At 45.3% G+C, this 144,179-nt stretch overlaps 2 protein-coding genes across 2 annotated transcripts; both read left to right on the top strand.

Annotated features, from left to right (window-relative positions):
- Nucleotides 1-29,200: 29,200 nt before the first annotated feature.
- Dhfr (dihydrofolate reductase) lies at nucleotides 29,201-128,305 on the top strand. The gene is made up of 5 exons (XM_080277933.1): nucleotides 29,201-29,329; nucleotides 66,307-66,462; nucleotides 104,478-104,601; nucleotides 114,253-114,365; nucleotides 128,076-128,305. Exons 1-5 carry the CDS (start codon nucleotides 29,247-29,249, stop codon nucleotides 128,161-128,163), a joined length of 564 nt encoding a protein of 187 aa, XP_080134059.1. The 5' UTR covers nucleotides 29,201-29,246; the 3' UTR covers nucleotides 128,164-128,305.
- Nct (Nicastrin) lies at nucleotides 29,788-32,125 on the top strand. The gene has a single exon (XM_080277927.1). The coding sequence runs from the start codon at nucleotides 29,833-29,835 to the stop codon at nucleotides 31,822-31,824; it is 1,992 nt and encodes a 663-aa protein (XP_080134053.1). The 5' UTR covers nucleotides 29,788-29,832; the 3' UTR covers nucleotides 31,825-32,125.
- Nucleotides 128,306-144,179: the final 15,874 nt, after the last annotated feature.

Raw genomic sequence — 144,179 nt, 5'->3', positions numbered from 1 at the left:
TTGCTCATCGCCTGCCCAGCCAAGGAACACCACGCCATCGCCGCAGCCGACTCTCTTGTCTGCCATGTCTTCCCATACTTTGGCATTCCCCAAGCCCTGCACTCAGATAACACCCCCGAGTTCATTGGCGCAATATGGCAAGAACTCGCCACCATCTTTGGCTACCACATCTCACACTCCTCCCCCTACTGGCCCCAGGGGAACGGAATATGTGAAAAGAGTCATCTCATTCTTCTCAACCAGGTGGGGGCTCGGACAGAGGAGACAAAGAATGAGAACTGGCCAGCCCACGTCGAGATTGTGCAGTGGGGGATGAATTCCTGCCCCCAGGATGACGATATCTCTCCTCACGAACAAAGTATTCGGGGAGGCACCCCTCCTCCTACCGTTGTGACAACATCTACTGCCCCCTGCCACGTCCCCTATGTCTGATCTCTTCCACCACCTCAAAAGGCGACTACACCACTTGCAGAAGAATCAGGACCCGCAACCAGACATCTCCCCCTCGAACCCCTACAAACCGGGTGATACAGTAGTAGTGGCCAAACTACCAACACCCAACAAAGTCTTGTCCCAGTTCGTGGGACCCTACACCATTACCCACGTCCCCAACCCCTACCAAGTCACCATTGACTACCACAGCACACAGCACACGTACCGGAATCGCCACGTCTGCCCCTTCCCCACGACACCACCCCCCGACCCCCACCCACCACGTCTCCTCACCACCAACCGCCGCTCCAAGCTCCCCATCGGACACATATACCTGCTATTTCACTCCCTCCTCCTCCATACCGTCCTCTCCCACTCCCTCCCAGTCACCTCCCCCACAACACCTCATGCCTCAAACCCAGCCACCACACCTTCACCACAAATTCAGCCGACTAACCCCAGGACTCCCAGCCCACCCCCGGCCACCCCACTGCATCCCCTGTGCCACACACCACTCACAGCCACCTCTACAGCAGCACCCTCTTCCCCCTCTCCTCCCCCTCACCCCTCCACCCATGCCAAACCAACCCCCCACGCCCCAACCACCACCCCTGCCACCTCACCACCAAGCACCCGGACCACCTCAGCATGCCCCACCCCCACACCATGAGGCCGCACTCCTCCCCCCCTCACTGCCTACGCCCTCCCTCACCACCACCACCACCTGATCCAGCTGCCTCTCATGCCCACTGGCCAGATATTCCATCACCCCCTCACCCACTCCCCCCATTTCACCCACACCATCAGGACAATCTACTCCTACCTCCCACACACTCAACACATCCCCCATAACACTACCCCTACACCAGATCCAGTGGAAACTCCCGCCAGCCCCACTCCCTAGGGAGAAGAGCTGCACCTATCCTCGAATGCTGCATAATACCCCGACCATCTCACCAGTCGTCAGAATTCAACTATGGAGCACTGATCACCCACCACCACCTGCTATGAAGGTGCGATGAATCACTTGGGCCCTGGCCCATGGGAAGAAACAACACATCCGTGGGATGCATCACCTCCTCCAGCTCCTTCAAGAAACAGACCAGACCTCCACCTTGTACTATGCCTACCACCGGGACCCAGACACCCCCCCACTGGACTGCCCTCCTCCGTCACCTCACACCAGCCCACAGTACCACCACCACGGACACCTACTACCTCCAGCCACGGGGACGTGACTTTCCCACCCAAGACGGTGGCGAAATACCACCTGCAACAACATACCACCGGAACGTCGTGAACCCCCGCCCCGGAGGGAGACCATGGAGGGGCTCCAAAGATGTGCGCACTCCCCAGGCAGTATAACCCTATGTCCCCGACTACCTTGCACCCTTATCCCCTGCAACGGACCCAACCAGAAGTACGCAGTGCAAGGGCATTACCCTCCAACCGAACCAGCCCTCACCAGGTTGGGGGTGGGACTGATTCTTCAGTCCTGACAGCACCCACGTGGCGGCCATTAGCCGCACCTGTGTAGAGACGGCCATTAGCCGCTTGCTAGCTGCATCTTCCCCTCTGCAGGGACAAGTGACGGCCATTAGCCGCACCTGTGAAGAGACGGCCACTGGCCGCTCCCCTCCTGCAACTGCTACACGGAGTGAGACCTTGGTGACAGCCATTAGCTGCAAGAGCAGGAAAGTGACAGCTGTTAGCTGCACTGCACCTGCCATCTCCTCTCCTCCCAGGACCTCAGTGACAGCCATCAGCCGCACCCGTGAACAGGTGACGGCCATATGCTGCACTCAGTTCACTGTCCACCACCAGAAGAGCAGTGCCCAGGCAACAGCCACTAGCCACACCTCGCCCTCAGTCCTACCAAGAAATTGGGCCCCGGTGATGGTCATTAGCCGCACCGACAGGAGAGGGACGGCCACTAGCTGCCTTACCCCTTGTAATGCTAGGTGAAATTAGGCTCGACTTCTCGTTCTTATTTCACCCAACGTGGAGCAGGGTCCTCTTTCGAGACCGGAGCTAGTGCAATAAAGAGAGGCAGGACACAAAAAAACTCTCGGCAACAACCTTTACACGTATATTACCACAGTCAGACACAGGACAAATCAGCAGATATTACAACACAATATAGAGCAATATAAAACCTTATCTAGGATATGTGTATCTCGCAGGATACTTGCTTTTCTGATACTAATGACAACACAACAATCGTAGTGTATCAGGAGTGCAGTAAATATAGGTGCGCGCGGGGCGCGGGGGGGTAGTTGTGACTCAGTAGGAGATAGGGGAGGTGCGGGGAGTGACTTAGAACGGCTAGGAGAAAGTTATGATAATACTGGAAGGCGGCAGATATTAGCCGTGAAGTTCATATGGTTTCCACTAGCCAAGATACTTTGGTAAATAGCACTGGTCCTTGATTTACACTTACTTGAGATTTTGGAGCGAGAGCGAGTAGTAAATAAGATTTTATGGGTAGCGTGGGGAAGGAGAGAATACTGTTAATATTTCCTCTCACGATATTCCTTCACCGTAATGGGAGTATGACTTTATAGGCACAGGCTATTAATTATATAACAGAGATGTCCTCACGGGTATTGTCCATAGATCTCGTTTCACAGCGTGGGGAAAGATAGAATACTATTAATACTTCTTTTCACAATACTCCTTCACAGCTAGTCAATAGATCTCGTTTCACAGCGTGGGGAAAGATAGAATACTATTAACACTTCTTTTCACAATATTCCTTCATAGCAATGGGGGTATGTCTTTAAAGGCATAGGCTTATTAATTATATAACGGATGGCACTCGCACGTATAGTCATTCAGATCTTAGTCCACGTTCTCGCCCTTTAACTTCTCACTGTGATCTGATTTACCCCGATATGCACTACATGAATTCACTGCCCAATACTCACTCTAGGGGAGAGTCACACTTAACCTAAATCACTCATGTTACATTATCACTCGTATTCATCAGGGAGATGGACAGGAACATGACATCGGTGATCCGACTGAGCTAGGGGCACCGTCAATGCGGGGCGTGCCGAGAGGGCACAGGGTGGCTCGCAAGGGCGTCCTCTCGTGTCCTGGGCTCCCTGTGGCTCCCGGACTTGGCTCCGGCGTGTGGCCCTCGGGACTGGGGCCGAACAGCTCCAGGAACCTCTGTGACAGGTCCCGGCGTCGTGGGGGCGTGGAGAGGTCTCGCCCGGGTGTTCTGGGGAGAACCGAGAGAGACGGTGGGCTGCGGTCTCCAACGTCTAGGGGCGCCATCAGGGGAGGACTGCGGCAGCGACTTTCACTGGGGTCCGTCAGGTGCGTCTGCTCTAGAGCCAGGCGTAGAGAACAGAGACCAGGGGAGGCTGGGAGGCCTGTCCGGGATACTCTGGGACAGAGAGCCTGGACTTCAGTCTCCAGCCGTGGGGACATCCCTCTCCTTCGCACGCCCTCGGAGCGACCATAGATCGTCTCACGAGGCTGGGAGCGACCATAGATCGTCTCTACCTGGACACTGTGGGAGCGACCATTGATCATCTCTACCTGAGCACTGTGGGAGCGACCATTGATCGTCTCTACCTGGACACTGTGGGAGCGACCATTGATCGTCTCTACCTGAGCACTGTGGGAGCGACCATTGATCGTCTCTACCTGAACACTGGGGGAGCGACCATTGATCGTCTCTACCTGGACACTGTGAGAGTGACCATTGATCATCTCTACCTGAGCACTGTGGGAGTGACCATTGATAGTCTCTACCTGGACACTGTGGGAGCGACCATTGATTGTCTCTACCTGAGCACTGTGGGAGCGACCATTGATCGTCTCTACCTGAACACTGTGGGAGCGACCATTGATCGTCTCTACCTGAACACTTTGGGAGCGACCATTGATCGTCTCTACCAGAACACTTTGGGAGCGACCATTGATCGTCTCTACCTGAACACTGTGGGAGCGACCATTGATCGTCTCTACCTGAACACTTTGGGAGCGACCATTGATCGTCTCTACCGGAACACTGTGGGAGCGACCATGGATCGTCTCTACCGAAACACTTTGGGAGCGACCATAGATCGTCTCTACCAGAGAGGCGCCATCTGGAGTTTGAGTTCTAACTCCGCCCCTAGCTAGCTCAGCAATTCCGCCACGCGAAGGTAGTGTCCTTCTCCTACGGTGGCGGCGGCATGGTGGCTGCATGTCACAGGGGCGCACGGCCTGGGCTGACATGCGTCGCTGTTGCCCAGAGTGGTGGTGGCTGGTGGCGGCTACCCCGTGGGGTCCGTGTGGGGGTGTTGGCATGTTTGCGGGCAAACTATGTTGTTCTTGGTTTGCCCTGTCGTTGGGGATACTACGGTATTCTTCGGGGGCACTGTTCAAGCCACGTATTTTACCACCCTCCCCCTGTAAAAGGTCACGTCCCCGTGGCTGGAGGTGGAACGCTAGTGTGTTGGGGTGGTGTAGATGGGCTGGAGGTGTCGCAGTGTAGTCTGCCAGGCGACAGTGTAGGAATTCTCCTCTTGTGTTGGGTCGTAGGTGAGGAAGAGTGTGGAGGTGGCGGTGGTAGACTGGAGGAGGTTTAGCAGGTGGTGTGGCCCGCGGAGTCGGTGATTCCTGCTAAGAGTAGGTGCCCATACGGCCCGCTTCACTCTCATGTTGCTTGGTGTGGCTGTCGGTGTGGTTGGGGGCTGAATGCTGGATACTGTGGGTAAGGGCCGGGTTTTATGTCGTGGTAATGCGGCGTTGAGTCTCTGGGGAGTACAGGTAGAGGGGAAGTGGGCCTGATGTAGCTTGACGGTGTGTGTGTGTATCGGGTGGGTGGGCATGAGAGTCGGCCAGAGGGGATGGTGGTGGTGGTTCTGAGGGTGGGTGTGGGTGGGGAAGTAGGCATGCGGGGTGAGCGGGGTCGGTTAGCACGGGCCGTTGCGTGCGTTGGGGGCGCGGGAGAAGGTGAGAACGTCGGAGTGGGCGTGCGTAGGTGTGGAGGGGAGAGGGCAGTGGTAGTGGGTTGTCCTGCGGGGGTGGCGGAGTGGGCGGGGCACGTGGGCTTGGGTGGAAAGGGTGAGGCGGCGGAGGGAAGGGGTGAGGGTGAGCGAGGCGTGGCGGGTGAGATGTCAGGTGAGGTGCAGGGGGTGGTGGAGGCGGTGGAGGCTGAGGTGGTAGGGGAGGTGGAGGGGGATGGCGAGGAGGAAACATCGCACTAGTATGTGGAAGTGACAGGCGGTGCGGGAGCAGGGGGGGGGTTGGGGGTGTGAGGTCGGTAGTGGTGGTGAGGTGGCAGGAGAGTTGGCTTGGGGGGTAGGTGGCGAGGAGGGAGTGCGATCTTCTGGTGCCATCCCGGTGTTTGGTGGTGGAGTGGTCTGGGCGGTAGCAGGGCTCTGTGCTAGTGGTGTGAGGTGGGCGGTGGGTACGAAGCTAGGGGATGGTGCGGGTGTGGGGGCGATGGCGGACGGTGTGCGGTGCTGAAACCGTGGTGGCCTGGCAGGGGCTGCGGAGTGGGATGTGGCAGGTGGTGTGTGCCGTCGGAGCCGAGGAAAGGTGGGGTGAAGTGTAGGGGGAGAGAGAGAAGGTGGTGGTGGGGAGATGCGGCCTCGCGGGGTTGTTTGAATGCTCGGGGATGAGGAGGAGGGTGTGATAGGGAAGGTGAATGAGTTAACCGTGTGGGCGGGGAAAGCGAACGGTGGTGAAGTGATGGTGGTGGGTGGCGTGGGGTGGGAGGTGGAAGGCAGTAGACGGGGGGAGGTGGTTTTAGGAAGTAGGTTAGGGGAAGATGTGGAGAGGGTCCTAGGAGGCCTGTGAAGAGGGAGGCCGGTTTTGTGTTGCGGGAGTATAGTGGTGTGTGGGGTGGGAAGGTTAGAACTAGGGGCAGGAATAGGGGAAGGTAGAACAGAAGAGATAGTGAGAGGGGAGGAAAAGGAAAGATAACATTCTCCCCTGTCGTAAACTGGGGGAGAGGTGAGGTGGCCCCCGCCATTACGATGGGATGCGGGGGCAGTGGGGGGACGCTTTTTGTTTTTCCCTTTTTGTATTTTCTTCCCCTGGGGCTTAGGGGAATTTGCGTATGGTGGGGTGGTTTGTAAGCGCCCTCGTGTCATTTGGCTGCACTGGGCAACTTCTAGCTGCTCACGGATGTCGTGGATCGGACATCCGTGGTAGCACGGAGAAAATTCCCACGGGTTGATGGTGATGAGGTCAACAGGGAATTGATTTATTTCGCCGATGCGTTGAGGGGTGGCATGGACGGCTAAAAGGCGCCTCATTTAACTGATATCTCTATCCATGTCTCCTGTTGGATCATGGATAGTGAAGTGTTGTCTTACAACACTTGGGAGTACTCTGAGCAGAGTATTAAATGTATGCTGATCCCGGGTGTAATGCTGGGTAGAATTAGGCTCGACTTCTCGTTCCTATTTCACCCAACGTGGAGCGGGGTCCTCTTTCGAGACCGGAGCTAGTGCAATACAGAGAGGCAGGACATAAAAACTCTCGGCAACACCATACACATCTATTACCACAATCAGACACAGGACAATTCAGCAGAGATTACAACACAATATAGAGCAATATAAAACCTTATCTAAGATATGTGTATCTCGCAGGATACTTGTGTAATGCTGGGTAGAATTAGGCTCGACTTCTCGTACCTATTTCACCCAACGTGGAGCGGGGTCCTCTTTCGAGACCGGAGCTAGTGCAATAAAGAGAGGCAGGACATAAAAACTTTCGGCAACACCATACACATATATTACCACAGTCAGACACAGGACATTTCAGCAGATATTACAACACAATATTGAGCAATATAAAACCTTATCTAAGATATGTGTATCTCGCAGGATGCTTGCTTCCTAGATACTAATGACAACACAACAAATCCTAGTGTATTAGGAGTTCAGTAAATACAGGTGCGCGCAGAGCGCGGAGGTGGGGGAGGAGGGAGGGTTTGTGATTCACTAGGAGGAGATAGGGGAGGCGCGGAGAGTGACTTAAAACGGCGAGGAGAAAGTTATGGTAATATTGGAAGATGCCCGATATTAGCAGGGGAGTTTATATGGTTTCTGTTAGCGAAGGTACTTTGGCAAATAACTCTGATTCTTGATTTGGCGTTAAGAGCGTGAGCGAGTAATGGAGAGGGTTTTTAGGGGTAGCGTGCAGAGGGAGGGAATATCATTAATACTTCCTTTCTTGATATTTCCTCTTTAGAGTGGGAACATGTCTCGTTAGGCACAGGCTTATTAATTACACATCTGTCAGAGAGGTCTTCCAGGTATGGTATATAGAATCTCGCTTCACAACGCGTAACAAGGTCGGAATATTCGTAATACTACTTCACAATATTACTTCGCGGCTAGCCAATAGAACACTAATGATATTTCTTCCTCACAGTCTTTCTTCCAACAATGGGGATATGTCTTTATGAATATCCGGGGCGACACTCGCACGTATTTTCGCTCAGATCTTAGTCCACATTCTCGACCTCTAACTTCTCATTGTGATCTGATTTACCCCGATATACATTACATAAATTCACTGCACAATACTAATTCTAGGAGAGAGGGAATCACACTTAACCTAATTCACTATCATTACATTATCACCCGTATTTTCTCATGGAAGAAAACAGGGGCATGACATCGGTGATCCGGCTGGACTGGGGGCACCGTCAAGACGGGGCGAGCCGAGAGGGCACGGGGCGGCTCGCAAGGGCGTCCTCTCGCGTCCGGGTCTCCCGGTGGCTTCCGGACTGGGCTCCGGCGTAAGGCCCGTAGGACTGGGGCCGAATAGGTCCAGGAACCTCTGGGTCAGGAGGACTGCGGCAGCGACTGTCACTGGGGCCCGACAGGTGTGTCTGCTCTAGGGCCAGGCGTAAAGAACAGAGACCGGGGGAGGCAGGGAGGTCTGTCCGGGATGTTCTGGAACAGGACACCTGGAGTTCAGTCTCCGGTTGTGGAGACGTCCCTCTCCTAGCTACGCCCTGGGAGCGACCATAGATCGTCTCTACCTAGACACTGGGGGAGCGACCATTGATCGTCTCTACCCGAACACTGTGGGAGCGACTATTGATCGTCTCGACCGGAACACTAAGGGAGCGACCATTGATCGTCTCTACCTGGACACTGTGGGAGCGACCATTGATCGTCTCGACCGGAGCACTAAGGGAGCGACCATTGATCGTCTCTACCTGGACACTGTGGGAGCGACCATTGATCGTCTCGACCGGAGCAGTAAGGGAGCGACCATTGATGGTCTCTACCTGGACACTGTGGGAGCGACCATTGATCGTCTCGACCGGAGAACTAAGGGAGCGACCATTGATCGTCTCTACCTGGACACTGTGGGAGCGACCATTGATCGTCTCAACTGGAACACTAAGGGAGCGACCATTGATCGTCTCTACCTGGACACTGTGGGAGCGACCATTGATCATCTCGACCGGAACACTAAGGGAGCGACCATTGATCGTCTCTACCTGGACACTGTGGGAGCGACCATTGATCGTCTCGACCGGAACACTAAGGGAGTGACCATTGATCGTCCCTACCTGGACACTGTGGGAGTGACCATTGATCGTCTCGACCGGAACACTAAGGGAGCGACCATTGATCGTCTCTACCTGGACACTGTGGGAGCGACCATTGATCGTCTCGACCGGAACACTAAGGGAGCGACCATTGATCGTCTCAACCTGAACACTACGGGAGCGACCATTGATCGTCTCTACCGAAACACTGTGGGAGCGACCATAGATCGTCTCTACCAGAGGGGCGCTGTCTGGAGTACTGTTTCTGACTCCACCCCTAGCTAACTCAGTGATTCCGCCACGCGAAGGTAGTGTCTTTCGCCTACGGTGGCGGCGGCGTGGTGGCTGAATGTCACAGGGGCGCACGGCCCGGGCTGACATGCGTCGTTGTTGCCCGGAGTGGTGGTGGCTGGTGGCGGCTACCCTGTGGGGTCCAAGTGGGGGTGTCGGCATACTTGTGGGCGAACTCTGTTGTTCCTTGGTCGCCCTGTCGTCGGGGATACTACAGTATTCTCCGGGAGTTCCTTCGGGAGTACTGTAAATGCGTCTGTTAAAGCCACGCATTTCAACTTGCTTTCTAGATACTAATGACAACACAACAATCCTAGTGCATTAGGAGTGCAGTAAATACAGGTGCGCGCAGAGCGCGGAGGAGGGGGTTGTGATTCACTAGGAGGAGATAGGGGAGTCGCGGAGAGTGACTTAAAACGGCGAGGAGAAAGTTATGGTAATATTGGAAGATGCCCGGTATTAGCAGGGGAGTTTATATGGTTTCTGTTAGTGAAGGTACTTTGGCAAATAACTCTGATTCTTGATTTGCCTTTAAGAGCGTGAGCGAGTAATAGAGAGGGTTTTTAGGGGTAGCGTGCAGAGGGAATATTATTAATACTTCCTTTCTTGATATTTCCTCGTTAGAGTGGGAACATGTCTCTTTAGGCACAGGCTTATTAATTACACATCTGTCAGAGAGGTCTTCCAGGTATGGTCCATAGAATCTCGCTTCACAACGCGGAACAAGGGCGGAATACTCTTAATACTACTTTCACAATATTACTTAGTGGCTAGATGACACTTCTTCCTCACAGTCTTTCTTTCAGCAATGGGGATATGTCTTTACAGATATCCGGGGTGCCACTCGCACATATATTCACTCAGATCTTAGTCCACATTCTCGACCTCTAACTTCTCATTGTGATCTGTTTTACCCCGATATACATCACATAGATTCACTGCACAATACTGGTTCTAGGAGAGAGTCACACTTAACCTATACCACTATTATTACATTATCACCCGTATTCTCTTAAGATAGGAGACGGGGGCACGACATTGGTGATTCGGCTGAGTTAGGGGCGCCGTCAAGACAGGGCGAACTGAGAGGACACGGGGCAGCTCGCAAGGGCATCCTCTCGTGTCCGGGACTCTCGGTGGCTTCCGGACTGGGCTCCGGTGTAAGGCCCTTGGGACTGGGGCCAAATAGGTCCCGAAACCTCTGGGTCAGGTCCCAGCGTCGTGGGGGCGTGGCGAGGTCTCGCCCGGGTGTCCTAGGGAGGGCCGAGAGAGGTGACGGGCTGCGGTCTCCCACATCCAGAGGCGCCGTCAGGGGAGGACTGCGGCAGTGACTGTCACTGGGGCCCGACAGGTGTGTCTGCTCTAGGGCAAGGCGTAAAGAACAGTGACCGGGGGAGGCAGGGAGGTCTGTCCAGGATGTTCTGGGACAGGACACCTGGAGTTCAATCTCCGGTTGTGGAGACGTCCCTCTCCTAGCTACGCCCTGGGAGCGACCATAGATCGTCTCTACCTGGACATTGGGGGAGCGACCATTGATCGTCTCTACCCGAACACTGTGGGAGCGACCATTGATCATCTCGACCGGAACACTAAGGGAGCGACCATTGATCGTCTCTACCTGGACACTGTGGGAGCGACCATTGATCGTTTTGACCGGAGCACTAAGGGAGCGACCATTGATCGTCTCTACTTGGACACTGTGGGAGTGACCATTGATCGTCTCGACCGGAGCACTAAGGGAGCGACCATTGATCGTCTCTACCTGGACACTGTGGGAGCGACCATTGATCGTCTCGACCGGAACACTAAGGGAGCGACCATTGATCGTCTCGACCGGAACACTAAGGGAGCGACCATTGATCGTCTCGACCGGAACACTAAGGGAGCGACCATTGATCGTCTCAACCTGAACACTACGGGAGCGACCATTGATCGTCTCGACCGGAACACTAAGGGAGCGACCATTGATCGTCTCTACCTGGACACTGTGGGAGCGACTATTGATTGTCTCGACCGGAACACTAAGGGAGCGACCATTGATCATCTCAACCTGAACACTACGGGAGCGACCATTGATCGTCTCTACCGAAACACTGTGGGAGCGACCATAGATCGTCTCTACCAGAGGGGCGCTGTCTGGAGTACTGTTTCTGACTCCACCCCTAGCTAGCTCAGTGATTCCGCCACGCGAAGGTAGTGTCTTTCGCCTACGGTGGCGGCGGCGTGGTGGCTGTATGTCACAGGGGCGCACGGCCCGGGCTGATATGCATCGTTGTTGCCCGGAGTGGTGGTGGCTGGTGGCGGCTGCCCCGTGGGGTGTCGGCATACTTGTGGGCGAACTCTGTTGTTCCTGGTTCGCCCTATCGTCGGGGATACTATGGTATTCTCCGGGAGTTTCCTTGGGAGTACTGTCAAAGCCACGCATTTCACCACCCCGTTGGGTCCGAGTGGGGGTGTCGGCATACTTGTGGGCAAACTCTGTTGTTCCTGGTTCGCCCTATCGTCGGTAATGCTGAGTAGAATTTGGCTCGACTTCTCGTCCCAATTCAACTCAACATGGAGCGGGGTCCTCTTTCGAGACCGGAGCTAGTGCAATGAAGAGAGGTAGGACATAAAAACCTTCGGCAACACCATACACGTGTATTACTTCAGTCAGACACAGGACATTTCAGTAGACATTACATCACAATATAGAGCAATACAAAAACCTTATCTAAAATATTGTGTATCTCGCAGGATACTAGCTTCCTAGATATTAATGACAATACACCAAATCTTAGTACTAGGAGTGCAGTAAATACCCGTGCGCGTGGAGCGCATGAGGGGAGAAGGGGGGGGGTTGTGATCTACCAGGAGGGGGGGTAGGGAGACACGGAGAGTGACTTAGAACGGCGAGGGGGAAGTTATGGTAATATTTAAGGAGGCCCGATATTAGCAAGGGAGTTTAGGTGTTTTCTGTTGGCAAAAATTCTTTGACAATTAACTCTGGTTCTTATTGGGACTTTAAGAGCGGGAGTGAGGAATGGAGAGAGTTTTTAGGGATAGCGTGCGGAGCAGGGGAATATAGTTATTACTCGCTGTCCTTGTTGTTTTGGTGACACTAGGTTTCTGTCGGCACAACTTATGCATTACACATCTCCCCGATATGTTATGTAGACTCTCACTTCCCAACGCGTAACAAAGTCGGTACCCACGTAAATTCTATTCCACTATATTACTCAGAGCTTAGCCAATAGCACTCCAATAATGTGTTAGTCTTTCTTCGGGCTCTAGAGAGATGTCCTTAGAAAACTTTGGGATGACACTCGCACGTATTTTCACTTGAGGTCTCTACCCACATTCTCGCCCTTTAACGGGGTATTATGTCCTGGTTTACCCCAATGGAGATTACATGAAATTACTGCACCAGTCTTATTCTAAGAGGAAAGGAGTCACACTTAACCTACTTCACGATTATTACAGGATCACTCGTATTTCTCGTGGAGAGAAACACGGTCACATCATTGATGATCCGGTCGGACTGAGGGCGTCGTCAGGGTGGGGCGAGCCGGGAGGGCACGGGGCGACTCGCTAGGGCGTCCTCTCACGTCCGGGGGTTTCCGGACTGGGCTCCGGTGTAAGGCCCTTGGGACTGGGGCCGAAGAGGTCTAGGAACCTCTGGGTCAGGTCCCGGCGTCACGGGGGCGTGGTGAGGTCTCGCCCGGGTGTCCTGGGGCGGGCCGGAAGAGGCGACGGACTTCGGTCTCCTATGAGCAGGGGCGCCGACAGGGGAGGACTGCGGCAGCGGCTGTCACGGGGGCCTGACAGGTGGGTCTTCTCAAGGGCCTCGCGTAGGGAACAGAGGCCGGGGGAAACAGGGAGGTCTCTCTGAGAATTCCCGGAGTGAGGCCCCTGGAGTTGAACCTCCGGTCGTGGAGACGTCTTTCTCCTTACTATACCCTGGGAGCGACCATCGATCGTCTCTACCGGAGTGCTGAGGGAGCGACCGTTGATCGTCTCTACCTGAGCTTTCAGGGAGCGACCATTGATCGTCTCTACCTGATTTTTATGGGAGCGACCATAGATTGTCTCTACCTTGTTTTTATGGGAGTGACCATTGATCGTCTCTACCGGAGTGCTGAGGGAGCGACCGTTGATCGTCTCTACCTGAGCTTTATGGGAGCGACCATAGATCGTCTCTACCGGGTTTTGATGGGAGCGACCATAGATCGTCTCTACCGGGTTTTGATGGGAGCGACCATAGATCGTCTCTACCTTAGGGGCGCTGCCTGGGGTATAGTTTCTGACTCCACCCCTAGCTAACTCGGTGATTCCGCCACACGAAGGTAGTGTCTTTCGCCTACGGTGGCGGCGGCGTGGTGGTTGAGTGTCACAAGGGCGCACGGCCCGGGCTGACGTACGCCGTTGTTGCCCGGAGTGGTGGTGGCTGGCGGCGGCTACCCCGGGGGGTCCGAGTGGGGGTGTCGGCATTCTTGAGGGCGAACTCCACTGCTCCTGATCCGCCTCGATGTCGGGGATACTGCGGTATTCTCCGGAATATTCCGGAGTATTGTATCGGTCAAAGCCACGCATTTCAGATACTATGGTATTCTCCGGGAGTTTCCTCGGGAGTACTGTCAAAGCCACGCATTTCACCGGGTTTCATCATCTGCCTCCGGGTAGGCAGCAGTAACCAGGCGTCTTGCCTGTATCAGGGTATTATCTAAATCCCCGCCGAATGAAAAGCTATCCAATTTGGATAGAGCCACTACTTTCCCCAATGATGGGGTGATGGCTTGTACAGTGAACTTTGTAAAGTTCTGCCAGGTAAGTTCTGGGACGATTTTCGGCGCTATGATCGCCGCCTTTTTACCCAACAGTGGTAGTGTGACTGCAATTTTTTGTTGGTAATTTTCAAAGCCAATATCCAGTAAGGGTTTAATTATTGCCAGATATGTGTGTATATCATACTGGTCGAGGTCAAACTTGGGTAACTGAACGTGCGGTTTAGTTGCCATTTTGCCAAATATTTCCTGCTTACCTCTCTTCTACGCCCGGGTATAGAACCACCGCTAGCCACCAGTGTAATTCTAGGTGAAATTAGGCTCGACTTCTCGTTCTTATTTCACCCAACGTGGAGCGGGGTCTCTTTCGAGACCGGAGCTAGTGCAATAAAGAGAGGCAGGACACAAAAAAACTCTCGGCAACAACCTTTACACGTATATTACCACAGTCAGACACAGGACAAATCAGCAGATATTACAACACAATATAGAGCAATATAAAACCTTATCTAGGATATGTGTATCTCGCAGGATACTTGCTTTTCTGATACTAATGACAACACAACAAACCTAGTGTATCAAGAGTGCAGTAAATATAGGTGCGCGCGGGGCGCGGGGGGGTAGTTGTGACTCAGTAGGATGAGATAGGGGAGGTGCGGGGAGTGACTTAGAACGGCTAGGAGAAAGTTATGATAATACTGGAAGGCGGCAGATATTAGCCGTGAAGTTTATATGGTTTCCACTAGCCAAGATACTTTGGTAAATAGCACTGGTCCTTGATTTACACTTACTTGAGATTTAGGAGCGAGAGCGAGTAGTAAATAAGATTTTATGGGTAGCGTGGGGAAGGAGAGAATACTGTTAATATTTCCTCTCACGATATTCCTTCACCGTAATGGGAGTATGACTTTATAGGCACAGGCTATTAATTATATAACAGAGATGTCCTCACGGGTATAGTCCATAGATCTCGTTTCACAGCGTGGGGAAAGATAGAATACAATTAATAATTCTTTTCACAATACTCCTTCACAGCTAGTCAATGGATCTCGTTTCACAGCGTGGGGAAAGATAGAATACTATTAACACTTCTTTTCACAATATTCCTTCACAGCAATGGGGGTATGTCTTTAAAGGCATAGGCTTATTAATTATATAACAGGGATGGCACTCGCACGTATAGTCATTCAGATCTTAGTCCACGTTCTCGCCCTTTAACTTCTCACTGTGATCTGATTTACCCCGATATGCACTACATGAATTCACTGCCCAATACTCACTCTAGGGGAGAGTCACACTTAACCTAAATCACTCATGTTACATTATCACTCGTATTCATCAGGGAGATGGACAGGAACATGACATCGGTGATCCGACTGAGCTAGGGGCACCGGCAATGCGGGGCGTGCCGAGAGGGCACGGGGCGGCTCGCAAGGGCGTCCTCTCGTGTCCTGGGCTCCCGGACTTGGCTCCGGCGTGTGGCCCTCGGGACTGGGGCCGAACAGCTCCAGGAACCTCTGTGACAGGTCCTGGCGTCGTGGGGGCGTGGAGAGGTCTCGCCCGGGTGTTCTGGGGAGAACCGATCGAGAGAGACGGTGGGCTGCGGTCTCCAACGTCTAGTGGCGCCGTCAGGGGAGGACTGCGGCAGCGACTTTCACTGGGGTCCGTCAGGTGCGTCTGCTCTAGAGCCAGGCGTAGAGAACTGTAATGCTGGGTAGAATTAGGCTCGACTTCTCGTACCTATTTCACCCAACGTGGAGCGGGGTCCTCTTTCGAGACCGGAGCTAGTGCAATAAAGAGAGGCAGGACATAAAAACCTTCGGCAACACCATACACGTATATTACCACAGTCAGACACAGGACACTTCAGCAGATATTACAACACAATATAGAGCAATACAAAAACCTTATCTAAGATATGTGTATCTCACAGGATACTGGCTTTCTAGATACTAATGACAATACAACAAATCTTAGTACTAAGAGTGCAGTGAATACAGGTGCACGCGGAGCGCGTAAGGGGGGAAGGGGGGGAGTTTTTTTTTTTTTTTTTTTTCCCGGCCTATCAACCATTGGGGCCGAAGCCCCTGGTTATTAAGGCCGTGTATATATATATATATATATATATATATATATATATATATATTTAAACATATATACATATATACACAAACATATATATATATATACATACATACACACACACACTTCCATGCATACATACAGACACACTTTCATGCAAACGTACATATATATATATATATATATATATATATATATATATATATATATATATATAATAATTTTAATCTTATTTATTTTTATTTTTATTTTTTTTGTATTTTTATTTCTTTAATTTTTTCTTGGTTTTTTATTTTTTATACCTTATATTATAAAGGAACACTAATCTAAAGACCCTAAAACTAATCACCTAACAGACAAATCGCTAACCTATACTAAATCCTACAGAGACAAATAGCTAGACCTACACTAATGGTAAAAATACCTCGACTAACAGAACATCATCGACTGCAGATATGTAATGCCTTTCTACATTACATACCTGCACTCATCACCTGGTGACTGTCAGTCGAGGCACAACCTAATATAGGGGACATCAATATATGAAAGGGAACCAGACGAGTCAGGAACATTTCCATATACGTCAGCTGTCGTCCCTAATTAGAATAACTTAAGCAAGATAATATAATATATTTACATAATTTGTACAAAAAGTGAAGAACCTCGCCCAGCAGACCACCATCGACTGCAAGTGCCCAATACCTTCCTATATTGCACACTTGCACTCATCATCTGGTGACTGTCAGGCGAGGAACTTGGCTTAATGTTGGGGACATCTATATTAGAAATAGATCGGTGGGAGGAGAAACTATTTAAAATATGTCAACTGTCAACCCTAATTAATATTACAATATATACATATTTACTGTTCATAAAAACCATAACCACGCAGTAAAAAAGTCACATCACTCTGATCAGTCCGGTCTCTCTCAAGAAAGCCATCAATTTATCAGTCATAACAATGTCCCCATCACCCAGGATGGTGGAAAGGGTGAAGGGGACGTCTACTGCGCCGCAGTAATTTATAAGTGAAGCGCGTTCACGAATAAATCGCCGACAGCGCAGGATGATATGACTAATAGATAACACCGCATTACAGATGTCACAGTGCGGTGGGAAGCGTCTTTCCATATATGGTTTTATGTGGGTTACAATGGTGGCATTAAGCCGTAACCGTGCCAACACTTTTTCTTCTAGGCGACTGGGACGGTTGGCAGTGTCCCAGTCGCCCAGGTACGGCTTACAAGTTGGAATATTTAGTCTGGTCCACTGACCTTGCCACGGAAGATTTATTGATTTCTTTCCGAGAGATAGACTCGACCGTAGATCACGAGGAACGTCCCGTAGATACGACAATGACCAGGCACCCAGATCAGCGTGAATGACTTGTTGCATGAATGCAACTTATTAACGATGCGGCCCTGGATCTCATGAGAGTCCGTAGTGCAAGATGCAATTGCCTGAAGGGCTGATTTTGAATCTGAAAATATGACAAATGAGTCATGTCTAGAATTAAGAGCATAGTCTATGGCTTTGTCAATAGCAAAAAGTTCTGAAGTAAACACAGATGTATGAGTCGGCAACCGATACCTGAGGGCACATTCAGTCGACCACACACTTGCACCCACACATTCACTCGACTTGGAGCCGTCGGTGTACAATTGATGGGACCCCAAGTGACGAACAATGATGTTACGAAACAAGTGGTGGACCTCCGCCTCCGGCGCCTTGGCCTTTGGTGCTGGGAGCCATGTAACATCGACTGTAAAGCCGGGTGGCTCCCAAGGCGCTATATTTTTCAGCACCAACTTGTCACAGTCACTGGGGTCCACATCAAGCTCCTGAGTCAGTAAGTGGAGGCAAGCGGCAAGTGGCCGACGCACCCCCCGCAGAAGGTGGTGGTATTGACGCAGGGGGGTACAGGCCACATTGCCGATATTACTTTTCCTTAATGTCCTTATGCCGTAGGACAAGGCCAGGTGGTCACGGCGAATACGGAGGGGAGGCACATTCGCCTCCACTTCCATACGAGCCACACGGGTACACCGGACAGCTCCAAGACACATTCGCAAGCATTTATTCTGTAACACATCCAATCCTTTCAGCGTGGCATCAGATGCCGAGCCATACACCTGTGCGCCATAGTCTAGCTTCGATCGAATAAGGGACTTATACACCATTAATAAAGATTTTCTGTCGGCACCCCAGGTAGTACCCGCTAGGTACTTGAGGACATTTAACGGTTTATCACAACGAGCAAGCAAAGTATTAACGTGAAGTTTAAAATTCATTCTACGATCAAAATGTATTCCTAAAAATTTTACAGAATTTTGAAAAGGTACCGCCTGATTATCCAAAGTTAAGCACAAATTAGGTACGTTACGATTAGTGAAAACTATAGCGGCACACTTACGTACGGAAAACTTAAATCCCCACTGCAAGGCCCATTGGTGGACGGAGTCAAGGGCTGCTTGAATCCGCCCAGCCGAAAATTGTGCGTTACGGGAAGAGTGCCATATTGCACAATCGTCAGCGTAGAGTGAGTATTTAAGATTCCTCGGGATGGGAGCTGATGACAGAATATCATTGATCATAATACTAAATAAAGTAGGACTAAGCACACTTCCCTGTGGCACCCCGTTTTCCTGGATAAATATATCCGATGTTACGTTACGGGGCAATTTGACAGAGAAAGTTCTGTCCCTTAAGAAATTTGAAATAAAAACAGGCAAATTTCCTCTTAAACCATAAGCATAGAGCTTCATTAATATACCGTGTCGCCAGGTCATGTCATAGGCTTTATGGATGTCCAGGAACACCCCTATCATGAATTCTTTATTGGCAAATGCCTCTGCAATAAAATGCTCCAAATTCATTAAATGATCTAGTGAACTTCTGTATTTACGGAAGCCACATTGTTGATCATTTAACAAATTCTTCGACTCTAAAACAAAAAGAAGCCTATTGTTAACCATACGTTCCATGACCTTACATAGACAAGAAGTCAACACAATAGGACGAAATGAAGTGGGATTCATAAGACGAACAGCCTCTTTGGGTATCGGTATGACGTGCGCAAAGTGCCATGAGTTTGGGAACGTTCGAGACGCCCAAATCTCATTGTACAATGCTAACATCTTAATCAGGTTGTCCTGATTAAGATGCTGGATCATACCGTACGTGATGGTGTCTGGTCCAGGGCTGGTGTCTTTACAGGATTTAAGGGCAAGGAGCAGTTCATCTAGCGTAAACTCTTGGTTGTACGGGGAGTTTACGTCTTCTGTGGCAAAGTCTAATATCTGTAGCTCTCCGTGCGTTTATGATGTTGGAAACGCGGGTCATAATTGGCTGAGCTACTTACATGAGAAAAACTCCTGGCGAGGATGTTAGCAACGTCCACGGGCTCGTCATTGATGTTATTATTCACCTGAAGGGTGGTGATTGGAAGATATGGGCCTTTATTATTTAATATTCTTATGGTGGACCAGACTTTACGTAATGGTGTTGTACGAGTCACCGTGGACACAAAGGACCGCCAGGAGTCACGTTTGGCCCTTCTTATTATTGTCCTTGCCTCAGCCCGTGCCTGTTTGTATGCAATAAAATTTTTCTCAGTGGGCTGACTATCAAAAATCCTGTATCTCCTATTGCGTTTTCTTAATGCTTGTCGGCAACCCGGCGTCCACCAATGTGCTCTATGCTTCGCATGAACTGTAGAAGTCTTGGGAATAGCAGCCTCAGCTGCATGTAATATGGATTGGGTTATATTTTCGACCTTAACATCTATGGTCTCCCCAGATATATCTAAATTGCCGATCCTTGAGAAGGATCCCCAATCTGCTTTCTTATAGTTAAATTTTGGAGGGGGAGGGTCCGAAATGATGTCGCGTGTATAAGAAAGACAGATGGGTAAATGATCACTTCCCAAGGAGTCGTCGTAAGGGTCCCATGAGAGATCTTGATGTATACCAGGGGAGGCCAAAGATAAGTCAATGGCCGAAAAGTTACCAGTACGATCATCTACACGAGTCGCTCTACCATCGTTCAGAAGACAGAGGTTGGACTGTAGTATTAGGTCGGCTACTTGCTCCCCACGACCATCAATCCTCAAGCTACCCCATTGATAGTGATGGGCGTTAAAATCGCCCAACACTAACTTATTTCCAGGCAGATGTTCCACTAGTGAATTTAAAGCATCACTATCAATGGGGCCATGTGGAGGACAGTACAGAGAGCAAATAGACAGATACGTGTTATTAAATTTTACTCTGCACGCGACAGCTTCCAGAGTAGAATTTAGAATCACTTCCGTTTGTGGGTGTGATTTGTGTGTGTAAATGGCAACTCCGTGACCTTCATATCTTCTGTACGAGTGGTAGTGTTTGAACTGTGGAGGATCAGGATGATCCTCCAGGCGCGTCTCCTGTAAACAAATAACGTCTGGCCTGTGTATAGAAAGCAAGATTGCTATATCTTGTAACTTATTCCCAATACCTCTACAATTCCACTGTAATACAGTGAAAGCAACGGTTTAAGATTTTCGTTGGGGGCCAGTGTGCTTTGTCTTTTTTTGTCGCCCGCCAGTAGGCGAGCGACTACCAGGGGACCTATCCCGGTGCTTGTTGATGGAAACCTCCATATTATCATCAATAACTAGGTTCCCAGCCTCCCCCGAGGAAGAGCTAACCTTTCTCTCCCTCGCTGGAGTAGGAACCGGAAGGACATGAGGACGTGACTGTTTCGTGAGGGCGGTCATGTTATTTTTAGTAGGCTTGTCAGGCTTCGTTTTAGGCCGTACTGATGGAGAGGCAGCAGCAGCCTGAGAGTAAGTTGAAGCTTTAGGGATGTCAGTGAGAGAGTTGGAACGGACAGGAGGTCGAGATGGAGATGTACTGTGAGTGGCAGGAGGGAGAAAGACAGGGTCAGTCTGCGTCTCGACAGAGCACATCACAGGACGGGATATTACCGCCGAAGCATAGGACCTATTCGGCGTGGGAGTTGCATGCAACTCCTTAACCTTTTTCCTAGCTTCGTAGTAGGAAATACCCTCAGTTGCCTTCACTGTGCAGACTTCCTTCTCCTCCTTCCACTTGGGACAATCCCTAGAGGAAGTGGAGTGAGTACCCTTGCAGTGAAAGCAACGTACTGTCTCTGATGTGCAACTTTCCGCATCATGACCCTGGCTTGCACACTTGCCGCACACTGGCTGGGAAGCCCGACAAGTCTTTGTACCATGCCCATACAGCTGGCATTTCAGGCAACGCAAAGGGTTAGGGATGTACGGCCGAACGTGAATAATTTCATAACCAACTTTGATATCACTAGGAAGAGAAGATTTGGCAAATGTCAAGATGATAGTTGCTGTCTTCGTCCTTATGCCTTCCGAGTAGCGAGTTATGAATTTAGCCTCAATGACATCTTGCTGCGCCAGTTCACTTACGATCTCGTCCTTGCTCATCACCATGAGATCCCTGCAAGTGACAACACCCTTGCAAGAATTCATGGAGACTGGGATTTTGGCTTCGACATCGTAACAATGGAATTTGCGCAGTTTCAACAAATCCTTTACCTGTGCCGAGTTTACAGTTTTGACCAGGAGATCTCCATTAGCAAGTTTTTTAACTTGTTCGACTTCTTCCGCACAGTGGTCAATCACCTTCTTGATAAGGAAAGGATTGAGACTGGACAGGGGAGTGGAACCTAGCGCATGGATGGTGACGTAGGTCGCATTTGCTACTGGAATATCAAGTGGGGCTCGAGTCTGGCGTCCGTCAGTCTGGGGGTGGTCAGTCCGGTCGTTCCTACTTTCGTCAGGACCACCTCCCCCCCTGAAAGGGGGGGAGGCAGTAGGGACGTCCGTCATAGCAACCACTTCCCCCGTGAGGGGGAAGTGGGAAGAAGGAGAAAAACAAGCAAGGGACAAGGTACCTGGGAAAGACACACCTAGCCTGAGATTACCCTCTCAAACCACTCTCGGGAGGACGCGCCCGTGTATAACTCACACCCCAGAGCGATCAGTGGGGGGTACACTCCAGAGATGTGAAAGCAAAGGCAATCTCAGTAAACAGATACAGACACCTACTGTATCTCTAGTAAGGGTAGGGAGGAATGTGAACGCTAGCTAACCTAACTTTAATCAGGGAAAGTGCAAAACTATTGCCGGTGGGGCAGCCCTAGAATCTGGAGGAGAGTTCAGCACACGTCCGTTCTCTCCGCAACCATTCATCAAAGTTCCAGGGTTTGAGATCCACTAGGAGGAGGTAGGGGAGACGCGGAGAGTGACTTAGAACGGCGAGGAGAAAATTATGGTAATATTGGAGGATGCCCGATATTAGCAAGGGAGTTTAGGTGTTTTCTGTTGGCGAAGATTCTTTGACAAATAACCCTGATTCTTACTTTGGCTTTAAGAGCGTGAGCGAGGAATGGAGAGGGTTTTTAGGAGTAGCGTGCGGAGGGAGGGAATATCGTTAATACTCTCTTTCTTGATATTTAGAGTGGGAACATGTTTCTGTAGGCACAGGCTTATTAATTACACATCTTCCAAGTATGATATATAGACTCTCACTTCACAACGCGTAACAAAGTCGGAATACTCAGAAATACTATTTCACAATATTACTTAGCGACTAGCCAATAGAACATCAATAATATTTTAGTCTTCCTTCTGGTTCTGGAGATATGTCTTTAGAAAGATTCGGGGTGACACTCGCTCGTATTTTCACTTTGGATCGTAATCCACATTCTCGTCCTTCAACTGGATATTGTGTTCAGATTTACCCCAATAGATATTACATAAATTCACTGCACAATACTTATTCTAAGAGAGAGGGAGTCACACTTAACCTACTTCACGATTGTCACAGGGTCACCCGTATTTTCTTATGGAAAGAAACAAGGACACGTCATTGGTGATCCGGTTGGACTGAGGGCATCGTCAAGGCGGGGCGAGTCGAGAGGACACGGGGCGGCTCGCAAGGGCGTCCTCTCGCGTCCGGGTCTCTCGGTGGCTTCCGGACTGGGCTCCGGCGTAAGGCCCATAGGACTGGGGCCGAATAGGTCCAGGAACCTCTGGGTCAGGTCCCGGCGTCGTGGGGGCGTGGTGAGGTCTCACCCGGGTGTCCTAGGGAGGGCCGAGAGAGGCGACAGACTGCGGTCTCCCACGACCAGAGGCTCCGTCAGGGGAGGGCTGCGGCAGCGACTGTCATTGGGGCCCGACAGGTGTGTCTGCTCGAGGGCCAAACGTAGGGAACAGAGACCGGGGGAAGCAGGGAGGTCTGTCCGGGATATTCTGGAACGAGACCCCTGGAGTTCAGTCTCCGGTTGTGGGGACGTCCCTCTCCTAACTACGCCCTGGGAGCGACCATCGATCGCCTCTACCTGGACACTGGGGGAGCGACCATTGATCGTCTCTACCTGAACACTGTGGGAGCGACCCTTGATCGTCTCGACTGGAGCACTAAGGGAGCGACCATTGATCGTCTCTACCTGGACACTGTGGGAGCGACCATTGATCGTCTCAACCGGAGCACTAAGGGAGCGACCATTGATCGTCTCTACCTGGACACTGGGGGAGCGACCATCGATCGTCTTTACCCGAACACTGGGGGAGCGACCATTGATCATCTCGACCGGAGCACTAAGGGAGCGACCATTGATCGTCTCTACCTGGACACTGTGGGAGTGACCATTGATCGTCTCGACCGGAGCACTAAGGGAGCGACCATTGATCTTCTCTACCTGGACACTGGGGGAGTGACCATCGATCGTCTCTACCCGAACACTGTGGGAGCGACCATTGATTGTCTCACCCGGAGGACTAAGGGAGCGACCATTGATCATCTCTACCTGGACACTGGGGGAGCGACCATTGATCGTCTCTACCCTAACACTGTGGGAGCGACCATTGATCGTCTCGACCGGAGTACTAAGGGAGCGACCATTGATCGTCTCTACCTGAACACTGTGGGAGCGACCATTGATCGTCTCAACCGGAACACTAAGGGAGCGACCATTGATCGTCTCTACCTGGACACTGTGGGAGCGACCATTGCTCGTCTCAACCGGAACCCTAAGGGAGCGACCATTGATCGTCTCTACCTGGACACTGTGGGAGCGACCATTGATCGTCTCAACCGGAACACTAAGGGAGCGACCATTGATCATCTCTACTGTACCTGGACACTGTGGGAGCGACCATTGATCATCTCTACTGTACCTGGACACTGTGGGAGCGACCATTGATCATCTCAACCGGAACCCTAAGGGAGCGACCATTGATCGTCTCTACCTGGACACTGTGGGAGCGACCATTGATCGTCTCTACCGGAACCCTAAGGGAGCGACCATTGATCATCTCTACCTGGACACTGTGGGAGCGACCATTGATCGTCTCTACCGAAACACTGTGGGAGCGACCATAGATCGTCTCTACCAGAGGGGCGCTGTCTGGAGTACTATTTCTGACTCCACCCCTAGCTAACTCAGTGATTCCGCCACGCGAAGGTAGTGTCTTTCGCCTACGGTGGCGGCGGCGTGGTGGTTGAATGTCACAGGGGCACACGGCCCGGGCTGACATGCGTCGTTGTTGCCCGGAGTGGTGGTGGCTAGTGGCGGCTACCCCGTGGGGTCCGAGTGGGGGTGTCGGCATTCTCGTGGGCGAACTCCATTGTTTCTGGTTCGCCCTGTTGTCGGGGATACTATGGTATTCTCCGAGAGTTTCTTCGGGAGTACCATATATGCGTCTGTTAAAGCCAAGCATTTCAAGAACAGAGACCAGGGGAGGCTGGGAGGCCTGTCCGGGATACTCTGGGACAGAGAGCCTGGACTTCAGTCTCCGGCAGTGGGGACGTCCCTCTCCTTTGCACGCCCTCGGAGCGACCATAGATCGTCTCACGAGGCTGAGAGCGACCATAGATTGTCTCTACCTGGACACTGTGGGAGCGACCATTGATCGTCTCTACCTGAGCACTGTGGGAGCGACCATTGATCATCTCTACCTGAACACTGTTGGAGCGACCATTGATCGTCTCTACCTGAACACTTTGGGAGCGACCATTGATCGTCTCTACCGGAACACTTTGGGAGCGACCATTTATTGTCTCTACCTGAACACTGTGGGAGCGACCATTGATCGTCTCTACCTGAACACTTTGGGAGCGACCATTGATTGTCTCTACCGGAACACTGTGGGAGCGACCATGGATCGTCTCTACCGAAACACTTTGGGAGCGACCATGGATCGTCTCTACCGAAACACTTTGGGAGCAACCATAGATCGTCTCTACCGGAGGAGCGCCGTCTGGAGTTTGAGTTCTAACTCCACCCCTAGCTAGCTCAGCAATTCTGCCACGTGAAGGTAGTGTCCTTCTACGGCGGTGACGGCGTGGTGGCTGCATGTCACAGGGGCGCACGGCCCGGGCTGACATGCGTCGCTGTTGCCCGGAGTGGTGGTGGCTGGTGGCGGCTACCCCGTGGGGTCCGTGTGGGGGTGTCGGCATGTTTGTGGGCAAACTATGTTGTTCTTGGTTTGCCCTGTCGTCGGGGATACTATGGTATTCTTCAGGGGCACTGTTCAAGCCACGCATTTTACTCCTGTTGCCCTTGGGACCTCAACGACAGCCACTAGCCGCATCAGGGAGAGATCGCCCACCACCCATTTCTCACCCTCTGTGAAATGTGTGGCTTTAACAGACACACATACGGTACTCCAGAATATCCCAGAGAATACCATAGTATCCCCGACAACAGGGCAAACCAGAAACAACGGAGTTCGCCCACGAGAATGACGACACCCCCACTCGGACCCCACGGGGTAGCCGCCACTAGCCACCACCACTCCGGGCAACAACAACGCATGTCAGCCCGGGCCGTGCGCCCCTGTGACATTCAACCACCACGCCGCTGCCACCGTAGGCGAAAGACACTACCTTCGCGTGGTGGAATCACTGAGTTAGCTAGGGGTGGAGTCAGAAATAGTACTCCAGACAGCGCCCCTCTGGTAGAGACGATCTATGGTCGCTCCCACAGTGATTTGGTAGAGACGATCTATGGTCGCTCCCACAGTGATTTGGTCGAGACGATCAATGGTCGCTCCCACAGTGTCCAGGTAGAGACGATCAATGGTCGCTCCCTTAGGGCTCCGGTTGAGACGATCAATGGTCGTTCCCACAATGTTCAGGTAGAGACGATCAATGGTCGCTCCCTTAGTGCTCCAGTCGAGACGATCAATGGTCGCTCCCACAGTGTTCGGGTAGAGACGATCAATGGTCGCTCCCCCAGGGTCCAGGTAGAGACGATCAATGGTCGCTCCCTTAGTCCTCCGGTCGAGACGATCAATGGTCGCTCCCACAGTACTCGGGTAGAGACGAGCAATGGTCGCTCCCACAGTGTCCAGGTAGAGACGATCAATGGTCGCTCCCTTAGTGCTCCGGTCGAGACGATCAATGGTCGCTCCCGCAATATTCGGGTAGAGACGATCAATGGTCGCTCCCCCAGTGTCCAGGTAGAGACGATCGATGGTCGCTCCCAGGGCGTAGTTAGGAGAGGGACGTCTCCACAACCGGAGACTGAACTCCAGGGGTCTCGTTCCAGAATATCCCGGACAGACCTCCCTGCTTCCCCCGGTCTCTGTTCCCTACGCTTGGCCTTCGAGCAGACACACCTGTCGGGCCCCCGTGACAATCGCTGCCGCAGCCCTCCCCTGACGGCGCCTCTGGTCGTGGGAGACCGCAGTCTGTCGCCTCTTCCGGCCCTCCCTAGGACACCCGGGCGAGACCTCACCACGCCCCCGCGACGCCGGGACCTGACCCAGAGGTTCCTGGACCTCTTCGGCCCCAGTCCTACGGGCCTTACGCCGGAGCCCAGTCCGGAAGCCCCCGGACGCGAGAGGACGCCCTCGCGAGCCGCCCCGTGCCCTCTCGGCTCGCCCCGCCCTGACGACGCCCTCAGTCAGACCGGATCACCGATGACGTGTCCTTGTTTCTCTCCATGAGGAAATACGGGTGACCCTGTGACAAACGTGAAGTAGGTTAAGTGTGACTCCCTCTCTCTTAGAATAAGTATTGTGCAGTGAATTTATGTAATCTCTATTGGGGTAAATCAGAACACAATATCCAGTTGAAGGACGAGAATGTGGATTAAGATCTAAAGTGAAAATACGTGCGAGTGTCACCCTGAATCTTTCTAAAGACATATCTCCAGAACCAGAAGGAAGACTAAAATTTTATTGATGTTCTATTGGCTAGTCGCTAAGTAATATTGTGAAATAGTATTTATGAGTATTCCGACTTTGTTACGCGTTGTGAAGCGAGAGTCTATATATCATACTTGGAAGAGGTGTAATTAATAAGCCTATGCCTACAGAAACATGTTCCCACTCTAAATATCAAGAAAGGGGAGTATTAACGATATTCCTTCCCTCCGCACTTCTCTTAAACCCTCTCCATTCCCCGCTCACGCTCTTAAAGCCAAAGCAAGAACCAGAGTTATATGTCAAAGAGTCTTCGCCAACAGAAAACACCTTAACTCCCTTGCCAATATCGGGCATCCTCCAATATTATTATAACTTTCTCCTCGCCGTCTTAAGTCACTCTTCGCGTCTCCCCTACCTCCTCCTAGTGGATCACCCCCCCCCCTCCTCCTTACGCGCTCCGCGCGCACCTGTATTTACTGCACTCCTAGTACTAAGATTTGTTGTATTGTCATTAGTATCTAGAAAGTTAGTATCCTGCGCGATACACATATCTTAGATAAGGTTTTTGTATTGCTCTATATTGTGTTGTAATATCTGCTGAAGTGTCCTGTGTCTGACTGTGGCAATATACGTGTATGGTGTTGCCGAAGGTTTTTTTTGTCCTGCCTCTCTTTATTGCACTAGCTCCGGTCTCGAAAGAGGACCCCGCTCCACGTTGGGTAAGAAAGGCACGAGAAGTCGAGCCTAATTCTACCCAGTATTACACTCTGTGACTTCACCCATGAAGGACATCCCTTGCTCAGCCCACCCTTCCTGTGGCCGGGTGGGACACCCCTCCTGTTCTCCCCACAGCAGCAGCCCCCAGGAGGAACTACCATGTCTGGAGGCGGTCAGGCAAGGGACCATCGCGACCCCAGGAGTGCGAGCAGTCCAGCCGGCGCCCAGGCGAGACCACCCACTGCTGGATTCCCAGAGGCAAGGACGCCATAGCCCACACCTGACGGCGGCCCTAACCGAGGGAGACTGCAGCCCTCAGGGTCCCCAAGACACCCCTCAAACCCCCGCGCGTGACCTCCCTAGCCCCAAAGGACGACGACCTTCTCTCCAGGGCAGGCGCAGACAAGCGCGCCTGCTCTCCCTCTTTAGTTCCAGTCCTAGGGACCAAACGCCCCATCAAGGTCATGATAGAGAAGGGCCTCTCTCCACACCGGCCAGCAGCCCACTCCAGACGACGCAGACCCTGAGGACTGTCCCATACCCTCAGAGAGAGGGCTCATCTGACAGGATCCCTCCCACACCTGTAGGAGCCTGGGATTTCAGCAGCCCTGTGTAAACCCTCCTGTCCCGATATTAACTTGTGACAGTGTACTTGGACAGTGTATCGTGGGACAGTGTATTGTGCCCCTGTCATTGTATAAACCGTCCTGTCCAGTATATGACTTTTAATTACCCAGATTCCTGTTGTTGTGACATCTACCTGTTCCACAAATAGAATTAGTCAATACACGTGTAAGGTTATTGCCTTGAGTTTTTGTGTCCTGCCTCTCTCTTATTTGTCTAAGGTCCGGTCTGGAAAGAGAACCCAGCTGCATACTAAGCGTTCAAGGGACGGGAAAGGCTGACCCTAAACACCTAGCATAACATTAACCTATTTTTGCACTTTATTACAAGCAGGATATTGGCATTTTATAGTGGGACTGATGAATGAGTATTCATAGCAATTATAAATTTGTTGTTTTTACGAGTATTAATTGCCCCATTGCAGTGAACTTGTGCATACCTAAAGTTAATTAACAAGAAAAAAGCTGTGAAACCCTTTTCATAATTTCTTAGCATTACTATTATAGTTTGTCAGGACAAAAAGAATCATGTTATGACATTCTCTACGACCTCTTCGTTTGTCTTTGTTGGCGGTAGAAGTGTTCGTCGAACGTTGACGTTGTTGCTGTTTTCGAGTAAAAAAATGGCCTTTCGTTTAAACATTATTGTCGCAGTCTGCGAGAACCAGGGCATCGGGAAAGGAGGAGAACTCCCATGGAAGCTCAGGTTAGCCTGAATTAAACGAATTCATGAACTTTGTATCATATCTTCCGTGACAACGTTGTGTCTACCGTGACGAGTATTTAGCTTCCCTGTTGTTTTGGTAGCTTGGATCCGTAGGAACATTAAATAGAAGTGTGTATAGGTTTCCTTTAGGCAATGGTTAAATATTATGTTTTATAAATGAACTAATTTGTGTACTATTGAAATATAGGTCCTGATGAAAAGTATGGCCAGAAGTAGTTTAATAAGATTTTATAGCTGAACTTTACATATTTCATTCTTTTTTTATTTTGTGTGTCAAAAGTTATAAAATCTTTTAGAAAAACAAGTAAATTCAAGGTGATCGTCAATCTAGATGTTTTATGGTTTGCCATTAGTCAACAAACATGGCGCCTGTATCTGTCAGTTCCCGGTCACTAGGTTGGCTTTATTTCTTTGTTGCCTTGTTGATCCCTGCCAAATGTGATCGGGTAAAAAACAGGATATATCAAGATATTCAGGGCGATATGGCCTGCTTCAAAAGATTTAACGGAACACATGAAATTGGATGTACGTCCAGTTTCTGGGGAAACTCTGGTGTCATCCATGTAGTGAGAGAAGATAGTGACTTAGAGTGGGTGTATGACAGGGGGCCTCACCAGCCATACGTATTAGCCATCCCGCCGCAGTTTCTTACGCCTGATGTGCTGGAGAAGGCCAGAAAATCCGGTAAAGTGTCAGGCGTGGTAGTTCTGGTGGAGGAAGACTTCAAGCCCGGATCTGTACTTGTGGATGGATTTTCAGGTGACTCTCATTGTCCCAATGAAGAACTTGGATTGTACAGTAAATTATATCCTGAATATAATAATTACTGTCATAAGAAGCCCTGGAATGCTGTTGGATCATCTCTTCTGTACATGTCATGGAATTTTCCAATTTTCTTGGTGAACAATCAGACATCCATTGATTACATCGTTCAGTATTATGAAAAATTTAACAAGCCAGGCAAAAATGGAGAACCTCGCTCTTGGCCCTTGTTATGCATGGAGTTGAAGTCTAATATGTTTGGGACCACAAACTCTGAAGTTTGCATGAGACGCCATTCAGTGGCGTCAGCTCAGTTCCAGTCAGTTAATTTTTGTGACCCTCTCTCTGACTCTAACATCTGGGGCAGCCTCAAACCTATGAACAGCTCAGTGGATTTGCCAGAGAAGTCGGTGACAATTGTTGCCGCTAGGATGGATGCATCCTCCATGTTTGATAATATTTCTCCAGGGGCAGACTCTGCTGTCTCTGGTTTGGTAACCCTTATGGTGGCTGCAGATGCTCTCAGTAAAAACAAGGATGCTAATGTGGAGGCCAGTGGCAAGAATATATTGTTTGTGCTATATCAAGGGGAGAGCTGGGGGTATATTGGCTCTTCTCGTATGGTCTGGGACATGGAGAAAGGACAATTTCCTGACAAGCTTCAAAAAGATGAGACTGATCAGATGTCTCGGATAAATCTGACGCACATCGAACGCTTTGTTGAACTGTCTCAGGTTGGACAAGGAATGAGAGGTGACAATAGTGTACTTTTTCTCCATACAGACCCAGTTGCCAATTCTGACCCTCGAATCCGTAATGAGACAGACGTTCTGCTCACCCTTCTACAGTCAGCAGCAGAGAACAGCAATGTGACATTCCAGAAAGTGGATAATGTTCCACTTCCCCCAGCATCTTACCAAAGTTTCCTCAAGAAAGTCAACATTTCCGGTGTTGTCATCACAGATCATGGCCGTGAATTCAAAAACCAGTTCTATCAGAGTATCTTTGATGATTACCAAAATGTGAACTATACAGGTTACTCAGATGCCAGTATGATATCCAATGACTCATACCACAAGCACATCAGTCGTGTTGCAAGTGTCGTTGCCACTTCACTCTATACCCTCATTTCGGGCGAGTCAAAAGTCATACCCGTAAATGAGACACTGGCTGACTCCCTCCTACATTGTTATATGCAGAATGTAAGTTGCCAGATGTTCCGACAGTTTGGCAACCGACTTGATCCAGCATTCTTTGATGACAAACCTGCAAAGATGTACGTAAGTGTCCGCTCAGACTCTGGACGCACATACATTACACAGGTCATATTTGCAAGTCTTTTAGGTGAAAAAGTTGACTTGGACAAAGACTCTTGCAAAACTTTGAGTTATTACCCAGTGAATCAGTACTATTACTACTCAGTGATTGACAATGGAACATGTTATAAATCTACAGTGAGTAGAACTGATGCTAAGAGCCCTGCATTTCTCATTGACAATTATGACTGGCGATCTGGGGAATTCTCAACCTGGACGGAGAGTGGGTGGCAGATGACCAAGCTGATGGTTTACCTGAAGCCCTCAGTGGGTGAGGAGGTGGGGCTGTTGTGTGGTGGTGTGGCATCACTGCTTCTCTCACTTGCCCTTGTTTACTTCTTCAACTCCAGGGCTGATATTATCTTTGGTCTCACCACACCTCCTGCTGCTTGTTGAGGAACTTGGCAGTCCCTCATCATGACCCCTTGAAGTACCCTGCTGAAGTAGCTGGATTTCTGCAATCCATCGGATTCACAGCCAGATGAGCCATGGACCATAGCAACTGCGAATGTATGGTGTTCAGCTGAACTTCAGTGCAAATGCCATTAGATCAGATAAAGTATTAGTATTTGAGTGAGTGGTAAGAAATTTGGAAAAAGAAATTGTAATCTCTGTCGGACAAGGATCATATGGGATATAACTGTTGTAATTGCTGATACGTACAGTATAAGTACCGAGGATGAAATGAAGGGATGGAGTGGAGAGGTATTTGAGAGAGGGGGGGAGTAGATTGGGGGAGGGCATCAAAATGACAGGGGAACATGGAGGCAATTTGTTTATTGCCACCCCTTACAGGATTAATGCATCTGGCTATAAATAGGTGTGATAGATAGATAGACTAATACTGGATACAGGGTACTTTATATGGTGTGACTTATTACCAAATCAGCACATTTGATTAGAATATTATAATTTTTGTCACCATATAGGTTCATGCATACCTAATTATCTGAAATCTGCGATGGAGTGGAGGTACATGAGAGAGAGGAGTGTGAGCTGGGAGCAGGGCAGTGAAATGGTGGGGGACAGAGCGACATGGAGGCGATTTGTTTGTGGCCACCCCTTACGGAATTAATGCGTCTGGCAATAGATAGATAGATGGTTAAAAAAAGAAAAAAGTGCTTAATTTAACGATTAATAAAAAATAAGGTTTCAGAGTTAAACGTGCGAAAGTTAGCTGATATTTCCCCTTTAAATTGTCAACATGCCTTGATAGACTTTTATTTTGCATAGCTAAATATTAATTTAAAATACAGATAAATGTATATGCATTGTAAAACAATATTTATACAAAACAGGAGTCTGTCAAGGCGAGTTGTCGAGCTATAGGCGAAACAGCTGCAGGCGAAACACTTACACCAACTTTAGCAAAATTTAGTTCTGAATCCTGATTTTTTGTTAATAGTTAAATACAGATTATTGACCAGATCTGAAATAATTAGTTGTGTATGAACCTGTATGATGATAAAAATTATAATATTTTCAAATTAAAAGTGCCAGTTTGGCAGCGTCAATGATCGCCAATTCGGTATTTCGTTGTACCCCACTTTATGTACGGTACATGTAGCTGTTTTATTATGTTATCTACACTCCTCATGGGACAATGTAGGATTGGATGATGAATTTATATTAACCATAGCTGTCATACAGTTTGCTGTTTCACCATTCGAAAGCTTATGTTAAAGGCATATGAGGCATTATTGTATAGTCGTGCTTGTATAATGTATTATTTACTGTAGTTGTAATTTCAGTAGCTACATTAACCGGTGCTTATCACCCCGTATGCTTGTTGCCCAGTCTCAGAATTCACCTAGGGTGGTTGTGAAGAACTTCCTCCACCTTTGCTTACTGCTTATCAGCACACCATCTCGATGGTGTAAGAAGTCATACTAGCTAATACCTCTTCCTTAGTGGTGCAGAATACAGGTATACCTCAGTTTAACCCATGGATTGCGAGCCACAGCTCAGGCTGGGTAGTGTCGCGTTGCGATGTTTTTTTCATTTTTTCGTTACTCCCGTACATGGCCCTATGCAAAGTCGGAGAGAGAGAGATTTTTTTCTTTTCACCAGATGGTGCCCTGGATGTTAATCTTCAAGTTTATCATAAACAAACAACAGCAAAAAAAGGCTGTTTTTTTTGCGCACCATGGCCATCATATATAAGTCTGGAAAAAATCAAGCTTAATAAACTGTACCCCAAAATGACAGTGTTCACCCCATATATGGCAATAACATATTAGTCCTAAAAACAGTTTATAAATCAACCTAAACACACAATTTTAGTCTAAAACATAATCAAAATCGGTAAAAAAAAAATAAAAACCCATTGTTAAACTGGGGTTTGGCCATCGTCAGGCGGGGTATGGTTGTATTTCTACCCCCATCGTTAAGCCGGAGTATGGCATCTAGGGGTATCGTATATTGAGGTAAACTTGCATTGGTATTTGGTATATCCTGTTACACCATAACTCATTCCTGTTGATGCACTTTTGTATTTAATGCTGGGTAGGTCCAGATTACTTAAATCATATGAGGAAAATGCAAGCATTGCAAATGTTAGAGGTGGTTTTGAACCCTTTTACTTGCTACTCAAATTTTTCCTTAGCAGAGCAAAAAATTTTTGTGATTGCCTTAGAAAATGACATAATGCATCCATAGCAGCTAGATTGGTTAATATTCATGTTATTACTGTAGTATAGTACTACTGTTTATATAAAAAACTTTTATAAGTAAATGGTGATGGAGAGCCTCCTTAGCTGAGTAGACAACCCTAAGTCTCTGGCCCCCAAGTACAGTACTTCTCTACCTCATTCTAACTCTTCTTCTCATTTTCCTTTTTAGTCTCATGGCAGTCCATTTTGGAATATTCTTATGGTTTTGCAAAAGAAAGGTAGATAAAAGTTGAGAGTTTACAGCAAGTCCTCATTGTATATTGCTTCTTTTGATAATCCTTTTTTTTTTTTTTTTTTTCCATAATAAATGAAGTAAATTTCTTGTTAAAGCTCTGTTCCTATGGTATCTTCAGAGCTGGTTTACCATTTTTCCATAATTTGCACACCATTTGAATGGAAATACATTAATTGTGATATTTTGGAACACATCAGTGACATACCATACAATGAGGACTGTTTGTAGCTAATTGATTCAAGAGTGCTGGAGTGGTCTGTATGGGATTGTATAACTTCCATGCCATATTCCTCTTCATTATTTTGATTGTAAATGTCCCTAAGCTGCGTTATACCATATGTGTCAGTTGAAATCCATGATTTTATATGTACAATATGTATATATATATATATATGGCTGTGCCTGGTGGTTTAGTGGATAATTAAGGTGCTTCAAGGATTGAGTCTGTCTAGGTTTATGTCCAAGGGGTGGTCGGGGTGTATTGCTTATGTAATGCCACTCAGGGATGAGTGAGGCTGGTCACTCATCTTAAATGTCAGGACCAACTTGCCTAGCCCCGGGTTCCAGCTCTCCTCTATGGGGTGACATAGGATCGGATGATGGATGGATATATATATATATATATATATATATATATATATATATATATATATATATATATATATATATATATGACATGGGGTAACAGTAATATGTAATAGTAATAGTAATAGACTATTACAGGGTTTTCAAAGTAATAGTAATAGTAATAGATAACAAGTTCCTGGCTGTAATAGTAATTGTAATTGTAATAGTAATAGAAGGCAAAGTAATAGATAATTGTATATTACTTTCCCATTACAGACACTTCTTTAATACCGTTTACCATAATAAAAACAGTCTTCTTACCTTGGTTACCTGTTGGCTGCTCTCCAAGCTGCAGGTACACCACAGGAGACCATGCAGAATGGAGAGTGGTCAACAGGCCATCAGGTGATCTAGGCACACTTGTGCATTCAGTGGAACAGCCTACCAACGATAATGAAAATAAAAACCATTTTCAATTTAATCAATACCATTATCACAAATAATATATTAATAGTAATAGTAATACTAGTAGATGACCAAGTAATAGTAATAGTAACAGTAATGGATGACCACTAAAGTAATTATAATAGTAATATAATAAAGAGCAATTGAAGTTATTGTAATAGAAACCCAGTAATAGACCCCATGTCTGATATATATATATATACTGGTATATGTATAATAGTTGCTTTGTTGACAGTGTGTACTTTTAATACATTTTTGTACAATGTCATGCGGTATTATTTAGGTATTTGAGTGTTCTTTATAGTGTATTTACTAAGAGAATAGCAAAGCTTTTTGAACTCGCTGAGGTTACAAATTAGTAGAAAGGAGAGAAAATGTAAACATTTTCTTTGAAATGTGTACTGATACAGTACTGTACAGTAGGCTTGCCTGTAATGCAGCTAATTGATCATGAAAAGGATCAGTGCTGTGGAAGACACTGAGCCCATCGGAAAAATTGTATGGTCAACATCCTCCCAAGAGTCCCCATAATGATCTCCAAGCCTGTCTACCATCTCAAATTGGCCCTAAATAAATATATCATAGTGCAGTGTATTGTAAGTAACCTGAAGTGTGGAGGTAGATCACATTATTTATTACCCAGACCACATTATAACCCATACTGCCAGACCACACCGGTGCCTAACATCATCACATCATACCATTACCCAGATGATCATTCACCTCATCTTACCATGCCATCATCCACATTACACCATCATCCCACACCAATGATGCTTTAAGCAGTCATGTTCCCTGCACCAAGGGATATACTGTTTGTTCATGCAGTGCATGGCTAGGCTTGGTTCCCACTCTGCAATGGATCTACCTATATTATGGTGACATTCAGACACTAACCAACAGCCTAACGTCTTATAGGCAGGCTTTATTAAGGGTGGGTCTGTTTACTGTACTGTATATACCGGTAGTATTGTTTGGCATATACAGTAGTATTATGGTACATTATTTTTCATTTGTGCCATCATGGAAGTGATCATTCAGGTGAATGGTACTGTTATTGTGCTTTTGAGTATGGCACTTAACATAATGTTGCTGAAAATTAAATCAGAATAGTGTTCTTGTATGGTATACATTAAAACAGCTTTCTGTTTTTGTTTTTTTGCTGTTAACTTTAAGAAATGAAAATGCATATGTGCATTTTTACCAAATTGGGAAATAACTTCACACAGATGGGCACAGTGCCCAGTGCCCATGTGCATTCTTGCAAAAGCTGCTGCACTGGGGAATCATTTTCCTTGAAGTTCTTAGTGTGCATTTTAATTTCCTAGCCCCACTTTGACTAACCTTGGTCGAAGCACTGACCACCAAACTGTAATGGCAATTGGGAGTTTCTTGTCAGGTGTCCCCTAATATGTTAATGTTGCATACGTTAATGTAGCACACTGTATACCATATTTAGACCAGCACTTTTTTTTTCTCTCTCTCTTTCTCTCTCTGAGGAAGAAAAAACCATATGCCAGAAACCCACAATATTGTTCCCTCCAAGAAAAAACAAAAACAAGATAATAGAGGGCCAAATTCAAGAGCCATTAATTTTGAGATGCTTGAACACAGTGCGTATGAAAGACTGGAGATCATAGGCTTTAGGGAATACAGACAGAGGAAGACAGTTCCAGAGTTGACCTGGTGAATACATGAAGGACTGGGAGAAATGGTTAACTCTTCATTTGTTTGTTCAAATTTGAAGGCTCCAACATACTTTCAAGCATTGGCCTTGGTCACCTAATGGTGACTCTCCATGCTGCTCGATCTCTGGCAACTTCCCTATTCAGTCCCTTATCCCTGGGGTCACACTCAATAACCTCATCCCAGGTCTTTTTTGGTTTACCTCTCACAGCCCTGACATTAACACGCCTCACATTCTGCACCCATTTATCATCCCCCATCCTCTTCACATGCCCAAACCCTCTCATTCTACCTCTCCTCACCACAACACCAATACACTCCAGTCCCATCTTACTCCTCAATTGTTCCATCATAAACCTAGTCCCCTCAGGCCTAACGTTGAGGGACAAACTGCACATCCACCTAGTCATTGTCATAAGCCTGTGAATATCCTCTACCTTTACTACCCAAGTCTCACAACCATTCAGCATTACATTCCTAACATATGCTGCATACAAAGATCCCTTAGCATGGAGGGAGAGCTCTCAGTGTCAGGAGAGGCAACAGCTCCCTAAACTTCTTCGAACCACTCCTCACTCCAGCCCCACCTCCAGCACATAACATGTCTGCAAAATAACAAAACTTCTACACACTTGAGAGACTCACCAGCAAGCTCAGTCCTTTCACGCCTGACAATCTCCACCTGCTCTCCCCAACACACCACACACATGAAATCAGCATTTTCTTGCAGTTTGCCTCCAATATCACTACATCTCTTATGCACCCACTTATCACAGACACAACACAAGACAGAATTACTTCCCATGCCCTTGTGGCAAATTGCACAGGACCACTCTCCCTCTTCGTTGACAGTACTGCCACCAGCCCTTGGTACCATCATTTTTGTTTTATCTGCATTTACTCTTAAACCCTTGTGCCCCATACCATCTCTCTATTTCCCAAATCTTTCCTCCACCTCCCTTTCAGTCTCTGCAATTAACACCAAATTATCAGCACACAACGTCTCCCACAGGAGTCCATTTCTGAAGTCACATGAAGGTTTCAAGTACTCTTAGCATGGATAAAAGGTGATAACCGTCCTTTTCCTGTCTTATGTATCGGTTCTGTCAGAGACAAAAGTTTGCCTACCATACTATTCTTCTGCATCTTTTTCATACGTGGAGAATATCCATTACTGTACTTTCTTGCCAAATGCATCGTATCAAAGAAAATCACATTGGGATGAGAAACATACCAGCCTTCTTTCAGCTTCAGAGTATTATCCAGCAGAGGACAGCAATAGGTAGAAAATGGAGGGAAACTTTTGTTCCTGACTACATCATGTAAGCCCTGCCATCTATGGGCAAGCAAGGGATGTGTTCCCAAAGGGCACAACTTTTTCCATAACTGATAGCTACAGTACCTTCATTTAGGGGATACTGACAAAACAGCTTTATAGGTAGCAATGAAACTTTAACAGGCAATTTTTTGTACACTTCTGTTGACTTTTAATAACAAGAGTATAATGAGGCATATACTGCAGAAAAAAGTACAGTAGGCTATATGGTTGAGGAATAGGTCATATCCCACTTATTGTCCCCTTGGGCTGTATTCTCATAGGCTTGGAGGCTGTCTGGTACCTCTTTCTTACCAGTTTATTTTTGTATATAGCATGTTAATATTCTCTTGTGTCTAGGTTAGTTAGGCACTCTACTGTACATCAGGGTAACAGGAGACCTCAGTGACTCACAAGGGAATAGTTGGGTGTAGTATGCAAAAAAAAAAAAAAAAAAAAAAATGCTAAGACAGAGCTGTTAGCAAGCCTCTTTACCTGAGAATAGAGTATCTTATCTTTTTTGTAATTCCTTGGGTTAACACTATGAAGAGAGAGAACTGACTGCTGATTACAGCAGGCTCTCCTTACAAAGAGGTCATTCCATAAATCCATACCCAACTTCTTCCTCTATACTGTATTTAGCTTTTTTTTTTTTTTTAAGCAATCTGATAAGGAAGAGAATTCAATAGAGGGTAAACATTGGTCACCATATACAACATACTCCTTTTTTTTTTTTTTTTTTTTCTACATTATTATTATGGTACAGAAAAGTAGCAGATTAATTATGTGTAACAGGGGAGTCAGTTGGCAGTCTTTCAGTAACTATAAATTTCATCCATCCATCCATCATCCAATCCTACATTGCCCCATGAGGAGCATAGGAGCCCTGGGCTAGGCAGTTGGTCCTGACATTTAATAGCAAAAAAAGAACGTAAAAACAGGGAACTTTAAATGAAGACCTGCTGTGTATGGGTTTGTCTAAAAGCCACTCATCAACGGCTGATTGCATTGTTGCCTTACAACTTCCTCATTACTGAATTGATTGTTGGTAAATGCACAGCATCTAAATTTTTTGCAATACATTAGTGCTTCGAGTAAGTGAAGGGAAACATATTGATTTAATCAAACCTAACCTAACCTAATCCATCCTAGCCAAACTTGAATTTGATAGCCAGCTTTCATATTTCAAAGTATGCATTAGAATGTTAGATATGGCCAGGTGCTGATAGATATTGGTGAAATATTTAGGCATTGTAAATCCTCATTTACACCTTTCAGAGATAAGTTTCTAAAAATTCCCAGTAGCTGTGGTAATCCAGGAAAAATAACAAGTTACCTGTGAAAGACTCATTTCAGTAGAAAAAATTTAAAGGCCACGCCTGTTTGGTAAAGAAATAATCAAAACACAAGTTCTCTTAGATTGATTTATTAATGAAATACATTATTATTTGTATAACTCAGAGTCAAATGGCCACCCCGTACGGGATTATGGCGTCTGGCAATAGATAGATAGACTTTCTCTTTCACATACACACAAAAACGAACAAAGAATGATCAAATGAGCATCTGTTTTGTGGTGGCTTCCCCTCCGCATCAGTCACCTCACCGGACTCCACCGCACCACCCTTGTGAGCAGGTCATGAGTGGGATGCGTAGGTGGGGGATAGACTTACTCCCACTTAACCTTGGCTTGCTTGCTAGCAACCAGATGCTCACTGTTTAAACAGAAGCTATCGTATGGATAATTTTATGTAGTATATTATGAATGAATAATTATCATACCACTGTATCATTCGTTCACAGCCCGGACATGGCAAAAATTGGATGTTCCGAACACGGATAATTGAGCTTTCACTGCGCTGCACTGAGTATATAAAATTATGTGTGTGTTGTGTAACTAAACATGTGGATATTTTTATTGTCTGTGAACAGTGTGAACTTAAATGTGAATTATTTGAATCAGAAAATTTCACACCATAGCTGTTCTGAATCTTAGGTATATACAATACCATATTTCAGTTTAGTATGAATATTCTTTGTACACGGAGACATTATTGTAAATGAATTAGATCATTAGGGAAGTTGAAGTTTATATATTGATGTAAATATTCTTAGATGTATGGATTTTTTATTACAAGGTAGGAATAATTTATTGAGTGATTTTGTAATCATATTTAATGATTTTGCATTGTCAGGTTGTACCAGTGTATATTGTAGCATGTTGTTTAGTACATACCTAGTAAATTATTGATGGCATTTTTTTAGTAGTCCTACATTAGTTTCATTGTAGTAGATTAAACAGTACTGATACCTGTATTTATGGCTCATCAATAGGCAGAATGTTCATTAGAGAGAGATAGAGAGGGAGAGAGAGATAGAGAGAGAGAGAGAGAATCAGTGACCTCTGTAGAAATACATTAATGCAGTAGTGGACTGGGTCATTAAACCAGTCTGGGTATTTTTTTATCAGTACAATCAGCTATTTTCAAATGGTTTAAGACAATGAGTGGAAGTGAGCAAATGGGTAATAAGGGATGAGTCCATGAGTGAAAGAAAGCAAATGGGTAATGGGTGAGGGAATCAAGAGTGAGTGAATGGGCGAGTGTGAGAGTAAATGAAAGGGTAAGGGGTGGCCGATATTAATGGTGAGTGAGAGACTGAGTGAAGTAAATGGGAAGGGAGGAAAGAATAAAGTGATTGAGGGGGGAATGAGTGGAGAGAGTAGTTGGGTGAGAGGGAAGAGGAAATGGATATATAGTGTGGTGAGAGAGGGGTTAAGTAAGAGTGGAGTGATATGGAGAATCAGAATGAATAGAGTGAGTGAGAAGGGAAGGAGTGGAAGTGGGGCTGGGGCAAAGTCATTTAGCAAGTTTTAACGGGGGAAAGGGAGAGCAGCCATGGGTGAGAGAATGAAAAGGAGAAAGAGTGGTTGGGAAGGGAAGGAGTGGAATGTAAAGTGGAGCTTGGCCAATGTGGAAGCGATGAGAATAAGAGAAAAATAAAAAGGTGAGAATGGCAGTGGGAAATGTGGTTCTGTTGTGAGGTATTAATTGGCAAGAAATTGGAGAGGAGTTAAGGAGGAAAGAGGTGGTGCAAAGTCTGTTGAGAGAGAGTGAAGGGGGAGTTGAGGACAGAAAGGAAAGGAGAGGTTGTGGGTAGGAAACCAGGAAGAGATGCCAGAAGGAAAGGGAGAGCTAAAGAGAATAAAATGGTGCAAGCATAAGGAGTGGAAAAGAGGTGAGGAAAGAGATCAGTAGTTGAGAGGAGGGATCCAATTGGTGGAGGAAAGAACAGTAAAAGAAGGAGAGGGGTGATAGGGTAAGAAGAGGGAGAAGATGAGGGACAAGTAGATAATGACAGGCAAAATGTGGAAGATGAAGTGATAGAAGGAAGATAGGTGTAGGATATGAGAATGAATTAGATGATCTGAGAGAAAATGGAAAGTAGTGAGATAAGTGACAGAGAGAATACAAGGTGAGGGAAAGGGAGAAGGGGATTGGTCGGTGGTGAACAGTAATTGTTCACCACCTGCAATTATTGCAATGAGATGAGGGAGGAGGTAGAAGAAAGAGACAGGAGGTAGGAGGGGAAGAGCTAATGGGAAATGATGTGGGTATTGGGGGAGAAAGAGAGAAGAGAGAAGACATAAAGGGGAGAAGGGATAAAGGACGAGAGGGAAGAATACAGAGGGGAGAAATGTGAAGTTCTTAAGGAATACCCAAGTATCTTACTGAACCCTGTCTGTGGACTGTGTTCAATTTGCTAATCTGGCTATTTTTATGCTCACTTGTTCTCTGGATGTAATTCACATAGCACCCTTTTTGAGTTTTTTATCTTACCAAATTTCTGTATTCTGAAATTAATTTGGCATCTTTCGACACAGTGCAGTGTGGCCAATTATTATCTTTCTTCTTGTTGGGTATCATCGTGATGATACACATCCACTCACTCCATTTCCATGCCTTCTATCTCTACTCACTTATCCATTCCACTGGCATGAGCTAAAGTCAGGTTTCACAGTTGAGAGAGAGAGAGAGAGAGAGAAGTTCAAAGGTCAGTGGCAAGTAATTCTACAGGAAATAGAAAAACACATGTAACTACATGTCACTGGATACTGGTCCCCTGGAGCACCAGCCCACCAGGCATTGCCCAAATGCCTGAATGGCCATGTTTAAAAAGATATTAGAACTGTGCCAGTAGCTGAGTGACATTGGAATAAGTCCTTTGCAGTATTTAAAACAGGTAGTGGATGCAAGTCACGTAGGTTCTTACTCTATTGACCTCTCACACATATGTATTGATCCATACATTCCACATACAAGAATCAGAAGAACTTGTGAATTTTAAAGATACCTGTGCAGCTTACTCACATAACTAATCATTCTATTTGGGACATCTTTTGATGATTTTTTTTTTTTTTTTTTTTTTTTTAATGAAATTGTTGAGTACCATAGTAACTGCTCTGTATGTATGGTTACCGTGTCATGAACATTCTTTCCATTTTACTCTGCCACTGAAATTCTTTTCAGCTTTGTAATTGATTACTGAAATTTACACAAGTTACAATCATTGATGAATTACTTCAGAAACAAAGTTGTTACAGTTGGTAAATGTTGGTGACCATCATCTACTCATTTGATATGGTGTTGCCTACTTCTTCCCTCTCCTTTATCATTTATTTTCTTTGTTTGCCCTCCTCTCTTCCCAGTTTCTCCCATCATTCCTGTTACTTTTATTACACTTCATTCCACTTCAGGTGGATTTATACTGCACTAGTGATAACACTTAGTGGTAACCATACAACCAGATTACTGGCTTATGTGGAGCCTGCTATTGTGCCCCTGGATGAAAAACATAGGTGGGATCCATCTGGGAACCAAACTTCCACACTCTTCCCCATGCCTCACTGTGGTGAGGTGCTGTCTGTCACAGGGTAGCATCAGTTCACTGCATGCTACGACTCCTTGTCTGTGGTTGGTGGGTCTGCCTGGCCAGACAGACCAGGATTACTCAGAAACAGCAGCAGCTGTTGCATTACCAGTAAGGCTTTATGTTAACTTCTTCCCTAAATGTTGTTAGTCTGATGGCATCAGAACAAAATAAAACAGGTGTCATTACAGCAAAGATGTTCATGATGACTAGGTAACTCTTCACTACCCCCAAAAAAAAGGTTCAAGAAAATGGTATGATGGAAGCAGTAATGAAATATATTTAAAAAAATATGATGGTAGTTAACAGTGAAGGGGTTACTGGTAATTGCTGCAGAGGTGCTTTGTGTTCTCGTTGTTTACCATATTGTGCAGTAATAATCTTCTTTACAGTAACTGCCAGGTGGCCTAGTGTTTTGATTGTCCCTGTCAGAGTGATGGCCTTGTATAAGTTTAAGTCCCAAGAGGTAACTGGAAGTTTTTGGTTGTGTAAGGCCATCAAGGGAAATTGGCTGTTTGTCCACCGTTAAATGTACTGGACAATTGTAGTCGAGCCTCAGGCCCTGACACCTCAAAGGGAGTAATATGGGATTGACATGTAGTATAAATTACTGATAACTGTTAGAGAAGTACAGTTTTAAATGATGCTATAGTTGGACAAAGTGTCTTTGCATCTTTAACATCAGATACTTTCTGTCATTACTCCTTGTAAGATGTATTTCATGTGAATCAGTTTAGTATATATCTTATTCATTAATAAAGCTGGTAAAAGGATGATCTCAATATGTTCTCTCACTGTATTTGTACACAATTGAAGTTTTATTTGGAAATCAAGATGGTTAGCTACATTATAAGTAACAGACAATTCTGTTTCCCTTATTAAAAACATTTAATAAATCTGTGACTTTAGATTCTTTATAGTAAATGCTGAACAGCACTAAAGTTGATCAAGTCTGTTTTGTGTGCAGTACTACATTGTATTTACTGCTGATTGGAAAGAATGCCTGTCATATATAGTATTGTACAGAATGTCAGTTCTTCAGTACAGGAGCACAAACCTCATAATGTACAGTAAGCCCTCTTTATAACAGACTGAGTTACCAAAATTTGGCTTTAATAAATTTTTTGAGCCACCTAAACAAATCTCCTAGACAGAACAAAATTTGCCTTATTAGGAGGATGCAATTGCTTAACCAGTCATGTGACTAAAGGTTTTTGTTGTCTTACTGTATTATGATTTTTTACTGATATAATATTTTTAATTGTTAATAACAAAGGGTGACATGGAAGCAGTTTGTTTGTAGCCACCCCTTATGGGATTGAGACATTGGACAATAGATAGATGTTCACTCTATACTTAGCCCAGTTCAGTGGATACATTACAGTATCCTCAGTGTTGCCTAATGTCATCATCATTCATTCATCATCTAAGCTTGTGTTGCCCCTTGAGGAGCGTAGAAGCCCAGGTCAAGGAAAGTTTGTCCTGACATCTAAGATGAGACAGACCAGCCTCACTCATCCCTGAATGGCATTATAGGAGCAGTAAACCCCATCACCCCTTGGATATAAACCTGCACAGACTCAGTCCAGTTGGTGGACTTTAATTACCCACTAAACCACCAAGCACCATAATTTGGTTATATGGTTACCACCCAGCATAGTACCTGTAAATGGTTTCCTGGTGTACAGGATACCATTTGGTTTGTCACTCAATGTAGAGTCACCTGTAGACAGAAAGAAGAGGAAAGAATGAAGGAAAGACAGAGGAGGGAGGAAGGAAAGACAGAAGGAAGAGAGGAAAGGGCAGTCATCTGAGAGCAACACTACATCAAATGAGTGTAGTGCTGCTCTAAGGTGACTGTCCTTTCCTTTCTTCCTTTTATCTTTCCTTCCTTCCTCCTGTCTTTCTTTTCTTCATTCCTTCCTCTTCTGTCTACAGGTGACTCTACATTTAGTGACAAACCAAATGGTTTCCTGTACACCAGGAGACCATTTGCTATGCTAGGTGGTAACAGTATAACCAAATTATGATATCTGGTGTTTTAGTGGGTAATTAAAGCATTCCCCCTCACTCTTATCTTAAATCACTCTCATCTTAAATATCAGGACCAATCTGCTTAGCCCCGGGCACCTATGCTCCTCATGGGGCAATGAAGGATTGGATGATGGATGGATGGATTAAAGCATTCCATTCGGATTGAGACTGTGCAGGTTTATATCCGAAGGGTGTTGGGGTTTATTGTTCACATAATGCCACTCAGGGATGAGTGAGGCTGGTCTCTCTCATCCTAATTGTTAGGACCAACTACAGTATCCTAGCCTCGGACTTCTATGCTTCTCATGGGGCAACACAGGATTAGATGATGAATGAATAATGATGACATTTGGTACCACTGAGGATAGTGTAAAGTAAAACTGAACTTGGCTAAGTATATAGTGAACCTGGATTTTTTAGTTAAGATGGCTGTTGAGCATGGGATTTAATATAGGCTACTTTCAGAATTAGTGACCAGTGTTCCCCTAGTTAGCTTGTTTTATAGAGGGTTTTCTGTAGTATGAAGTAATAGGAGGCGGTGGCTGAATCGGTAGAGAGGCGGCCTGCAGTCCTGATGGACCCAGGTTCGAATCCCGGCTGGGGCAGGGAACAGTTTAAGGATTTGAATTTCATAACAGCAGACTTTCTTGATCTACCAGATGACCCGCCGACATGTCATAAAAGTACCCCCGCTAATACCAATACACCAGTCCTGTATGAGACAGCCCTAGCATGTATTCAATATTGACGGTGGGTGTTAGCGCCGAAGTGGTGACATGTAGAGAGGTGTGTGGTATGTAGGAGGACTACTGGGCCTTGAGAGCAGGCTGTGAAGCCTATGCCCAGAGTCGGACACATAAAAAAAAAAAAAAAAAACCCAGTAGACTGTAAATGACATTACTTAACGTTGACGTATTGATGCTTTCACATGAATTAAAAGTTTGTGTTATTGTAATATTCTGTACATTAACTGAAAGCTTTTAAAATACACTTTTAGATTTGTATTTAGGTAACTTGTGTTTGTATTTAGATAACTTGTGTACTGAATTAAAACAATTGACTACTGTGTTTGTTTCAGTTGAACGAAATTGTCTGATGTTTGCCAAACTCAGGTCTTAGATGTCCCAGGAAAAATTACTCAGCATAGTTTTGGAAGTCTTTGACTGCCAGAATTTTCATTATACATCATAATCATCATATAGGTGATTCACCACATACCAGTACAGTGAGTCTTTGATACACGAAAGGGATTGGGACAAAGAAAACTTTCGTAATTTGAAATTTCGTATATCAAAACGATTTTCCTCATTGAAATATACATATAAATGGGGGGATGCGTCCCAGGACCCCCTCGGACCCCCACCTAAACTTCACTCCCCCCCCCCCCGTTAAGAAGTAAGTAATACCTGTATACAATTGTAGAGAAGGAGGTGGCCATAATCTTGTTCATCTCCTTTTTCTTTGTCACAGTCCCAATAATGGAAACAGCAAGGCTTAAAGCACGCCCAATCTCCGAGACTCCCTGCCCCTCCTCATGGGGTCTTATAATTTACAATTTCCTTTCCAGAATTAGAGTACGGTGCTTCTGCTTCTTTGCAGCGGGCTCCCCCAATGCTGGAGATGATGCAGGGCACTTGGGAGGCATGGCAAAACAATAAGAAAAGGTGAAGGGCTGCGAAAATATCCTCACGTACAGCGAGGCTGTGAGGAGAGGAGGGATGTGGACTCAACTATGAAGCGCGCGAAAATTTGTGTTACCAGAGTGGGGTTAGTTCGTTTTCTCTCGGCAAGCAAGTGCGGCACTATGCACCGTGCCCATTTTGAATTTTTCATACAGTATTCCATTAACCCCTTCATAGCCGCTGGCCTTGAGCAACACTTCACTGTTTCGGTGTCAATGACGTTGAGTTAGGGCATTATAAAAAACTGCGAACAATTACGGGAAGGGAACGAAGATTCACTGGTGTGTGTACATGACCCTACTCTACCATCGCATCAGTCAGGTGTTCTCTTCACTCCAGATGTATTCGCCAATGTTTATTTGCTTATGTTACATGCGCCTTAATTTTGAGTAAGTTTCTTTCAGCAAGAGAACATAATTTACCACCATCAAAATAGTCAGAAAAATATAGAAGACAAACTAGAGGAATATGAACTGAATTGGTAAGGTCTTTAGACTGTATGCTTACACGAAAGATTATGGGTTTTACAATTTAAAGAGACGATATGGAACAAAAATGTTTGCTAATCAGAAAAAAATTACTCTTTCGTCCCACATGTTCTTGTAGGTTAGCATTCGGTTCCACATTCTTCGTTCGGTATCACTCTTCCCAATATATTTCGGACTGACTGAGCACAGTTATTTCTGCTCCTTAGAGTTAGTGTACATTTACTGCTCATTCATTTGTTTGTTCTTATGTGTATGTGTGAAAGAGAGAGGACTGATACAAACAATAATGTATTCCATTATCGCTTTCATAGCTGCTGGCCCTGAACAACGCCTTACTGTACTGGTGTCAGTGATGTTGAGTTAGGGTAAGCTATAAAAAACTGCGAGCAATTATGGGAAGGGATTGAGGGTCACTGGTGTGTTTACACGACCCTGCTCTACCACCTCAAGCAGTGTGGCATTCACAGGTCACTTCGTCCCAGATGTTTTCGGCCGATGTATACATGCTGATGTAACACGCATCCTAATTTTATTAATTCTTACACAAATCATAGCTAATCACGGGATGGGTTTAGGGGAAAAAAATAATTAAAAAAAAAAGCCAGGTGTACCAGACGAGTCTTTTCATATATGTAAGAAAAAGAATTTGATTTTAGAACTTTGAAAAAATGGTCCCAAGGTTGACCACGGGAGCACGCAAATATCTGAACCCACAGCCACTGAGGGGGCTAAACATACAGTACGTTTTACTTTAAGCAGTAAAAGCACCTTACCAAATCAGTTCTTCCTGATGGTCTGTTATATTTTTCAGATTATTTGTGGGTTGGTAAGTACAGTAAATGTTTCTTATTAAATCTGTTTCCGCGTCATTTTTAGCTGTTCTGGTGTGACAACTCTTGTGTATTTCGGTAACATAATGGCAGAAAGGACTGTTCTTCTCTAAGTGTTTAACTAAACCTGGCCTAACCGAGCTTATCTGTACCTAATTTATAATTTTAACTTAACCTAACCTCCAGTTGGGAAATTGGGAAACCATATCCACCTTTGAGCATGATGAGTTTCTTCCACTGCGCTGGAAACGATCGTAGGGGAAAGTGGAGAGGTATATGAGAGAGGGGGGTGTGAGTTGGGAGCAGGGCAGTGAAATGGCGGGGGACAGGGCGACTTGGAGGCGATTTGTTTGTGGCCACCCCAAACGGGATTGAGGCGTCTGGCAATAGATAGATAGATAGATAGAAATTTTTCAGCAAGAAAAAGTAGTGTAATTTGCCAAACTGAAAGTTGTGAGAAAATTACAGAAACAAGCTGGAGGATTATGAATTGAATTGGTAGGTCTTTCTGCTGCTTCAAGTGTACAGTGAGAGACAAAAGTATCTTCCCAAAGTCTGACGAATACAGGTATAGCCTGGAAAATTTGAACCATTTGAAACACGCACTAGTAGAAGCAGAGTTTTCATTGTGTTTCGCCTGGTGTAAGTTTTCTTCAGAGTGAACTGGGAAGATAGTTGTGTCTTTCATTGTACATTTACCGGTAAATAAATCAATCTAATAGTACTTGTGTTTTGTTTCTGCCAGATTAATCGTGATTTCAGACTATTCAGGCACTTCTTCACATCATATAGTCTGGATAATCGGGCTATCTCTGCATTTCCTTTCGTATCGAGTATCAATTTTCGTATCATCGAGACATATTTTTGTACTGTGGAATTTGTCCTGTATTAATCAATTTCGTACCATCGAAAATTCGTACTTCAAGTTTTTGTATTTCGAGGACTAACTGTACATTGTATAAAGGTGTGTGTGTGTATTTACCTATTTGTAGTATACAGGAATTGAGCAATGCTCGTGTTGTCCTGTCTCCATATCCACATTTATCAAGTCTACCTTTACACACATGGATGTTTTTCTCATGCACCACCTCTTTGTCTAAGTCGTTCCAAATATTTAAGTATTTACCTAATATACCTAATTGTGTTATACACGGAATGTACTATGCTCGTGGGTTTCCGTCGCTATTTCTCAGTAAGTCAAATTTAGCTTTAAACTCGTTTAAGTTTTTAGACTGGACGATCTCTTTGTCCAGGCTATTCCATAAGTCTGTACTTCTGTAAGGAAAGCTATATTTCTTGATATCCTTCAAGCAGCTTGACTTTTTCAATTTCATTCCGTGTCCTCTTGTTGCTCTCTTATCCCATACAAACAGATCTTCTTTGTCAATTTTATCTACTCCCACCGTGATCCTGAACACTGCAATCATGTCTCCCCTCTTTCTCCTTTCCTCTAAGGAAGGCAAGTCCAGTTTTTCCAGCCTCTCTCTGTATGACAGGTCTGTCAGACTGGGGACCATCTTGGTTGCTGTTCTTTGTATTCTCTCAATCTTGTTTATATCTTTCTTTTTGTGTGGGGACCACACTACCGCTGCATATTCTAACCTGGGGCGGATCATGGCCACTATCAATTTTTTCACCATCTCCTCATCCATATAATGAAATGCTACTCTTATGTTAGTCAAGAGTTTATAAGTCTCTCCAACTATCTTGTTAATGTGCTTTCCTGGTGACAAACTATCTTGGACCAGCACTCCCAAATCTTTCTCTTCTCTCCTTTTTGTGATTAATTCATTACATTCTTCCTCTGTCCTCTTATCATTTTTTTCCTTTACTTCTTCCTTTAATGATTTTAAAACTTCTCTTTCTTCTTCATTCAGATCTTTTCTTATTATAATATTTTCCATCCCCGCCTCTTTGCTTAATTTCCAGGTCACTTTAAGTATCTCATTTATTACACTTTCTGATGTAAACTTGACTCTCATTGGTCTTGTTTCCCCTTTCTTATAAGGCCCTATCCTCCTTACTTCCTCAATTTCTTTTACCCACTTGTCTCCTTCGGGGTCAATCTTGCCTAATATTCCTCTCACCAGGTTCGTGTCTCTCTCGAGTCTTACGAACCTAACCTTTTCTTCCTCTTCCCTGTTTTCAATATTACCACATGTCTGTTCCTTTCTACAGTTTCTCTCACTATTTTCTCTTTTTTCTTCAGTATTTTCACTACATTTTCTTCCATTTTTTTCTTGTTCATTTCTCTTTCTTCCTGGATGATCTCTCTTAAGCTGACCACTTCTTTCTGTTCTTCTTCTACATGTGCCCACTGTGCCTTATGTTCTTCTACTACACTACTCACCTTCTCCGTTTTATTAGTACAGTACTCTCTTCTAGTTTCCTCCTCAATTCGACATTTTCACGCTTCAAATTTCTAATCTCTTCATTCGCTATCTCATTGGACTGGATCAGATTCTGTATGGTAGTATCTGTATTTTCAGACACATCCTTTATCACTAGATTCTCTACTTTCTTTTCAAGTTCACTAATCCTCATAATTATGTTTTAACCAGGTCCATGACATTGGTATTTGTATTAAATCCTTGAAATTCGAGTCCCTCATTGTTTACATTTTCAGCCATGTTTGATGTTGGTTAAGTACCAAAACAGCTGTTACCGAAAAAAAAACTACAAACATTCATGTATACTCTAGCCAATAAATCTTTACATTTTTGGTAGTCTATTAACTTTCATTATTTTAAATTTAAAACAAGACCTTAGGAGACAGGACAGACAAAATTCCTGAAACTACTTAAGGTTAGCGGCGATGGCTGGGACGTCCGCTCTCTCCGGCTGTGTGTGTGTGCGTGTGTAGTTCACTGTTTTGATTGATGCTACTAACTACAGTTGTTAGATTGAAGTTGAGACATTATTATACTTAAGGGGTTAAGGAAAACTGGAATTATGCTTTGTTCCTGCTGTGCAGCCTCTGTAATACTGTAATTTACCTTATAACCATCTGTGAAAAATTCTTTGACACTCTTGCATTGGAGGTGGAAAACATTCTGTCAGTTTCTCCTTTTTAATGAAATCTCCATTCTACATTAGGTGATCTCATTGTTCATCACCACCTTTGGCTCCTTTCCTTTCATTGATCCACCTGGTGAACAAGCCTACATCTTTTCTATCCTTAATGACCTAGAGCAGCATGTACACAACCCTATCTTTATCCCCAGCCACCTTGGAGAGAGTTCCAACATACTTGACCTTTTCCTTACAACTAATCCTTCTGTGTGCTCTGTTAATCTTTTCTCTGTTGGGCTCCTTGGATCATACCCTTATTACTTTAACCTATCCTATTGCCCTAGTAAGCCCTTTGGACCCTCCCAAGAAGCAGCAGCTGTGGCACTTTGGAGCTGCTGATTGGGAGGCAGTACAATGATTCCATGGGTATCATGCACTTGGTTACAGCAGTTTTTGTTATAACTGCTAGATAAAAAATCTGTACTCCTGCTGTTATTTTTTTTTTTTTTATGCGAGGAAGAAGGAACCAAAGGCCATGAGCCCGCAGTAACAGTTCCCTCCAAGAGAAAAACAAAATACAATATAGAGCCAAATTCAAGATCCGATCATTTTGAGATGCCTGGACACACTGCGTTTGAAAGACTGGAGATCATAGGCAGCAGGAAATACAGACAGAGGGAGACAGTTCCAGAGTTGACCTGTTGCATAAATGAAAGACTGGGAGTAACGGTTAATTCTTGCATTAGATAGTTGGACAGAAAAAGGATGAGAGTCTGCTGCCAGACGGGTGCTACGCGCCCGTCGTAGAGGTGGAGGAATGCAAGCAGACAGTTCAGAGGAGCAGTGACCATTAAAGTAGCGATAGAAAAGAGATAAAGATGCAACAGTGTGGCGAAGAGACAGAGGTTGAAGGGAGTCAGTAAGAGGAGGAGAGTTAATGAGACGAAAAGCCTTTGACTCCACCCTATTGAGAAGAGCTGTATGAGGGGAGCCTCCCCACACATGAGAGTTGTACTCCACACAGGGGCGGATAAAACCCCTGTATAGAGTCAACAATTGCGCAGGGGTAAAGAAAGAGCGGAGTCGGCTTAGCACACCCAATCTCTTGGAAGCAGATTTTACAAGAGATGTAATATGATCTTTCCAAGATAAGTCCCGAGTAAATGAAACCCCAAGCATGTTCAAGGATGATGTAGGATTAAGCTGAATATTATTAAACATTAGTGGGTATACCTGTGGAAGATTTTGTCGGGTTGAAAGGTGTAAGAACTGAGTCTTAGATGCATTAAAGACAACCATATTATTTTTACCCCAGTCAGAGATATGAGCCAAGTCAGACATTAGGTGTGCCATAGCCTCATCCCTTGTTTGTTGAAGTAACTGTTGAGATGGGCGTTGCTGGAACCGAATGGAAAGGTGAAGGGTGGAGTCATCAGCATATGAGTGGATAGGGTTAGATGTACAGCTTAGAAGATCATTGATTGAATAAAAGGAAGAGAGTTGGTGATAGGACAGAGCCCTGAGGAACACCACTGTTGATAGATCTAGGAGAAGAACGATGGCCGTCTATAACAGCGGCTATAGAACGACCAGAAAGGAAGCTAGCGATGAAGGCACAGATAGAAGGATAGAAACCGTAGGAGGGCAGTTTGGAAATTAAAGATTTATGCCAGACTCGATCGAAAGCCTTTGAGATGTCAAGTGCAATGGCAAAGCTTACGCCAAAGTCCCGAAAGGAGGATGACCAGGAGTCTGAAAGGTAGGTGAGAAGATCGCCAGTGGAGCGTCCCTGACGGAACCCATACTGACGATCGGAAAGAAGGTTGTGATAGGAAAGATGCCTTAAAATTTTTCTATTAAGAATTGACTCGAAAACTTTTGAAATACAGGACGTTAAAGCAATTGGACGATAGTTGGAGGGTTGGGAGTGGTCACCCTTCTTTGGGACTGGCTGAATGAGAGCAAACTTCCAGCAAGAAGGAAAGGTACAAGTTGACAGACAAAGACGAAAGAGTCTGCCTAGGCAGGGTGTAAGCACAGAAGCACAGTTCTTGAGAACAACAGGAGGGACCCCATCAGGCCCATATGCCTTGTTAGTACTGAGGCCAGTGATGGCAGAAAATACATCAACTGAAGAAATTTTAATGTCAGCCATGAGGAAGTCAGAGGGGTGAAGTGATGGAGGAACAGCACCGGAATCGTCTAAGGTAGAATTGGAGGAGAAAGTCTGTGCGAAGAGATCTGCTTTATCAGTAGAAGAAATAGCTACAGAACCATCAGAGTAGAAAAGAGGAGGGAAGGATGATGAGGTAAAGTTGTTAGAAAGATTTTTGGCAAGATGCCAGAAGGAGCGGGAAGAATTCGAGTTGGAGAGTTGAGAGCATTTAGTATGGATGAAATTATTTTTAGTAGAGCGAAGAACAGACTTAGCACGATTCCGGGCAGAAACGTAAAGATGATGTGATTCAGGGGTGTGTTGGCTCCGGTACCTTTTGTAGGCCCTCTCCTTGTTGCGGACAGCATTAGAACAAGCGTGATTAAACCAAGGCTTTCTTGCATTAGTCAAAGGATATGAGAAAGGAATGTATGCTTCCATGCCCGAGAGAATAACCTCCTTAATGCGCAAGGCACACTCAGATGGCTCATGGCCATGGAAGCAATAATCATTCCAGGGAAAATCAAAGAAGTACTGCCTGAGGGGCTCCCAGTCTGCGGCTCCAAAATGCCACAGACGACGTTTCTCTGGAGGGTCCACAGGCCGTACCGGAGTGATAGGACAGGTTAAGGTAATAAGGTTGTGATCGGAGGAGCCCAACGGAGAGAAAAGATTAACAGAGTAAGCAGAAGGATTAGTTGTGAGGAAGAGGTCAAGTATGTTGGAGCTCTCTCCAAGGCGGTCAGGGATACGGGTAGGGTGCTGTACAAGCTGCACATTTATGGGCTAAAAATAACTTGATTATCGCACACCTTAGCTGATTTCTGCTGACAGTGATGGTGCAATATCTGTGGTTTCTAATGGCTCTGAGAAATTCAAAGATGAGGCCCTGCTTGAGTTAATTCTATGTTATAGAGACCACTAACTCTCCATCCCTAGCCTCAGAACCCCTTACTTCAGATCCATCTCAGGTTATTGTATGGTATGTGTTGCTTCCATATTGTTTATTGTGTCCTAATCATAATTTTCTGTTACCTAACCATGCCTGTAAGTGTTTCTGATACTTAATATAACAGTATGAATCGATTTATCGGGTCTTCTTTGGTGTAAAATGGAAAATTTGGGTTTACAAGTGAGGTGCCTAGTACCAACTAAGGTAAATCCCATAGGTTCTGTGGTTTCCTTATTGCACAGTTTCATTATCATACACAAGGTGTGGTGCTAATTATACACAATAACCAAGGATCACTGTACAATGGGCTCGCACAGTGCACAAGTGGATGGGCGGTCCACGACCTCGCACACTGTGATTTCGCATACTGTGAATACATAGTGTTATGGGAAAAATAACATAAGGGCAGAACCCCCTCAAACCTTGATATTTTTTTTAATTTAGAGATATAATAAAGTGATAGGAAGCATTAGGAGAAAAACATTAAGGTGGTTTGGTCATGTAGAGAGGATGGAAAGATAGAGACTGACAAGGAGAGTTTATGGGAGTGAGGTGGAGGGGGTGAGAGGGAGGGGGAGGCCAAGGATGAGATAGAGGGATGGAGTGGAGAGGTATATGAGAGAGGGGAGTGTGAGCTGGGAGCAGGGCAATGAAATGGCGTGGGACAGGGCGACATGGAGGTGATGTGTTTGTGGCCACCCCTCATGGGATTAAGGCTTCTGGCAATGGATAGCTAGATAGATATAAGAAAGGGGAAATTTTTAAGACATATACTACAGATGCAGCTAAAATAACAAAAATATGGTCAGTCGCCTTAAAAACAGTAGACAACTGGCCTGACGGACTTAAATAGCAGGGGTTCCGAGGTGCAGCAACACACTTTGAGTGCCCCTGCCACCCCAGCCGCACCACTCGTGTTTAATGGTTGCCAGTGTTGTACTATTCCAGCCTTTGACGAAGTAATTAGAGTCTTTCGAATGTTATATTCTTCCAGAATGCAGCAACAGTCATTATGGTGGGGGTTGCAGGTATGCCAGGTGAAGCAGGTGAGTCAGGTGGGGCTGTGGAGGTGGAGGGGACGGCAGCAGGCGAGTCTTGAGAGGTGGTGAGGGGAGGATCCACCTTCTCTTCGTCGCCACTGCTCACATTTTCGGCAATTTCCCTCATCTCTTCTTGTTTGTTTTTTTCAGTCCTCAGCCTGTTATGAACGTATTTGCTGTATAATAATTTGGCATTCGTGAAATAACTGTTATTCCAGTGAATCCAAACATTATTATAGAAACTGGGTATTTATTCCAGCATGCTGTTATTGCCAGAAACATTATTGTTGAAGTCGTTATTGGCGAAATCTTATTCTAGGCTCCTCTTAAGCACATTCCCCATGTGCCTCTAAGTCATGATGGGCACATCGTGTGGGGAGGGGGGTCACGTAGTCAGGGAAAATAGTGGTTTTGGGCCACTCCTTGCCTCTGCCTCGTGTATTGTGGACTGAACTTTCTCATTTAAAGTTTTATGGTTATGATTTTCGGTCACTCACATACTATGCAATTCGCTCACTGTGGTCACGCGTACTGTGCGAGCCTACTGTACTTCTTTGACTTCCCCTTGGAATAATTACTGTTTCCATGGCTAAGAGCCATGTGAATGTGCCTTATGCATTATGGAGGTCATTCCCTTGGGCATGGAAGCATACATTCCTCTCTCTTATCCTTTGACTAATGCAAAAGAAAAAGAAGGATTTAATCACACTTTTTTTAATGCTGTCAGCGGCAAGGAGAAGGCCTACGAAAGGTTCTGCTTCTAACCCACTCCTGAATCTTGTTTGTTTTTATGTTTCTACCTGGAATCATGCCAAGTCTGTTCATTTGTTCTACTAAAAATAAATTCCTTCATACTAAATGCTCAGAACTCACAGACTCAAATTCTTCTTACTCCTTCTGGCACTTTGCCAAAAATTTTCTAACATATTTCATCCTTCTTCCATCCTCTTTGTTGCTCTAATGCCCCTGTAGCAGTTTTACTGAAAAGGCAGAACTCTTCGCTAAGACTTTCTCCTCCAATTACGGTGGTGTTCCTCCATCTCTTTCCCCCTCTGACTTCCATGTGACTGACATTAAAATATCTTCAGTTGATGTATTTACTGCCCTCACTGGCCTCAGTACTAACAAGGTGTACACGTTTGATGGGGCACCTTCTGTTGTTCTCAAGAACTGTGTTTTTGTGCTCACACTCTGCCTAAGTAAACTCACCTTTGTCTCTTGATGTGTACTTATCCAAATTGCTGGAAGTTTGCTCTGATTTATCTTGTCCCAAAGTAGGGGGACTGTTTCCAGTCCTCTAACTATCAACTAATTTAACATGCTGTATCTTGAATAATTTTGAATCTGTTCTTAAAAATATTTTAATGCCTTTCTTATCATATTAGAGCCTTCTTCCTGATCGCCAATATGGGTTATACCAGGGGTGCTCTGCTGGCAGTCTTCTCACCTTCCTTTCAGACTCTTGGTCTCACTCCTTTTGGGATTTTGGTAAAAGTTTTGCCATTCCACTTGTCATAGAGGAGTAGACTGTAGCACCAGTCAAGCAGGGCAGTACTCCCGAGATGGATGGAAAGCTGATGACAGGGAGTGCTGGAGCTCCCGTTTCATCAGCCCTCAGGACTAGTTCCTGACCATCCCCCTTTGCTGAACTTTTTCAGTGTCTCAGTTACACAGAGAGTAGGCCAGCATGCTCTCCAGTACAAATTTCTCTAACTATCTTCACCAAACTACATGCACAGTACACACTACACTTCCTATTCAAAATTCACCAAAAATGGCATCAATTCACCCAGCCTCGGAGTCCCCGGGGGGGGAGGGACCATAAATGCCCCCGCCATCTGCCCCTCTCCCGGTGACGACTCGAGGTGCCTGGAACCACTGTCTGACTCTCTTCTTCTTCATTTCTGCAACATTCACGGCCTTTCATCTAACTTTCACTCTGTTGAGCACCACCTCTCCTCCTCTAAACCTCACCTTCTTTTTCTAACGGAGACTCAGCTGTCTGAGGCAACTGACAGCAAACCTTTTTCTGTATCCTCCTACTTTCTCTATACTCATTTCAAAGCCAAAGGTGGCTGTTGTGTATACATACACAACGACTTATCTTGCTCTCGTGTTCCTGAACTTGATTCTTCTGAATTCTCCACACTCTGGCTTCGGCTTTCCTGTCATTCTCTGACTAAATATATCTGTGCTGTTTACTTATCCCCTAATTCTACTGACTATCAAAAATTCTTCGACTATCTTACTTCTACGATGGAACACATTCTGTCCATTTCTCCTTTCTCTGAAATCTCCATTCTTGGAGATTTCAATGTTCACCACCACCTTTGGCTCTCCTCTCCTTTCACGGATCCACCTGGTGAACAAGCCTACATCTTTTCTATCCTTAATGACCTAGAGCAGCTTGTACAGCACCCTACCCGTATCCCTGACCGCCTTGGAGAGAGCTCCAACATACTTGACCTCTTTCTCACAACTAATCCTTCTGCTTACTCTGTTAATCTTTTCTCTCCGTTGGGCTCCTCCGATCACAACCTTATTACCTTAACCTGTCCTATCACTCCAGTACGGCCTGTGGACCCTCCAGGGAAATGTTGTCTGTGGCATTTTGGAGCCGCAGACTGGGAGGCCCTCAGGCAGTACTTCTTTGATTTTCCCTGGAATGATTATTGCTTCCATGGCCGTGAGCCATCTGAGGGTGCCTTGCGCATTACGGAGGTTATTCTCTCGGGCATGGGAGCATACATTCCTTTCTCATATCCTTTGACTAACGCAAGAAAGCCTTGGTTTAATCACACTTGTTCTAATGCTGTCCGCACCAAGGAGAAGGCCTACAAAAGGTACCGGAGCCAACCCACCCCTGAATCACATAATCTTTACGTTTCTGCCCGGAATCGTGCTAAGTCTGTTCTTTGCTCTACTAAAAATAATTTCATCCATACTAAATGCTCTCAACTCTCCAACTCGAATTCTTCCCGCTCTTTCTGGCACCTTGCCAAAAATCTTTCTAACAACTTTACCTCATCATCCTTCCCTCCTCTTTTCTACTCTGATGGTTCGGTAGCTATTTCTTCTACTGATAAAGCAGATCTCTTCACACAGACTTTCTCCTCCAATTCCACCTTAGACGATTCCAGTGCTGTTCCTCCATCACTTTCCCTCTCTGACTTCCTCATGGCTGACATTAAAATTTCTTCAGTTGATGTATTTTCTGCCATCACTGGCCTCAGTACTAACAAGGCATATGGGCCTGATGGGGTCCCTCCTGTTGTTCTCAAGAACTGTGCTTCTGTGCTTACACCCTGCCTAGGCAAACTATTTCGCCTTTGTCTGTCAACTTGTACCTTTCCTTCTTGCTGGAAGTTTGCTCTCATTCAGCCAGTCCCAAAGAAGGGTGACCACTCCCAACCCTCCAACTATCGTCCAATTGCTTTAACGTCCTGTATTTCAAAAGTTTTCGAGTCAATTCTTAATAGAAAAATTTAAAGGCATCTTTCCTATCACAACCTTCTTTCCGATCGTCAGTATGGGTTCCGTCAGGGACGCTCCACTGGCGATCTTCTCACCTACCTTTCAGACTCCTGGTCATCCTCTTTTCGGGACTTTGGCGAAAGCTTTGCCATTGCACTTGACATCTCAAAGGCTTTCGATCGAGTCTGGCATAAATCTTTAATTTCCAAACTGCCCTCCTACGGTTTCTATCCTTCTATCTGTGCCTTCATCGCTAGCTTCCTTTCTGGTCGTTCTATAGCCGCTGTTGTAGATGGCCATCGTTCTTCTCCTAGATCTATCAACAGTGGTGTTCCTCAGGGCTCTGTCCTATCACCAACTCTCTTCCTTTTATTCATCAATGATCTTCTAAGCTGTACATCTAACCCTATCCACTCATACGCTGATGACTCCACCCTTCACCTTTCCATTCGGTTCCCGCAACGCCCATCTCAACAGTTACTTCAAGAAACAAGGGATGAGGCTATGGCACACCTAATGTCTGACTTGGCTCATATCTCTGACAGGGGTAAAAATAATATGGTTGTCTTTAATGCATCTAAGACTCAGTTCTTACACCTATCAACCCAACAAAATCTTCCACAGGTATACCCACTAATGTTTAATAATATTCAGCTTAATCCTGCATCATCCTTGAACATGCTTGGGGTTTCATTTACTCGGGACTTATCTTGGAAAGATCATATTACATCTCTTGTAAAATCTGCTTCCAAGAGATTGGGTGTGCTAAGCCGACTCCGCTCTTTCTTTACCCCTGCACAATTGTTGACTCTATACAGGGGTTTCATCCGCCCCTGTGTGGAGTACAACTCTCATGTGTGGGGAGGCTCCCCACATACAGCTCTTCTCAATAGGGTGGAGTCAAAGGCTTTTCGTCTCATTAACTCTCCTCCTCTTACTGACTCCCTTCAACCTCTGTCTCTTCGCCGCACTGTTGCATCTTTATCTCTTTTCTATCGCTACTTTAATGGTCACTGCTCCTCTGAACTGTCTGCTTGCATTCCTCCACCTCTACGACGGGCGCGTAGCACCCGTCTGGCAGCAAACTCTCATCCCTTTTCTGTCCAACTCTCTAATGCAAGAGTTAACCGTTACTCCCAGTCTTTCATTTATGCAACAGGTCAGCTCTGGAACTGTCTCCCTCTGTCTGTATTTCCTGCTGCCTATGATCTCCAGTCTTTCAAACGTAGTGTGTCCAGGCATCTCAAAATGATCAGATCTTGAATTTGGCTGTCTATTGTATTTTGTTTTTCTCTTGGAGGGAACTGTTACTGCGGGCTCATGGCCTTTGGTTCCTTCTTCCTCGCATTAAAAAAAAAAAAAAAATCTCAAAGGCTTTTAGTTGGATCTGGCATAAAACTTTTATTTTCTATCCTTCTGTCTTTGTCTTCATCTCTAGCTTCCTTTTTGGTCATTCTGTAGTTGCCGTTTTAGATGGCCACCAATCTTCTCCTAGTGCTGTCAGTACCAGAGTTCCCTGGGGTTCTGTCCTGTCACCAACTCTTCCTTCAATTCATCAGTGACTTTCTGAGCCAGGCATCTAACCCTGTCCACTTACACGCTGGTTACTCCATCCTTCACCTATGCATTTGCATCCCACAGCGTCCAGCATAACAATTAATTCAACAAACACTGGATAAGGCCATGTCACACCTAATTTCTGATCTGACTCATGTTTTGGGTAGAAGTAATCTTGTTTTTTATGCAGCAAAAACTTGGTTCATACATCTTTGGGCCTGTCAAAATCTTCCACAGGAATACAGGCTTGGTGGATGAGTTTGGGAGAGTGTGTAAGAAACGGAATCTAAAGGTGAATGCAGGGAAGAGTAAAGTGATGGTCTTTGAGAGAGGTGAAGTCAGTGAATGTACAGTGAGGTTGGATGGTGAGGAAATGGAAAATGTGAGTACGTTTAAGTACATGGGGAATGTGACCAGTAAGGATGGAAGTTTGAAGGGTGAAGTGTTTGAAAGGGTACAACAAGGAAGAAAGGTTGCTGGTTCCTTGAAAGCAGTGATAAGAAACAGGAAAGTGAGCAAAGAAGTGAAAAAGTTACTACATGACAGTATTGTGATACCAACTCAAACATATGGAAGTGAAGCTTGGATGTTGTCGGAAGGACACAAGTCAAGAGTGAGGGTAGTGGAAATGAGTTATTTAAGAGGAGCCTGTGGAGTCACATGGAGAGACAGAGTGACAAATGAGGATATAAATGAGCATTGTGGTGTGGATGTGGATGTGATAGGAAGCATTAGGAGGAACACACTGAGGTGGTTTGGCCTTGTGGAGAGGATGGAGGGTGAGGGACTGACAAGGAGAGTGTATGTGAGTGAGGTGGAGGAGGGGAGAGGGAGAGGGAGGCCGAGGATGAGATGGAGGGATGGGGTGGAGAGGTATATGAGGAAGGGGGGTGTGAGGTGGGAGTAGCGCAGTGAAATGGCAGGGGACAGGGTGACGTGGAGGCAGTTTGTTTGTGGCCACCCCGTACAGGATTGATCCGTCTGGCAATAGATAGATAGATAGATAGAATACAGGCATACCCAAGATAAAAACAGTGTAATTGATTAGGTAAAATCCCATCATTAGGAGGGCTATCGTATATTGGGGTACGTATAACAAGTAAAGTAATGTGGAGCGTGTACCAGCCTTGGGTTTCCCCCCAAACCAAGCCCAAAGGCCACCCAAATGAGCCCCAAAACAAGTTTAAAGCCAATCTAAATGGCCTAACAGCTGTCAAGGAAGCTAACCTAAGCCTAACGCCATAAATAACTCACTAAAACCATTAAATAAAATCTGAAAATCATCAAATATAAGTCTGGAAAAAATCAAGCTTAGTAAACTGTACCCCATGTTGACAATGTTCACCCCAACTATGGGTAAAACATATTAATCTAAGTCTAAAAACAGTTTATAAATCAACCTAAACACACAATTTTAGTCTAAAATATCATTGAAATCAGTAAAAAAAAAAGATCCAAACCCATCATTAAACCTGGTTATGGCCATCGTTAAGCAGGGCATGGTGGTATTTCTACCCCCCTTATTAAGCTGGAGTATCACATCTAAAGGTATCATGTATCGAGGAATTACTGTATCTGATAATATTCAGCAATAAGAAACTCAGTCCTGCTTCATCTCTTCACATTCAGTAGACACTCAATTAAATGTACCTTGATAGATCAGATATTGGATTTAACAGACACTGTGAAGCCACCAGACTTCTGTCAGTTATAATGAACAATGTCCCTTAACTGGGGCGCAGTGGGTTGTAATACAAGATCTGATCCAAAAGTATCCTACCTTTGGCTGGTGAGAAAAAACAAGCTTACTTAAGGAGTTCAGACTTTATTTCCCTTCAAAATATTCTATTTGGTACTCAACACACTTATCCCAGTGGACCTTTCATTTGCTGGAAACATTTTGTAAAGTCAATTTTTGGGATTGCCAACAAGATCTTTGTTGCATTTGTCTTTACTTCATTTGTGTTCTCAAATCTTAAACCCTTCAGCAGCATCTTCAGTTAGGAAATAGCCAAAAGTCACTGGAAGCCATATCAGGAGAGTAGGGAGCCTGCCAGACCTGTGTGATCCTGTGTTTAGCCAAAAAAACCTGGATGAGATGGGTTGAGTGGGTTGGAGCATTGCCGAGGTGGAGCTGCAAGTCCTCCGCCTCCCACAACTCTCATCTCCTCTGATGCACTGTATTCCATAGGCTATGGAGAACCCCCAGGTGGTATTCTTTAATGATTTTTCACCTTCTGGAGCGTACGTTTAATGAAAACACCATGGTAGTCTGTCCAGTTTTAAAGTACAGTGAACTCTCACATTTGGCGAGTAATAGGTGTGAAAAAAACCTCACCAAACTGGAAATTGCCAAATCTGAACTGAATAACTAATGGGAAAAACAAAAATTGGTTCTGAGCATGCATGACTGGACTGATATTCCATTTATATTACAACATAACTGGGTGTATATCATGTGGTGGGGAAAGGCTGCCATGTTACACACACCCTCCCAGCAAAGCCAAAAATACCCAAGCTCGAGGCTGGGTAGCACAACTTTTACCCCTCGTGGATAGGGGGGTTTCAAGAATACTCCCCCAGTATCCCTGCTTGTCGTACGAGGCTACTAAAAGGGTTGGTGGTGGGTTAGTGCCCCACCCCGTAAAAAGAACTAACTAAAAAAGCGAACAAAGCGCCTCGGACCCGGACAGACCATATGTTGATGACCAAGGAATGGACAAAGGATGTTCTTAGGGTGGGAACATGGAATGTGAGAGGAGTGAATGATGAAGTGAAAGAGAGAGAGATTGTTCAGGTGCTTGAGGATGCAAAAGTGGATAAATGTGGATTGACTGAAACTAAATGGAAAGGTGAAAGGGTGAGAGAATGGGAATATGGTTTAGGTATATGTGCGGGAGTCAATGAGAATGAGAGGGCAAGAGAGGGAGTATGTTTGATGATAAGCAAGAAGTGGAAGGAGAATATGAGAGAGTATGGAACAGTGGGTGCATGGATTGTATAGGTGAGGATGAAAGTAGGTATACAAGCGTGGGCGATTGTATGTGTGTATGCCCCTACAGAGGATCGAGTGGCAAGACTGAAAGATGAGCTTTGGGTGGGAGTAGAAGCATGTATGGACAAGTTTGAGAGGAGTGAGAGAGTGCTGTTGATTGGAGACATGAATGGCAAAGTTGGGAATGTATGAGTGGATGGAGTGGTTGGTCAGTGGGGTGTGCGAGCTGAAGTAGATGGGAATTGTAGTGCTTTGGTGGACATCTGTGCTTGTGAGGGGTTGGCAATAGCCAACACCTACTTTCGTCATAAGATGATCCACCGGTATACATGGAGAGAAATGAGGAGGATGGATGGTGAACTTGTTGAACGAAAGACAATGATAGACTACGTGTGTGTGGATGAACGAATGAGAAGACAAGTTTTGGATGCAAGAGTGTGGAGACGGTGGGGGAATGGAGTCTCGGACCATCACTTAGTGATGGCCAAGGTAGAGCTGCAAAGAAAGTGGTTGAGGAGACGAGGGGGAAGACAAGAGGAAGCAGCTCCTGTGAGAAGAGTGGAGAAATTGCAAGATAGTGAGAAAATGACAGAGTAAAAGAGCATAGTGGAAGAAAGATTGGGAAGGTATGAGCTAGAGCAGATGGAAGGGGTGGAAGACGTATGTAAGATATTCACGGAAGAGATAGGCGCAGCGTGTGTGGCGGTTTGTGGAGTGAGGAGGAGATGCAAGGGTGTGCAAGGGACAGGATAGTGGAATGATGAGGTGAAACGAGCTGTGGAACAAAAGATGAAGGCATATAGTGAATGGTTAGCGAGTAGAGGTAGGGGAGAAGATGAGAGAGAGAGAAGAGAGAGGTATATGTGAGCATGAGAAGGGAGGTTAAGAGACTGGTGAAGGAGAGTAAGAAGAAAGTGGATGAAGAGTTTGGGAGGAATCTGAGTGTGAAATGGGGGGAGATTAAGAAATTGTTTTGGAAGGAGGTAAAGAAAGTAAGGCAGTGTGAAAGGGGAAATAGTAGGGGAGTGAAAGATAGGAATAATAGATTGTTGGTGGAGAAGAGAGAGAAATTGAGGAGATGGAAGGAGCACTTTGAGGATTTGTTGAATGTAGAGAGTGAGAGCAGTGCGAGTATAAGTGGTTGGGGAATGGCAGGGAGAAGAAGAGATGAGAGGAGGGAGGAAGAGATCAGTAGGGCGGAAGTAGTGGAAGCGATGATGAAGATTAAGTTGGGAAAGGCCCCAGGAATTGATGGAGTGTGTGGTGAAATGCTGAGGTATGGGGGTGAGATTGTTGTGGAGTGGATATGGAAGTTGTGTAGATTGGCTTGGGAAGAGGGAAGGGTTCCGGAGGACTGGAAATCAGGTATAATTGTTCCTTTATACAAAGGAAAAGGGGAGAGAGAAGTATGTGGTAACCATAGGGGTATTTGCCTTCTTAGTGTGAATGGTAAAATATATGGTAGAATACTCATTGATAGGGTTAGGCATATGACAGAGGAGCTAGTTGGAGAAGAACAAGGGGGATTTAGGAAGGGAAAAGGGTGTGTAGATCAGATATTTGTTCTAAGATGTTTAGTGGAGTAGTATCTAGAGAAGGGAAGGAAAGTGTATGCTGCCTTCATGGACTTGGGAGAAAGCTCATGACAGAATAGATAGGCAAGGTATGCGGAAGGTATTAAGAATATATGGAGTGGAGGGGAAATTGTTGAGTGCTGTGAAGAGTATGTACAAGGGAGCTAGGGCTACGGTGTGAGTGGATGGTGAGCTGAGTGAGTTCTTTGATCTCAGTGTGGGACTGAATGAAATTAAAGCTTGGACGTTGTTGGAAGGACACAAGTTAAGACTGAGAGCAATGGCAAAGAGTTATTAGAGAGGAGCATGTGGAGTTACATGGAGAGAGACTGACAAATGAGGAATTGAAGGAGCATTGTGGTGTGGATGTGAATGTGATAGAAAGTGTTAGGAGAAATGCACTGAGGTGGTTTGGCCATGCGGAGAGGATGGAGGGTGAGAGACTGACGAGGAGAGTGTATGTGGATGAGGTGGAGGGAGTGAGAGGGAGGGGGAGGCTGAGAATGAGATGGAGGGATGGAGTGGAGAGGTATATGAGAGAGGGGTGTGTGAGCTGTGAGCAGGGCAGTGAAATGGCACTGGACAGGGCGACATGGAGGCGATTTGTTTGTGGCCACGCCTTATGGGATTGAGGCGTCTGGCGATAGATAAATAGATATACTTTCACCACCAGCAAGTAGTGGTCTGAAGTCCACTTCCCCAACTTGTATGCTTGTACATCCATTACATATCTTCACATTCTTTCATCTACACAGTAATCAGTCATTTCCTTCCGTTCATTCAATTCACCACTCACCCATTTCATTACTCACCCTATATACTTGTGTATCATTTTGCCTAAAGAGGGTATTGGCTATCACCAACCCCCTTCCCACACAAAGGTAGACTAGAGCACTGCCATTCTCATCCAACTCTGCAGGCATACACCCCACACCAACTACTTCATCCACCTTCACATTCCCTAATTTCCCTTTCATATCTCCAATCAAAAATACTCTCAAACTTTACCATGCACAGTTTTGCATTTGCCCAGATTTTTTCCCCCATATTGCATGAACCCTGACTCACAGTAATTTTTTTTCTAGGTATCATCCTATGCTTCTGTTTTGTTTTCAGTTTTGCCCTTATTGTGAAGTTTACAAGAAAAAAAAAGCACTTATGTTTTTCTGTGTTTATCTGGTTACCATTACTCTCAATTTATCTGTTTTATTGCAAGAGAGGAGGTGAAGTACTTCTCCCGGATGACCAAAGGAACAAGGTGTCCAGAGAAACAGAATATGGTGTTGATGGGCCGCAAGACTTGGGAGTCCATTCCCACCAAGTTCCGTCCACTCCCCAACAGACTGAATGTCGTTCTATCATCTCAAGCTAAGTGAGCATCAGAATTTTTATGTTTGTGGTTGTTATACTAGGACAGTCCTGCTCTGGTGGGGTTCTTCTAAACAGGGAGACACACACAAACCAAGATTTAGCACACGTTAAAAGTGCAAGGTAGACACATAAACTCGAGGTGGCTCTACAATTATTTTATTGTTACGGTTGATCCTGTACACACCCTTGATACAACGGAGGAAGAGTTATCTACAAGAAATGATCAATCAGGGGAAATGGGGCTTGGGAGGTGGGTCTAGAAGGAGACGTCCTGGCAGAACACAGCTGGTCACCACAGGGGTACACTCTAGAAAATGAAAGGGCCAGGATTCGACGCTATGTCTATAAGAGGTGTTGTGATGTGTGTGAACAAATTAAGGTAGGTCTAGGGGGGAGAGAGGCTACGACTCTGGCTCCAAAAAGTGGAGACCTGATGCATGACTTTTTCTCTCTCTTAGTCTGGGGATAGAGGTGAGTGTGGTGTGTGTCCTGATTGGGTCTGGTAGGGAAATTAGAAGCAACTCGGGATGGCAAACTGTACTCATTTTTTTTTTATCGAGGCGAAGATGCACTTGACAGGTTGGTGATGATTGGCTGAATTCAACATTGTCATAATCTCTTTACTCATTAGCATTATTAATTGACAACAAATACCTGAGGGGGGGCAGCAAATGTTATTCGGACATGTTGCATTCAGCCAGTCATCACCAACCTGTTAAGTGCATCTTCGCCTCAATAAAAAAAACTGAGTATAGTCTGTTAGTCCGGAGATTCCTTTTCCAGGGGTAGGAGGGCAATATCTGAGAGTGTGAGGGGAGGGGATCCACTCCAGAGGCCATGACATGGTGGAGTAGTCGGCCTCGTTCAAGGGAGCGTCGTGGTCTTTGGGTCACCAGACTAGTCTCAGTGACTCCACAGGTCGAGGACAAGGTCAGGAACTCCTGCGTTGCCGAGTCGCCTTTAGGAAGCTCAGTTGTGTCGCTTCTAGCAGACACAGGAGGGTACAGGAATTCCTTCTGTGTTGCCAAGCCACCTCTAGCAAGCTCAGGCGTGCCTCTTCTAGCGGACATAGGGGGATCCTTCTGCATTGCCAAGCCACATCTAACAAGCTCAGTTGTGCCGCTTAGAGCAAGTAGTGGATTGATGAGCAACCGTCATCGGTGGTACTGGTGGCTCGGGTTGAAGTGGTGGCTAGGTGGCGACTCCTGGCTAGAAGGTCTTCTGGAAGCAGCGCATGTAGGCTTCTTGTGTCCTTCTGGTTCTGACACTCGTACTGTGGCTATCCAGTGATGGCTTCTGGCAGCTTGCTGAATTTCTGTGGTTGCAGTTGGAGCGGAAACTGAGGTACATCTCCTCATTGCCGTCATTGTCCTGGGTATTTATCACCCCCCTTCCCCCCGTCTTTTAAGCCACGCTCCTTTGGCAGGAGGTCAAATACTTGTTCATGATCGGTGACAGTGGTTGGTTTGAGGTCTTTGAGGAGAATGTACTAGGACATCAACCATTCATTGGGTTCCTTGGTGGGGTCCCTGACAAGGATTAGGGAGCTGGAGTGAGAGTAGCTGGTGAGTAGATGGAGTAGATGGTGTGGTTTTTGGATCCTCATTTGTTGTCCGGCTTGGTAGATCCAAAATGCATAGCAGACGAACATGCTGACCTGGGTCGGGTGCGGTTGGAGAGAAGAGATAGCAGCGATGGTGGTGGTTGCTAGGGTGGCAGGAAGGTGGATGGTGACCTTTGACCCTGGGGTAGGCTTGAAGTAGGTTGGTGCTGAAGCAACAGTACTGCTGGGAGGGGTGGAGGCAGGTGTGTGACTGGATAGGTAGGATTTTGTGTTTGTGGGGGATCTGATTTTGGGATGTTGTGGCATTGTGTGTGAGTTGGGGTTGGTAGTCAGGGTTGGAGGAGGTGCAGGGGGTGGAGTGACATGGTTTGAAGATAGTGGAGGGCTATATCTATTTGGTGGTCGTGAATGCCAGTCCAATCTAGTAAAGACTGGGATACAACTCCTATTAACCAGGTGTGAGAAGGAGGATGTGGAGCTGGTGGCTGACTTAGTGCTGCGGGGTGATGTGGAAGGAGTCAGGGAGGGTTGTGGGGATGCAGGTGAGGTGATATTGCGGGTGAGAGATGAGTGAGAACATTCGGGTGAAAGCACGGGCCAGGGTGGAGTGGCAGTGGGTTGGGAAGGAGATGAAGCTGAGTGGGAGGTGTTGGCTGAGGGTGAGAGCACATGGGGTGGTGGCAGAGAGCTTGAGGCTGATGATCTGGGTGGTGACAATGGGGATGACGATGGTAGGCTGGGGATTCGTGAGACAGGAGAGCTAGTTAGTGATGAGATCGGGGAGGGATGTGAGTCAGGTGATGGTGGGGTCACAGGGCACAGTGAGGCAGTTGGGGCTTGGGGGGAAGAGGAGGACTGGCTGATGGTGGGTTGAGGTGGGGAGGGAAGGGGTGAGAAGTGGAGAGAAGGTGTAGGAATGATTGCATAATAGGTTTGGGAGTAGCTGACGAGAGAGATTGGTTGGTGATCAAGTTTGATGACAGAGGGGGGGTTTCAGTTTTCCTGGTCATAGTGTTGGTTTTGTTGCTCAGGAGGGGGTTGTACCGTTGGACATGCCTGCTGTGGTAGAGCCCGGCTTTACCATGAAAATTAGTGATGACCTGGTAACAATTTGGCGTGCCTGTAATTTTGAGGGGGCCTATAAATTTTGTCGGGAGTGTGTGGTCCAGGGTCAGCCTAGCAACCATGTCTGGCTAGCTCATTTGATACAGGTTGTCTGGCAGGGTCTTCTCTTTCTGCAGGTCTTGGCAGTGTTGCATTTGACGCAGCCGTTCCTGAGATGCAAGAGGGAGCCTAGGGAGGGGAGGATGGAAGGCAGCGGCTGGGCCAAGTGTCAGAAGGGGATTAACAATGGGAGTTTGCCAAAGACACGTTCATGGGGGTTGATACCATCTGTTCTGGGGCTGGTGTTCATACCCCATTGTATGATTTTCAATTGATGTTGAGGGCGACCAGCCTGGTTCAGAGTTGGTTGGCGAGGCTACTGTGATTTCTTTCTCAGATGACATTCCCCTAAGGATGGTAAGCAGAGGAGTGGGAGATGCAGTACCCGAACAGCTTGGATGACTGTTCCCAAACTTGCCCCGAGAATCCAGGGGCATTGTCCGAACGGAGAGCCTGCGGCAGGCCGAAGTATGGGAACACATTGGTGATGAGAGCCTTAGTGACTGCTGTAGCAGAGTGGAACTTGGTGGGGCAGGCATCTAGAAATTTCAAGTACTTATCCACAAAGGTATGACAAATCGTATAAACCTTTTCCAGTGACGTCACAGAAATCATGTGGTTTTGTTTACAACTCTATATTGGAAAGCAAACTCCTCGCAGTACAGTAGTGGCTGTCCAGACAGGGCTGTCAGCGATGGAACTATCAGATATATGCAGAAATCTGGATCAACGCCACCAAGATATGTACAGGAACAAGATAAAGTGTTTGGGGCTGGATCCTTACACTATACATAGTGAGAAATTCACCAGTTTCAAGGATTGGGGACCGAAACCAGATCTCAGATATGACGACCTCTATCACTATTTGGTGAACACCCCGTCAAAGTTCACCGGGGCTTCCCTCAAGGTAAAACAGACATTTCACATTGTACATGTGTAATATACAGTAGCTAGCTGCAGTTGACATACTGTACATGTAAATTATCTTGGTATACAGTAAATTTTTACAGTGTTTGGGTTGAATGGGGACTTGCCAGTACCCAAACTTCAGGCTCAAGGTGGAGAACCATTGAGCACCATAATAAAGAGAGTCTATCCAAGGAAGGGGAGTGACGTCTTTTATTGTAATATTGTAGGTAGGGGCGCCCATCATCCACCCACTTAGTGTAGTGGTACTCTGTTTTAGGGTAACTCAACACTGATTGGCAAGCCAAATGATTTCCTGTAAATCAGGAAAGCATTTACAACACTGGCTGGTAACCTTATAACCAACCGACATGTGTTCCCTATGTGACAGCAAGTGGGTTGGCGGAGGGTTAGTGCCCCTCCTCGGAAAACAACTAATTAAAAATATGGACAAGAAGCCTCGGACCAGGACTGACCAAAAGATGACGACTAAGGACCGAGCAAAGGACATGATACGGATGGCGACGTGGAATGTGAGGGGTGCAAATGATGGGGTGAAAGTGAGAGAGATTGTCCAGGTGCTTGAGGGTGTGAAAGTGGATGTATGTGGATTAACTGAAACTAAATGGAGAGGTGAGAGTGTGAGAGAAAAGGGGTTGGATGGGTAATATGTGCTGGAGTAGGTGAGGATGAGAGGGCAAAAGAAGGAATGTGTATTGGTGTGAGTAACAGATGGAAGGAGAATATAAGAGAGTATAGATCAGTTGGCTAAAGGATTGTGTGGGTAAGATTGAAAGCTGGCCTACAAATGTCGGCGATTGTGTGCGTCTATGCGCCAACACATGATCGTGCAAGTAGAGTGGGAGAAGAACTCTGGACAAATGTGGAAGTGTGCATGGAAAAGTTTGAAAGGAATGAGAGAGTGTTCCTGATTGGTGATATGAATGGTAAAGAAGGGAATGTGAAGGTGGATGGAGTAGTTGGTGAGTGGGGTGTGCCTGCTAAGATAGATGAGAATGGAAGTGGTTTTGTGGACATTTGTGATAGCCAATACCTTCTTCAGGCACAAAATGATCCACAGGTATACATGACAAGTGATGAGAAGGGTGGGTGGTGAACTGAATGAAAGGAAGGCAGTGATTGATCATGTGTGTGTGTGGATGAAATGATGCATAGGTGTGTAATGGATGCATGAGCATATAGAGGTTGGGGGAGTGGACTTTCTGACCTCCACTTGGTGGTGGTTGGAATCAAGGTCCAAGTAAAATGGAGAAATAGAAGAAGGGGAGGATGGGAGGAAGGAGTAGATGCAAGGAGAGTGGCAAGGTTACATGAGGATGAGAAAAAGACAAAATATAAGAGAAAAGTGGAGGAGCAATTGGGTAAATATGGATTAGAGCAGATGGGGGACGTGGAAGGTGTGTGCAAGATATTTACAGAAGAAATATGTGTAGCATGTGAGGTGGTGTGTGGGGTGAGGAGAAGATGAAAGTGGGTGCAAGGAACAGCATGGTGGAATGAAGAGGTCAGACAGGCTGTGGCACAAAAGAAAAAAGCAAATAATGAATGGATGAGAAATAGGGGTGTGGAAGAAGTTGGGACATGGAAGAGAGAGTTATATGTAGAAAGGAAGAGAGAGGTGAAAAGATTAGTAAGAGAGAGCAAGAAGAGAGTGAATGAGGAATTTGGAAGGAATTTGAGTGTAAAGTGGAGGGACTGTAAGAAAATGTTCTGGAAAAAGGTAAAGAGAATTAGACAGGGTGGCAGTGAAGTTAGTCGGGGAATGAATGATATAAATGGTAGGTTACTAGTAGAGAAGGGAGAAGAAGTGAGCAGATGGAGAGAACACCTTAAGGAATTGTTGAACATAGAGGATGAAAGTAATGCGAGTATAAGTGGCTGGGGAAAGGCTGGGAGATGGAGGGAGGTGAGAAGACACGAAGAAATCAGTAGGATTGAAGTTGTGGAAGCAATGAAGAAAGTCAAAATGGGAAAAGCCTCAGGAATTGATGGATTGTGTGGTGAAATACTGAAGCATGGGGGAGAGGTAGCAGTAGAATGGATGTGGAAGATGTGCAGATTGGCCAAGGAGGAAGGTAGAGTCCCAGAGGATTGGAAGTCAGGTATAATTATTCCCTTGTACAAAGGAAAAGGGGAAAAAGAAGTGTGTGGTAATCATAGGGGCATTTGTCTTCTTAGTGTAATAGGAAAAGTATATGGTAGGATACTTATTGACAGAGTTAGGAAAATAACAGAGGAATTAGTTGGAGAAGAACAGGGAGGTTTTAGGAAGGGAAGAGGTTGTGTAGATCAGATATTCACTCCCAGATCTTTAGTGGAAAACTTTCTTAGAGAAGGGAAAGGAGTTGTATGCAGCCTTCATGGATTTGGAGAAAGCATATGGCAGGGTGGATAGACAAGGACTGTGGAAAGTATTAAGAATATATGGAGTAGATGGGAAGTTCTTGAATGCTGTGAAGAGTATGTATGAGGGTGCTATGGCAGCAGTGCATGTGGATAGTGAACTGAGTGAATTTTTCTATTTGAAGGGTGGGTTGAAAGAGGTATGTGTCATGTCTCCGTGGTTGTTCAATCAGTATATGGATGGGGTTATAAAAGAGGTACAAGGTAGGGCGGTGGATGTTGGAGTGGTCCTAACGAGAGGGTAGTGTTTGGAAACTCCCTGTACTGTTGTTTGCAGATAATACTGTGTTGTTAAGTGAAGATGAAGGGGAGCTGCAAGGCTTGGTGGATGAGTTTGGGAGAGTGTGTAAGATACAGAATCTAAAGGTGAAAGTAGGGAAGAGTAAAGTTACGGTCTTCGAGAGAGGTGAAGTCAGTGAATGTACAGTGAGGTTGGATGAGGAGGAAATGGAAAATGTGAGTACATTTAAGTACTTGGGTAGTGTGATGAGTAAGGATGGAAGTTTAGAGGGTGAAGTGCTTGAAAGGGTACAACAAGGAAGAGAGGTTGCTGGATTTTTTAAAGCAGTGATAAGAAACAGGGAAGTGAGCACGGAAGTGAAAAAGTTACTACATGACAGTATTGTGATACCAACACTAATGTGTGTTAATGAAGGTTGGACCTTGTTGGAGGGACACAAGTCAAGAGTGAAAACAGTGGAAAGGAGTTATTTGATAGGAGCATGTGGAGTTACATGGAGAGAGAGAGACTGACAAATGAGAATGAGAAGGAGCGTTGTGGTGCGGATGTGGAATGTGAAGGAGCGTTGTGGTGTGGATGTGGATGTGATAGGAAGCGTTAGGAGAGACACATTGGGGTGGTTTGGCCATGTGGAGAGGATGGAGAGTGAGAGACTGATGAGGAGAGTGTATGTGAGTGAGGTGGAGGGGGAGAGAGGGAGGGGGAGGCCAAGGATGAGATGGAGGGATGGAGTGGAGAGGTATATGAGAGAGGGGGGTGTGAGCTGGGAACAGGGCAGTGAAATGGCGTTGGACAGGGCAACGTGGAGGCGATTTATTTGTGGCCACCCCTTATGGGATCAAGGCATCTGGCAATAGATAGATAGATAGTTAAGTTGGCAGTAGTTGATGCAAAACCTCATGGATCCATCCTTCTCTTTCACCAGGACTATGGGGGAAGACCAAGACCTGTTTGAGTGTGTCACAATCCCTGCATTTATCATATCTTTGACCTGGCGGTCTTCCTCTTGGCATTGCCTTGGGTTTTTCCGTCATGACGGTTGGTGTATGGGGGGTCCCATAATATGTATGGGGTGGTGCAATACCTCAGTCTGGCCCAGAGCTTCCGGATGTGAGGCAAAGATATCCTGATAGTGAAGGAGCAACTGTTCCAGGTCTTGTTGATGTTGTGGCGAGAGGTGAGAGTGAATTTGGGGTAGGGAGGGGGTTTCTGTCAAGTTTTGTGGTTCCAGGAGTGCATCGAATGTCTCCATTTCTCTCATGATCATCCCTTTGGGGAGCATGAGGGGATTGTCAGAGATGTTTCCAATTTTGATGGCATTGATGTTGGGAGGGACAGTTGCTGGGGAGACTAGGCAAGTAGTGGCAAGTTGTTGGTTCATTTGTGGGGAAAAAAGCAGGGGTTGCTGGGCCAAGGTATTCAGCAGTACCAGTGTGTGTGTGTGTGTGTGTGTGTGTGTGTGTGTGTGTGTGTGTGTGTGTGTGTGTGTGTGTGTGTGTGTGTGTGTGTGTGTGTGTGTGTGTGTGTGTGTGTGTGTGTGTGTGTGTGTGTGTGTGTGTGTGTGTGTGTGTGTGTGTGTGTGTGTGTGTGTGTGTGTGTGTGTGTGTGTGTGTGTGTGTGTGTGTGTGTGTGTGTGTGTGTGTGTGTGTGTGTGTGTGTGTGTGTGTGTGTGTGTGTGTGTGTGTGTGTGTGTGTGTGTGTGTGTGTGTGTGTGTGTGTGTGTGTGTGTGTGTGTGTGTGTGTGTGTGTGTGTGTGTGTGTGTGTGTGTGTGTGTGTGTGTGTGTGTGTGTGTGTGTGTGTGTGTGTGTGTGTGTGTGTGTGTGTGTGTGTGTGTGTGTGTGTGTGTGTGTGTGTGTGTGTGTGTGTGTGTGTGTGTGTGTGTGTGTGTGTGTGTGTGTGTGTGTGTGTGTGTGTGTGTGTGTGTGTGTGTGTGTGTGTGTGTGTGTGTGTGTGTGTGTGTGTGTGTGTGTGTGTGTGTGTGTGTGTGTGTGTGTGTGTGTGTGTGTGTGTGTGTGTGTGTGTGTGTGTGTGTGTGTGTGTGTGTGTGTGTGTGTGTGTGTGTGTGTGTGTGTGTGTGTGTGTGTGTGTGTGTGTGTGTGTGTGTGTGTGTGTGTGTGTGTGTGTGTGTGTGTGTGTGTGTGTGTGTGTGTGTGTGTGTGTGTGTGTGTGTGTGTGTGTGTGTGTGTGTGTGTGTGTGTGTGTGTGTGTGTGTGTGTGTGTGTGTGTGTGTGTGTGTGTGTGTGTGTGTGTGTGTGTGTGTGTGTTCTTACCTAATTGTTCTTACCTAATTGTATCTTTACAGGAATGAGTCAAGCTCGTACTGTCCCGTGTCTTAGACCATATTTATCGTACATATCCTTAAATTTGTGAATTGTTTTGGCAAACACTATTTCATTCGGTAGTGCATTCCATTGATCAATTGCTCTGTTTGGGAAACTGAATTTCCTTACGTCTTTATCACCTCTCTTCTTATGCAGTTTTTTGCAGTGTCCTCTTGCTGATGCTTCTCCATATGTTAAGTAATCATTTATGTCTATTTTCTCCTTTCCTGATATGCACTTATATAGCATTATCATGTCACCTCTTTTCCTTCTCTCCTGTAGTGTTGGTAGATTCAGTTTATTTAGTCTTTCTTCGTAGCTTAGGTCCCTTAAGCTTGGTATCCATCTTGTAGCGGCCCTTTGAACTTTTTCAATCTTGTCTATATGCTTTTTGAGATGAGGACTCCAGACTATTGATGGATATTCCAGGGTTGGTCTAATGAATGATGTTATTATCCTTCTTAACATGTCTTCATTCATGTATGTGAATGCTATTCTCATATTTGCAAGCAGTGTATACATGTTCCGTACCTTCTCGCTGATGTGGTCAGCCGGAGATAGTCTGTTATTGATAATCACACCTAGGTCCTTCTCTCTTTCTGATGTGTATAGGGTTTTATTTCCTAACTTATAATCCCAATCAGGTCTTTTTCCACTTTTACCAAACTTGATTACATGACACTTGTCCACATTGAATTCCATTTGCCATGTACTACTCCATTCATGAAGTTTATTTAATTCTTCTTGTAGCTCCCTACAAGAGTCTGTGCTAGTAATTCTCCTTTGTATTTTTGCATCATCTGCAAACATATTCAGATAGCTCTCATTTCCAGTGTTACTGTTTATATCATTTATGTACACTAAAAACATGATTGGTGCCAGCACCGAACCCTGTGGTACTCCACTAGTCACTTCTTTCCATGATGAGTAGTTTCCTCTTAGTACTGTCCTCATTTCTCTTTTTATGAGAAAGTCTTGCATCCAACAAAACAGTTTGCCTCGAATTCCTCCTTGATGGTACACCTTCCATAAAAGTCTTTGGTGTGGTACTGTGTCAAAAGCTTTCTTGAAATCTAAATAGATACTGTCCACCCATCCTTCCCTTTCCTGTATTGTGTTTGTTACTCTGTCATAGTAGCTCAACAGATTAGTAACACATGATTTTCCTTTTCTGAAACCAAACTGTCTTTCTGTTATCATACTATGTTCTTCTAGATGATTTACCCAAACTTTTCTTATAAGTTTTTCTAATACCTTGCTTACAACACTGGTCAGTGATACTGGTCGGTAGTTGAGAGGATTTTGTCTATTTCCTTTCTTGAATAAGGGGACTATATTTGCTTTTTTCCAAATATCAGGTGGTTTCCCTTGACTCAAGGATTTCTTGAAAATTAAAAATAATGGTTTACTTAACTCCTTTGCACATTCTCGTAACACCCAACATGAAATTTCATCAGGACCACTTGCTTTTCCTTTGTCTAATCTACTTAACTCCTCCTGTATTACTTTTTCTGCTATTTGTATATCTGGTAGTATGTGTGGACATGCGTGTTCCACATAGTCCCTCTCAAAATTTTTTTCTTCTGTAAAAACTAATTGGAAATTCTTATTTAGTGCTTCACAAATATCTTTCTCTTGTGTATAAGTGATTCCCTCGTCCGTAATGGATTGTATTATATCTTTTACTTTGGTTTTGCTTCTGATATAGCTGTAAAACAGCTTTGGTTGATCACTACTTTTATTTATTATATCCTCCTCAAACTGTTTTTGGGCTTCCCTCCTTATTCTTGTATAGTCGTTTCTTGCCTGTTTGTAATTATTATACGCCCTTTCACTATTGTGTCTTCAGTATCTATTCCACAACATATCTCTTCTTTCTTTTGATTTTTTACATTCTGTATTGAACCATTTCTGTATTTTCTTATCTGCTTCTTTGTGCTGTGGGATGTACTTCTGGACTCCTATTTCATAAAATTCACAAAATTTTTTATATACAGCATTTAAATATTGTCCTCTAAGCTCATTTTCCCAATCAACTTCTAAGAAATACTTCTTTAGGTCTTGATAATTTCCCTTTTTATAGTTTAGGCTCTTTTTGTAACTGTCATTGCTGTTTACTATGTCATATGCTATCCTGAAGTTATAATTTAGTACTGCATGATCGCTTTTGCCGAGTGGAGGGTGATATATTAAACTGTCAATGTCATTTTCTTGCCTAGTATTTATTAGATCTAGCACTGAAGGTACATCAAGTCCTCTTTTTCTAGTGGTTTCCCTCACATGTTGCGTTAAGAAAAACTCTTGTATGAGATCCAGGAGCTTTTGGTCCCAACAGCTTTCTTGGCTACTTATATCTAGAGTATTCCAATTTATATTTGTATTGAAGTCCCCAGTTAGTATAATTCTTTCCGATTTCTCTTCCATTTTATGTAGCAAGGATCTTATACTTTGAATTGTACTCACTGCCAGGTCCTCATATTCGTCTCTTTCCCATGTGTTTGATCTGGGTGGCATATACAAATTGGCTACAATTACTTTACCTTCAGATGTGTCGATCTCTACTGCAATCAGTTCTACTTGTGATGGTATATCTAGGTTTATTTCCTTGACTTTTAGATTTTTCTTAGTTAATATTATAATTCCTCCTCCTTTTTTTAAATTTCTGTCTCTTCTCCATATATTGTATTCCTCTAAGTTTAGTATGTCATTGGATATCCTTGGTGTTGTCTCAGTTAGGCATATTATTTGTGGTTCATTTTCTCTGACATAATCATTCATCTCTAGTAATTTAGATACCATTCCATCCACATTTGAGTACATCAACTTTATCATCTTGTTTATATACTTGTCATGACATGGTTCTACTAACTTCCTCCTTTTTCTTCCATCCTGTTTGTGTACCACTTTCGTACCTGCAATCCTATTACTTTGTAAAAAAATTTCTTCTTGTCCTCTTCTGATCTTCCCTCATTTTTTGTTTTTGCTTCCTCCCTTTTCTCTTTCAGTAATTCCAGTTCTTCTTGTGTTAGGCATCTTTTTATCCATACATTTTTGAACTCCTCTTTTTCCATAAGATTCTTTGCATTTTTTAGTATCTCTTCCACAGTGTTTACACTCTGGAAAGTCACCTTTCGAGGTCTTGTCTTGCTTTTCTCGTATTTCCCTAACCTTTTGCGTTCCTCTATGTCTTTACTACAGATTTCCTCTGATACTTCTTTCAGTAAGCTCATTACATTTGCCATCTCCTTTTTGTCTCTAGTGATTTTGTTTTTAATTTCTTCCTCTTCTATACCAGTGATTACTATTGATTTATTTATTTCTACTGAATCTCTGACTAACTTTGGATTGTTTTGGATTATTCTTTTCACTTCCTTTTTAATGCTTTTTTCCTCCACCCTTGTTTCTAAGTCTTTCTTTCCTTTCACCATTTCAGCATTCGTGGTTTCTACATCATTTTTGTAGCTTTGCACAGCTTCATTCACCTGTGTTATCTTCTCCTCAATATCACTGCTCTGGTCCATAAGACTGCTTGCTTGTCTAATTGTCTCTGTGTCATTTTTTAACTCTTCCATAACACTCTCGTGATTGACTACCGTACTTCCCATTTCACTCACTTTCTTCCTAAGCGTATTCAATTCCACTGTTAGTTCACTGATGGTTGTGTCTTTCTTATTGGCCTCCCTTCCTAGTTTTTCTATCTCTTCCTTTTGCAAGTGCATTTGCTTCTTTATTTCATCAATTTCATTTTTGAAAGCCATTTCTAGTTTGTGTACACGTTCAACCAGTCTATTGTGAGTCTCCACTTCAACCAGTTCTTGGTAGAAATCATCATTTTGCTTTTTACTTTTATCCCTTTTCTTTTCCAAATTTGTTTTACTGAAGTATGTATCCATTTTGTAATACTAAATGAACAGAGTATGTACTTACAGACTGTGCACACTTTCCCCGTGTTGCTGTAGTATAAACAAACCCAGCTGACTCAACGCATCGTGGTTCTTTGTTGTTTGAACCAGTCTTATTTAAACTTATTATTTCTTTACCTTTTAATAATGAAAAATCATTTAGTCTAACCTGGTACAGAGCTTGACTCATTCAAAGATACTAATTTAGGTAATTGCTACTGTTTTGGGACGGAGCGCTGATGTCCGACGTCTGCATCTGATGACTCCCTATGTGTGTGTGTGACAGCCTGCATGATGGTATGCAGGCCGGCTGCGTGAGTGTGGGCTTCAAATCAGAGACGCCGGTGTTGGCAGTCGATCATGGCTCCCAGCTTTTGCAGTAAGTCCAACCCGAGATAACCATAGTACACTGTGCATCTTGAGTCAAGTACAATGAATGGGTAGTGAGTATAGACTGACGGCACTGAGATAGTCACTAAGGGTGGATGGGTTTTGCCCTTCAGGGCCAACAGTTCGTCCCTTCCCCAGTGAGGTCGGTGGACGAGGCCTGGAAAGATTTGAAGGTTTCCTGATTCTGTTTGTAATACTGCACGAACAGGGAAGAATGCACAGCACTTGTATCCACTAGGAGCCGCACTGAAATTCCCTGGAGTTTGATTTTGGTATAGACTGGCCTTTTTAGCTTGGTGCTGGTTGTCCCCACCAGGGCCAGAGCTGATAGGGGGGGGGGGGCAAAAAATTCAGCCTAGATTCAGAAGATTCTGTCTTCTAGCTGCGCTTCCCTATCATCAAAGGTGGCTACTGGATCCATCTCGTCTTTGGGTCCTAGCTCAGTGCTTTCTGTCTGGTGTCTTAAGCAACGTTGGGTCTGGTTAGTACTTGGATGGGTGACCGCCTGGGAACACCAGATGCTGTTGGCATCCCTACGTCAAGTGGGGTTGGTGGAGGATTAGTGCCCCTCCCTGTAAAACAATTAACTCTAAGCCCTTGGCCACCCCGTTTGGGATACATGGTGTCTGGCAATGAATGAATGAATGAATGTCATTATTGGCTGTGCGACACTGGGCGAGGGGGGGGGTTGTGATGGTGGGCCCTGTTGGTTTTGAGTTCCTAGTGGTCAATCAAGATTAGGCTGTCTTGCCGCATCTGCCTTTCTAGCAGGGACAAGGAGATTCTGGGATAGAAGAAGCGGTTTGCATTTTGCCACTCCTCTGTCTTCCGACTCGGTTGAATAGGGACGCAATGCACAGCCCCAATCTGCTTCTGCTTCCCTGCGTGCACTGCCAGGAGTCGCCAGATCGCAACAATATCTCGATTGAACCCTTGCATATCGTGAATAGTAAAGTGCTACCAGACTGCACTCTGTAGGATGCGTATAAGATGAGCAAAAATGTGCTGATTTTGCTACTCCTCAGTTAGCTGGGCATATGTGGACATGGCAAAGTTCCGCAAGTACAGTACCCTAAGGTAGTGTCAAGGTCTTCCTCGAATTTTACATCATTCAGTCGTGACCTCCTCAAGAGATGGTTGGACTGAGTCGATTATTATTTTACTGAATTGTGCCCATGTTAAGGCTGCATTACTTTTCCCTGCTACCAGGGCTACCGACGTGCCTAAGTGAGGCAATAATACCGTGATTTTCTGTGCATCTTCCTTGTAGACCAAATCCAACACCAGTATATGTTGTGATGTCATATAGTTCGGGGTTGTATTTGGGAATAGGGATGTGGGACCTTTGGGCCATCATCGTGGTGTCTGTATTATCGTGTACTTAGGCTGTTGAAGCATCATTTTGCCTTCCCTCCATGTTTAGATCCTACCGCTGCCACCAGTGTTATGCTAGGACAATCCTGGTCTGGTGGGGTTCTTCTAAACAAGGAGAAACACAAAATGCAAGATTCAACACACGTTCAGAGTGCAAGGTAGACATGTAAACTCGAGATGGCTCAACAACAATTTTATTGTTATGGTTGATCTTGTACACAATCTTGATACAACAGAGGAAGAATTATCTACAAGAAATGGTCAGTCAGGGGAAATGGGGCTTGGGAGGTGGGTCTGGAAGGAGATATCCCGGCAGAACACAGCTGATCACCACAGGATATGCTTTAGATAATGAAAGGGCCAGGATTCGATGCTACGTCTATAAGGAGTGTTGTGATGTGTGTGAATAAATTAAGGTAGGTCTAAGGGCTATGACTCTGGCTCCGAAAAGTGGAGACCTGATGCCTGGCATTTTCTCTCTCTTAGTCTGGGGATAGAGGTGAGTGTGGTGTGAGCCCTGAGTGGGTCTGGTGGGGAAGTTAGAGGGGGCCCGGAAAGCTGGGATGGCAAGAATAGTCTGTTAGTCCGGGGATTCCTTTTCCAGGGGTAAGAGGGCGATATCTGAGGATGTGAGGGAGGGGATCCACTCCAGAGGCCTTGACAAGGTGGGGTAGTCAACAAAGCGTTGTGATCCTCGGGTCCCCGGACTAACCTCAGTGAGTCCGTGGGTTGAGGACAAGGTCAGGAACTCCTTCTGTGTTGCTGAGCCGCCTCTATCAAGCCCGGTTGTGTTGCCTGTAGTAGACACGGGAGGGTACAGGAATTCCTTCTGCGTTGCTAAGCTGCCTAACTTTGGGTGCATTGCCTCTAGCAAGCTCGGTTGTGTTGCCTCTGGCAGACATGGGAGGGTACAGGAACTCCTGCATTGCCAAGCCACCACTAGCAGACATGGGGGGATCCTTCTGCATTGCCAACTGCCTCTAACAAGCTCAATTGTGTTGCCTCTAACAGACACGGGGGGGAACAGGAACTCCTTCTGCGTTGCCAAGCTGCCTCTAGCAGACACGAGGTGTTGGATTGAGGACCAATAGGCAGACAGAAACAGCAAGGCCAGCTTGAGATTTATTCCAAGAGGTCTAGGCATGGGCACATCCTATCACTAGCGCGGCCTGAGTCAGACTGCCCACCCAGTTCCAGGCTTGGGCTGGTTGCGTGCGGGGAAGCTTTGTTTGGCTGGAAAAGTTCCCGCTCAAGCACAAACTCCAACACTCCCTCTCCATTGCAGTGAATTCCCTACTTCCTGCAGTATTAATACAAAGCACACTGGTTGAGGAGGACGGAGGGCACTACAGTAACAAAACAACGGGCAAATACTGACACTCATCATAACTGAAGACTAGGCGTTACATGACACAATGCTGGCAAAATTTACATGTTACATATATGTTGACTTAAGAATGGCATAATTGCTACAACAATAAGGAATTCAATTACATGCACTGGAGCAACCATTGCTCTGGTACAGTCACTACTCGTTATACATTGATAGGGTATACGATAATTCGCTACAATGATAACAGAAAAGTTCCATCCCAAAATCCGATTTACGATGATTTTCCCGCTATAACGATATTGCCCTTGGAAAATTTTGTACGAAGCACCAGACACATGCAAGGCAACTGTCACTTGTCTCAGGCAAGATGGCTGCCCCAGCATGCAGAGCATTGTTTTGGTACAGTTGGGGTCCCGCCACCCCTTAAAAGCCCTGTCTTTTCACGTGTGCCCCCCTGCTGTCGTCACCTATCAGCCAAGCATGGTGCTACAGCAGGCCTATACATCATGTAGCACCAGGCCAATGTTACAGAAGTGTGATTGTTGTGTTGTTGCAACAATTTACTGTACGAGTTCACGCCTACAAGGATATAACCCAGAACTGGCATTCTGTTTAAAACATACAGTTTCCTCACATCAACCATGAGTGATCCGTTCTTAACACTTTTCTATTCAGTCAGTTACAACCTGGGAGGAATTATATCTATGTAACATCGTTATGGTTCCTGTGCAAATGAACACACGGGCTCCAGTTGTCTACAGGTTTTGTCCAGATTACTTTTTTTCAGTAATATATTAAGCATCATGTCATGTTTTGTTTTCTTTGGGTATGATACGGGGTAATGTTTTCACCATATGAAGTATTTCCATAGTATGGTGAAAACATTACCCCGTATCATACCCAAAGAAAACAAAACATGACATGATGCTTAATGTATTACTGAAAAAAAGTAATCTGGACAAAACCTGTAGACAACTGGAGTCCGTGTGTTCATTTGCACAGGAACCATAACGATGTTGCATAGATATAATTCCTCCCAGGTTGTAACTGACTGAATAGAAAAGTGTTAAGAACGGATCACTCATGGTTGATGTGAGGAAACTGTATGTTTTAGACTGAACAGAATGCCGGTTCTGGGTTATATCCTTGTAGGTGTGAGAGGCTCCGAATAATCTCTGACAGATTTATATTGTCAATCTGAATATCTGTGTGTTTTTATTCGCTATTTATCCATCTTTAATTTAGATGTTGTTTCGCAAATAAATATACTAGAAATTATAATCAAGCCATCTACAGAAACAATGTGGCAACGGAGGTAGTGTTAGTGAGGCATATAAGTGCATGATAATAGTGTGCCAAGTGTTGGTACCTTCATGACTGTCGCACTTCCCTTGCCTGCTGAGCTGAGACTGCTGCCTGGAACACCCCATCGCGGTCTTATGTACTACACCGCCACGCCACCACCATGTCCTTGACTTATATCTGTATGTGTATCAGACCGTATGTGGCAAACTGCAGGACGTGATCTTCTCGGAGGGAGAGTGATGGCCAGGTATAAAAAAGGATGGTGTGTCTGTAGTGAGAGCAATACATGTGAAAGTGGAAGTGTTGTGCTGGTTGTGTCTGAGTGTCATAGTTTATATGCCATCTGTATGGGTTAAGGCGTCAATCAGCGGGACCTGCTCATGGATGGTTTATATTGGTTTGTGTACATCCTTACATACAATACCTGAGAGTCTCAGTGTCACTGAATGGGGTTGTGTTGTCCTGTTTTCTGATGCTATCCTGCTGGCCAGAAGAGATGCAGAGATTGTTGGACTGTTTGGTGAGTGAAGGTCGCAAGGTGGGTTTGGTTATTAATTGTGGAAAAACTGAAATAATCAATGTGAATATGGAAAATGCGCAGGAATGTGTAATTGGAGGTATGGTTGTAAAGCAAGTTGATAGGTTTAAATATTTAGGTACTTATTTAGCCAAGGATGGTTCTTTGAACTTTGAATTCGAGGAAAGGTTAAAGAAGGCTAATCAGGTAATGGGAATGCTTAAAAATATTTGGAATAATAACAATTTTTCTGTGCATACAAAAATCAAACTTTATAAGGTAATGGTTAGGAGTATCTTAATTTATGGACACGAGTCTTGGTACAGCACAGTGACTATGGAAAATAAATTCTTGGTGTTTGAAAACAAAGCACTTAGAAGAATATTAGGAGTTAAGTGGTGGGAAAGGATACCAAATAGTAGAATTAGAGAAATAACGGGAGTGCAGCCGGTCGATGAATATGTTAGGTTCTCACGATGGAAGTGGCTAGGACATGTGTATAGGAGACAGGGAATAGTACGAGGTACACCAGGGTGGGTGGCACTTGGTAGGAGAGGTAGAGGAAGGCCAAAAGAGACGTGGGTGAGGACAATGAGACGGGAAGCTGGAGATGAGTGTTGGGGAGATCTTGAGGAGTTAGCACAAGATAGGATGTGGTGGTGTGAGTTCATCGAGGCCCTATGCATCCCCGAGGGTGCCACAGGAAATGATTGATTGATTGATTGACCCCGTTGGACTTGGTGACAGCAGGCATACATTTAAAATAATAATAATAATAATGAATGGACACGGTGCGAGCAGATGCCGTGTTATTAGAAGACATTGTCTCTGGAACCACTTTATATATAACGTCTGTAACAACTGGATTCCAAGCGACAATCATGGCACAGCTGATCGGGATGCAAAAGCGATACCTACAGAGTCGTTGTAGCTCCTTATTCTTATACACCATGATGCATACAGTGTGTACTTAGAAGCTTGGTAATCCTTTGATGATGGTTCTATGGATGATTATTAAACAATAAATGATCCAAACACAAATGTCCAGATCTCAATATTCATATATTGGTTAAGTGATCCACCTTCACACATTTGTGGTTATGGACTGTCTTTCCTCAATTTCTTTTCACTCATTTATATTCACAGAAACACTCGCATATTCTTTCAAGACATTTGTTGATCTTAAGTTCTCCGTCTCAATCAGTCTCTGTCCCTGATAATATAACGTCCTTCTAGGCATGACTAATAGTCTTTAATCTGTGTAGAAATGTCTAGGTTTTGGTTCTTTATTAAATATTTCTAATAACCTTGGAAACCATTGTGCACATTATCTCCTTCATAGTTATATAGTGTTTGAAGTAAGTCATGGTCTTATTCTTCAGTCATCTCTCATACTCTACAGTTGTTGCTATTTTGTGTAATTTGATGTTAATTGGGCTTCATTTGGTTTTCTGGTACATTTGTTGAGTAGTTATTGTGTGAGCACCATTCTAATTGCCTTGTTTTACAGTCTATGTAGATGCAGTAATTGTGTTTTGCTAATTTTGTGGAATAGTAGGGAGGATACTCGACAACAGGTATTGCTAAAGATATTAGTCATTGTATTATTAAGTTTGTTGGAAAATTTAATCTCTCAGTTTGTTAAGCTTTGTTAGCGCCAATTCTGTCCTAGGCACGATATTTTAACATGATTTATTATTCCATTTCTGTTTATCTTTTGGCCCTGAAGAGTACCTTCCTGTGCATAATCAATGATCTCTCCATCAGTTATTATGTCTTCCGTTTATCTTCGCTAATGATATTATTTAAAACTTATTGACATTGGTTTTCAGTTTCCATTGTTTTTGTGTGTATTAATTTACTTTATCCTGATAATTTTCTTTACCCTGTCTATTTTCTTTATCCTGCTAAGTAATTTCTTGGGTAATGTAATCAGAGTAGGTAACATTTTTGCAGCCAGGTCTTGCTTCAGGCAGGTCGCTCATACATAATACCAAAGTGGGAGACAGAAAGCTACCCTGGGGAACAACACATTTTTGTTTAAACTCTACTCCTATAAAGTTATCTGTTCTTATCGTAGCTACTCTGTTCCCCACAAAGTTATAAAGCATTTTCTCATAAAGGATAAGCAATCCTTCGTTAAGAATGTTATATTTTAGTCCATTATGCCAGACATGGTCGAAAGCTTTGCCCACATCTCTTAATACAATGCAACATTGTTCTTTGCTACCTAGCTTTGTCGCTGTTATCTCCTGTACCAATACTTTTGCTATTAATGTTCCCTTTTCTTGTCTAAATCCATACTGGTCTTCATGAAACAGATTTTTACCTTAAAGAGCATTTCTTAAATGATTATTTTCAATCCTCTCAAATATTTTCCATGGTGTTTCTTATAGTCAGTGGGTTTGTCTAGTGATGTGCCTTCCTTGGAAATAAGCTCGATAAAGCCTCCTTTGAAATGGTTAGGAAAGTACCCCGCTAACAGTGCTGGATTAAATATATTACATAATATGTATATAGGTGGTGGTGACCATCATCTACTCACTTGACGTAGTGCTGCCTACTTCTTCCTTAGCCTTTATCATTCTTTTTCTGTGCCTGCCCTCCTCTCTTCCTATTTCTCCCATCTTTCCTGTCACTACTTAATGCTTTTCTTTCCGTTACAGGTGGCTTTACATTGAGTGACAAGCCAAATGGTTTCCTGTAAGCCAAGAAACCATTTACAATGCTGGTTGGTAACCATATAACCAAACCATACGTGCTCCCTATGTGTCAAGTGGGTTCAAGTGGGTTGGTGGAGGGTTAGTGCCCCTCCCTGTAAAACAAATAACTCAGAGTCAAATGGCCACCCCACACGGGACTATGGCATCTGACAATAGATAAATAGATAGAGTAACGCTGCCTGTATTGGTGTGATAGTGTTCATTTTGGTCTTGGAGATGACTTGGACCGACATAGGAAGTGATTAAGGTGGGTTGTCATTTTTGTTTCAGTCTTAGGTAGGTGACTTAGGGAAGTTGAGTTGACGTAACCCCCTTTTTATAATGTACAGTAATCCCTGTACTATCCAGATGCCCACTTTCCAGACACCCCGCTTACTGGACATTGTGGGCCTAGACCTTCGGACCCCCCCCCCCCAAAAAAAAAAAAAAAAAAAAAAAAAAAAAATCCCTCCAGAATCCGAATTTTTTCCAACCCGGAATTTGAAACTGCCGCGCCGCGCCGAACAGCTGTTTACACCACTGCCCCTTCACCCTTTCCTTCCTCCCCCCTCCCCTGTCAGGGTTGCCATTTGGTATTTTTCATTACTAAATGTGGGCCAATTTGGTAATGAAAAATTCGTATGGTAATGGATCAGAATAATGCATTACCAGACGGATTTTTCACATGTATGAGTATACACAGGATGGAGATGGTTGATTGTTTGCTCTCTCTGATTAATCTGCTAGCCTACATAGCGTGAAAATAATCAACACGCTGTTAATTATAGGGAGAGTGATTACATGTATTTCCACTTGTATATATAATTAGTGAAGAATAAATGTTAGCTTTACGAATTTGGTAATGAAAAGTTAAATTTGGTAATGAAAATTGTGAAGTTTGGTAATGTGGCCGTTGTGATCTGGCAACTCTGTTTCCCCATCACACCAACAGTTACTGCCTAACTTCGATCACGAGTAGATGCTTATCGTAATGGATGTCACACGTGCTCATTTTTTGTGAATAAACAGTGGTTAAACTGCAATACCTCGCCACTAGACCACACAGGAATTTACAGTGTTGTGCAGTGTTAAGAAATTAGAATTTAGAGTGCAAAAGATTAACTGTGGAGTGCAAATTGGCGGTTGAAACTGGCGTGGTGCAGTTAAGAACAATGTGCAGTGTTAAACAATTATAACTCACAGTGCAAAGAATTAAGTGCAGCACAACACTAGATTACTGTACGTGCTTCAAGAGCATTTTCACCACTGCCAAAGCCTTAGAGAAGGCGGCACAAGGCCAGGAGGCTGGGGCCCACTATCTGGACAGGACCACTTTCCGGACATGCCTTTGGCTCTATTACATCGGATAGTGGAGGGATTACTGTATTTCAATCTTCTGATTAACGATAAACTCATTATACATTAAGGTATGACCTGACATAACCCCATTGTATAACGAGTAGTGACTATATCATGGTGTAAATGCAACAAGTTTATACACAGTACAAAACAGCTTAACATGCCTAGGGGTACAAAACACTGCAATGTCATGGTACATATAGTCAGTTTTTTTCCAGCTGACATAAATGTCGGCAGTCGACAGCCCGCCCGCCAGAGTTAGCAGTCATAAATGTTACCACTCACCTTTGGACAGTGCTGCCGTCAACATCTCTCTACACCGTACTCATTTCTGTATGATCCTTGCTGATTTCGGTATAGTAATCACTCTAATATCCGGACGCCCAATAACCGAACATCCCCACTAACCGAACCTTATCGTCCTGGGATCAAACATTCCCAAAATGGTCCGAAAATCCAAAAAAATTGGAAAAAAAAACGATTTTTTGCCGTCCGTAATTTGAACTTGCCGCGCGCGCCGCGTGAGAGCATTGTTTTGGTTCGTCATTCCTCCGACGTCCGATAGAGCGCCGCTGCATCCTCCCCACTTCCCGCCTGTCTCTCACCGCGACTGGACCTGCGCTCTTCGTAATGGCTGCCCACGTGCTCGCTTTTGTGGTGGTGCCGTACTTGCTGCAAGGCCTCCTGCTGCTCTCTGCCCTACTCTTGGTGTGTGTGATGATGGCCCCGCCTCCTGAGAAAAGGAAGAGAGTGGTGTTGACTCTGGAGAAGAAACGGGAGATATTGGAGAAGGTTGATGCGGGTTGGTCTTCCTCTCTCATTCTCCGCGAGTTCAACCTGGCCCGGTCGACTTTGTTTGATATCAAGCGTTCCCGAGACAAGCTCATGCAGTACACGGCTGACTTCTCGTCGAGAAGCAAACGCAACGTGGAGAGGAAGGTTATGTTTACTCCCAAGTATGCAGAGATCGACCGCTCCACGTTGATTTGGTATCGACAGCAACGTGCAGCTGGTGTGATGGTACGTGGAACGGAGCTGAAGGCTGCTGCTGAGAAGTTTGCAAGGCTTCACGACGCCCTAGACTTCAAGGCATCCGAGGGTTGGCTCTTCGTTCAAGTTGCGACATGGCCTTACTAACCGTAAAGCACATGGCGAAGCATTGGACGCTAACGAGATGGAGTGGACGAGTTTCGGCACAAGGTGAAAGGCTTGATCGACAGGGAGGGCCTCACTCTCGGTCAAGTCTATAATGCTGACGAAACTGGCCTATTCTATCGCTCGGTGCCAACGAACACTCTCGCCGATGAGACGGAGAAGCGTGTACCTGGCCGCAAGCTTTCTAAGGAACGGATATCTGCTTTGTGTTGTGCCAATGCTAACGGCATGCACCGGCTTAAGCCCGTTATTGTTGGCCGTGCAAAGCAGCCTCGGTGCCTTCGTGCCCTGATGGATGTCCTTCCTGTCGTATGGTACCATTCTTTGAAAGCATGGTTCACAGCTGTGATTTTCAAAGACTGGTTTCACCATCACTTCGTCAAGGAGGTCATACATTACCAGACGAAGACACTGGGAATTCCTCGCGACCAGGTAAAGGCTCTCCTTCTCCTCGACAATGCACCTGCCCACCCGTGCGACAAGGACTTGGTTGCTGAGAATGGCCGTATTAGGTGCATGTTTCTGCCACCTAATACGACTGCTCTCATTCAACCAATGGACCAAGGGAGTGATCGTGGCAACAAAGCGCCTGTACCGTCGGAAGTTCCTGGACGAGGTGATGGTGGTTCTCGAGGACGAGGACGAGCGCAGGGAAGGACGTGACACTCGAGGCAAGCGGACTTTGGAAAACTCTTCGCCGCTACAACATCAAGTCTGCGCTGTACAACTGGGCTAGTGCATGGAAGGAAGTCCCTGTGAAAACTCTTGAAAATGGTTGGTCTCGTCTGCTTCTCGGAACAGATGTGGAGTACGATTTCCTAGGGTTTGACGTGGATGACTTCCATGCACGGCTACGTACGCACGGCGACGATGTTGATGTGGACGATGTTCGTGAGTGGTTGGACGACGACGAGGGCGATCCTGGGTATCAGACGTTGTCTGATATCGAGATCGCGTCTTCGGTTGCTGGTGTCAGTCCCGAACTTGAAGATTCCGACGACGAAGGCGATGATGATGCAGACTCCGCCCAGCAGGACACTACTCCAGCCATCCCCAAGCTGAGCGCACTCCGGGAACATCTAGAGTTCGTCCTAGACTACCTGGAACACCCGGACTGCGACAGGGAGATGGGGCCCTTGGGACTCGTGGAGGAAGTGCGTGCTTTCCGGCAGCGCATCATCAATCGCCAGAATCGTCGGTCCTTGCGTCAGTCAACGATTGACAGTTTTTTCAGGCCCGTGACCCCGCTGTGCCAAGCCCTGGTTCCACTCCGTTGCCTCCCAAGACAGGCCCTCATGCTCCGAGCCACAGCCCAGCACATCAGCTACAGTGGAGTCACCGCTCGATGTGAGTTTGCGGCTGTCTTCAGAGTCTTCTGTAGTCGGTACGCCATCACCACTACCCACCGATGCACCCCTTGGACGCCTGCCAGTGATACCTCGGGCTCTGACAGTGAATAAACAGCAAGAACTTCTCCACTAGACCACACGGGAATTTTGAGTGTTGTGCAGTGAAAAACGGTGTGTTGTGTTAAGGTTTTCAAGTTGGGAGAAAAGACTAAGTAGAAAAGAAATTTAACGTAACTAACCTTCTTTGTTTTGGCTTTGGAAACTTAAAAAAACTTGGGAAAAGTTAATGTGCAACACTTAAATTTAATGGAACATTATTTGGACTAAAGTGAACACTGTGAAAAGAACGGACTTCTGTGTGTTAGTGACTAAGTTCAGTGCAAGACTTCAGGAAGAGTGTAGTGCAAGTGCTTCAGGAAATCGTTCTTACTGTCAGAGTCCGAGAGGAGGCGGTTATTCATCGAGGTGGCCAGGGACTTGCTGTAAGTAGCCAAAATGTTTCATGTTGTACTATTTTCCATACTATATTTACCAGAATGTTTCATATTGTATTTTTTCCCATACTATACTTACCAGAAAGTGTCATACTGTACTTCTTTCCATACTAAACTTACCTCATGCATGTGCAGTAGGAATGGGTTTTTCAGAGTTCGGTTAGGTTCGGTTAGGTTAGGTTCGGTTAGAGTCCATAAGTACCAGAATGTTTATTAATGTATGAACATACTTCTAAACCCACATTTTATGTGTCTATTGCATTTATTTCAGTCATTTATGTGCCTTATTGGTGTGATTTGGGTGTTAAATAGGTGCTATGCATGTCCGGAGGGAGTTGTATAGGTGTTTCTCTGTGTTAGGGTCCGTAAGTACAAGTCCATAAGCTGGGGCCCAATATCCGGACAAAACCAATATCCGAACCTACCGATGGCTCTATTGATCCGGATATTGGAGTGATTACTGTATTTCACGTATACACATAATTTTCACGTGTGTTTTCATTGTCACTTACCTAGTCAGAATGGTACGGTAAAAATGCGTGGATTCTTGATCTCATTTAGTATTTCAAAAGGATAACATGTCCTGTCATTCCACTCCAGCCCACAGCATTGTTTCCTTGGTGAGAGCAGCTAATGCTACGACCAGTCATGCCTAGAGAATCACTGAACAACAAGGAGTAACCCAAAAAAAAAAAAAGTTGAAGTATGACTAATACAGTAGGATCTCACCAATAACGACTTTGACAATAACGTTTTTAGCAATAACGGTAAGTTAGAACAGATTCGCAGTTTCTATAATAACGTTTGGATTCACCTGAATAACAGTTATTTCACGAATGCCAAGTTGTTATGCTACAAATATGTCCATAACAAGATGAGGAATGAAACGGACAGACAAGAAGAGATGAAGGACAATGTTGAAAATGTGAGCAGTAGCAAGGAGGAGATGGAGGATCCTCCCCTCACCACCTTCCCTGACTGGCCAGGTGCTGTCCCCTCCACCTCCACTGTCCCACCTGACTCACCAGCTGCCTCTCCCTTCACCTCCACAGCCCCACCTGACTCACCTGCTCCACCTGACATACCTTCAACCCCGACCATAGTTACCGTTGCTGTATTCTGGGAGAAATACAGTATAACATTCGACAGGCCATAAATTTCTTCATCAAAGCCTGGAATAATATGACATTGGCAACCATTAAACAAACGTGGTCAGCACTCCTGTCACAACTCAAGTCTGCTGAGACAGAGAGGGAGCAGCCATCAGAATAAATGACTAATGATTGGACTTGTAAATCAGATTTCAAGAAAATACCAGAAACAGTATCATGAGTGAATGAATGCCCACCATCAGTCACTCATCACCCGCTTTCTTTCACAGCACCTGCCAGCCGAGGAAAAACAACAAAGAGGGGTTGAGTAGATGATGACATTGATGACATTGGGGACTTTCGTGACGATTTTGACATTGTGGGGTTTGATGAAGTGTTGATGGAAGTAGGTGACCCTGGCATGAGAGGCAGGAGTGGGGATGAGGCCAGTAAGGGGGCAGGGGGTATGCCTCAGTAGCCTCCATGCACAAGCCTCGAAATAGTCGTCACACCAAACACCTTATTAACTCATTTAAGGTGAGTTTTATATTACTCATGACAATTTAACAACTAATCTTATTATTTCAGCCAAAAAAAAAAAGTAGTGATAGGAGGGTCCAAATGGGAAAAATTGGTAAAAGTCGTGGGGTGGTGGCACCAATAAACTTATTATACATGCATTTTAATGTCACGTAAATAACATTTTCGCTAATAACGACGTTTTTCTGGCACCAATTAGACGTTATTGGTGAGATCCTACTGTACATGCATCCCCTGTCACATCCTGGTGGATACTGAGTCTGAACCAATGGGCAACGGTTAAAATTTTTACAATCTACTGGGCACGGAGTTGCCACATATTAAAATATTGACATGTTAAAAATTAGCTGGGGGCCTTTAACCCGCCCCATCCCGGCTGATTTTCCACCACTGCCCCCCCCCCCATCCCGGCAGATTTTGGCTATGTTTTTTTTTTTTTTTTTTGCTCAAACCTCCGCTTTTGGTGAGAAACGATGGCAGATCACAGAGAAAGTGTGTACCTGAGACTAGAAATGGTAAAAACAGGTAAGCCATCACGCACCTGGTACCGTATTCTGTAAAGACGCTCGGCTGCTGTCCCGTTTTCTATGGTTGAGGTACGTACTGGAAATCACTCAGAATTGGTAGATATTCATTAATTTGGAACAAAACAACATGTAGTACAAGAAAATAGTGGTGTTCACACAAAAATATAGGTGAAATAAGCATTGTACCATTGAGTTTGCATAGCGAAATCGCCCAAATTGATCACATATGAATTGCAGTGACTGTTGTTTCAACATACATTTCATTTTCTCTACTTACATAATACTTTTCCACTAACATTATACCAGTTTCCACTTTATAGAACTGTTATAACATATTTACAGGCCTTACGATTATATTTAGCGTAACATTAGCGCATATTTACATGGTGAGCGAACTTGCTGTGACTGTTGTTTCAACTTACATTCTCTTCTTTCAACCTATATAATATTTTTCCACTAACATTACATCCGTTTCCACTTTATAGAATTGTTATCACATATTTACAGGCCTTACAATTATATTTAGCATAATATTATTGCATATGTACAATGAAAGACAAAACTATCATCCCAGTTCCGTCCAAAGATAATTTACACCTGGTGAAATATGATGAAAACCCAATCTCTACTACTGCGTGTTGCAAATGGTTTGATTTTTCCACTATATGTTCATCAAACTTTGGGAAGATAGTAGTGTCTTCGTACATAGTGAGTGAACTCACTATGACTGTTGTTTCAACTTACACTTTATTTTTCAACTTATATAATACTTTTCCACTAACATTACACCCGTTTCCACTTTATATAGTTGTTATCACATATTTACAGGCCTTACTATTATATTGAGCATCATATTATCGCATATGTGCAATGAAAGACAAAACTATCTTCCCAGCCCTGTCCAAAGATAATTTACACCTGGCAGAATACAATGAAAACCCAATCTCTATTACTTCCTGTTGCAAATAGTTCGATTTTTCCACTATATGTTCATCAAACTTTGGGAAGATAGTTGTGATAGTGAGTGAACTCGCTGTTACTGTCGTTACAACTTACACTCTATTTTTTCAACTTATATAATACTTTTCCACTACCATTACACCTGTTTCCACTTAATATAATTGTTATCACATATTTACAGGCCTTATTATTATACTGAGAGTCATATTATCGCATATGTACATAGTGAGTGAACTCGCTATGACTTGTTTCAACTTACACGCTATTCTTCAACTTATATAATACTTTTCCACTAACACTACACCCATTTCCACTTTATATAATTGTTGTCACATACTTACAGGCCTTACTATTATATTGAGCTTCATATTATCGCATATGTACAGGCCTTACTTTTACAGTGATCGTCATATTATCAGAAGCACACACAGTATCAGTAATGTAACAAGGTGTGATCTTCCTTGTCAGGGTGGGGAGGAGAGGGTGGTGGGGGAGGTTGGGGAGGTGAAGAGAGGTGCCCTTCCCCACTTGCGCTCCTCTTCCCTCTCTCTTTTCCTTTCCTCTTTCTGTTTCCTTTCCTTCCTTTCCCCGAGGAGAGGGTGGTGGGGGAGGTTGGGGAGATGGAGAGTGGTGCCCTTCCCCACTCGCACTTCTCTTCCCTCTCTCTTTTCCTTTCCCTTTTCCCTTCCCTTTCCTTCCTTCCCTCACATCATGGGGCTGTGGGGAGGAAGTGCGGGATTACTGCGGGGCGAAAGACGTGCTAGGGAGTGGCTCCTTCTCGCCTGCCTGCTCCCCACGTACACCACGTGCTCGCGCTGCCTCCATCCCACCACCACTTTCCCTTTCACCACTCACTCCCGCCACACCACTTTCCCTTTCACCCCTCACTCCCACCATACCACTCAGGCCTTCCCCAGACAACTCAGAAGGACCATACCTTATTTTCCTTCTCGCTGCACCTTGCCTACGTATACATACCAAAAATCACACGCGAAATTTGAAAAATGTGCAAATGATTGACCTTGCAATTACAAAACGTATGGATATGTCGTCGGGTGTCACCGTGACAAAACGTGGGAACATATCTATGTGTCGTTGGGACGCCTCAGGTTAAAGCAATAATAAAACAACAGTTACTAATGAAACATATAATTATATTGTACACTCTTACGGTTGTGAGGGGAGGGAGGGGTTTTAGGAGGGAATGGTAGGAGTGGAGGTTGGAAGAGGAAGTGGAGAGAACGGTGGGAAGCATGGAGAAATAGTGGGATTCGGTATATTTCAAAATATTGCACAGGCACTAACATTGGCAGCCAGTTTTCATTTTGTTTGTATTCTTTCTCTGTTTAACATATTTTGAAGTATTTTTTAATTCTTATTTTCACTGTATAATGCAGATAGGAATTAAAAATACATTTCTTCACGTTAGGTCAATGTATTTACCCTTGATTCAAAATCCATCGTCACCTCAGTCATAAAATCAGACACTAGAAATGCTGATATTTATTCACGTTAGCTCTGTATTTACCACTATTAATATTGAACGAAATCCATAGTTATCTCAGTTATGAATGATGATACAGTAGGCGCCTCTGGATGACCGAAAAAGCGAGTCTAGTCGCATAGATGTTTATGCACTTAATTTTTTAATGTTTGTTGTCTTTGCATTTAAGCTTGATAAACATTTTTTTTTTCTAGATTGCTCCTACACTTATTCATAACCATCACGAGAGAGTGAAAATGCTTGGAATGTGCTTATGCTTGGAAGGATTTGTAGGGAAATAAAGAGATTCTGTATTTCCTTCCCAGCTCAGATGGTTGAATGATGATTACCGGCATTTACAAAGGCTGGAAAAAAACGACTATAGCTTTCTAGGTGTCTTGGGGCATGCCTAGCATGCTGTGGCCTTTACAGGGGAGACAGAGGCTGAAGGGCCTCCCCCGGCGGACGTCCTCCAGCCGGGTACCACCCTGAATGTGCATGGTGGGTGTCTGTTCCCCTGTCTCCTTGTAGAGGCGTAGATTCCTGAGGGAGGCTTGCCTACTGCCATCCAGTTGCACCAAGTATTGCCTTGGGGCTGGTATGTCAACAATAACCCCTACACGATCCCACAACCCCGTCTCTTGGTATGTAGGTGTACCAGCTGGCCTGAGTCGAGAGGGGCGAGGTTGTGTGCCGTCTGGTTGAAGCTCTTGGCCGCTGCATCCCGAGTGTGGGCCATGGCCCATTCCCCGCTTCTCAGCATCCTGGCCCACCAACTTCTGATCCTGCAGTGTTCTTTGGCAGCAAGTACAGAGTCTCTCAGCTGACACCTCATCAGCAGCTGGGCTAGGGACGTGTCGGTGTCATGTAGCTGGATTTTGAGGTGCTGCAATATGGCCCTTGTAGCTGCTTCCGAGTCCAGGGAGCCTCCTGGGCTGGTGTTGTTCCTCAGCAACCTCTTGGCAGACTTGACTGTGGCCTCCACTCAGCTGCTGAACGATACTCTCAGCTGCACATGCCACTTGGGTAGGAATGTCCTCATTTTCCCACTCGAGGTTTATACCCCCGTCACAGACCTCCAGGATACCAGACCTTTTGAACCACTTACGAAAGGCCACTATGAGCTGTGAGCTGGCGATGCCCCTGGGCAGATGCTCCACCTCCAGCCAGCCAATGAACCTTTCTGCATAAGCGATGTACTCCTCCCCCTCCAATTGGAACAGGTCAGCCACTGCCTGCAGGAAGGGGTGCTCTGGTGGAGGTGCAGGCAGCAAATGTTCCACAGGTTGTGATGGGGTGTTGATTTCACACACTTGACAGTGCCTCCTCTTCTGCTTCACCTCAGCATCTATGCCGGGCCAGTACACACATTGCCTGGCATGCCTGAGCATGGAGTCCCTGCCCTGGTGACCTGCATGGAGGTTGGCTTGGACCGCACATCGAAGGGCTGTGGGAATTACAAGTCTCAGGTGCCCTTTGTTACTGTCATACATGACAGTGTCCCCCTGGCATGACAGGTGTCTCCCCATCCTGTAGTATTGGTGGAGTGCTATCGGCTCCTCGTCCTTCCGGTCGGCCAAGTCCCCTGCACCCACGCACTCATGGAGGAGCCTGTAGTCCTCATCCTGATGTGCTTCCTCCCCCACTTGACGGAGGTCCATGATGGCACCTTCTTAGTCTTCTAGGGTGCAGGCCATCGCTGCCACGACTACAGCACACATAGCCTCGTCTTCCACCAGGTCTGTCTTGTCCAGTACGCCCCATAGCAAGGGGTATCTCGAGAGCGCGTCTGCTGTGCGGTTTGCCTCCCCCTTCAGGTACTTTATTCGAAATGAGTACATCAGTGTCCTCTGGAGGTTGAGTATGCTGGGTTGCTGATGTCTTTCAGGTCTTTGTCCTTGAAAACATCTTGGTATGCACATGGTGGTCTGTGATGAAGGTGAGGTCTGGACATTGCAGCAGGAACAGGCGCATCATTTTCAGGCACCATGCGATGGCAACGGCCTCCCCTTCCAACGTTTAGTATTTTTGCTCGGCTGCTGTTAGATGGCAGCTGCCGCACAGGGCCAGTTTCCAGCCACCCTTGCAGCACAGATGAGCCTCTTGAGACACACACTGGGAGTACTACTGCATGACCACAAAACCGATGCTAAGGATGCTGAAGTCGGTGAACACTGCTGTGGACTGTGTGGTGTCATAATACTGGAAGCCCTCCGCCGCAAGCATGTCTATAGCCTCATTTGTCGGCTCGAAGGTGGACTGGAATTGGCTGTCCCAGTACACCACATTCCCTGATGGTTTTTTCATTAATTCTCTGAAGGACTGCATGAGTGGTGCAACGGCGAGGAATGGCACCACCTGGTTCACCAGCCCAGACCACGACCTGATATCTGTGAGGGAGGGGCATGGCAGCATCTGGAAATTGGTTATACAGCCTAGCAAGTCCTGGCTAGGCAGATACTCCTCTCAGCCGAGCAGATAACCTGCGAAGGTCACACTTCTTCTGCAGAAGCGGAATTTTTCTGGACGGAGCATGATCCCATTTTCCGCACACATTCACAGTAACTGGTATGTGTGCCAGAAAGCATCGGCAATGCCACAGTTGTGCAGGAGCATGTCATCGACACATTTCAGTTTCCTAGGAATCTCTGCTGCTGAGTCATCAAAGCATTTGGTAAAGGCATCCTGCCCTGCACAGTGGCCCGTGGGTGTGTGCCGGTAGTGGAAGCTACCCCATCGGGTGATGAAGGTGGTCAGCTTCTTGCTCTCCTTGTCCAGGGGTATCTGGTGGTACTCCGAATAAGTGTCCACTACACGTGCTTAGGCAAGCTGGTGACTGCGTCGAATGAGGGAATGGTGTGGCGAGTCTCCTTCTGGCTTGATAAGTTGAGTCACTGATAGTCCACTGTTCTGTGCGGCCGACGCCCTTCTTTGGGACCACCACCATACGGGAACACCACTCCATGGGTTCTCCAGCCGGTACGGGCTCAATGATGCCCTTCTTTATGTCCTCTTCCAACTGCTGGCGAATTTCGTCGTAGAAGTGGCGGAGGATGGACGCTGACATGTACACTGCATTGGGCTTTGAACTGGGATGCAAGTGAATATGGTGGACTGGCCCTTTGATCTCCGGGAGGGGAGTGTTGTTCACTACTAATGTCGTGCGCTCGATGTGTTCCAGGGACCACTTTTCCATTTTCTTCTGTCATGGTGTATGGGGGAGTATCGGGATGGGTGTGGATTGGAGACTCGTCCACCTGTTCAATGGTCCCTACAGTCAATGACACGTTAGGGAAGTCATGTGGCACCATGCCCAGCACTTTTCACGTCTGCAGCGACAGAGACAGCTGCTGCACCCGGTTAGCAAAGTACAAGTATACCTCAATATATGATACCTCTAGATGCGATACCCTGGCTTAGTGATGGGGGTAGAAATACCACCAAACCCCACCTGACTATGGCCAAACCCCAGTTTAATGATGGGTTATGATTTTTTTTACCCATTTTGATGATATTTTAGACTAAAATTGTGTGTTTAGGTTGATATATAAACTGTTTTTAGACTTAGATTAATGTGTTTTAGCCATAGGTGGGGTGGCCATTGCCATTTTGGGGTACAGTTTACTAAGCCTGATTTTTTCCAGATTTATGTTTGATGATTTTCAGATTTTATTAGTTGGTTTTAGTGAGTTATTTACAGGCTTTAGGCTTAGGTTAGCTTCTTTTACAGCTGTTATGCCATTTAGATTGGCTTTAAACTTCTTTTTGGACTCCTTTGGGTGGGTTTAGGACTTGGTTGGGGGGGAAACCCAAGGCTCAAAAACACATCCCTATACTTTACATGTTAAATCTATCCTGAGGTACGATATCCCGCCTAACGATGGGTTTTTACTTAACCAATTGCATCATTGATCTTGGGTATACCTGTACAGGTTCTCCATAGCAGACCTCCCACCCACATTGAAGCAACATTCCTTGCATCACACAATGTGTATGCTCCCAAGATGATTTAACATTCATAGTAGGTCTCTGTAGACTTCGTGGAGTAAGCCTGAGGCCCCGCACGAGGTGTTGTCCTGCTATGCATAACCACCTGCAGCACCTCACATGCTGTGGGTGGGTCGTCATACTTCACTTCCAGCCTGAGGCACACTGACGCCTCGGCATTGGCTATTGTGATCCTGCTGGTGGTCGTGGTGGGGCTGGGCTGCTTTGCTGACTTACACACTTGCTGGAAATGGCCGACCCTCCCACATCTGCGGCAAGTGGCCTTGATGGCAGGGCACCACTGCACTTGCTGCTGCCACACCCCTGGCAACCCTTTGCTGGTAGGGGAGGGGCACAAGGTTGGGGTGGCCCTGCACCTGCCTGTCGCAATCGAGTGGCACAGGCTGCTTCTGTTTCCTCCTCATCACTCATTGAAGCACCAGCCACACCGCTCTGGCCGCACAGTCCCACAGTTTTCTCCACCAATTCAAACACTTCACAGTCGTTTGCGATTTCTTCCACAGATCACAACACTGGAAGTTGCCACAGCACTTCTGTTTTCATACTCAGGTTGCGCAACCCCATCACAAGCTTTTTCAATATGAAATCGTCAAGATTTATAGAACACTGGGGGCACCTAAAATCACACTCTATTGCCTTGGCTCTACATTTTACCACATATGAACACACATTATCATTGGGCTCCTGTATGTATGTGAAAAAGTCCAACCATGCTCCTACAGTGAACCTGTGGCCCGCCACCACACTCCTTACCACACCGATGGCCTCCTCCATGCACATGGCCTCGAATCTATGCCTGGCCACCTGTGTGTCCATGCATTGCTGCACTTCAGGATCACACAGCAATCTCATGCAACCCATGGCCAAGGGTGGGACCCACCTGCAACCACTGCTGTAGCACCCGACGCTGCTGGCCCACGCCTCGAACTGGGAAGGCAACGTTCCCATAGTAGCCTTACTGGGAGTTGCAGGTGGTGCCGGCACTCGCCACTGGGTGAGCGCCTCTGGATGCAGGGCTGGGCACACTGGCTAGTAGGCTGTCTCCATTCCTGGAGGTTGTAGCTGGGGTGGTGGCACATCGTACATGTTGCTGTGCACTTGGTCTCCCGGCGCCATGAGGCGGAACCAGTCCTTTGACTCTGGGCTCACCTGATCGAGCACTGGCGATGCTGCCACTGGGTCACCCCTAGAACTCCACTGTGCCATATTGGGGTGAGGACCAGGAGGGAGACAGGAACAGTGAGGCCAGCTTGAGATTTATTCTAAGTCCAGGCATGGACACGTCCTATCACTAGCGTGGCCTGAGTCAGACTGCCTGCCAAGCCCCAGGTACAGGCCAGTGGCATGCATCGCAACTTCGTTTGGCGGGAAAAGTTCCTGCGTAAGCACAAACTCCAACACAGAGGGGATCCTTTTGCATTGCCAAGCTGCAACTAGCAAGCTATAAGTTGTGCCACTTAGAGTAGGCACTGGATTGACGAGCTCCTGTTATCGGTGATACTGGTGGCTCGGGTTGCAGTGGTGGCCGGGTGGCAACTCCAGGCTAGAGGGTCTTCCGGGAGCTGCACACGTGAACTTCTTGTGTCCTTCTGGTTCTGACACTCGTACTGCCTCTGTCCGGTGGTGGCTTCTGGCGGTTTTCTGAATTTCTGTGCTCACAGTTGGAGCAGGGACTGAGGTGCATCTCCTCATTGTCATTGCTGTCCCGGGTATTTTGGGGGTGCACAGTACATTTAGCAGTTACAGTTTTTAAGCCATTAAAAAAAATGTTGTAAGTGCTTCTTTTGAGTATTTTTTAGGTCAGACTGAACACTGACCCCGTATCTCATGATTGGAATAACAGCTGTTAATTAAATGATGTTGGCCAACAGAGTCAGGAAGGGTAGCATAGTGGATACAACTCAGATGGATGTTGCTGTTCTCCTTTAATACTTTGACATATGCATACTATTTGATTAATTCTTTCTGTTTCCAGATGATTCTGTTCACCCCAGTAGTGAGGGGTTCATGGAGACTCAATTTAACCCCATAGTCTAGAAACCTCTCTAAAACTGATAATAGTCATCTGCAGATAGCATGATTAAAAGCATAAATACTCTCATAACAAAAGGGATGAAGCGAGTATGTCAGCTTTTCCTGGGAACAGCAAACTGTGAGTCAGGTCAAGGAGATCAGAAGAGGGCAGGTAAATGAGTACACACCAGTAAGAAGTGAAAACATGAAAAAAGAGAGGAAATAAGTAAGGTAATATAGTAAAGAGAAAGAGAAAAGTAAGATTAGCCACTCACAGTGAACATGATGCAAATTCTTACTGAGTAAAGCATTTCATACTCTGATGTGACTATGTTTCATGTGTTTAGAGACTCTTGTAGGATTTGGAAAAAATTGAACCAGCCTAACTGACTTACAGGTATTTGCAGCAGACTGGAAAGGAAAAGAGAATTGTGCCTTACAGGTATTTGCAGCAGACTGGAAAGGAAAAGAGAATTGTGCCATATGACATATATCCTTCCTCTTTGCACTGATGAATTTGTTAGTGTACTGCCCCATAGGAGGTTGATTAGACTAAACTGTAATTGCAAAAGAGTGCATTTTAATTCATCAGTGAAGCAACACTAAGTCCTTTTTCAATAAGAACTAACAAGGGAGGGAATGGAGAGAACAGGCTCCAGATGCAGTTACAATGATCCCTGATTTGCTTTAACCCATTGACTGCGGCTGTATCATATATGATATCTGAGTCCAAATGGCTCTGACTGCGGCTGTATCATATATGATTTCCTGCTTTCAAAAATTCCGCCATCAGAAATGGCACAAAATAAATCAGCTAGCAATTCATGGCACCCTATAGAATATTGCCATACATAGATTATGCATTTTTATGATGTGCAGAGCTCAGCTTAGTTACCTACAAAATGCCGAAGGTAAAGGAATATGAAATCTTCTCCATGCTGCCGCTAGCAGTACCCCAAGCAAATATTGGATGAAATCTCTGGATGAGTGTAATAATGATAGTGATACGTTGTTAGATGATGACAGTGATGGTTCAGATGCTGTTTTACACCTTTTCTGATCGCAAGATTGACACTGACGACACAGTGCAACCATAACACACCGTTCGCCTGGCACCACCGCACAGGGAATATGTATTTCTTCACAGACGTGTATCAGAGTTTTTTTTTTTGTTTGCTATATTGTGTTATATACCATTGAACTTGGGATTTTTTTCTCTATCTTTGACAATATTATTTTTTTTCTAATATTTTTTTCTAAATATTTGAAAATTGTCACACACGGGATGTACATGTAAACAAACACTGATGCAGTGAATGGATTAAAGCAGACAGATAGCTAAAACACTTTTGAGTTATGGTAGAAGAGAGGCTCTTACCAACAGGGACCGTCTTGTCAGCCACCCAAATGAGGAAACAGCTTCTGTATAAATATATGATACATCACCTCCTGTGACCAGGTCAGGAGCCAAAAAAAATTAAATAAATAAATAAATAAAAAATGAAAATCCATTAAATACCAGTAGCATTTATTTATCACCTAGGAAGGATGCACTGAAACAAAATGAATAAAAATATAGACTATTACTATCTGACAAGGAATATGAATAAGGATGAGATACCTATGCATATGAGGACAGGCACATGTGGAGCAAGGCTTTGGTCACACTAGGAGCAGCTGCATGCACAGTGGTACATGCATGTAAGGGATGGCAGAAACTTGAAGAGTAGACAAAAAACAATCCAAAAAAGGCCCAATGAGTTCCAAGGGGCAAGACAAGCACTGTGTGCAACTACAGGGTAACCAAAGGGAGAATGAATGCAAGACCATTTGACAAATAGACACACACAGCACGTAATAATCCCAAGGATAATTAAGACTTCTGTTGATAAAATAAATTAACTTGGAAAGAAGGGAGGTTACAGTGAAAGATGTATAGTGAAAATGGGGACTAACAAGAATTCTGTTGGTTACACATGAAAGAACAGACACTGTATATGCAGGCCTTTTTTTAAGGGACACTTTCTAAAACATTTTACAAGCACAGTGGAGGTAAAACAGTGCTCTGCTCCACTAACGGCTGTGATGAGATAGTCATCAGTATCACGTGTGTATGGATAGTGGCAGTGGCTTTACTACTTTTAATTGGGTACTATAACAGCCATGTAGGAAAGAAATTTAATGTGTGTACAGTCTATCCTTGTCTAACACGGTTTTCGCTAACACAGAAATGGTATAACATGGTATAATTTTCCGGAAGCACTATCGCTTCTAACATGGCCATTGATGAAGTTAACACAGTTATTTGGACTGGGCAGGCGGTGATGAGATGTTTTCAATCGTATGCACACTGAACGAGTGATTCAGCATAAACAGTCACTCATTACTCACTGCTTTGCCAGACAAGATGCTGCTGAAATCCAGGAAAAGGATATCCAACTCCAGCAGGAAGAAGCCATGGATAACATAGATGATGATGTGAGAAGTGTTATAGGTCCTATTGACTTTGAAGGATTTTAACCAGTGTTCTCCCCTCTACCTCCTATCTGGCATAGTGTGTCTCTTCATATCCTCCCATAAGGTAGATAAAATGTGGCTTTTAACTGTAATAAGACTCTTTTATATTTGCACCATTTTAATGTTTTCTAGGAGGTTAAAATTAGGGGTATAAAAAAAAAATTTGCACCACAAGGGGGGGAAAAGTGGACTTTGGGCAGGGGTGTGGAAGGAAATAGGGGGTTTCAAGAGTCCCTGTAACACGAAATTTCTCTAACACGGTAGGGGTGTGGAAGCAATTAACCATGTTAGACGAGGACAGACTGTAGATGGATAATGTGCATCACTTTCTTCGCCATACATCACTGTTTTAACTGATTCTCCCTTTGTGTGACAGTAATCCTGGTGAGGTGTTCAGTGGAAGTACAGTGGTTGGGAGCTTTGAGGATGCAGTGGCAGAGGCCAAGCAACACAAGGAGGTGGAGACAGTCTGGGTCATTGGTGGCCACTCAGTCTATAAGGTCAGTTGTGAAAGGAATACAGTACACTACACATACAACAGGTCAACTTTAGAGTAGTCCAGAAGTAGGCAGTACTTCCAGTAAAAATACTGGCAATACTTTTTTGGCACTGCTATGACTACCAGTAGTACCTTTTTGGGCCAGTGCTGCTGGTAGTTTTTGAGCCATTTTCTTAATGGTAGTGGTGAGCAGTAGTTTTTGGTGGTGAAATGAAAAATTGGAAGATGACCAAGTGACTACAGTGGCATGCCAGCCCTCTAGATTTATACAGACATGTACAGGCTTCTGTTACATGCACCCTGATGATGGCAATTAGGTAAATATTTACTACCATTAAATTCTTATAGCATTCCTGTTTTTATATGTATCGATTACTCTAGTAGATTAAAACCCTTGAATTTAGAATGTGCATGTAATTTTTTAAGTACAATATTTTTTTTGCTTTTTCCATTTAATAAAGACCTCCATAACAGTAGTTCTCTTTTTTTGGGCCTTGGCTGACCTCTATACCTTCTTCCCATCACTCTTTTTTTGCAGTTTTCAATAATTAAAGCTTGAATTTAAGCTCCTAATTTTTTCACTTATCCCTTTTTAGGGTGCATAATAGTGTAGTACAGGCACTTGTAAAAACAAAGATGTGTTGCTTTTTAAAGCTTTCATTTAATTGGTAAAAATTATAGCTAGTGAGCCCTGCAACCACTATTGTCTGCCTTTTTAAAATGGTGTCACTACCACCAGTTTTTTTTCAGGCCAGTACATCTAGCTACTTGTACTGGTGGTGCTTTAAACATACTGCTTGCCCACTTTTGAAGTAGTTTTCATTCATCTTTCATTTCCTTGCGCTTGTAACCTCCAGACTTTCAAGCAGTGTACAGTATATCCATGCATCTTTAGATGAAAAGATATTTATTTCATTTTTTTTTTTTTTTTACATTCTTTGCAAAGGATATCCACCCTCCCACCTGTTCTTTCCCCCCTCCCCCACTTCTGTCTCATATTTGGCAGGTGGGGCCACCCATCATCCACCCACATAGTGTGGAGCTGCCTTTAGGTGACTGTATATTCAGCAACAAACCAGATAGTATTCTGTAATCCGGAAACCATTTATTACATTGGGTGGTAATTATATAACTAAATACCTACAGTAGTCTTGTGGGTAAAGGTGATCCAACTGGATGGGATTCTAAAAGTTTCCATCTGAGAGATACTTGAGATTTATTCCTTATATAATGCCTCCCAGGGACAAGTGAGGTTGGTCGCCCTAGCTTTAAATGTTGAGATTACCAGTAAACAGCCTTGATACAGGTACACTCATGATCATTAATCTCTGACCAGAGTGTTAGCCAAAGTCATGGCCAGGCGTAGGCTACACAGTCAAACACACTCCATCATTGTTCCAGAAAGGTTTAGTGCTTCAATAAACAATTTTCTAAGCATCACTGAACCACTTTTGTTTCACGTATTATATTACTGTACTTTCTCAAGTAATATATGCATGGTAAGAAGTAGACAGATTTGGTTATTGCTGTTATTTGTAGTCTACAATGAGTGTGTGATTTTTGAATTTCATACTGTGTTTTATTAATCTGTTTATTATTTCACTAACCTATTTCTTGAGGCGAGCCTTTAACCGAGCTGTTGGTAGGTTATAGCAGAGAAATATCCACGATTGCCACGGCAGCTGGCTTTATAATACTGTACTTATATCATCGACAAAAATTTACTATTACTACTACATTGATCTTAATGTGTTTCTCTAGTGATAACAGGCCCCATTGCCCTGAGATATAAATAAGCCTAGATGCTGCGTGACACTACTTTTGATGCGTCTGCGCGGCTGCCATCTTGAAACGGTTGAGGCAGATGATGTTCCTGGCAATGTACAATGCTGACCACTATTCACCTAGAAATGCAACGGCACTGTGCTGCTTTTGGGTGTAGAAAGCGTCAGAATATGTCTATGGTGACACCGATAGCACGAGCAACTCAACTGTCTGGTTATGTAAACGTCCCTCAGCTGCTTCCCTATTCTCCGAAAGGAGGATGGTGGGTTGCAGAAGGGAAATTTAAGCCTGCAGTCCACCAAGTTCACATTTCAGATGAACCAGGAACCACAACCACCACCACCACAACAACAGCCACCACCACAACCACCACCACCATCACAACCACCACCACCACCACCACCACAACAGCAACAACAACAACAACCACTACCACGAGCACCACATCCACCACCACAACCACCATCACCACCACAACAGCAACAGCATCTACAACCACCACCATAACAACAATCACCACCACAACAACAATCATCACCACAGCAACAATCACCACCATCACAAAAACCACCACCACCATCACAACAACCACCACCATCACCACAATGACCACCACATCAGCCACCACTATCACAACAATAACCACCACCACAACAACCACAAAAAACACCACCATCACAACAACCACCATCACTACAACAACCACCACCACAACAACTACCACCACAATAAAAACCACCACCACAACAAAAACCACCACCACAACAAAAACCACCACCACAACAAAAACCACCACAACAACAAAAACTACCACAACAGTAACCACCACCACAACAATAACCACCACAACAACAATAACCACCACAACAGCAATAACCACCACAGCAACAATAACCACCACAACAACAATAACCACCACAACAGCAACAATCACAAAAACAAGCACCACCATCACAACAACCACCATCACTACAACAACAACAACCACCATCACAACAACAACCACAACAATAACCACCACAGCAACAACCACAATAATAACCACAACAACCACAACAATCACCACAATAACCATCACCACAACAACAACCACCGTCACCACAGCAACCACCATCACAACAGCAACCACCACAATAACCACCACAGCAACAACCACAACAATCACCACAACAATAACCACCACCACAACCACAACAACCACCACCAACACCAATGCAACAACTACCAACATAACAACCACCACCACCATAACAGCAACAACTAACTCAACCACCACCACCACAACAGCAACAATGACAACCACAAAAAAATCACCACAACAACAACCACAAAATACATCACCACAACAACAGCCTCCACCACTACAACCATCACCGCAACCACCACCACCACCACGACAACAACAGCAATAACAACTATAACCACCATCACAACATTGACCACCACAACAACTACAACATCCACCGCCACCACCACCAGAACCACCGCAAGAGCAACAACAGCCACAGTCACCAGCACAACAGCTACCATTACAACCACCATCACAACCACCACCACCACCACCACAACAACAACAACAACAACCACAATTAACACAACAACCACCACCAACACAATAACCAGCACCACCACAACAGCAACAAAAAGCATCACCACCACCACCACAACAACAACAAAAACCACTATCACCACCACCACAGCAACAACCACCACAACAACCACCATCACCACCACCACAACAATAACCATCATCACCACCACCACAACAATAACATCATCACCATCTCCACCAGAACAACATTCATTTTCATAGTCTGAATTCACTCTAAAACAAGCCCCACTATTACATGCTTGACCGCTCCAAGATGGCGGAGGCATAGACGCATAACCACTGTTCTGAAGAATGGGCGATGCGGCATTTAGTCTTATTTATATCTATGCCGTTACCATCCAGGGGGAATGGTTGCCCTATTCCTATGCGACGTCTTATCTGCATGCTCCCTCTGGTCAAAATGTGTGCCAGTTAATGCCATTAATTCATTAATAATTATTACGGTATATATGATACCAATACCCACATATAGTGGCACATGTTTTTTTTACTTCTTGGAAATTGCCAAATTGCGGACTGATTGAAGAAATGTCAGCCCCTGTCAATAAACACAGATTATTATATTATGGAGGATAAACCATAAGAATATGGTAATATCAAAGATATGAGGAGTAGTACGATTCAGATCACCTGGTTACAGTTCTTTGCCCTGCCTAGTAGTGCAGAGACTATGTTCAAATGTGTGGCTCATGTGTGGTCATAGCACTGCCCGCCACACGTGTCTGGTCAGAGATTAGTAATCATGACTGTACCTGTGTTCCGGATGGGGCAAAAACAGATTAGATGATGGATGAATCTCTCCCTCTTCCTCTAGATGAAGCCCCTCTTTCCAGTCTTGAAGTAAATATTGATATTGTGAATTGTGTTATAGGTATGATGAGAATGCAGGAATACATTAATTATTTGTTGAATTTCAAACAAAAGAAGAAAGCATACAATGAATGGATGAGAAATAGGGGCATGGAAGAAGTTGAGAGGCGGAAGAGAGTTATATGCAGAAAGAAAGAGAGAGGTGAAAAGATTAGTAAGAGAGAGTAAGAAGAGAGTGGATGAGGAATTTGGAAGGAATTTGAGTGTAAAGTGGAGGGACTGTAAGAAAATGTTCCGGAAAGAGGTGAAGAGAGTAAGATGGTGGAAGTGAGGTTAGCAGGGGAGTGAAAGATAAAAATGGTAGATTACTAGTGGAGAAGGGTGAAAAAGTGAGCAGATGGAGAGAACAATTTAAGGAATTGTTGAACATAGAGGATGGAAGTAATGCGAGTATAAGTGGCTGGGGAATGGCTGGGAGCAGGAGGGAGGTGAGAAGACAGGAAGAAATCAGTAGGATAGAAGTTGTGGAAGCAATGAAGAAAGTGAAATTGGGGAAAGCCCCAGGAATTGATGAAGTGTGTGGTGAAATGCTGAAGCATGGGGGAGAAATAGTAGTAAAATGGATGTGGAAGATGTGCAGATTGGCCTGGGAGGAAGGTAGAGTCCCGGAGGATTGGAAGTCAGGTATAATTATTCCCTTGTAGAAAGGAAAAAGGGAAAAAGAAGTGTGTGGTAATCATAGAGGCATTTGTCTTCTTAGTATAATAGGAAAAGTGTATGGTAGGATACTTATTGACAGAGTTAGAGAAAGAACAGAGGAATTAGTTGGAGAAGAACAGGGAGGCTTTAGGAAGGGAAGAGGTTGTGTAGATCAGATCTTTAGTGGAAAAGTTTCTAGAGAAGGGAAAGAAGTTGTATGCGGCTTTCATGGATTTGGAGAAAGCATATGACAGGGTGGATAGACAAGGATTGTGGAAAGTGTTAAGAATATATGGAGCAGATGGGAAGTTGTTGAATGCTGTGAAGAGTATGTATGAAGGTGCTAAGGCTGCAGTGCGTGTGGATGGTGAACTAAGTGAATTTTTCTCTTTGAAGATTGGGTTGAAACAGGGATGTGTCATGTCTCCGTGGTTGTTCAATCTGTACATGATGGAGTAATAAAAGAGGTACAAGGTGGGGTAGTGGCTGTTGGAGTGGCCCTGGTGAGAGAGGGTAGTGTCTGGAAACTCCCTGTACTGTTGTTTGCAGATGATACTGTGTTGTTGAGTGAAGACGAAGGAGAGCTGCAAGGCTTGGTGGATGAGTTTGGGAGAGTGTGTAGGAAACGGAATCTAAAGGTGAATGTAGGGAAGAGTAAAGTGATGGTCTTTGAGAGGGTGAAGTCAGTGAATGTACAGCGAGGTTGGATGGTGAGGAATTGGAAAATGTGAGTACGTTTAAGTACTTGGGTAGTGTGATGAGTAAGGATGGAGGTTTGGAGGGTGAAGTGCTTGAAAGGGTACAGCAGGGAAGAAAGGTTGCTGCTTCCTTGAAAGCAGTGATAAGAAACAGGGAAGTGAGCATGGAAGTGAAAAAGTTACTACATGACAGTATTCTGATACCAACTCTAACGTATGGAAGTGAAGCTTGGACGTTGTTGGAAGGACACATGTCAAGAGTGAGAGCAGTGGAAATAAGTTATTTAAGAGGAGCCTGTGGAGTCACATGGAGAGACAGGCTGACGAATGAGGATATAAAGGAGCACTGTGGTGTGGATGTGGATGTGATAGGAAGCGTTATGAGGAACACACTGAGGTGGTTTGGCCATGTGGAGAGGATGGAGGGTGAAAGACTGACAAAGAGAGTGTATGTGAGTGAGGTGGAGGGGGGAAGAGGGAGGGGGAGGCCGAGGATGAGATGGAGGGATGGGGTGGAGAGGTATATGAGAGAGGGGGGTGTGAGTTGGGAGCAGGGTAGTGAAATGGCGGGGAACAGAACGACATGGAGGCTATTTGTTTGTGGCCACCCCAAACGGGATTGAGGCGTCTGGCAACAGATAGATAGATAGATAGATTTTCAAACAACTTAATGCTAGGTACAGTACTGTAATTGTACAAGCACTTATTTGTTTGTTTCTTTTTTTTTTTTTTTTTTTTTTTTTTTTTTTTTTGTATAAAGTTAGAATGGAATGGTGTGATATGAATTTGAGGCCCCATTTCACTGGGTGCTCTGTTCAGTGTGTTCTACTTTTGTGCTTTTAATATGTAGAGCCTACCCACCCCTCTTTTTAGTGGGTTGTAGAATTAGGATGAGAAGGTGTGTAGTGGATGCAAGAGTATATAGAGGTTGAGGAAGTGGTGGTGGTCAGAGTCAAGGTCCAAATGAAATGGAGAAATAGAAGAAGGGAAGGACAAGAGGAAGTAGTTCATACAAGGAGAGTGTAAAGTTATAAGAGGATGGAAAAAAGGCAGAATATAAGAGGGAATTGGAGGAGCAATTGGGTAAATATCAATTGGAGCAGATGGGGGACGTGGAAAATGTTTGCAAGATATTCACAGAAGAAATCTGTGCAGCATGTGAAGTGGCGTATGGGGTGAAGAGAAAACAAAAGGGGGTGCAGGGAACAGCATGGTGGAATGAAGAGGTGAGACAGGCTGTGGCACAAAAGAAGAAAGCATATAGTGAGTGGATGAGAAACAGGGGCGTGGAAGAAGTTGAGAGACAGAAGAGAGAGTTATTTGTAAAGAGAAGAGAGAGGTGAAAAGATTAGCAAAAGAGAGTAAAAAGAGAGTGGATGAGGAATTTGGAAGGAATCTGAGTGTAAAGTGAAGGGAATGTAAGAAAATGTTCTGGAAAAAGGTAAAGAAAGTTAGACAGGTTGCCAAAGAAGTTAGTTGGGGAGTGAAAGATAAAAATGGTAGATTACTAGTGGAGAAGGGAGAAAAAATGAGCAGATGGAGAGAACACCTTAAGGAATTGTTGAACAAAGAGAATGAAAGTAATGCGAATGTAAGTGGCTGGGGTATGGCTGGGAGACGGAGGGATGTAAAAAGAGAGGAAGAAATCAGTAGGATGGCAGTTGTGGAAGCAATGAAGAAAGTTAAAATGGGGAAAGCCCCAGGAATTGATGGAGTGTGTGATGAAATGCTGAAGCATGGGGGAGAGATAGTAGTAGAATGGATGTGGAAGATGTGCAGATTGGTCTGGGATGAAGATAGAGTCCCGAAAGATTGGAAGTCAGGTATAATTATTCCCCTGTACAAAGGAAAAGGGGAAAAAGAAGTATGTAGTAATCATAGGGGCATTTGTCTTCTAAGTGTAATAGTGAAGGTATATGATAGGATACTTATTGACAGGGTTAGGAAAATATTAGAGGAATTAATTGGAGAAGAACAGGGAGGTTTTAGGAAGGGAAGAGGTTGTGTAGATCAGACATTCATTCTTAGATCTTTAGTGGAAAATTTTCTAGAGAAGGGAAAGAAGCTATATGCGGCCTTAATGGATTTGGAGAAAGCATATGACAGGGTGGATAGACAAGGACTGTGGAAAGTATCAAGAATATACAGAGAAGATGGGAAGTTGTTGAATGCCATGAAAAGTATGTATGATGGTGCTATGGCTGCATTACGTGTGGATAGTGAACTGACTGAATTTTTCTATTTGAATGTTGGATTGAAACAGGGATGTGTCATGTCTCCATGGCTGTTCACTCTGTAAATGGATGGGGTTATAAAAGAGATACAAGGTAGGGCAGTGAATGTTGGAGTGGCCCTAATGAGAGAGGGCAGTGTTTGGAAACTTCCTGTATTGTTGTTTGTAGATGATACTGTGTTGTTAAGTGAAGACAAAGGGGAGCTGCAAGGCTTGGTGGATGAGTTTGGAAGAGTGCGTAGGAAACGTAACATAAAGGTAAATGTAGGGAAGAGTATAGTTATGGTCTTCGAGAGAAGTGAAGTCAGTGAATGAACAGTGAGATTGGATGAGGAGGAAATGGAAAATATGAGTGCATTTAAGTACTTGGGTAGTGTGATGAATAAGGATGGAAGTTTAGAGGTTGAAGTGCTTGAAAGGGTCCATCAAGAAAGAAAGATTGCTGTTTCCATGAAAGCAGTGATAAGAAACAGGGAAGTGAGCATGCAAGTGAAAAAGTTACTAGCTACATGACAGTATTGTGATACCAACTAACAAATAGAGGTGAAGCTTCGACCTTGCTGGAAGGACAGAAGTCAAGAGTGAGAGCAGTGGAATTTAGTTATTTGAGAGGAGCCTGTGGAGTCACATGGAGAGAGAGACTGACAAATAAGGAAGTGAAGGAGCATTGTGGTGTGGATGTGAATGTGATAGGAAGCATTAGGAGAAACACATTGAGGTGGTTTGGCCATGTGGAGAGGATGGAGAGAGTGTATGTGAGTGAGGTGGAGGGGGGGAGAGGGAGGGGGAGGCCAAGGGTGAGGTGGAGGGATGGAGTGGAGAGGTATATGAGAGAGGGGATGTGAGCTGGGAGCAGGGCACTGAAATGGCAGGGGACAGGGCGACATGGAGGCGATTTGTTTGTGGTCACCCCTTGCAGGATTAAGGCATCTGGCAGTAGATGGATAGATTGATAGATAGATAGAATTAAATAGTGATAATAAGTAAAAAATTTTAGTAGTGATAGTTATTAATTAGATATTATTGGTCATTTTTACTCATTAAAGACCCAGAGTATGAAATCTCTAGCTTAACTTAATCATAATTTTATGTACAGTTTTCAGTATGTGTATATACCATAATGTAAATATTTGTGCAGTTTGGCATATGTGTAGAGTTTGTGTTGCATGTACAGTACTGTAGAGTGATCCCTTGGATATTGTGCATAATTAGGACAGATCCTGGTGCGTGATAACAAAATTGCAAAATAACGAAAGCACAAACCCATGGGATTTATCCTCATTGGTACCAGGCACCCCACTCATAAACCCAATTTTTCCCTTTTGCAACATTTTACACACTAAAAACATGCATACTGTTATGGTAGGTATCAGAAATACTTGTAGGCATGGTTAGGTTAATAGAAAATGATGAAAAGAGCACAGTAAGGAAGAAAAGTATACCACAGAGAGACCAGAGGTTGGCTTCAGGTAGGGGATTCTGAGGCAAGGGGGTGGAGAGATAGCAGTGTTCACCACCTGGGATTAACTCCTCAAGTTGGGCCTCATCTTTGAATCCCTAAAAGCCATCAGAAACCACAGATACAGAATCAGCATTGTTGGCAGAAATCATCTCAGGTGCATGATGATGAAGTTTTTTTAGCTGAAAAATGTGTGATAACGGCAGTTCAGACTTTCATCTGGCAGTGATAACCAAGGGATCACAGTACAGTATGTGTAAATGTAAGGTGTATGTGATACATAATTGTTTGTAAGAGTATGGCATGTGCATGTGTTATTCTAGGTATGTACAGGTAACATGTTTGCATGTGCTCAGGCTGCACTGGAGAGTGACCACCTACACCGCATCTACTTGACGCGGGTACTACGAGAGTACGAGTGCGACACCTACTTCCCTCACTTCGATCTTAGCCAGTTCAAAGTGGTCGAGTAAGTGGACTCTCGTTTGTTTAGTGGGGTTGGTGGAGGATTAGTGCCCCTCCCTGTAAAACAACTAACTCTAAGCCATTGGCCACCCCGTCTGGGATACATGGCGTCTGGCAATGAATGAATGAATGAATGTCTCCCTCCAGTGTTGGAAGGACTACAAGATACAGCTGGGTGGTGCCAAGATCATCAAGTGGGGAAGTGTTTTAGCACAATCATAATGTAGCTGGGTATTAGCAAGATTGTCGGAAGGTGTGGGTAAAAGGTACACTGCATTTTAATGTCTTTATTGTGGACAAGTTTGATACAGGCAATGGTGGCTGGGAGGTCTACTTCTCAGCTACTCTAAAAGCTGGCGTGCTCCTCTCCTCTAACTCGTGTGACAATGGTGGTCAGCAAAACTATGGTGGCACCACATAAGTCAGTAATATCAGCATGCATTCCATCATGTTTGTCACTCGTTGCTGCTCATTACTATACATACAGTAATCCCGCATATTTCGCGGTAGTTACGTTCTTGTAACCCCCGCGAAAAGTCAATTCCGCGAATACTCTATTAACAATTGAAAACTTGCACTTGTGTCCACCATGCTGCCCATCACACAGTCCATGTCCATACTGATTGCGAGACAATTCGCCGTCAGACAATTCCCCGTCAAAACATGGACGATTCCCCTTCAGAACAATTCGCACCCTGGACGATTCCCCGCCATTCTATAAATATACTAATCAGTACTTTCATCAATATACTTATTATTAATTAATCAATACTTTAATAACTATATTTCAGGGGGATCCAGCAGTCTATGTTCTGTAGCGTAGGTTCTGGATATTATTTATTAGTTGTACCTTTAGTCAATAATTAACTTGTTTCTTCCTCGCTGCAGTCGCCTTTGAATTATATTCTAGCGTCACCCATAGCTATCTTCATTAATGAAGGCGAATTGTTTTGTGTTTGTTGTGACTGCGAATTGTCCCGAAACCTCCATACTCATCCCGAAATACCTTCTTACAAGATTGAAAGCACATACTCCATTATGAAGGAAAAACGTAAACACCGTACTGTAATACACAATTATCTACACATTTATTAACAAAACAGTACAAAAAAGATGCATTAACTGGTGATAGCAAACACTCGCACGGTCGTTTCTTAGCTTGTCCAGTAACACAATTTTCTCTGCTAAGGTCATAACTTGATCGTTTTGTCACTTTGGAGTTCTTACTAATTGTATTATTAGCCTTTGGTGAGGCTGGCTTACGTCCTGGGGCCATGTGGAAAGCAAGTGGGAGGCAAGAGGCTCATATCATAGTGTAGTTACAACCACAACATCCACCTAAGGCAGTCAGGCGTGGACTGAAGAATGAGGGACAGAGAGCAGTGTTGCCATATCCAAACAACGAAATTATGCTAGGGCAATGAAAAAATTATGCTAGACTGAGCATATTTGTTCCAAGTAAAAAATGATTTATGCTAACTTGAAGCTAAATGATAAAATTCTATACATATTAAATTGCAACATATTAATTATGTATTGTTTACTATGAAAATATTAAAATGAACCTACATACAGTAAGAGGATAAATATCGGTATCTACCCATACTGCTTTTTCCCACGAAACTTACGTTTTCTGATGGATTTTGATGTGATTCGTTCGATTTTGAGCATCATTTCCGTCGGAAATAACCAGATTTTGAGATATGACCCCCCCCATCCCCCTGAAATAATGAGGGATCTTTGGGGAATCGGGGGTTATAGGGAGGGGGGAAAACACAGAAAATGGTCATTTCCGACTGAAATGAAGCTGAAAATCGAATGAATCATACCAAAATCCATCGGAAAAACCTAGGTTTCATGGGTAAAGTACAAAGCTCAAACTTATCCTAACCTAACCGAACCAAACCGAACCTAACCTAAAACCTAACCTAACCTAATCCAACCTAACCTAACCTAACCTAATCCAACCTAACCTAACCTAACCTAATCCAACCTAACCTAACCTAATCCAACCTAACCTAACCTAACCTAATCCAACCTAACCTAACCTAACCTAATCCAACCTAACCTAACCTAATCCAACCCAACCAAGCCCAAACTGAAAGTAACCAATTATTCAAACATCTTACCTTGTTCGTCTCTCTCTCTCTCTCTCTCTCTCTCTGATTTGTAGCTTTTATAAAATTATTCTAAAAATATTCTATTCCATTCTAAATTATGCTAGAATGATTCTAAAACTTCTAATATGCTAAAAAATATTCCAGACTCGAAAATTTGATCAAAATTATGCTAAAAGAATAAAATTATGCTAGATATGGTAACACTGGCAGAGGGGCCACGGGAAAGGGACAGAGGGTGGCGTGAGTTTACCGCGCTACAATTGGAAGCTGCGGGAATTTCATTTTTTTTTTTTTTCTGTATATTCAAGGATATTTTTATTGAACTTATTAATGCTAAGAAAATCCGCGAGAGGGCAAAACCGTAGACAAAAAATCCGCAAAAAATGCGGGATTACTGTATATTAATATACTTTAACATTTATATAAGACTGAGCAAAGCAAAATAATAATATAATGCCTACTTTACAACAAATCATCTGTAATAATTTCCCAGCCTGCTAGAATTGTGTCCCCTACACACTGGGGAAATACGTTGATAAGGAGTCTTGCTACATCAAGTACAGAAAAACAACTGAGCAATAAAATAAGAATGTAATAGAAAAGGAATGCAGCTAGGCCCCTAATCAAAGTCACGTATAACAATGGATAATGATATAGAATAATAATATATACAACGATGCAGCAGAAATGGTTAACCTAAATGAAGCAGAGATATACAATATTTGATATACAAACACATGGTCACGGAAAATGAGCCCACCAACATAAGGGCTAAAAGTCATCACTAGAAAAAGTACAAAACATCAGTAATAATAAGAATTTAAAGAACACAGGGGAATTAAAGCAATGCAAAAAGGTAACAATACCAAGAATAACAATGGCAGAATTATCACCAAAGTGAATCAGTATCATGGAAAACTAATACTCTAGCAAAAACACTCATTAGTATATCCACCATTATCAAAATAACATCATAACTGAAGTATTCACAGTATCATCACAACAGAAGTGATGTCCATCCTATAGGAACATTATCATCACTGAAGTATTTACAGTATGATCACAGAGCAAGTGATGTCCATCCCATAGGAATATTAGTAATGAAACTTTTCAAATCAACAGCAGTAAACACTGGAGGATTATAAAAAAAACACCGACTGAACTCTATGCATCAAGTTGTCTTTCTCAGGTAGTAACATCATATGTCACTGGGCGCTAACAGTTTCAACGTCCTGTGGTGATGGCACTACTCCCACTACAGTCCTTAGTTCACAAAGCTTCTTCTCCATTTGCCGAACACAGCAATGAAGCACAAAACAGTAACAAGAAATCCTACGAAAGAAATGAGCACAGGCGGAAACACAGACAAACAGTAACAAGAAATCCTACGAAAGAAATGAGCACAGGCGGAAACACAGACAAACAGTAACAAGAAATCCTACGAAAGAAATGAGCACAGGCGGAAACACAGACTGGATGAACCAAAGAGCCATAGAGAACTGATGAAGAACATCACTCTCTTGAAAGAAGTCCAACATACATAACTTCTCAGACATGATGGACAAGTTATCAGCAGGGAGGTCGAAAGACACAATAACAGGCTGAAAAGTTTCATAATGAACAGCACAATGATGGCAGGTAGGGTAGGTAAACACAGCCTTTGACTTAATAGCACAATAGTTAGGTGTGCTTTATACAAACCACTAGCATGAACTGAACGGACAGGAACATAGGGACAGATAACGTTGGCAGATGTTGGTACACTGAAAAAGAAGTACTGGACAAGACCAAGACGGGCATGACGTACTGGAAGCTTGGGGACTGGGACAAAGGAACATATAGACTGCACAGAAAAATTATGAATTAGGGCAGATTCACAAGGGGCAGCACTACTAGGAAAAGTTGCGAAGAGATAGGCAGGCAAAGATGAGAAGTAGGCAGGAGAGAAGAACACTGGCTGAGATCAAAGGATGTAAATGCTACAGAAGCATGATTGTGAGATAAGGGAAGTACTATATTCAGATGATACAGAAGCTAGAAACAAGGAGTTTTTCAACAAGAGGGAAATGGAACAATATGGAAGAGGTCGAACATAACAAAAGAATGAAGTGGAATTTGAACAATAATAGCAGTAGAAAGGAAGATAGCCTCAAGTACAGGATAATATAATTCTAAGGAGGACAGTGGAACAACCGGAGATAACTCAGAAGTGGCATAAGCCTATTGCAGCACGAAACGAAGATTAGAAATGGCGACCAGATCCAGTATAACACGCTGTCCTACGTCAGCAACTGGGAGACGATGTATTTGCAACAGAGTGATGAGTCAGGAGAACCCAATTTTGAGAGTTTAGAGCATTAGCCAAATTATCAAGGCTAGATTGGAAGGCAGCAAGGTCCCGAGAAGTAGCCACACCAAACAAACCACCCAAGATTTCTCCAGTGAGATCAGAAATCCACCTTAACACAAGAATAACCCACAGGTGTCTGAATAGGAAAAATACTGTGCAGATGAAGAAAAATAGTTTGTAAATAGTCAGTTTCCAATGAACAGGCAAACAGAGAGGAGACCAGAAGGCCTCAGACTTGTGTTTCCCAACAATAGTTGACAAAAGCAACTGAAAATCATTCAGCTGGCATGCAAACTAGAGCAGGGCAATGGCTACTGAGACCAGCATCTCCAGGTCATAATGGAGGGAGACTACACCTTCAACAACCATCACCTCGCCACCTGGGCTGACCAGGGCCACCGGCCGTACAGCACCATCGCCTGTGCTTGAGCTGAACCCAGTGATGGTCAGCACTGCCAGCCAGTAGTACCACAACATCTTACCTATAAAATGAATCAAAATTAATGCCCAGGTCAAGGAGATGATCATGAAAAGGATATGGCTGTGGGGATACACAAGAAACTGGAGATTTGTGTGCAGAGTGTCATTTGGAATGATAGCCATTAACAGGACAGGAAGGTCAAAGGTGCATCAGAATGAGAAGGAGAGTCTGAAGGAGTGTCAGAACTGACAGGAGTAGAAGGAATGGGAGAAGAAGATGGAACATCTCCGAGTGACCTGTCCAACACCAGGCCCCTCGGGGCATGCTTAAGATCACCTGTGTGTACCCATTTGCTATCACCAGTAGATGAATCCTTTATCTTCAAATTGTTGCTTCCATCCTTCTTTCCTTTCATCCTCTTGTGTCTTTCTATTCTTCATTCTTTCCTTGTCCTTCTGCCTACAGGTGACTTTACACTCCCTCTTCTGTTTTTCTTTCCTTCATTCATTCCTTTTCCTTCTGCCTGTGGGTGACTCTACACTGAGTGACAAGGCAAATGGTTCCTGTACACCAGGAAACCATTTACTACACTGGATGGTAACCTTATAACCAAATTTTGGCACTTGGTGGTTTAATGGGTAATTATTGCGCTTCAGTCGGATTGGTTCGGTGAAGGTTTATATTCAAGGGGTGGTTGGGGTTGATTGCTCATGTAGTGCCACTCAGGGATGAGTGAGGCTGGTCACTCTCATCTCAAATGTCGAGACCAGGTGCCTAGCCCCGGGCTCCTACGCTCCTCTTGGGGCAATGTAGGATTGGATGATGGATGGATGGATGGATGTTGCCCTTATGAAAGACGATGCAGAACAGACCCAAGAATTTACTGTTGTCAGTGCATGTTCGTGGGGCAGAGCAAAAACTAAGTCATCCATTTGGATGGTAACATCAGAGGTAGCTGCATGTATACGTACCATTTCCGCATTTGAGGGTTTCAAATTATCACGAATGTACCTATGAATTTTCTGAAAATCTGAAAGGTGAACTTTGACAAAATCATCATGATTGTAGACAGGATCAGGCTTGGGTTGTAGTAGTGAATAGGGTAACCTCTTGTCAAAACCGTAGATGACAAAAAATGGAGTTTTCCCAATTGACTTATTCAATGATCAGGCAACACAGCAACCTCTCCCGGTGACGACTTGAGGTGCCCGGAACCACTGTCTGACTCTCTTCTTCTTCATTTCTGCAACATTCGTGGCCTTTCCTCTAACTTTCGCTCTGTTGAGCACCACCTTTCCTTCTCTAAACCTCACCTTCTTTTTCTAACGGAGACTCAGCTGTCTGAGGCAACTGACAGCAAACCCTTCTCTGTATCCTCCTACTTTCTCTATACTCATTTCAAAGCCAAAGGTGGCTGTTGTGTATATATACGCAACGACTTATCTTGCTCTCGTGTTCCTGAACTCGATTCTTCTGAATTCTCTACACTCTGGCTTCGGCTTTCCTGTCATTCTCTGACTAAATATATCTGTGCTGTTTACTTATCCCCTAAATCTACTGACTATCAAAAATTCTTCGACTATCTTACTTCTACGATGGAACACATTCTATCCATTTCTCCTTTCTCTGAAATCTCCATTCTAGGAGATTTCAATGCTCACCACCACCTTTGGCTCTCCTCTCCTTTCACGGATCCACCTGGTGAACAAGCCTACATCTTTTCTATCCTTAATGACCTAGAGCAGCTTGTACAGCACCCTACCCGTATCCCTGACCGCCTTGGAGAGAGCTCCAACATACTGTACTTGACCTCTTCCTCACAACTAATCCTTCTGCTTACTCTGTTAATCTTTTCTCTCCGTTGGGCTCCTCCGATCACAACCTTATTACCTTAACCTGTCCTATCACTCTGGTACGGCCTGTGGACCCTCCAGGGAAACATCGTCTGTGGCATTTTGGAGCCGCGGACTGGGAGGCCCTCAGGCAGTACTTCTTTGATTTTCCCTGGAATGATTATTGCTTCCATGGCTGTGAGCCATCTGAGTGTGCCTTGCGCATTACGGAGGTTATTCTCTCGGGCATGGAAGCATACATTCCTTTCTCATATCCTTTGACTAACGCAGAAAGACCTCACCAGTTCAATTCATATTCCTCCAGTTTATTTTGTGTATTTTTCTGACTTTTTTCTCCATCCTTCTTTCCTTCCATCCTCTTCTTTCTTTCTCTTCTTCATTCTTTCCTCTTCCTTCTGCCTGCAGGTGACTTTACACTCGCTCTTCTGTCTTTCTTTCCTTCATTCTTTCCTCTTCCTTCTGCCTGTGGATGACTCTACACTGAGTGACAAGCCAAATGGCTTCCTGTACAACAGGAAACCATTTAATATGCTGGGTGGTAACCATATAACCAAATTTTGGCGCCTGGTGGTTTAGTGGGTAATTACGGAGCTCCAGTCGGATTGGGCCGGTGAAGGTTTATATCCAAGGGATGGTTGGGGTTTATTGCTCACGTAATGCCACTCAGGGATGAGTGAGGCTGGTCACTCTCATCTTAAATGTCAGGACCAACTTGCCTAGCCCCGGGCTTCTACACTCCTCATGGGGCAATGTAGGATTGGATGATGAATAAAAAAAAAATGAATGAGGAAGAACTAGCTTATTAGTGAAGTTGTTAATTCAGAGTTCAGCTATTATGGGTTTCTGTAGTACCTGTATTTTAAATATTATTATCTTAGTATAATACTGTAAACTCTTTTCACCACAGAACAAGGGTAAATCATTCATTATTGTAGATAAATTAATTAAATTACTATGCTTCATAGCTCACACATGACATGTTGACATACCAGTCCACCTCTATTGCTTGGCTCTAACCCCCTCACAGTTAGACTCCTCCAGCAACTGAGACAACTTTATCTTGAGCAGTTCCATGTTGCCTTTCGTAAAAACAAACCAGTCAAAGTTCTCTGAGGTTAGGCTGGTTTGTGGGCAGGTTTGCATTTGCGGAAGTACTTCTGCAAGTGCGAAACTGCAAATTTGTATAAAATTTGTTGCAGATGCAAATCCGCAAACGAAATCACACTTCCGCATTGCGGAACTTGTGGTTTGCGGAAGCAGTGGCAGAAGTGCCCAGTCCTTCAGTACAGTACATACATCATGTAGGGATCTGGCACATTTTATGGTAGATAGCACCTCACCAGGGTCAGACCAAGATCCTTCCCCACAACGAGGTACAGGGAAAAATGAGGAGGTTTGGCACCAGAGTGGATACCACAGCTGCCCCACCCGGAATGCACAGTGCCACTACATGTAGTGCCCTGTCAGTGCCACTGTTAAGTGGGAGACATCTCCAGTGGAATTTATTTGGAGGACATTGACAGGCAGTATTGTCAGCCCAGTTACTATTTCGGGACCAAAGGCACTTTTGCCCAACCCAGCTGCATCTGGCATATCTGTGCAAACTTCTGAGTATTCCACATTCAACCTGGGAATACTGGAGGGTTAATTTAGGAAAGGAAGACAGTTGGAAACCAGGGAAGAGCTCCACAACAAAATATGAGCATACTGGATATGCATAGCAACAGGACTTTAGCAGACAGTGGATGTCTGCAAGTGAAGACATGAGTTTCACATTGCAGTAGATGGTAGTTCATTAGAGTTCAAAATTATACTAGTGAGGTTACATCCATAGAGGATGGGATGTGCAAAATAGGTCTAGCAGTGTGATGCCCTCTGTTATGTGAGACAGGGATTAGTTGGACCTGGAGAGTAGAAACTGCCAAAGGGCAGGGCATCCACACTGAGGGAGCAGGGGAACAATGTAACATGGTCACCAAATAATGGGCTGTGATGGAGGATGGCTGGCAGTAGTGGCTTGATAAAATGGAGCCCACATAAGGATGGAACAAGCCAGGCTTCTGCCAGGAAGGGGGAGGAACCATGATGCCCTCAAAAGAAGGCACATTGAGAAGGACATCAAGGATGGCACATAGAGGTGTACAACGGGGATGGCATGTACAGGAGGACACCAACGGGAGACACATTGAGAAGGGTGGCATGGGGCACTCTTGGTCATGATGTTTCTACAAGGAAGCCTAACAGCACATGTACATAACAGACTGGGGGAACAAACAAAGCATGTGGAAAAAACAACACAGGAGGATGAAAAACTAAAAACACCATAAAAGGCAGAAAAAAGGCTCAGAGATCCAGGAAAAAAAAAAAAAAAAAAAGAAGGATAAAACAGGGCAGGTCATGGATTGTCACTATGAAAACGACCACCCAAAATTAGACAAATAGGATAAAAAACAAGAGAGGACTTACTGGAGGTCTACAAAATCACAGGTAATCATGGGTGAAAAGGTACACAATGAAGAGACAGACTCTGGGCAAAAATAATTAAAAAAGGCTGAAACCCAGAGCTGCCACCACAGAGTATATGAACAAAATGGTGCTTGGAAATGACTGAAAACATGACAAACAGCTGAACATTGTCAAGGGTGAGATATTTGAATGTCATGCTGGAGACTGCTACAATTGTACCAGGAGGTTCCGTAATATGTAAGTGCCTTTACTGATGTTTCCCATTAATCTCTCTTCTCTCATCCTAGCAATCTGCATTATCTGATGCCAGAGAATACCTCAGAAAGGGATAAATTAGGACCATCTTTCTGTAATTGATGGATTGCTCCCACTATAACGATGAAGGTGGCAGATGAAAAGCCTACCATACATGCCGACATACACAAGCTGACCATCACCTGTCGAGGCCAAGATGGCCACCACTGTTTACATGCACAGAAACCTATTCTGGTGCTTCTATACGCATGCACCATAGCTCCTGAAACTCCCTTGAACAGGCAGCTGGGCTGCTTCGTCCCATGCTTGCTGTCTCTCTCTGTTATGTGTTCTGTGTTAGTAATTGCATCTCTCATGTTTATTGCATTGCAGCCATTCTCTCACTCCCCTGCATAACATCACAGACTGCCTGTAGTTGTTTATGTGCAGTGTTAGTGATTGAAAGGCATCACTGTATGTGCCTCATTTCTTTTTCTTTTTCTATAATTGAAATAACTGAAAGTCTGTGATAATATCAAGCTGAGGTGCTACACCTAGTGGAAAGTGTGGTGCTCCTTCATGGAAAAGGCTGTCGCCTGGTACAGGGAGCTCCTGGCTGATATGAAGAGGCTGCCAAGCTTCCCAGCATTATCATTTTCTTTAAACCAAGGCCCTCAACAAGCAGCGAGGACGAGTCATGGCCCTCTACCAATTGATCACCTGCACGTCCACCTCCCACAATGCACACCCAAGACTTTTCTGACTCATCTCCTGCCTCACCGCATCATTGTCCACTTCACTGTCCCTCACTGGATGTGAGTGCCCAGGGACATCACCTTTCCTCCAGCCATGAGGGGTACCCATGACGATGACTCAGCCAGGACCCGGCACTATTTAAGGTTAGTACATATGTTTTGGGACTTTATTAAGTCTTACTTGTAATTCAGCTCTCTTACTACACTTTCTATCATACCCATTGGCAATACAGTGAAGGAAAAGTAGCCTGATATAGCATTAGAAGAGGCTTTGGAGCCAATCTAAGGAGTATTATTTTCTTTGTGGTTGGGTGCCTCTTGGTCTCAAACATAACCCCACTGAACCCATGCTATAATCGTCTCAGTATCTGGTAAGTTGTTATCAGATCCACTTTCCATAACATAACCCCATCGAATAACAGGGGTGTGCTGTGCAATGGGGCACCAAGTTTCGTGACAACAGGTTTTGCGAATTTGGCTTTCATGGCATAGACCAAATATTCCCAAACTTCCACTTTCACATGAAAAAAATCGAGTTTCGCGCACAAATTTTGGGTTTTGGGTAATATTTCGAACTTTGAATTTTCCGCGCTGCTTGCCCACAACCTTTCCGCCATCTTGAATGACGTCACGTCAACACTCAGTCTACCCATTGCCGCCATTTTGTATGAACGCCGCTGGCTTGATTATGTTGGATTTTCACAGTTCAGTGGCCTCTACTATACCTGGTGGTGTGGGGAAAGGGCCTGGTGGTGTGGGGGAGGGACAGGAGGTAGTGGTGGTGATAAAAAGTGCCCGGGACCTTCAAAATCGGGAGGAAAAGCTAAGGCAAAAAGAGAGTATCATGTTCGAGTGAAGAAACCGCAGTATGGTAAAGAAATGAAAAGGAAGATAGTCGAGCACATGGACAAGGGCGCAAAAAACAGTGAAATCTGCTGTATGTTCAACATCCCAGAATCGACAGTGCATGGTATGAGGAAACAGCGTGGTGAATTAAAGACAAACCTTGCCCTTGCAAAGAAGTACTTTGGTGTAAGTGGAAGTGATGGAGAGGTCAAAGAAGTGTAAAGTGTGTGACTGAATGCAACAAGATCATGATTGTGTTGGAACATTATTTAATGAAATGGATTAATAGGCGTAATGAGGAAGGTGCAAGTGTTACAGGACCCCAAATACAAGATCATGCTCATCTTTTCTTCAAAGCCTTGATTAAGAAAATGAAAATTAAAAATCCACCCTCTTTTACTGCTTCACATGGGTGGCTTCAGCGGTTTAAGGGTCAGGCTAAAGTTAAACTTGCTGCGTACCAAGGTGAAGCCCAGTCTGCAGATACCACAGCTGCCAGTAACTTCCTTGCCATTGCCCAACAGTTAATTAGAGATGGTAACTATTCTTTAGCCCAGATTCACAACTGTGATGAGACGGGGGTCTATTGGAAACGATCTCCACGATCAACATTTATCTCAGTAACAGAGAAGCAAGCCCGTGGAGTTAAAATGGCAAAAGACAGGTTCACTGCACTCCTAATGATAAATGCTGATGGGTCACACAGGATGCATCCATTAATTATCTACCATTCAAAGTGTCCTTGCTCTTACAAGCATGACAACATGGAATACCTCCGTGGGTATATCTGGAAGTCTAATTCCAAGGGATATATGACATCTGCATTATCTCTTGAGTGGTTTGATAAGCACTTTGCCTCTGATGCAAAATCTCACTGCCAAGCCAACAATCTAGATTTTTGTGTTATCCTATTTATGGATAATGCAACTGGCCACGCCCGCTTCCTCGCTGACCACCACCCTGCTGTCCAAGTGGTGTTTTTACCCCTAAACACCACATCAAAAATCCAGCTAACAGATCAAGAAATTATTGCAAACGCCAAAATCCTGTTTTGCCAACATGTGCACAACATGATGAGGGGGTCAACAGATACTCAGGAAGAGCTACGTGCCATCCAACAACAGGATTCTCCCATACCCGGACCTAGTTCTGTGCTTTCGCTGGATGAAAGTACCGACAGTAGTGATAATGACAATCCCTCATCATCAGAAGTCACCTTATCAGTCAGACAGTTCTGATGCCAGTTTAATATTTGCCGGGCAGTTGAAATATTTGTTAAGTCATGGCAGTCACTCACCATGGCAACCTTGAAAAATGCATGGAAACTGCTGCTACCTGATTTAGTCACCACCCAGGCAGACAGACAGCAGCGTGAGCAGTTGTTGGCAGACGCTTTAGGGGTGGTACAGCAGGTCCAAGGTCCCGGATTTGCCAACATCATGAGGGCAGAAACTGAAGAGTTGATTGACCAAAAATCCCAAGAAACCATCGAGGATATCACGGAGGAAGATGATATTGAAGAGAAAGAGCAACAAATAGAAACAGCACAGCAGCATCAGCAAGAACAAGCCCCAACAACAACATTGTTGTCATTGTGGATCGTCGCATGTGAAACAGCGACCGAGCAGGCAGAGGAATTAACGTTTGACAACAAGGAGAAAATTATTGCATGCTTCCAATCAGCAATCAGTCTGATTGGTGAAGTGTTCAGTAAACGCATCCACGAAGGGCAGCAGGCTCTTATCACATGCTACCTGCAGAAGCCCAAGGAAAGAGTTGAGGTGGAAGTACCATTGGACTCTGAGGGGGCAGCCGACCATGGTGCCATCCCAACTGACTGTGCCATAGAGGAGCTTGACCTGGATGAAGATTTCACTGGATTTGTTCAAGAGCACCTAGGACAAGAGGAAATTCAGCACAAAGTGGAAGCGTTGCGTCAAGTGGCATCTGAGGGGGCAGTGAGACAGAGGGAGGATGGTAGTGAGGCAGCGAGAGGTAGCAGTGAGGTGGCTGGCAGTGAGACAGCGAAAGGTGGCACCGAGGTGGCTGGCGGGACCCAATAACCCCGCCATGTGCCTCGGATACTTACCCTCAGCATCCATTAAACACCTCAACCTGGTCTCTGTGGTATGTTTCTCCTCATATAATGTGTATTTATTGTTTGTATCTCACAATGCAATGTACAGTATTGATTTGATGTAGTGTACTGTACTGTATTGCAAGTGAAAATGAAAATTTGGTGTTACTTTAGGATAGCCAGGAACCAATTAGCATTTTTGCCATAAGGACAATGCCCCAACTTTTGCGATTTCAACTTTTGCACATTATTTTTGGTCCCAATCAGGCGCGAAAGTTGGTGCCCCACTGTACAGGTATTTAGCTTATGGACTGTACATTCCTCGATCTTGCAGATAGAGGGTTTTAACTGGAAACTTGCAAAAAAAAAAAGTCCACTCACCATATCATGGCTCCAATATAAGATTGCCATGACTTCTGTCTATAACTTTCCTACTTTACTCATCACTTTTGATTTTTCCTAACTGATAAATGACACTCCCCCCCTCCACACACACACACACACACACATGTATGCAGTCAGATACTTAAGATATGTGGCTTAGTTAAGGAGTGTCAGTAAACGACAGTTTAAAGACAACCTATCTTTGCAGAGACCCGTCTGTGCCAAGTAGTGTTCAGGAGGAGGGCGAGGTGCAGTATAGATATGAAGTGTATCAGAAGATTGAAGCAGATGACTAGAGGATTAGCTGTGTGGTATGTTGAAGATTATTTTATCCATTCACTACAAGAGGTTTTCCTAAATGGAATCTAAGTGTTGGACACTTGTGAGAACAATATGAATGTTATGTGTTGAAGCATTTAATAAAGAATTTTTGACATCTTGGGGTTTTACGTATTCTTTTCTATTAATTTTATTTTGGTTTTATGTTGTGTGTGTGTGTGTGTGTGTGTGTGTGTGTGTGTGTGTAAATAAATATCTATCTGTCTATATTTATCTATCTATCTATCTATATATATATACACACACACAGTAAATGCTTGATATAACGAATGCGGGATAAAACGGAAGCTTGAAAAAATGGAACAATAATTTCCCGTAAGGTACTCGTAATATTCTGGAAATTTTCTGTTCTGTCACGAGGCGTCGGTTTTCCGTTATAGAAACGAGCCAGTTTGTCTGTGGATGTGGAAAAATTGTGATGCAATGGAACATTTCTGGTCGATCACGAGGCGCAGGGCTTTGTCACAGGCCGCGGCAAAAAGCTGCTTTGTCCCAGGCCAGGTGAGGCCGCTCACGTCACCACAGTCTACCAGCAACCCCCGCTCAGTTCAGATCTTCTCTCCAAGTGTGCTTGATTCCCTTGGCATTACAAACTTTTTTATGCCTTTTTTGTAGAAAATGAGCAAACCAATTGTTTGCCGTACCTAAAGTGCAGGAAAACAAAGGAAAAGGTGAGGCTTTCTCTGGGCCAGAAAATAGAAGTAATCCCGAAAATTGAGCGTGGTATACCAGTGAAGACGATCATGACCGACGATGGGGTCAAGACTTAGACAGTGAATAGGGAAGCATCATGGCTGACACATGTTTGGGGGGCTGTGTCAGGCAAAATTCTACAAACAAGTCATATCCCTCCCATTTGGAGGTGAGTTTTTTACTGTTTTATTTATTATTATTACTGTATTATTATTATTATTGTGGGTTCTGACTGCTCTGTGTGTATCATTGTGACTAGTATGGGCAGCATGTGTGTATGTAGCAAAAGCAGCTATTTAGTAGCAACTGTGTATAGGCTTTGGGTCATGAGTTAGGGAAGAAATATGGGAAAAATCGCAAATTTCTGGAAAATTCTGTTCAATCTATGGTTTAGGAACGGAAGCTTGAAAAAGCGGAATATTTGATAAAACGGAATAGGGATTGGCTGAATTATTCCGTTATATCAAGCTTTTACTGTATATATATATATATAATGTATACAGTATAATATATATATATATATATATATATATATATAATATATATATATATATATATAATATATATATATATATAATATATATATATAATATATATATATATATATATATATATATATATATAATATATATATATATATATTGTATATATATATATATATATACATTATATATATATAGTTTTATATATATATATATATATATATATATATATATATATATATATATATATATATATATATATATATATATATATATATATATATATATATATATATATATATATATATATATATATATATAATATATATATATATATATATATATATATATATATATATATATATATATATATATATATATATATATATATATATATATATATATATATATATATATATATATATATATATATATATATATATATATATATATATATATATATATATATATATATATATATATATATATATATATATATATATATATGTATATATATATATATATATATATATATATATATATATATATATATATATATATATATATATATAATACATATATATTTAATATATATATTTTATATATATATATATATATATATATATATATATATATATATATATATACATATATATTTAATATATATATTTTATATATATATATATATATATATATATATAATATATATATATATATATATATATATATATATATATATATATATATATATATATATATATATATATATATATATATATGGCAACCAAACCACACGTGCAATTGCGTAAGTTCGACCTCGAACAGTACGATGTTCACACATATCTGGTGCTTATTAAACCTTTGCTAGATATCGGTTTTGAAAATGACCAACAAAAAAATCGCAGTTACACTCCCACTGCTTGGCAAAGCGGCGGCTAATATAGCACCCAAAATCGTCCTGGAGCTTACCTGACAGAATTTCACGAGACTCGTGATCCAAGCCATCATCCCATCACTAGGGAAAGTGGTGGCACTATCCCAACTGGATAGTTTGACTTTCGATGGAAATCTAGATGATACCCTAATCTGGACAAGACGCCTGGTCACCGTTGCCTACCCGGAGGCAGATGATGAAACCCGGGAACAGCATACCTTTAATACTCTCCTGAGTGCTCCCCAGTGTAGTAAAAGACACTTTACAATCCATGACCCTATTGGAGACATGTCTAGAGACGTCCAACTGATACGGCGCCTCCTGACCTCCCGCCCTGCACCCCAGCAGATCAACGTGGTAAGGAAGTTTCCCACCAAAATTCCGGCTCCCCCAGTCAAGCCACGTCCGCCTATGCCCCGCACCAACCCCATCCCAGCACCTAGCCCACCTAGGGCACACCCCACACACCGGTGCCCTGCCCACAGGGAGAACCCCAACCTCATCTTAGTGAACCCCTGGGAATTCTCGACGTGCAGCTCCAAGTGCCCACTGCACGATATCCGAGACCAGTTAAAGGCTGCACGTCGGAAAGCTACCACCCCAGGCCAACGCAAAGTCTCCTCTCTAGAGGATGAGGCAACAGAGGATGAACCTGCACCTGTGGAGGAGACCGACCCTGGGGAACAGGAGATGGAGCAAGAAGAAGGAGGCCCAATACACCTGGATTATTAGGCCCACCCCCACCCCCTCCCATGGTGGCAGGGGCCATTTCCCCCAAATATCACCCCCGTTTACCACAAGATGAAGCTGAACGGGGTGAAAGCCAGACTTCTGGTCAATATGAGAGCGGCCAGATCATGCCTTTATAGCCATTACTTCTCCTGTCACAATTCGACGTTTGGCCCGCTCCGCCCCGCAGCTACTCACCTTGTGGATGTGGGGGATGGGCCCCTGCCCATCCGTGGGGAGACATGGGCCCTAAGAATCGACACCCACCAACCGGTGTCAACCCAACACCAGTTTATAATATTCGACTCTTCCTGCCGGAATTACGACGGATACCTGGGGTTGGACCTGTTACAGAAGTTAGGAGCCACCATAGATTGCCGCAACAGACAGCTCCAGTTCCGTGCACTGCCCAATCCACCCACCAGGGCCGTCTGCACCTGTACGCCACGGCCCCAGCCGGAAGACTCCGCCCTCCCTTCCTTCTTTCCCCTCCTCTCCCCCCGTCTTCTCCCCCCCACCCCCCTCCCTCTTTCCCTGCCACCGTTTCCGCCGCGGTCACCATTCCTTCCCACCATGATGCTTGGGTGCCCCTTAACCTGCCCTCCAGCCCCTGCGGCCTATTTTCCCCACTCCCGTTCCCGGGAACCCTCTTGGCCTGCCTTCTGTCCCCAACTTTTCTTCCCCCACATCACATGGCAGTCAGGATTGCCAACCTCGCCCCCTCACCCCTCACCCTCCCAAAAGGGCTCGTAATCGGAGAGATGGAGGAAGCTGAGCCCTGCGCCCCTTCCTCCTCCCACTCCCCCACCCCCCTGCCCCTTATCCCCGACCATCTCTCCGCCCATCAGTCAGACACCCTTCGCCGCCTACTCCTGGATTTCCAGGACCTGTTCGCAGCAGGACCAGCGGACATCGGACACACTACCTACCTGGCTCATGACAGCCATCCCGACGGGAGAACCACAAACAGCGGGAAGAGGAAGACCGCCAGGTGCAAGAGATGATCGAAGCTGGAGTCGTCTCCCCCTCCACAAGCCCCTGGTTCTCCCCCGTCGTCCTCATAAAAAAGAAGGATGGCATTATGCGGTTCTGCGTCGACTACCGCCGACTTAACAACGTACTGTAACTACCAAAGACGCCACTCCACTCCCATGCATAGACAATTCCCTGGATTCCCTGTATGGAGCCTCCTGGATCTCTACTCTGGACCTCCAGTTGGGGTATTGGCAGGTTCCCGTGCAACAGGAGGATTGAGGCAAAACTGCTTTCTCGACCAGCAATGGGAAACATTACGAGTTTAATGTCCTGCCGTTCGGTCTCTGCAACGTCCCCACCACCTTCTCCAGGTTAATGGAATCCGTCCTCAACGGTCTCACGTGGGAAATCTGTCTCGCGTACTTGGACGACATCATTGTTTTCAGCCAAACCTGGGCTGACCACCTGCAGTGCCTCCGCCGGGTTTTTACCAGGATCCGACAGGCAGGCCTCAAACTCCGGCCCACCAAGTGCGTTTTAGCCGCCAGAACTGTCTCGCTCCTGGGGCACATCATCTCCCAAGCAGGAATATCTCCTGACCCTGACAAACTTTGTGCCATCGCGAATATATCCCCACCGCAGGACGTCCATGGGATCAGAGCCTCCTCGGCTTGACGTCCTATTACCGCCGCTTCATGAAAGGGTTTGCCCTCATCGCCAAACCACTCCACGACCTGACCCATAAAGGGGAGCCGTTCCTCTGGATAGACGAGAGATGAGCTGCCCTCCAGCAGCTTAAAGACAAGTTCATTTCTGCCCCCATCATGGCTTTTCCCGACTATTCCCTCCTGTTCCGTCTCTATACTGACATCTCCCTCCTTGCCATTGGTGCTATGTTAGCACAAGTCAAAGAGAGCCGCGAACACATCATCGCCTGTGTCAGCCGAACCCTAAATCAGGTGGAGAAAAACTATGCCACCACCAAATGGGAATGCTTGGGCATAATCTGGGGGCTCAAGCACATCCGAGCATATCTCTCCGGGACCCAAGTCACCATCATTACGAGCCACCAATCCCTCCAGTGGTTACAACAATCCGACACCCACAACGCCCAACTCATCCGATGGCATGCAACCCTGGAGGAATTCAATTATGAGATTTCATACTGCCCCGGCAAACTCCATACCAACGCAGACACCCTCTCTTGGCTCCCCATCCACACCACCCAGCCCGAACCAGACCTCCTCCAACAGTGGCACCGCAAGGAGCGGCCCCCTTGGACTCTTCACCACCTTTTCAAAAACTGTATCGCCAGGGCGACCGCCTCCTAACCCTGTCAGGCCATATCCTCCTAGACCCTGACACCACCCGCGATGCCCTGCAACACCTTTACACCCACAACGGCATTCACCTGGGTACAAAAAAATTGCTACAGGTTTTCAATGACACCTACTGGGTGCCCAACCCTTCCGCCCTTGCCAAGGAAATTATCTAAACCTGGTGCGCCTGCGCCCATGGTAAAGACATCACCCGCACCGCAGGACCATCGAGTCATATCACCGCCCACAAACCCTGGCAGCTGTTAGCAATTGAAGTGGTAGGACCCTTACCTCCAAAATCGGGCTATAGATACGTCATCACTAATCGACACATATTCCAAATTCGTCGTGGCCTGCCCAGTGAAAGAACACCACGCTGTCGCAGTGGCCGATGCCCTCCTTCGGCATGTGCTTCCCTATTTCGGCTTTCCCCAAGCAATCCACTCAGATAAAGCGCCCGAATTCACCGGTAAGGTCTGGGAGGAACTAGCCCATATCTTCGGGTACAACATCTCCCACTCCTCCCCCTACTGGCCACAAGGAAATGCAGTATGTGAGCGCAGCCATTGTACGCTGATGAATCAGCTCTGCACACGCATAGAGGCTGCTAAAAACGATGACTGGCCCGCCCATGTAAAAATCGTACAATGGAGCATCAACCCCCTGCCCCCGAGAGGACGAAATTTCGCCATATGAGCAAATGTTTGGGGAAACATCCTTCCTTCTGCCCCTCTGGCAGCGTCTACAACCCCCCGCCTCTGCTCCCACGATGGACCCACTACACCACCTTAAACGCCGTTTAACCCACCTCCAACACAACCTAGACCTCAGCCCCGACAGTGCCTCCAACCCCTACAAACCGGTTGACACAGTCATGATAGCCCGAGCTCCCTACCCCCCACAAGCTCGCACCCCACTTCACAGGACCCCACACCATCACCCGCATCCCTAACCCCTATCAGGTCACCTTTAATTAACACGACACTCCTTGCACCCTCCAAAACTGGCACGTGCGCCCCTTCCACACTCCTGCCCCCACCGCCCCGGCCCCATGCCCTGTCCCACCCTCTACTCCCGTGCCACCCCCTCCCACTACCTATAAATGCTACATCTCCTCATCCCCCTCGCCCTCCTCCTCCCCCCCCACTTCCGCCTCACCGGCCATCAAGCCACATCACACTTCACCTGACAACCCACCGACACCACCAACACCCCGCTGCTCCCCCACCCCTTCTCTACCCGCCACCCCCTCCCCTGCACCCAGCACCACATGTCCTGCCCACCCCCACACCCCCACTTCAGCCATCACCCAACGCCACCCTCACACCCTCCAGCCCACCGTGCACACACACCCGCACTCCTAACATCCCCTGCCCTGCCCCAATCACCCCCCCGTCCACCCGTACGTGCCCCACGCACCTCACACTCACGCCAGTCCTGCACACCCACATCACCACCCACACCTACACTCAGAACAACTACCACCCACTCCAGGCACCTCTCCTGCCCACCCACCCGATACACTCAGTCCCCCAACCCACCTGCCTCACCACAAAATCACACTCCCACCCCTGCCCTAAACCATCTCACACTCATGATACATCAAGCACAAATCCCAGCCATCTACACTCCCCCGAGATGCTACGCCGCATTACCCCGGCATAAAACCCAACACTCACCATCCATCTCAAGCATTCAACACCACACCACACCACGAGCATCAACTACCACCATGAAGATATGGCTAGCAGTATGGGCACCATCACTCAGACGCAACCAGCGAGTCCGAGGACCACACCACCTTCTCCAACTCCTCCGCTCCTCCACCACCACATCCACCCTCTTCCTCATCTGCAATGAGGAACAGGACGAGAACACCACCACCACAGCCTGGCACGCGCTCCTCCGACATCTGCAGCCAGTCTACGCCACCTACGATACGCAAGTCTATCACCTCCAATCATGGGAACGTGACTTTTTCCCAGCAGACAGTGGTAAAATGCAGTATAGTATAATGCCCCCGAGAACACCCAGACACCCCCACAAGGAGCCCACAGAGGAACAGCAGCAGCGCGCCGGGACTTGGTGCGACAACGGCCTAAATCAGCCCGGGCCGTGTGTCCCTATGACCCGGAGCTCTCCCACCATCACCATAGCAGGAATACCATACTACCTTCTGGGCGAGCCTTCACCAACCAGCGAAGGGGTGGAGCTGCCTATCCAGCTCCTGCCAGCACCCCAGAGACGGCCTGTAGTCGCTCACCCCTCTTTAAGGAGATGGCCTGTAGCCGCTCTGAGGGTCCCAAGAAGACAGCCTGTAGCCGCTCTGAGGGTCCCAAGAAGACAGCCTGTAGCCGCTCTGAAGGTGTCTTCCTTGAGACGGCCTGTAGCCACTCGCCCCTTGCTAAGGAGACAGCCTGTAGCCACTCTGAGGGTAACCAGGAGACAGCCTGTAGCTGCTCCTGGTTTCGTCAGGAGATGGCCTGTAGCCGCTCTAAAGGTGTTCTTCCTGAGACGGCCTGTAGCCGCTCAAACCCCCTCCTGAAGGAGACTGCCTGTAGCCACTCCCACTTTAGTCAGGAGATGGCCTGTAGCCACTCTGAAGGCGTTCTTCCTGAGATGGCCTGTAGCTGCTCAAACCCCCTCCTGAAGGAGACGGCCTGTAGGCACTCCCGCCTTCGTCAGGAGATGGCCTGTAGCTGCTTCGAAGGTGTTCCTCCTGAGACGGCCTGTAGCCGCTCACCCCTTCTGAAGGAGATGGCCTATAGCCGCTCTGAGGGTAACAAGGAGACGGCCTGTAGCAGCTTCTGCCTTTGTCAGATGGCCTGTAGCCTCTCAGAAGGCGTTCCCCGAGATGGCCTGTAGCTGCTCAACACCCCTCCTGCAGGAGACGGCCTGTAGCCACTCCCGCCTTCGTCAGACGGCTTGTAGCAGCTCCGAAGGTGCCTCTGGGTTTGCTGGTAGCCACTCAGTCTCTCAGGCCACAGCCAGTAGCCGGGCCATGGTGATGACCTGTAGCTGCGCCCCTAGGAAGCCACAGCCAGTAGCCAGGCCCTACGGTAGGAGACGGCCTGTAGCTGCTGTGCTGCCTGGAACTGACACCTGTTTCCTGACCCTTGACACAGAGCGAGTCTCGGACATAGAGGAATGTAACGCTAGGTGAAAAAGGCCCGACTCCTCTGTCCTAGAACACCTAACATGTAGCGGGGTCCTCTTTCGAGACCGGGGCTTAGTGCAAATAAGAGAGAGGTAGGACACAAAAACTCCAGGCAATAACCTTTACACGTATATTACTTCAGTCAGACACAGGACAAAACAGCAGATAGTACAACACAGTATTTGGTGGATAATAAAACCTTAACTAGATAATTAGTATCTCGCAGGATACTAGCTTAACAGGCACTGATGCTAACACTCTAGGTTTAGTGTACAGGTTTACTTAGAACACAGGGTCGCGGTGCACGTGGGGGGGGGGGAGCCGTCTGGGGTGAGTCTCGCACGAGGGTGGAGAGGGGTGACGCACTGAGGGTCTGATTATAGTTATAGTAGTATCAAGTGGGAATTGATGTTAAGGAGTATGACTTGTTATTTTCTGGTAGCAAGGGGGTTTTGGTAATTTATTATAACACTAGTCCAGGGTTTCACATACGCTTCGAATGCCGAGAGGAGGTTTACTAAGGGAGGGTGTAAGGCACTGAGAGTCTCGTTGTGTTTATAGTCGTATGAGAGGGAGGGTATAATTAACACTTTCTCTTCATTATTTTCTGGTAGCAAGGGACATTTGGATATTTTACTAACATGAATCTCTCGGGTTGGGTGTCTTACTGATTTCATCCACGGGCGTCACTCCGTGAGTCTGATTCACAAGTACTTAGACTCTGCACTCATTATTATTAGTCCTCCCCGTGGTATCACTCATTCCCCCTCTATCTTCTCATGAACATTTGACCTGTTATTCGGGGTGCGCTATGTCATTATATCTCTGTTACACTACTTGGGGCAACATCACACTTAACATAAGTCACTTATATGGGAGAGGCGGTGGAGAGACATGCCGGCGACAATTCTGCCGGGACTGGGGCACCGCCAGGGGAGGGCGTGCCAAGAGGGCACGGGACGACTCGCAGGGGCATCTTCTCTCGTCGGGGGCTGCAGGCGGCGAAGGGGCCTGTATTCTCCAGGCTGGGTACAGGGTTGTGGCCCTCAGGACAGGGGCCAAACAGGTCCAGAAATCTCTGGCTCATGTCTCGGCCAGAGGTGGAGGTTTTCTGCTGTCGGGGCATCAGGAGGTCTCACCCGGGCATCCAGGGGAGGGCCTGGTGTACCCTAGGGCTGCAGCCCCAAGAGTAAAGGGGTGCCGTCAGGGAGGGATTGCGGCACTGACCGGAATCAGAATCCGTCAGGTGGGTCTTCTCCAGGGCCAAGCATAGGGAACAGAGGCCAGGGGAGGCGTTAGGGCCTCTCTGGAATCCTCCTGTGTCCCCTGCGTCGGGAGTCTGGGTCCTCATCTCACGCTGGGGCAGCGGTACTGCTCTCGCCTGTCTCCGGCCGTGGGGCCTGGCTACTGGTCGTGGCTTCCCAAGGGCGCAGCTATGAGGCACCAAGGCCTGGCTACTGGCCATGGCCTGAGTGGGGGAATCAGCGCGCCTCTGGGCACCTTCAGAGCGGCTACCAGCCGTCTGACAAAGGTGGGAGCGGCTCCAGGCCATCTCCTGCAGGAGGGAGCGGGAGTGGCTGCAGGCCAACTCAGGGGCAGCACCTTCGGAGCAGCTATCTGCCGTCTGACGAAGGCGGGAGCGACTACAGGCCGTCTCCTTCTGCCAGGGGGAGGAGCAGCTACAGACCAACTCGGGGGCAGCACTTTTGGAGCAGCTACCGGCCGTCTGATGAAGGTGGGAGCGACTACAGGTACGTCTCCTTCTGCCGGAGGGAGGAGTGGCTACAGGCCGACTCGGGGGCAACACCTTCGGAGCGGCTACTGGCCGTCTGACGAAGGCGGGAGCGACTACAGGCCGTCTCCTTCTGCCGGAGGGAGGAGCGGCTACAGGCCGACTCGGGGGGCAACACCTTCGATGCAGCTACTGGCCGTCTGACGAAGGTGGGAGTGACTACAGGCCGTCTCCTTCTGCCGGAGGGAGGAGTGGCTACAGGCCAACTCGGGGGCAACGCCTTCGGAGCGGCTACTGGCCATCTGACGAAGGTGGGAGCGATTACAGGCTGTCTCCTTCTGCCAGGGGGAGGAGCGGCTACAGGCTGACTTCTGCAGGAGGGGGTGTAGGGGAGCTGCAGGCCATCCATGGAAGAACACCTTCTGACGAAGGCGGGAGCGGCTACCGGCCGTCTCCCGATTACCCTCAGGTTGGTGATTCACCGATTCCCTTATGAGGGGCGGGCAGCTACCAGCCGTCCCAAAGAGGAAGACACCTTCAGAGAGGCACAGGCACACTCCTGTTGAAGGTGGGAGTGGCTACAGGCCAACTCCTGAGAGGCCTTGTTTGTAGCTGGATAGACAGCTCCACCCCGATCTGATCCGATGGTACCTCTCCCCGAAGGTAGTGTCCTATGTCTGCTAGGGCAACGGTGAGGCGGCTGCATGTCATAGGGGCGCATGGCCCGGGCTGACTTGTGCCATTGTCACATTGTGTCTTGTGGTTTGGCTGCTGCTCCTCCGTGGGGTCCTGGTGGGGGTGTCGGGGAGTTTCTGGGGGCACTAAGCTGCAGCTCACGCATTTTAAGGAGTATTGGAGAGGCCCTGCAGTCTCACCTGGCCTCTGCTTCCTACAACTGGTTCTGGAGGAGACCCACCTGATGGACCCTAATGCAGACTGGTGCTGCAGCCCCTTCCTGTCAGCGCCGCCAAGCCCCCGTGTAACAGGCCAGAATTCACCCTTGCCCATTTTTGCCCATAGGTGAAAATTGGCCTAGGCTAGATTTCCCCCTGGGGGGAAATTTAGACTAGGCTGTTTAGCACCCTCCTAGGCCAAACTTCACCCCTAAGATAAAGCCTTGCGGGATGAAAATGGGCTACGCCAGTTTTAACCCTGGGAGTAAAACTAGCCTAGGCTACAATTACCCCAGGGGTAACTTTGGTCTAGTCTAGAACTACCCCAGGGTCAATCTGGCAGGGGTGAATTCTGGCTTGCAACAGGTCAGTTTAGACTAGGCTGTTTAGCATCCCCCCTTAAACTCCTTTTGGATAATATTAGATCACGAGCTTTCAACTTAGGGTACGCATACCCCTGGGGGTATGCCAGGGGTTTATCAGGGAGTATACATAGCCGTCTCATGTCTGTTTTGCAAAGAAAAAAAAAACGCCAAATATCACTTCCGAGCGTGGGTGAGAGTCGGGTTGGAAGTGTGAGTGACCGTCCGCTGACTTGTCTCGTACGAGTATTTGATAGGGAGAGGGAAACCGCGAGATGTGAGCTGCGGTCGGGTAAGCCAGTCAGTTCCTGTTGCTGGTTGGACAAGGTTGGTCACTTTGGGGCTACTTCTGCGTGTGATATTGGTTGTGGTGTGACTGTGGTGTGGTGTGGCTGGGTGTGATGTGTGGTGAGGTGTAGCTGGGTGTGATGTGGTATGGTGTGACTGTGTGTGGTATGGCTGGGTGATATGTGATACGATGTTGCTTGTGTGGTGTGGTGTGGCTGGGTGTGATGTGTGGTGTGGTGTGGCTGGGTGTGATGTGTGGTGTGGTGTGGCTGGGTGTGATGTGTGGTGTGGTGTGGCTGGGTGTGATGTGTGGTGTGGTGTGGCTGGGTGTGATGTGTGGTGTGGTGTGGCTGGGTGTGATGTGTGGTGTGGTGTGGCTGGGTGTGATGTGTGGTGTGGTGTGGCTGGGTGTGATGTGTGGTGTGGTGTGGCTGGGTGTGATGTGTGTTGTGGTGTGATTGTGTGGTGTGGATGTGTGTGAGGTGGGATGTGGTGTGGCTAGGTGTCATGTGTGGCTTGGTGTGATGCGGTGTATAGTGTGGCTGGTTGTGATGTGTGGTGTGGTGTGGCGGGGTATAGTGTGGCTCAGTGTGATGTGGGATGTAATGTGGCTGGTTCTTTTCCAGGGCATCATGGAAGACCAGCTGTACAGTGATATTCTGCGGTTTTACACATCGACAGATAAGAAATATCCTAACGCAATATATACATTACCTCCTGACCAGCGTACCAATGCAAAATCAAACTTTCGAAAGGCTGCTAAGCCCTATAGAGTTGAGGCTGGTGTGGTATATCATGGTGAGAAACAAGTGATACTAAAAAGTCGGGTACATGATATACTGAATGCATGTCACAACAATCCAGTTTCAGGTGGACATTTTGGTCGGGATAAGACCATTGCCAAAGTATCAGAGAGGTATTATTGGAAATGCATGAAAACTGATGTCCAGGTTCATTGCAAGGCATGTACAAAATGCTTTTCAGCAAATCCCAAGAATTCAAAAGATCACACTCCTCCTCTACACTCTCTTCCAGTGCCATCCAAGGTTTGGAGTCTAGTTGAAATAGATATTATTTGCCCTCTTCAAGAATCTCAAAATGGCAATAAGTACATAGTAGCTATCTCCGATCATCTTTCAAAGTATACTGAGGCAGCTGCAATTCCCAAGAAGAGTGCTGAATGTGTTGCTAATTTCTTGTACCAGGTCATCTGTCGCCTAGGATGTCCAGAGACATTAATCAGTGATCAAGGCAGAGAGTTCGTGAACCAAATTGTGGATTCTCTTCTCAGCAAACTACAAACAGAGCATCGCATTTCATCAGCTTACCATCCCCAGACCAATGGTCAGCGTGAGCGTGATAACAGAACATTGAAGGGTGCCCTGGTAAAGCTTGTGAATGAACATTGTGATGACTGAGATCAGCTTATTCCAGGTGTTCTATTTGCATACCACACCTCAATTCATTCTTCAACAAAATGCACACCATTTGAGATCATGTATGGGTGCAAAGCAAGACTGCCCATTGATCTACCCACTGACACCACACCTGTAAAGGATGTCAACAATGAACCAGCTGTATTTGATGCAAAGGAGGGTGACACGTACAATCCAGGTGATGAAGCTTTGGAAGCACCTGATGCCATCAGTCCAGAGCTTTTGGCCACCATGAAAAAGATTTATGATGACATCCGCTCCATTGCCTCAGACAACAATACCAAAGCCCAGTCACGTCAGAAGCAAAGTTATGACAACCGTCACAAAAGCCACTGCAACATACCAATGGGGTCAAAAGTCTATATCAAGAATAGCCGAAGAAATCACCGTATGGGATCAAAACTGGAACCACACTGGATAGGACCCTATGAAGTCATTGAATTTCTCAGCAAAGGCAGAGAGAAATTACAGAATTGTGCAACAAACCAGAAGCTGAAAAACATCTATCAAGCCTTCAACCTGAAAGTATATGAAGCTCCTGATTCTACTGATGGTGATGAAGATAGTCTGCAGGTAATTGAAACAACAGAATTCAAGCAAATGCAAGCTTGATGATCTCCAGCCCAATAAGAAGCCCAGAGTTTCTCAAATGTTCTCCCCCTTGTCTGCCATGGCAAGGAAAAAGCTAGCTTTGGAAGAGTAAAAGAATTAACTGTACCAAAGAGACTGCACAAGACCCGAGGTGATGGCAATTGCTATTTGCGGGCCCTGAGTTACATATTTACTGGGACTGAAGAGCATCACCTTGCTATCCGCGATAGTGTTGTGCAACATATGAGTGGGAGTATCAGTGAAAAGCTTACTAGCTACCTCAACCAGCCTATCAATGAGTATATAACTTCAAGTGCTATGGAGAAATGTGGTGTTTGGGCAACAGATTCTGAGCTAATGGGCACAGCATCACTTCTTGGCACTGATATCATTGTATACTCCAAAGTAGGTGAAAGTATGCAGTGGCTTACTTACCCAGCTTCCTTCAATCTACAGGATATTACAGAGACTGGCGTATACCTAGAGAATAGATCTGACCACTTCAATGTTGTTATTGGAGTTGAGTGAAAGTACAAGTGAAAACAGAAACTGAACACTTGTAAACAGTTGAAGACTACATTATTTTAGCTGATTGAAAGTAGGTGCACATTGCCTATTAGTAGAGATAGTAGTAGGAGTAGTCATAATGTGGACATTTAATGTTATTTTGCAGAACAAATAAACAAATGTAGGCTATATATGAACAGCTGAAGACTACATTATTTTAGTTGATTGAAATTAGGTGCACATTACCTATTAATAGAGGTAGTAGTAGTAGTCATAATGTGGACATTTAATGTGTTATTTTGCAGAACAAATAAACAAATGTAAGCTATATGTAATGGCTATAATATACATTTAGAGGAGAGGGGAATTCTGGCCTGGGGGGGGGGAAATGGGCTATACCAGTTATTCCCCCGGGGTAAAACTAGCCTAGGCTACAATTACCCCAAGGGTAACTTTGGCCTAATCTAGAACTACCCCAGGGTCAATCTGGCAGGGGGGAACTCTTGCCTTGGGGGGTGAAAAATGGGCTATACCAGTTTTACCCCTGGGGTAAAACTAGCCTAGGCTACAGTTACCCCAAGGGTAACTTTGGCCTAGTCTAGAACTACCCCAGGGTCAATCTGGCAGGGGTGAATTCTGGCCTGTTACACCGGGCGGGAGCTCCCCACACCTCGACGGCAGAGGTCCTCGTCCTTCATCAGGAGCCTGAACGACTGATTCAGACAATTGTTTGGCCCCAGTCCTGAGGGCCACACTCCTGTCCTCAGCCCTGAGAGCACTGGACCCTTCGCCACCCACAGCCCTGGACGAGAACGGACGCCCCTGCGTGTGATCCCGTGCCCTCTGAGTATGGAGGCCCCTGGTGGTGCCCAGCCCCGTCAGTAGCGGAGCTGTGCCGCCCCTCCGCCTGCGCCCCTGGCGCCAGATACGACAGGAGTGATCCTAACTGTGCCATGTCAGTGATCAAACAGTGCCTAGACAGAACAGTGAATTGACCCTGTTGCAGAAGTCAATGACAATACCAAGTGTTGGAGAGAATAATAGATACAGTGAACAGCGTACGGACTAATACAGCAAAAATATCAGAGTGGTAGAGTAAGTGATAATAATTGGTTAAAAGCAAAATACGAGTGGAGGGTAACGAAGTAAATACTCTGCCATCAGAAATTATCTCGTACTACTATGATCATAGTCAGACCCTAGTGCCTTACACAACCCTCATCAGTGTGAAATAACCTTAACAACTCCACACGCATAGAGACTCTGGACTTCACTAATTAAGAAAACTCTGTCTCAAATGCTGTTCACTGTGACTCAAAACAATATCCTGCGAGATACTACTAGCCATATCTAGATATAAGAGTTTATAATCGCCCAGTATACTTGTGGCTGTAACATCTTCTTATTACCCTGTCTAATTAAGCAATACACGTGTAAGGTTGTTGCCTGGAGTTTTTGTGTCCTGCCTCTCTCTTATTTGTCTAAGCCCCGGTCTCGAAAAAGAGCCCCGCCATGGGCTAGGCAATTTACGGAAGGGGAAGCCGAACCCAAAACACCTAGCATTACACCTACTAGTGATACTACACCGTGATTCAGTGTAAGGGGGCTACCCGACCTCGTCCCTGTCACATACTGTAGTAGTATACTTCAGTGTAGGGAAACCATTCTCGGGCAATACATACCTGACCTGACTCGATATCCCAATCTAGTGTCTAAGTATTGTTTTTATACCTCGTAGGCGTACTGTGCTGTGATATACCGTGCCTTTTGTCATATCTCATCCATGTTAAGCGCGTGTGGTGTATAGTGATATGTCGTATCCCACGAGGTATTGCATTCATGTCACGCGTGTGCCGTGTATACTCATACTGTGAT

Source organism: Coenobita brevimanus, chromosome 71 (assembly GCF_032717465.1).
Source record: "Coenobita brevimanus isolate Jiangsu-jjx chromosome 71, ASM3271746v2, whole genome shotgun sequence".
Classification (NCBI taxonomy): Eukaryota; Metazoa; Arthropoda; class Malacostraca; order Decapoda; family Coenobitidae; genus Coenobita; species Coenobita brevimanus.
This window is presented reverse-complemented; position numbering and strand designations above follow the sequence as displayed.

What these genes read in the sequence shown, in the direction of transcription:
- Dhfr (XM_080277933.1), top strand. Translation starts at nt 29,247, where the DNA reads ATGGCCTTTCGTTTAAACATTATTGTCGCAGTCTGCGAGAACCAGGGC. An exon ending in GAACTCCCATGGAAGCTCAG is followed by an intron (nt 29,330 to 66,306) that starts GTTAGCCTGAAT and finishes TTTTATTGCAAG; the next exon opens with AGAGGAGGTGAAGTACTTCT. An exon ending in AGCCAGTTCAAAGTGGTCGA is followed by an intron (nt 114,366 to 128,075) that starts GTAAGTGGACTC and finishes CTATCTTTGCAG; the next exon opens with AGACCCGTCTGTGCCAAGTA.
- Nct (XM_080277927.1), top strand. Translation starts at nt 29,833, where the DNA reads ATGGCCTGCTTCAAAAGATTTAACGGAACACATGAAATTGGATGTACG.